At 43.9% G+C, this 144,179-nt stretch overlaps 1 protein-coding gene and 1 long non-coding RNA gene across 5 annotated transcripts; one reads left to right on the plus strand and one right to left on the minus strand.

The window, feature by feature from the left end:
• The first annotated feature begins 2,512 nt into the window (after nucleotides 1-2,512).
• LOC142761406 (uncharacterized) lies at nucleotides 2,513-35,834 on the plus strand. Of its 3 annotated transcripts, XR_012883637.1 has the most exons (8): nucleotides 2,513-2,692; nucleotides 10,080-10,153; nucleotides 23,077-23,148; nucleotides 27,342-27,460; nucleotides 27,941-28,027; nucleotides 28,143-28,207; nucleotides 31,385-31,564; nucleotides 34,692-35,834. It is a non-coding gene; the product is annotated as an uncharacterized LOC142761406 (long non-coding RNA). The 3 variants fall into 3 exon arrangements; XR_012883633.1 differs by having other exon boundaries at nucleotides 27,342-28,027; XR_012883638.1 differs by lacking the exon at nucleotides 27,342-27,460.
• LOC142761393 (protein mono-ADP-ribosyltransferase PARP14-like) lies at nucleotides 12,296-103,801 on the minus strand. Of its 2 annotated transcripts, XM_075864582.1 has the most exons (15): nucleotides 103,559-103,801; nucleotides 91,052-91,146; nucleotides 83,781-83,808; nucleotides 77,012-78,198; nucleotides 68,686-68,940; nucleotides 54,908-55,132; nucleotides 53,476-53,542; nucleotides 38,670-38,813; nucleotides 38,053-38,112; nucleotides 30,241-30,420; nucleotides 29,089-29,283; nucleotides 26,798-27,442; nucleotides 21,506-21,639; nucleotides 17,373-17,550; nucleotides 12,296-14,327 (listed from the first exon to the last, which is right to left on the minus strand). In XM_075864582.1, exons 1-15 carry the CDS (start codon nucleotides 103,728-103,730, stop codon nucleotides 14,038-14,040), a joined length of 3,855 nt encoding a protein of 1,284 aa, XP_075720697.1. In that variant the 5' UTR covers nucleotides 103,731-103,801; the 3' UTR covers nucleotides 12,296-14,037. The 2 variants fall into 2 exon arrangements, with proteins under 2 accessions (XP_075720697.1, XP_075720703.1); XM_075864588.1 differs by lacking the exon at nucleotides 26,798-27,442.
• Between the last annotated feature and the right edge of the window lie 40,378 nt (nucleotides 103,802-144,179).

Raw genomic sequence — 144,179 nt, forward strand, 5'->3', positions numbered from 1 at the left:
GTGTGTTGCAATGACCTGGGCTGGAGTGACTGTTTCTGGTGCAATACAGGAAGTGTGTCAGGAAAGATGCTCTGTACCCGGAAGTGACAGAAAAAATGCCACACTCGCAGAGCAGTGCTGATCACCAGGAGAGAGCAGCGCTTCATTATGCTGAACACCAGGAGAAAGAGCAGTGCTGCATTATGTGCTTGTCAATTGTTCAACAGCGACAAACACAATGAAGCACTGCCCTCTCTTCTGGTGAATAGTGCCGCCAAAATGACACCAGGAGAGGGAAGTGTGCCAGCAAACCATGGCCAACGTGTCAACTGGTCTAGACGCAAACAAGTTTTCTCTATTTACAAAAATATTTGGTCCCTAATTCGCAAACAATAGAAAAAAGCAGACGATAAGATATTTATTCCAAGAGCAGTAAAAAGAAAATACCCATGTGATGAGGTTTTTGAGAGATCCAATGGGCAATAAAACTAACAGCTTCCTCAGAAAAACCTGGTAACTCCTAACAGCTTCCTCAGAAAAACCTGGTAACCTTCTGCAGCAGCTTTTAAACTAAATATAGCCTAAATTTAGATAGCCAAATCATTACTTATTCGGCTTAACTAACTAAAGACTTACGCCTCATGCACATGACCGTAAAATCGCCCCTAATTACGGACCGTAATTACGGGCCCATTCATTTCTATGGCCGACAGACACCTTCCCGTATGTCTACGGGAGGGTGTCCGTGCCGTAGAAACCTGCTTCATTTTACGGACCATGCTCCTACACTTTATAATGGGAGCACGGCTCGTAAAAACGGTCAGCTGTCCGCGGCCGGCCGTTCTGGTATTTACGGGTCATAATTACGGGCACGGTCATATGCATGAAGCCTTACATACAAAACAAAGCCCCAAGAAAAAATCTGCTAGCCTCCTTTCTAACAATAAAAATGGCAATAGGTTTCATGGCAGATGCTTATGCAGACCCTCTTAGGGCATGTTCACACGTAGTGGAATTGCTGTGGAATTCCGCTGCGGACAGTCCGCAGTGGAATTCTCCAGCGGCCGTGTTTTACATTTGTTTCAATAAATTTTTAGGAAAGTTAGTTCAGACATTGTGGAAAACTCCGCTGCGGACCATAGGCTGCGGTGCGGAATTTTCAGTCCGCAGTATGCACTGTCTGTTGCGGAGAAGAAGCGGAATTTCACTGCGGATTTCTACCTTTGCAATGCAAAAACTGAAATCTGTGGCAAGTCCGCTGTCTTTTCTGCAACGTCTGAATTACCTGTCAAATATGCAAATGTTGGTGCAGATTCGTTGCGTAATTGCCCCAAATCTGCACCAACATTTGCAGCGGAAAAACTCTGCCACGTGTAAACATTCGCTATACTATCTCCTGCCCTATCCAATGCAACCAGGCGAGCATTATAGCTTAAAAATTGGTTGTGGAATGCAGGATCTAAAAACCGGTTATGTGCCATCGAATTTGAAATACATTTTTTGTGTGGCTGAGTTCTATATGACCTCCTTGACAAGGCAGGAGACAATAAAAAAAGTTTCTTTCCACAAACTATAACCCCCAAAAAAAAGTAAAAGCAGAAAGTAAACAGCATAAAGGGACAGAACACGGTAGAGATTTAGGCTGAGTTCACACGTTGCGGATTTGACGCAGATTTTCAGCGCAGATTTTACACTTTGCAATGCAAAAGGGTGAGATCTGCGTCAAAACCGCAACAAAATCTGCGACAAATTTGCAACGTGTGCGAGCCTTAAGGATCCCTGTTTAACCGGCCCTTAGAACCCTCTCGTAATTTAGGGCCACAATGACACCAGGCAGCGAGTGGTAGGCAGACTTTCTCTATTTCTCCCAGCTTGGGAAAGCATCACCAGAAGTTGCTATATTCTTAATATAAGTCAGGCAACAAAACAGGTAAGGTCCTGTTCACATCTGCCTTCAGCATTTTGTTGTTACGCTCTCTGATTGATAATGGTGGTAATATAAACAAAAGTTAATGTTACTCCTCCCTAAGGCCGTCTGAAGTCACACAGGGACAGGAGAAGGATCACAGATGTTCTTTCTCTCCCTGCACGCTCCCAGCACATCTCCCGCTCCCCCTCATGATATTCACACATGTTACAGTGAAGGCTGCATGTATAGTATATGCAACTCCCACTTCAAGCTGTTCTAGCTCAGACTAGAGCTGCGTTCCTGGTCCTGTTTTAAAGCCAACATTCTTCACTTTATAAAAGAAGACAAAAATTGTGGCCCTAGCCCCGTTCTATCTGCAGCTAGAGCCTTTCGAGAATCAGCTCCCTCTGCACTCACACTGCCCAAGCTGTGCTTGGGCTAAACTGTAAGGACCATTCCCTGCAGCCCGAGCGCAGCTCTTGATAATTTGTTAAATAGTTAAACAACACTAGTATACAAGAACTTGGATCAATGGTCCCAACGTATGTGTTGTATTGTAAGCAGACCTCCCAACCGTCCCGAATCCGGCGGGACAGTCCCGGTTTTTGACTGCTGTCCCGCCGTCCCGGCAGTCTGAGCAACGTCCCGCCCTGCCCCTGACTCTCCCTGTTGCCAGTCACGCCCCCCTGCAACGACGCTGCCTGCACAGCCAGTCTGCTTGGAGCAAGGGAGCAGAGTGCAGCAGACACACTGAAGCGGAACGCTGGAGAGGAGAAGAACGAAGCCACAGGACAGGGGTGACTGGTGAGTACACAGTTTAAACTATTTAGTGCTTGGGAACACTAGGATTTATAAAATCATAACATAAATTACATTATTTTATGGTTTTAGAAAATCTTGTGTCTCCAGGCACATTCTTTTTCAAGCTCCCCCCCCCCCCGTGCCCCTCCCCCCTCTCTGGACTGCTGTAACTTCTGGCAGGAGAGGGAGAATAGTGGTAATAAAAAATACCCACACTTCTCCATTAAACATCTATCTAATCTATATGTCTGTCTGCAGGGGCGTAGCTAAAGGCTCATGGGCCCCGATGAAAAAATTCTTACTGGGCCCCCCCCCGCAAACTTCTCATAGCCGACGGTTCGCAGCTTTCAGCTGCATCGCTGGGTCTCCTAAGTGACCCAACAATGCAGCACCAGCAGCCGGGGCGTCACTAAGGCTGTTTTCACACACCCTATTTACGGACGTAATTCGGGCGTTTTAGCATTGAATTACGTCCGAAAATGCGTCTCAAAAGCGTTGGCAAACATCTGCCCATTCATTTGTTCATTTGAATGGGTCTTACGATGTTCTGTGCCGACGGACATTTTTTTTTACGTGACGCTGTCAAAAGGCGGCGCGTAAAATAGACGCCCGCGTCAAAGAAGTGCCTGTCACTTCTTCAGACGTAAATGGAGCCGTTTTCCATGGACTCCATAGAAAAACCGCTCCAATTACGTCCGTAATGGACGCAGCGAAAGACGCCTGCACATGCCATTACGGCTGAAATTACGGTGCTGTTTTCTCCTGAAAACAGCACCGTAATTTCAGCCGTAACGGACGCTGCCGTGTGAACATACCCTCAGGGCTTAAAATGTCGGGGAAATAGCCCCAATACATATGTGTCCGCCCAAAAAAAAATGTGTGTATAGGAGACAGCATAGCATATCTATAGCACTACGACCCTATAAACTATGGATAGGATTAGATACAGTGGCTCAGCAGACAGTATCACACATGATAGGATTAGATACAGTGGCTCAGAAGGCAGTATCACACATGATAGGATTAGATACAGTGGCCCAGCAGACAGTATCACACATGATAGGATTAGATACAGTGGCTCAGCAGACAGTACCACACATGATAGGATTAGATACAGTGGCTCAGCAGACAGTACCACACATGATAGGATTAGATACAGTGGCTCAGAAGGCAGTATCACACATGATAGGATTAGATACAGTGGCTCAGCAGACAGTACCACACATGATAGGATTAGATACAGTGGCTCGGAAGGCAGTATCACACATGATCGGATTAGATATAGGGCCCAGCAGACAGTATCACACAAGATACGATTAGATACAGGGCCCAGCAGACAGTATCACACATGATTGGATTAGATACACAGCTCAGCAGACAGTATCACACATGATTGGATTAGATACAGGGCCCAGCTCGCTGACATTGCAGCTCCCCCATTATTACCCCGGTACCCACCGCCACCAGGAGTACTGGGAAGAGCCGGGTACGAACCAGTACCCGACCATCTGTAGTGACGGGCAGGCACCGGGGTGGCCGCAGGCTGGTAGTATTAGGCTGGGGAAGGCCAAAACAGTGGCCCTTCCCACCCTTGTAATGCTGCCTGCTGCTGCTGTGTTGTATCTGGCTGGTTATGAAAATTGGGGGGACCCCACATCGTTCTTTCCAATTATTTTTTATTTCATTTTTTTTTAAATGACGTGGGGTCCCCCCAATTTTTCATAACCAGCCAGATACAATAAAGCAGCAGCAGCCTAGCATCACCAGGGTAGGAAGGGCCACTGTTTTTGGCCTTTCCCCTCCTGATAATACCAGCCTGCGGCCACCCCAGTGGCCGACCATCACTACAGATGGTCAGGTACTGGATGGTACCCGGCTCTTCCCAGCACCCCTGGTGGTGGTGGGTACCGGGGTAATAAAGGGGGTTAGTGTTAGCCTCTGCACCGGCTAACACTAAGCCCCGCCTTAGCAATGGATGCTGTCAATCAGCCGGCGGCCATTACTAAGGCGGTAGTAATATAGTTTAAAAAAAAACACAAAGACATAGAAAAAATATTTTATTGAAATAAAAAAAAAACCCACACAGCCCTCATTAACCATTTTATTGCTAATAAAAAAAAAGCTGGCATCGAAGTAGTCCTGGAATCCGACGTAGTCCAACGACCAAACCTGTAAGAAAACACACAAAAAATGATTAGGAACACGTGTGTTAGGCTTAGATACAGGGCCCATGTGTGATACTGTCTGTGGGACCCTGTATCTAAGCCTACCACAACGTAGGCTTAGATACAGGGTCCAGCAGACAGTAATTTTATACAGTATAAGATTACTGTGTGCTGGGGCCCTGTATCTAAACCTACCATGTGATTGGCTTATATACAGGGCCCATCAGACAGGATCACACATGGGCCATGTATCTAAGCCTACCATGTGATTGGCTTAGATACAGGGCCCAGCAGACAGGATCACGCATGGGCCATGTATCTAAGCCTACCATGTGATTGGCTTAGATACAGGGCCCAGCAGACAGGATCACGCATGGGCCATGTATCTAAGCCTACCATGTGATTGGCTTAGATACAGGGCCCAGCAGACAGGATCACACAATCTGTGATCCTGTCTCATGGGCCCCCTAAGCCTGCTACATCGTAGGCTTAGGGGTTGTACGGTCCCTAAACATTGATGGCCTATCCTCAGGATAGGCCATCAATAGCTGATGTGTCTCTCGGGACCCGCAAATCAGCTGTTTTGAAGGGGCCGCAGCACTCGTATGAGAGCTGCTTCCCCTTCATTTCACTACTCGCTCACACTGTGAATCGCCGACACCGATTCACAGTGTGACCGGAATGAAGTGACAGGAATGAAGGGGAGCAGCTCTCGTACGAGTGCTGCGGCCCCTTCAAAACAGCTGATTGGCGGGTCCCGGGAGTCGGACCCCGCCAGTCAGGGCTAACCTTACCTTCTTATTCGGCCGCGGCGGGAGTTCTGTCGTCTCGATGCTGTGCGCTGTCAGGACCTCCGCTGCGATCCGGAACCAGGAAGGTAAGTAAAGTATGTTACTATAGTAACAGGGGCCCACGGGCCGAGTTACTATAGTAACTTTATATTGATGTGGTGCGGGGGGGCCGTGGGCCCCCCTGGCTTCGGGGCCCGGTCGCAATTGCGACAGCTGTGACCCCTATAGCTACGCCAGTGTCTGTCTGTCTGTCTATCTATCTATCTATCTATCTATCACATCTATCTATCTATCTCTCTCTCTCATATCTATCTATCTATCTATCTATCTATCTATCTATCTATCTATCTCTCTCATATCTATCTATCTATCTCTCTCATATCTATCTATCTATCTATCTATCTATCTATCTATCTATCTATCTCTCTCATATTTATCTATCTATCTCTCTCATATCTATCTATCTATCTATCTATCTATCTATCTATCTATCTATCTATCTATCTATCTATCTATCTATCTATCTATCTATCTATCTATCACATCTATCTATCTATCTATCTATCTATCTATCTATCTATCTATCTATCTATCTATCTCTCTCACATCTATCTATCTATCTATCTATCTATCTATCTCTCTCATATCTATCTATCTATCTCTCTCATATCTATCTATCTATCTCTCTCATATCTATCTATCTATCTATCTATCTATCTCTCTCATATTTATCTATCTATCTCTCTCATATCTATCTATCTATCTATCTATCTATCTATCTATCTATCTATCTATCTATCTATCTATCTATCTATCTCTCTCATATTTATCTATCTATCTCTCTCATATCTATCTATCTATCTATCTATCTATCTATCTATCTATCTATCTATCTATCTATCATCTATCTCATATCTATCTATCTCATATCTATCTATCTATCTCATATCTATCTATCTCATATCTATCTATCTATCTATCTATCTATCTATCTATCTATCTATCTATCTATCTATCATCTATCTATCTATCTATCTATCTATCTATCTCTCATATCTATCTATCTATCTATCTATCTATCTATCTATCTCTCTCATATCTATCTATCTATCTAATATCTATATATATATCTATCTATCTATCTATCTATCTATCTATCTCATATCTATCTATCTATCTATCTATCTATCTATCTATCTATCTATCTATCTATCTATCTATCTATCTATCTATCTATCTATCTATCTATCTATCTATCTATCAAAATAGAATCCTGCAGCACAGGCTTAAATGAAAGGGGGTGCAAGCCTTAGGGAACTGATCACTGTCCCTATAGACAAAAAGCAGTAAATAGGCAGTAAATAGAACAGAAACGGAGCAGCTGAGTGCTCACACGAGCGCTTCAGCGTCTTCATTTTAGCGATTGGTGGGGGTCTCAGTGTTCGGACCCCCACCAATGCAAACTTCTGACATGTCACTATGACACGTCAGAAGTTTGTTAAACGTTTACCAAACACTTTAAGTATAAAAATGCCTAAATGGATGCTCCATATGGAGTTAAAAGGGTTATCCAGTCCCTAAAAATTCATGACCTATCCTCAGGATAGGCCATCAAAAGATGATGGGTCGGGGTCCGACTTCCGGGACCCCCTGCCGATCAGCATTTTTAAAGGGGGTGCAGCGCTCGTACGAGCGCTGCTTCCCCTTCGTTTTTTCTTGTTCACTGTGACTCTTCGACACAGATGTAGTTGCGATTCACAGTATTGCAGCCTTCTAACATTGAAGTGAATTGGGAGAACAGGCTCAAATACCTGTGAATCGCCGCTGCATCTGTGTCAAGGATTCACAGTGAGCAAGAAAAAACTAAGGGGAAGCAGTGCTCGTACAAGCGCTGCACCCCCTTCAAAACAGCTGATCGCAGGAGTCGGACACCGAGCCATTAGCTATTGATGGCCTATCCTGTGAATAGGCCATCAATTTTTAGGGATTGTAAAACCCCTTTAAAGGGGGTTTTCCAACAACCACATGTATCCCCTATCCACAGAATAGGGGATACATGAGTGTTCGCTGAGGGTCTGACCACTGGGACTCCCAGCGATGAGATCAGGGGACTGAAATTCCCCCGAAGTGCTCCTTGAGAATGGAGCACTAGTGCACTTGCTCGACCATTGCTTTATTAATTTCTATGGAGCTGCCGGAGATAGTGGCCCCCTAAGTCCCTAGAAATGAATGGACCTCCGGCCACTTCGGGGGACTTTCAGTCCCCAGTTCTCATCTCTGGGGGCCCCAGTGGTCGGACCCCCAGCGATCACACATGTATCCCCTATCCTGTGGATAGGGGATACATGTGTTTGTGGGGAAAACCCTTTTAATTTGTAATATATGACATTTCAGAAGTTCATTGATGTCTAGTTTCTATTGCATCGCAGGGAAGAAGATAGAAGACTGCTGGAGGTGAGTATAATATTTTTTATTTTTCAAATTACTAAATTTATTTTTATTTTTTTTGTTTTGCAGGTTCCGCTGGACCGTTTTAACTAGGTCGTAGATTCGTTGTACTACTTCAATGATCTACGTATTTTTTTTATGTGAGGAAGTTCTTATTTCAATAAAAAAATATTTTCTTATGTGTCTGTGTTTTCTTTAATACTTTAATAGCGCCTTAGTAATGGCAGTTGTCTGATTCACAACGTCCATTACTAAGGTGGGGCTTAATGTTTGCTAGTAAAATGGCTGCAACTAACCCCCCATTATTACCCCTGTACCCACCGCCACCAGGGGTGCTGGGAAGAGCCGGGTGCGATCCAGTACCAGACCAACTGTAGTGATGGTCAGGCACTGGGCAGCAGCAGGCTGGTATTATGAGGCTGGAAAGGGCCAAAAACCTTGGCTTTTTTCACCCTTGTAATGCTAGGCTGCTGCTGTGTTGTATCTGGCTGGTTATGGAAAATGGGGGGGGACCCCACGTCCATTTAAAAAAACAAAAAAACGACATTGCTTTCCCCCCATTTTCCTAACCAGCCAGATTCAACAAAGCAGCAGCAGGCTAGCATTACCAGGGTGGGAAGGGCCACAGTTTCTGGCCTTTCCCAGCCTAATAATATCAGCCTGCGGCCACCCCAGTGTCCGGCCATCACTACAGATGATTAGGTACTGGATCGTACCCGGTTCTTCCCGACACCCCAGGTGGTGGTGGGCACCAGGGTAACTATGGGGGGTTAGTTGCAGCCTTTTTACTGGCTCACACCAAGCCCCACCTTAGTAATGGACGCAGTCAATCAGACAACTGCTATTACCAAGGCGCTAATAAAGGATTAAAAAAAACACAGACACATAAGAAAATATTTTTTTATTGAAATAAGAACTCCCCCACACAACCCTCTTTGACCATTTTATTTTTAAAAAAAACTTAGATCATCGCAGTAGTCCAACGAATCTACGAGGTAGTCCAAACGGTCCAGCGGAACCTGCAAAACAAAATAATATGGTTCGTAATATGAAGAATAAAAATACTTCTCCTCATCTCTAGCGACTTCTGTCTTCTTCCCTTCGCTGCGATATATACTAGACGTCAATGAAAAATAATTCCCCTTCATGTAACTCTGCTACCTGTCAGCTGAAAAGTCATCCACCACAGGGAAAAATGTTTCTCCATCATCTCTGATTCCCAGGTGTTTCTTTGTGGTACTCCACCATGGGCAAACATTTTTCCCTCTGGCAGATGATTTTTCCATTGACAGGTAGCAGAGTTATACTACAGGAAAAATAATTTCCCATCATGTAACTCTGCTACCTGTCAACTGAAAAGTCATCCACCACAGGGTCTCCCTCTTGACTTTCATTGTTCTCAGCCTTTTGGTTTGTCCTGCAGCTGCTGCTGCCGTGATGAGCAAATGTTATACCCAAGATATGAAAAGTAACACAAAGACGACCTAACCGGACCCATAATATCTGTGATATCCAGACAGACTAGAGATCCGCAGTGAGAATGTGCGCGCGTTATTTGCAGAAGGATCTGGCCACGATTTGATGTGTTGATGCCGGATATTGGGCGTGGTTAGGGGGCGTGGCTTAAAATGTCCCTCTTTTCCGAATTCAAATGTTGGGAGGTATGTTGTAAGAGTTCCATCAGAAAAAACACTATTTACACTGCTTCCTACATACTTCTCTGAAGAAGGCCTTTGGCATCAGAGTTCATTCAAAGCATATAAATGGTATGTTCATTTTATTTCTGTCACATACTGCAGCCAATCCCAAAATCTATTCAGTTTTAGTTAGCAGGTATTCCTTAGAGAAGTAACCATTTCGACTGTAGCCAATCCCTACTTATTTGAGTTATAAACTGTACTAGTTGAACAGTTTTGTTCATGTGAAATGATTATGAATAATAACACATCCCTTTGAGAATATTTAATCCCTTGATCTCATCCACAGGGACGGTATGTGCAGAAAATTTCCAAATGAAAACATGCTTCAGGGCACAAATTCAGAAATTAATTCAATTTCCAGTAAGAATGTCAAGATAAGTTCATTTTTTATGTACTGCAATTAAAATAAATGGCACAGAATTTAGTGCAAAATACATTTGTAGAATTCACTTCACCAAACTTGTACGGATTTACAAATGATGGTTTACAATATTTTTTTGATTTGCTATTAAACTGACCAGATGACCAAAGTTTTCTGATTTGAGCACAATATGAACATGATTCAAAAAAACATGTATACTGTTGTTATTCTTGAATTGTTGCCCTGGCAGGGACGTAGCTTTAGGAGTCGCAGAGGTAGCAGTTGCAGCCAGGCCCTGGTGCCAAGGGGGCCCAAAGCCACCTCCATCACATAAGAAAACAACTGTATTATAAATGTCACAGGTAGCATTGGGACCCAGGAGTTTCGAGTTATGGCTCTAGGCCAAATATGGTCCAGGCATACAATATATCTCTATTGTAGACCAGTGAAAACTCATATGAGTTTATGTTTGAGTAAAAACAGGGCAAATAAGTGAAGAGGCTTTATATTAGGTATGCTTCTTCTATGGGATTAACTGAATGTAGAAACTGGAACTTTCATAATGCTGACCAGAGATTAACGATGAGGAACAGAGATTAATTCAGGTGCCACATGGCGTGATGAAATATTCTCTCTCATCATTATTTAGGCCACAGACAAGGATAAGAAATATTTTTTATGAAAATATAGAACAGGAATACCTCAATGTGGATCAAACATTTAAATCAAAGACCTGCAAATGCTATTAGGCCAGGAGTACACGTTGAGGTTTTTTTTTTGTGTTTATTCATTGTGTTTTTTGTGCAGAAAAACACAGTAGAAAGACTTTACATACAAATGGTTAGAATTTTTTAAGTATACAGAATGATTATTAAAACCTTGCAATACTTAGGACCTCTTCACATCATGGTTTGGCCATCACAGTATTTACAGTGACGTCAGGACCTTCTCCAGGGCCAGTGTCCCTGGGCAGAGGAAGCATCAGGAATTGCTCTGCCCGGAGACTACGGCCTGGGGAAGCTCCTGACGTCACTATTCATATATAGACAGTAAAATCAGGAACTTCCCAGGGCTGGTGTTCCCAGCAGAGAAAGCACCAGGAATCTCTCTGCCCGGAGTAACTCCTGACATCATTGTCCTACGCTGTTCCATCCTTATAGCGACGTATACCAACCCGACGGAGGCCAAATGGAAACTCTTTTGGCCTTCGTCGGCTAATAGTGCTGTTGGTGCCTAATGGACGTGTTTATCGATTTCCTAACATACACGATAAATGAAGGGCACAAATGCGATGTGAACAGGGCCATAGTTTGCTGCTATTTCCTTCTTTCCAACCTCTTTTTATTTTAGGATTGTATATATATTTTTATGTTCAATTTTCTGTACATAAATATGTGGGCAGCCATCTTGCTTGAGATTCTGCTATCAGCTGTGAACAGCAGTATCAAAGATTTGCTGTATAGCAGCCACATGGTCATAAGTCAGAAAACGACTCATTGACTTCTATGGGAGACTGTTGTAGGCATGTTCTGCGACATGGTCATTATTTTCGGAGCAGGCAGGGGAAGGAGGTGAGATATCCCCATCATTTATTGTCAATGGTGTTACCTGCCTCCAGCTTTATAATAGTAATGTTACCTTTCATTGTAATGCTGCCATGAGATGACTGCTGAAAAGTTATATTTCTAGAAAAAAGGAAGGTTGAGGGTATGTTCACACGGCCTATTTACGGACGTAATTCGGGCGTTTTTGCCCCGAATTACATCCGAAAATAGCGCCTCAATAGCGCTGACAAACATCTGCCCATTGAAAGCAATGGGCAGACGTTTGTCTGTTCACACGAGGCGTAATTTACGCGCCGCTGTCAAAAGACGGCGCGTAAATAGACGCCCGCGTCAAAGAAGTGACCTGTCACTTCTTTGGCCGTAATTGGAGCCGTTATTCATTGACTCCAATGAATAGCAGCGCCAATTACGCCCGTAATTGACGTGGCGTTCAAGCGCCTGCACATGCCGTTACGGCTGATATTACGGGGATGTTTTCAGGCTGAAACATCCCCGTAATTTCAGCCGTAACGGACGCCCTCGTGTGAACATACCCTTAGGTCTATTATAAGTGTAAACGGTCAGAGTAAAAACTGCAAGATTTCAAGATTTATTTATTTTTTCAAAGATACAGTTACACGGAAAATATATACAGTGAAGGAAATAAGTATTTGATCCCTTGCTGATTTTGTAAGTTTGCCCACTGTCAAAGACATGAACAGTCTAGAATTTTTAGGCTAGGTTAATTTTACCAGTGAGAGATAGATTATATAAAAAAAACAAAACAGAAAATCACATAGTCAAAATTATATATATTTATTTGCATGGCTGTATGAGGACTTGTTTTTTTGCGGGATGAGTTGTATTTTTCAATGGCACCGTTTTGGGGTATGTAGAATTTTTTTCTTAACTTTTATAAACTTTTTTGGGGGGATATAAAAAAAACAGCAATTTAGCCATTGTTCTATGCATTTAACATTTACACCATTTACTTTGCGGCATAAATAACATGCTACCTTTATTCTATGGGTCGGTACGATTACGACGATATGGATAATAGTTTTTTTTATGTTTTACTACTTTTGCAGAATAAAAACACTTTTGAACTAAAATAATTTTATTTTGCATCGCTGCTTTCTAAGAGCCATAACTTTTTTATTTTTCTGTCAATATCGCCATATGAGGGCTTGTTTTTTGCGGGACTTCAATGCTACCATTTTGGGATACATGGGACTTATTGATTAATCTTTTATTATTATTATTTTGGGGGAAAATGGGAAAAAAATAGCAATTTTGCTGTTGTTTTTTTTGCGTTTATTTTTTTCGGGGTTCACCTTGCGGTTTAAATAATATGAGTCATTACGATTATTACTTAAAGAGAGTCATTACGATTGTGGGGATACCATATATGTGTAGTTTTTATTTTATTTTTACACTTTTACTAAATAAAACCATTTTTTTATGGCAAAAAAATTGTTTTATTTTTTTTAATGTGCACCTTATTAATTTTTATTTCACATTAATTATTTTTTCAGTCTCACTAGGAGACTTCACTATGCGATCTTCAGATCGCTGCTATAATGCTTTTGGTATACTTAGTATACCAGAGCATTATTGCCTCTTAGTAAAGAATGAACAGGCATCTATTAGGACATGCCTCTGGCACGTCCTAATAGGCATATAGCCAGGGCAGGCCTGGGGGCCTTTGCTAGGCCCCTGGCTGCCATAGCACCCCATCGGATGCCCGCAATTGCATTTGCGGGCCGCCGATGAGTGACAGAAGGAGCTCACTCCCTCTGTAAACAACTCAAATGCAGTGGTCGCTAATGACTGTAAACTTCGATTCCTAACGTTGGAGCAGGAGCCCGGCTGACATCAGACAGTCGAGCCCCGGCTCCAGCCTGCACGGCAGACCCGTGCAGGACGTTGATTAGGCCGCCGTGAAAAGGCGGCGGCGTAGAATAAAGTCCATTAATGACCGCCGTGAAAAGGCATATCGGCGGTCATTAAGGGGTTAAGGAGCCCAGACTGCAAATGCGGCTCGTAAAATGACTTGCCTTATTTTTTTGTTGTCCGAGCTCCCGGACAATGCACGGACTGTGGAAACCACAATCGTGTGCATTGGCCCATAGGATAGAATGTGTCCTATACTATCCACAATTGCAGCTCCGCAATTGCGGATAGTATGCGGCCGCAAAACTACGGTCGTGTGCATGAGGCCTACATGCTTTGCAAGATAATAATTTGCTATGGTTATAAGTGTGATTACAAATCTTAGAAGTAATATATTCAGATTGGGCAGTAGTCTAACTGCTGAGTTGTATAAAAGAACGTAGGCATTATGTGAATGTAATGAGGTACTCCGGGTACGCTTGGTCATCGTGAAACACAACACACATGTTGGGATTGGATTTTGTATCCGTTAAACTATCATAGTAGTCAAAGGGGTCGTTTTCTGTTCTGCAAGGTGGGCATCTCATGTTATGCTGTCCCTTGGTATGACGACCAACTAGCACCTTCACTTGGTAGATGAACCTCTCACCAGTGTTTGGGTCCGGAGGAGAATAGGTCTGATTAGCTGAGTAGCTGGCATTCTTAGCAAAATATACACCATTACCATATGAAGCCGCTGTAAAGAATAAAAACATTATTATTATCATAATAAAATACTTCAAGCTTAGCAGTGAAATAAAATAGCTGCGCCATTCAAGCATAGCCTTTATATGTCAGAGATTTAGACTTTATACCCGGAAGAGTCCTCAATGAAATATTGTTATTTCATTTTAAGATTTTTTGACGGTGTGATAAAAATATTATGATGATTCTAAAGTTCACATCTGATTTTCTTATGCCATCTAGTGTCTGAAACAAGACTTATTTTCATAACTTAAATTTTGGAATGTAATTCATGATTTCTTGTTATAAACTTATTACCATGTACAGGGTAAATACGGATGTAGCCATCTCTATCTTGACTCTGATAATTTGCTGCAGCCTTGATATCACACAACAAAAGTTATTGAAAAAGTCAAGATAAAGGATCATGCCACTGTGTATGTAATGCATTAAAAGTCAAGATAAAGACGTCTACATCTGTATGATATAATGTGTCATGGAAAATTAAGGTGCTATATTACATAAATAATCATAATAATGCTTTCTTTTAAAAACTGGCTTTTAGACTGGAATTGTAAAACTAAACACAAATGTTGTTGCTTTTTTTCCTAACATATATCAAAAACCTACATTAAAGGGTAACTAAACAATGTAACAGCGTACAAGCTCAATAGAAAGTCTATGAGCCTGTACTCCGATACATCGGTTTTCCGGAAAAAGCCAAACAGAAACGAAGCGGCTGAGCGCTCACACAAACACTTCTGTCGCTTCGTTTTAGCGATTAGTGGGGGTCTCAGTACTCGGACCCCCACCAATCAAAACTTCTGACATGTCACTATGACATGTCAGAAGTTTGTTGAATGTTTGTTGTACGCCTCAGCAGCTTCGTGTCTGTTCGGCTTCTTCCGGAAAGCCGATGTATCGGAGTACGGGCTCATAAACTTTCTATTGAGTCCGTACACTGATACATTTATTTCCGGAAAAAGCCGAACAGACACGAAACGGCTGAGCGCTCACACGAGCGCTTCAGCTGCTTCGTTTTAGCGATTGGTGGGGGTCTCAGTGCTCGGACCCCCACCAATACAAACTTCTGACATGTCACTACGACATGTCAGAAGTTTGTCAAACGTTTAGCTACACTTTAAGGTGACAAATCTGCAGCTCTATAAGGAACCCACCACTAGCTGAGGTGTAAATAATTCAATTATATAATATAAAAATGAACCTTTATTCAGCTCTTTTAAAAGGTATATATTTATTTATGTCAACTTATTATAGGGTAATGTGCTTGTATCAATTTTTACTATCTACCAAAAAATCTGCAGTGAAAACATTCATAAATTGATCTGTGGTGCGGAATTTAAATCCGCAGCATGTCAATTTATGCTGCGTATTTGTTGCTTTTCTGTTGCGGGTTTTCCCCATTAAATTCAATGGGGATGTAAAACCCACAACAAATGGCAAAAGTGTTGCGACTTTTATGGCGAAAACGCTGCAATTCCACTGAAGAGAATCGTAAATGAGGAAAAAAAACTAACTTATTAAATATTAAATTAATAAAAAAGCTTATACTTACCCCCGCCTGTTGTCATAGTAATTAATGTCTTGCACTGTACTGAGTGCAGCCCATCCACCTGGGATGATGTTTCAGCACATGGGACTTCTGCCGCCAATCACAGACTGCAGTGGTCACATGGGCTGCAGCGTCATCCCAGGAGGGGGCCCAACTTGAGGGCATCAGATATTATTACTCCATATACACCATAATACTTAAAATGTTTTCTCGGAAGGGTTGCATTAAAGTAACACAAACCTAGAAGAGAATGATATAAGTATATAGAAGAAAAACTTGCCCACACTGTTTGTCAGTCTGCAGGCTTTTCCTACGTGATCCTGAGAAAAAGTATTATAGAAATCTTATAGAAAACACAAGTTTAATTTTCTCCTGATCGCTTCTATTTTCGGCTTTCAGTCAGTTGTGGAGGGGCGCTACATCCCTGTTCTCCTACTGCAGACAGAGCAGTGGTTAAAGGCTCGTTCTGCAGCCAGTTGTCTTACAGCCAGATACAGGATAGTGAGGAGGAGGAACAGGAGGAGGAGGAGAAAATAAGTTATCTACTGGGACAATGGAGAAGAATGCTTTATGTGTTTCAGTTTGTTTCTGGAACATGCAGAAGATCCTGCAGACTGACAAACATTAAGTTGTTCTTCTATTTAGTTTTACTGTTAAAGGAACACTCCGGACAAAAATGAAAAATCAGCCAGCACATGGTTTTTAAATGTGTTCCTTAATTTTACATTGTATAGTAATTGTGCTTCCTGTTATTTGCGCTTACGCCCTATTTTCTACATTGCAGCATCAAGTGGCTGCAATCTCCATGACTACATGACAATTGAGTCAACTGTATGTTAATATCTTTTTCTTACATAGATATCAGTGGGCAGTTGCACACAACTAAGCCTCTCCGAAACGGTCATGGAGCCTGACTGACGGAAAAACATGAGGGATTTATACATGTTACCATTATCCAAGCCCCACCATCACTAGTTTTCTACTAGTATCCTGCAAGAGGGATAGTCATCATTGCAAAATTATGTGATTCTGTTTGAGTATATTTCCTATACTGACTCCGAAGCGGCTCAGGACAGCACTACTCTCTTGTTATAGATAGCACAGGCTACAGCTGCGGCCCAGTAGGGAATCTCTTAAGCCACACCATTCAGGTACATTAAGCTTCGGAGGCTTGTAGAGCTTCATGAATCTGACCAAAATCTGAATTTTTAGATTTTATCTGGAGTGACCCTTTAATTTCTTACTTAGCAGTTTATTCCTTACGTAGCAAATCTTTCTTGCATTCCACCTTATTCATCCTGTTGGTCCAAATAAACATAGTGTTCATCTGTTTTATATAAACCAACCCATTCACTGTCTAAATCAACAATCTGCACTAGATGGGTGATAGTGATAGAAGCAAAATGAATAATCTCCAAACTGAACAAGTGCTACACATTAAATATGAATTACATGTAGGTTATGTGACTGATAAAAATGTCTTACCATTTTGTCCAACAAAGCTTCTATTAAATCCACTGTAGTTTATGGAATAACAGTTTTGAGGTGCTGTGCCATGGAAAAGATTTTGCTCATTGACATGGCTGGGACCATTTTTCTCGGTAATGTATCGCTTCCTCAACATGTATGCTATGTGTTGATACCTGTTCTGGATTCTTTCAATCTGCCAACAAATAAATAGGTGTGTAATAAAGAAAATGTTATGAAACAAAAATAAAATAGAGATGTTAACCAAAAAAGTGCACCCAGTCTTAAAGAGGCTCTGTCACCAGATTTTGCAACCCCTATCTGCTATTGCAGCAGATCGGCGCTGCAATGGAGATAAGAGTAACGTTTGTTTTTTTTTTTTAAAACGAGCATTTTTGGCCAAGTTATGACCATTTTTATATTAATGTAAATGAGGCTTTATTAAGTACAACTGGGCGTGTTTAAAGTAAAAGTACAACTGGGCGTGTATTATGTGCGTACAACTGGGCGTGTATTGTGTTCGTTACATCTGGGCGTGTTTACTTCTTTTACTAGCTGGGCGTTGTGTATAGAAGTATCAGCCACTTCTCTTCACAACGCCCAGCTTCTGGCAGTGCAAAGACACAGCGTGTTCTCGAGAGATCACGCTGTGACGTCACTCACTTCCTGCCCCAGGTCCTGCATCGTGTCGGACGAGCGAGGACACATCGGCATCAGAGGCTACAGTTGATTCTGCAGCAGCATCAGCGTTTGCAGGTAAGTAGCTACATCGACTTACCTGCAAACGCCGATGCTGCTGCAGAATCAAATGTAGCCTCTGGTGCCGATGTGTCCGACACGATGCAGGACCTGGGGCAGGAAGTGAGTGACGTCACAGCGTGATCTCTCGAGAACACGCTGTGTGTCTGCACTGCCAGAAGCTGGGCGTTCTGAAGAGAAGTGGATGATACTTCTATACACAACGCCCAGCTAGTAAAAGAAGTAAAAACGCCCAGATGTAACGAACACAATACACGCCCAGTTGTACTTTTACTTTAAACATGCCCAGTTGTACTTTAGAAAGCCTCATTTACATAAATATAAAAATGGTCATAACTTGGCCAAAAATGCTCGTTTTAAAAAAACAAAAAACGTTACTCTTATCTCCATTGCAGCGCCGATCTGCTGCAATAGGAGATAGGGGTTGCAAAATCTGGTGACAGAGCCTCTTTAAAAAATATTAATAATCTTTATTTATATAGCGCCAACCTATTCTGCAGGGCTTTATGATTGAGGAAGTAGCAAACAAATAAAAATGACAAAAAAATCTAAACAAATGAACAAACTTTGAGACAAAAGGAGAGACGTCGCTATCCATAAGAGCTTACAATCTAAATAGAATGGGAGGAGTGACACAATAGGCACAAGGTACTAATTTTGTCCAGGGGACCAACCCCTCGTGTTGGCAAGGGAAATATGAATAATGCTGCATGAACCAGTCATCCAGGCAGTATTTGAGCCAACACGGATATAAACTGCAGAGCAATGCGACAGGGTAGCTAGATGAGGACAAAGTGGAATGGGGATATTTGTGACAAGGTCGGGTGGTGTTAAGGCCATGAACTATAGTCACATGGCATAAGTCTCTTTGAAGAAATTCGTTTTCAAGGCATGTTTAAAACTGTAAGTTCACTCGTTGCGTAAATACTGCAGATTTTCCGCAACGCATCTGGTTGTGAAAAATCCGGAGCACATACAGTAGCAGCAAAGTGGATGAGATTTGAACAAATCTCATCCACAAGCTGCGTAAATGATGAGCAGAAAAAACTCTCAGATAATGACCTGCAGTGCGTTTTTTTAGTCCGCGTCATGTCAATTGTAGTTGCTGAAACGCTACTTATTTGTTGCTGGTTTTCCACATTGAATTCAATGGGAGGTAAAATCTGCAACATATAGCAAGTGTTGTGTTTTTCGCAGCAGAGAGCAGCGATTCCACTGAAAATAAACATTTATTTTCATTGCTGGCCTGCAATTGCGGGGTGTGTTTGTTTAATCAGCTTTATGCCGAGGCTACAGTTCCAAAAAAGCCTTGCACACTGTATAGTAAGCTCCTCTTTGTTTCCTGGCCAGCTCTCCGTTCCCGCTCATCACAGTACAAGAGCCTGCAAGCGTTCCCCCGCAGCAAAACTCGCACCCCTGAAACGTCACTAGTGACGTCCAGTGTATTGGGCTAGGACTTTCAGTGTCTAGCCCATGTGGCAATACTTGACGCACGGCCGGATTGCAGAACGGAGGCACTTTTGAAAATGTAACTCTATTAGAAAGTAAATGTTTTCTAAGGCTGGATTCACACGAGCGTGTGCGTTTTGCGCGCACAAAATTTACTTAACAGCTCCGTGTGTCAGGCCCGTATGATGCGCGGCTGCGTGATTTTCGCGCAGCCCACCATCATTATTTCACTCCGTTTGGATGTTTGTAAACAGAAAAGCACATGGTGCTTTTCTGTTTACATTCATAGTTTTAGAGCTGTTGCGCGAATCACGCGCGTCCCACGGAAGTGCTTCCGTGTGGTGCGCGTGATTTTCATGCACCCATTGACTTCAATGGGTGCGTGATGTGCGAACTACGCACAAAGAACGGACATGACGTGAGTTTTATGCAGCGAACGCACCACGTGCTTTTCTGTTTACAAACATCCAAACGGAGTGTCATAATGATGGCAGCTGCGCGAAAATCACGCAGCCGCGCATCATACGGGCCTGACACACGGAGCTGTTAATACCTTTTGCGCGCGCAAAACGCACACGCTCGTGTGAATCCGGCCTTAGAGTTATGATAAGTGAGAGCAAAAAAAGTTTACTCGAAATGCCTTTAATTTTGGAGTTTGAGGTCTAAATCATTTAGGGGGACTGAATTAATATAAGGGGTCTGGTCTAAAGTCTGAATGCTGCAGGGCACTATTTATGGCACAACTTTGTATGGGGCACGATGTATATGGTACAATTGTATATGATGCACTATCTTTACAATAGTACTATTTACTATGGGGCACTATCTGTATGGTGCTATTTACTGAAGGGCGCTTTAAAGGGGTCACAATGTGTATGGCGCTTTCAATTATGGAGCACTATCGGTATGGTGCTATTTACTGTGGGGCACTACGTGTATGGCATAGTATTTCCAGATTGAAGGACTGTAAAGGAGTATTGAATGATCTATCATGTCAAATGGGACAGATAGCTCTAGTAGGATTAAAAGGGATTTGACTGATAAGAGATCATTTGGATAGCCTTGGTTAATGCAGTTTCAGTAGAATGTAATGCACCAAAGCCAGATTGTGAGTCTTGAGGGCCCTTTTACACCGTCCAATTATTAGACAAACGAGCGTTCACAGAACGCTTGTTCCTGATCATTGCCCTGTTTAAACAGGGCAACGATCAGCTGATGAATGTGCAAACACTCGTTCATTGGCTGATTATATCGTTTATGCAGCCGAAGACGTTATCGTTGTCGGCAGAACATCTCCATGTGTAAACAGGGAGACGTGCTGCTGACATGATAGAAATGTATGGGACAAGCGATCATAGTAATAAGCACTCGTCCCCATATATAGCTCTTTGTGAAAAGAGCAAACGAGAGCAGATCAACGTACTGTCTCATTGATCGGCGCCCGTTTACACGTCCCATGTCAGGCCGTGTAATAGGACCTTTACAGACCCCTTCTCGTCCTGTACCATAATTGCACAGCGCTGGCACGTACCGTTCAGCAACGTACTTTTCTGACGCTATGTATTATTAATAAATAAAAACCTCTGTAGATAAAAAAAAATAACTTTTTCTTTCCTTTTAATTCTGGCTTTGGCTTAAAGTTGATCTGTGATTATGTTATGGTGCCCTATTGAGGACTGCTTTGAATCTGCATGTATACACGGCAGCTGTCAGTCACTGTTCAGAAGGACAGGGTAGTGCTCTGCTAATGAATACAGTGGGCTCATAGCTATGAGTCCGCTGTATTCTGTTTTGTGCCGTTTCGGCAAATTGTGCGGCAGACCCGTCCCCATACCATGCTGCGCTTAAACTGGGCTGCAGTTCTACAAGATAGAGTGGCTTACAAATAACATTTAATTTCACTATTAGTATCCTTTACTAGATTCCAAAATTTAGCATTTTACCTTCTTAATAAGATTGTTGACAGTTTTATTAAAATTTACTTTAACTGTTTTATATTCCTCAGAGTTAGGATCCAGTTCTACAAGCATTAACAGGAGTGCATTCATATTGTCCCAGTGAAGAGGACATTGATTTTCTGGAAAATAAAAATACATAATTTATATATACCGTACATTTGTTAGATATGCTTAGCAACTAAAGATACAATATGCTGACATTGACAGTTAAGCAAAACATATATCAGCTATATGGGTACCTGAAAGATGCATGAGTAATGACATTTATAAGGGTATGTTCACACGCTTAGCAAAACACATCTGAAAATTCGGAGCTGTTTTCAAGGGAAAACAGCTCCTGATTTTCAGCCGTATTTTTAGCAACACGCATTTTTCGCTGCGTTTTTTACGGCTGTTTTTGGAGCTGTTTGTCTATAAGGTGTAAAAAATGCCCCATCGGAACAGAACGCCGTTTTTCCCATTGAAATCAATGGGCAGATGTTTGTAGGCATTCTGCTTCCGATTTTTCAGCCGTTTTTCGGGACGTTTACGGCCCGAAAAACGGCTGAAAATAGCCCGTTTGAACTGTGATGGATGGTCAAATTGCTTATGTTCTCTGTATTAAATTACACTATGAATTATCAAGCAGGATGCCGGATTATGAAGATATGTATTCTCCATTTTGTAATGACCTCTTTCTGGTTCTGCTTAAATCACAAGGGAATAAGTTATTACTTTGTGTTCTTTTTCGTGGCCTTCAATACTGGTAGATAGGAGTCTGGCAGAACGCCTAGACCTGAAATAATCATCATATTTGTAATTAATTCTCTTCATCTCAGTATTTCACACACATATATGAAATCATCACATAGCCTTATGAAAACCTCCTACATTTCTATTGTTTGTAGGCCAGGATTTGCAGGTGTTAGAAAGATCACGTGACCTCAGTGGGAAGGTACCCTATGACGTATTTTCAGTCTACGTGTAAAATGTTATGATTGGTTGTTCCATGAGAGGTAACACCCTGATTAGAGGGTACGCCCTGAGGGTATATTAACCTATGTATCTTGATAATAAATGAGAATATTGATTGAGACAACAGATTGCTATTGTCTTTATTGATCTCCCGGTGCACTGCTGATACTTCAATTACCATATTTGAATACCACCTGACAAAGCAGAGGGAGCCCATTAGAGCACCCATCCCAAAAGGTGCTACCTGGAAGGGGTTTCTTCGACAGAACATACCCTTAGTCTTCCAAATATAGAAACAAAAGTCACCTAAATGTTAACATATATCTATTTTTTGGGGTATTTATGACAACCAGAGATAGACATGTTGGTGGGTCACCCAGGGAGACACCCAAGGCATACACTGATGCAAAGGTGGGATACAATCAGGTCCAAGAAAGATGGAGATGAGAAATTTCTTATGCAATGACTATGTGTGATGATATATTTTTCCTGTATATGCAAACTATTCTATATTTTCCTATGTATCTCTTTATGTATGTATTTCTTAACATATATTTACTACAATATTACTGCATTTAAATAAACTAACATTTTTTTTGTAGAAAGTTTTGTATTCCTCCTATTATTTACTGATCAAGAATATTGAAGCAACCACAATCAATATTAATTATTTGGTGAGTCAGTAATATCGATATTTAATAACATTTAATAGATAACAAATGTCATGTAATGCTAATAAAACGTTACAAATATGAAACTGTTTAATTACACCTGGCACCGTAGTAACAAATTGGCCCACAACCTCACATTAAATTCTGAAATTATAGGTATCTAAAATTCAAGACTCCCTGATCTTAAAAAGGTTGGAAACCACTGATATAGACGGAAATATTTGTCATGTAATGTAGCATTTCTGAGCAAATTAGAACAATTTAGCTGCTTCTTCTAACTAGTCATGTGGGATCCCACCAGCTGGAAACCTATGAAAAGGAGAGGGGTTTAAAAGGAAGGTGTCATGATTTTTTATTTATTTTTATCATATTGCTTTTAATGTAATATTTTCAAAAGTTTTATTAAATTGTGTTCTCATGTTTTACGTTTTTATGTTTTCTGACTTTTACTTCTCTATGGGGGCTGCCATTCTTTTTTTCATCTCTGTACAGTGAAGGAAATAAGTATTTGATCCCTTGCTGATTTTGTAAGTTTGACCACTGTCAAAGACATGAACAGTCTAGAATTTTTAGGCTAGGTTAATTTTACCAGTGAGAGATAGATTATATTAAAAAAAATCAGACAATCACATTGTCAAAATTATATATATTTATTTGCATTGTGCACAGAGAAATAAGTATTTGATCCCCTACCAACCATTAAGAGTTCAGCCTCATCCAGACCAGTTACACGCTCCAAATCAACTAGGTGCCTGCATTAAAGACAGCTGTCTTAAATGGTCATCTGTATAAAAGACTCCTGTCCACAGACTCAATTAATCAGTCTGACTCTAAACTCTGAAACATGGGCAAGACCAAAGAGCTTTCTAAGGATGTCAGGGACAAGATTATAGACCTGCACAAGGCTGGAATGGGCTACAAAACTATAAGTAAGACGCTGGGTGAGAAGGAGACAACTGTTGGTGCAATAGTAAGAAAATGGAAGTCATACAAAATGACTGTCAATCGACATCGATCTGGGGCTCCATGCAAAATCTCACCTCGTGGGGTATCCTTGATCCTGAGGAAGGTGAGAGCTCAGCCGAAAACTACACGGGGGGAACTTGTTAATGATCTCAAGGCAGCTGGGACCACAGTCACCAAGAAAACCATTGGTAACACATTACGCCGTAATGGATTAAAATCCTGCAGTGCCCGCAAGGTCCCCCTGCTCAAGAAGGCACATGTACAGGCCCGTCTGAAGTTTGCAAATGAACATCTGGATGATTCTGAGAGTGATTGGGAGAAGGTGGTGTGGTCAGATGAGACTAAAATTGAGCTCTTTGGCATTAACTCAACTCGCCGTGTTTGGAGGAAGAGAAATGCTGCCTATGACCCAAAGAACACCGTCCCCACTGTCAAGCATGGAGGTGGAAACATTATGTTTTGGGGGTGTTTCTTTGCTAAGGGCACAGGACTACTTCACCGCATCAATGGGAGAATGGATGGAGCCATGTACCGTCAAATCCTGAGTGACCACCTCCTTCCCTCCACCAGGACATTAAAAATGGCTCGTGGCTGGGTCTTCCAGCACGACAATGACCCGAAACATACAGCCAAGGCAACAAAGGAGTGGCTCAAAAAGAAACACATTAAGGTCATGGAGTGACCTAGCCAGTCTCCAGACCTTAATCCCATCGAAAACTTATGGAGGGAGCTGAAGATCCGAGTTGCCAAGCGACTGCCTCGAAATCTTAATGATTTACAGATGATCTGCAAAGAGGAGTGGGCCAAAATTCCATCTAACATGTGTGCAAACCTCATCATCAACTACAAAAAATGTCTGACTGCTGTGCTTGCCAACAAGGGTTTTGCCACCAAGTATTAAGTCTTGTTTGCCAAAGGGATCAATTACTTATTTCTCTGTGCACAATGCAAATAAATATATATAATTTTGACAATGTGATTTTCTGTTTTTTTTTTTTATATAATCTATCTCTCACTGGTAAAATTAACCTAGCCTAAAAATTCTAGACTGTTCACGTCTTTGACAGTGGGCAAACTTACAAAATCAGCAAGGGATCAAATACTTATTTCCTTCACTGTATGTGTCGATTAACGACACATACAGAGATGGAATACGGCACATACAAACCCATAGAGAATGCGAACGGGAGCCATTCCATTCGCAGTTGCGTGCGCCGTCTGTGTGGGAACGGCGCATGCGCCGCTCCCACATAGACCAAAACGAAGCTCGTTCGTAGAGCGAAATCCGGTGCCATTTTGATGTGGACCGGAAACCTCTGCCGGACAGTAAGATGACGGTAAGCCGGCCGCGGCTTCCAGCCATATGTTCAACGAAGCGAAGGCGCAAGGAAGAGCATAGACGAGCGGAGGCGGCGGCAGGAGCAGATAATTTATGTCCGTGTATGTTCGTGTGTATTGTGTTCGTGTGTATTATGTTCGTGTATTACTGTCTGCTGAGCCCTGTATCTAATCCTCCTACACTGTGCAGTCGCTCAGAAAATGGCGGCACACAGTGTAGGAGGTTTGAAGATTCAAACCCTTCCTTCTCCTGGCACTAGCCAGAAGAAGGGAGGGGGATTGTGTGAGGACACTAGAGAGAGTGTGTCCACCCCAAATTTGCAGCATACATCAATGAGGTTGCTTTACCACAGTGACCATGCTGCAATTTTGGGAACTGCTCCCTCTAGTGGCCAGCACATGGAAATGTTATAAATTATAATCTAATTTATAATATATAATATATAAAAAATTAAAACAATGTTCAATCACTTAAATACTAATTGTTTAACTGAAAAAAAAAAATTCTAGCGCCACATTCCCTTTAAGCTTCAAGTTTTACTGACATAAAACTGGCCAACTCCTTTAATTGCCAGCATTTACAGTCTAAACGTTTGGCTAAATAAGTGTAAACTGAGTTTATCCATATCACCTGTTGCAGTAAGATAGGGAATAAGGAAGGTAGTAAGGGATAAGGAAAATGTAGCTGGTTAGTAAGTTAGGAAAGTTAACTAATACAACATAGGTATATGAAAAAGTAGAAAAATTTGGAATACTGCCCCAGCCCTGTATCTTTTTTAGCCGATCTCCTCATTAGGCAAAAAAACATAGCATCACAGTTGTATGTTTTTTAGCCTGATTAAGAGATCGGTCCGAGCTCGTAATGCGTAGCTTACTCTTAGTATAGCACACATATAGCACTTTACCTCCTGTCTCCCATGGACTGACTGTGCATATTCCTTCAACATTTACCTTTTTTGCAAAGAGACAGCGCTGGGGAAGTATTCCAAGTTTTTCTACTACTTCCTTTTCCTATCACAACACGGTGCCCGAGTGGCTCCCGGATGGAATCCTAGCTGGAGTCTCCTACCCTGACAAGCGCAAGAGGGTGTTGTGCCCCCAGCACAATGCCTTTTGGTAAGCACACCACTTACCCCCAAGCCCATATTGCCTTACTTCTGTGATGATGCACTATGTGCGCCAGGAGTTCTCTCTCTTTTTTCGTTCCCTTTTGTTCTAGGAACTAATTCAACATCACACTCATTAATAGTTCCAGATCTTCAGATTATAATGTGACTTCAGAAAGCATAATTTACAAAGCTATATATTCAGAAATTAAAAAAGTAGTATAGCATACATACAATCATACCTGTTTTTAAGTCCCGTCTTACAACATTCACCTCCTCTGTAGTTGCTTTAAGCACTGCTTTCATTGTACCCAGGTTAACAACAGCTTCCGTTCTATTTTCAAGTTTGACATTTACAACATCTCTTTTCCCGGCAAGGTAGTTGTCCTCAAGTAACTGGCTGGCCTCCACTGTAAATGGCTTGGAATCTCTACCATCAGAATACCCCCACTGGACCAAGAGCCCTGCTCTCTCTTTTGTTACCATCTGAAGTCTTTCCGTTATGACAGCAGTGAGATTGGCATGGACTTTCATTGTTATTAGAACAACATCCTTTTCACAGCCTTTAATAATGATGCAGTTATTCAACCGATCCAGCGTCATTCCAACTTCAGTTTGGTCATTCAGTGCAGAAAAAACCCTCTCAATTTCCAAAAAGGAAAATGTTTTCAGTAGTGCTTGCTCTATTTTCTCCTCTCTGTATGTTACTGCATTTTCAAAACCCTTCTTAAGAGAAAGCTTGATTTCATTCACTTTGTCCTTTTTGTCTGTAACAATGACCAACAGGGTTGTTGGAGGTGGCAGAAGTGGATGCTCAATAACGGTAAAGTCTTTAATTGCATCATTTTCTGGAAGCCATTGATATTTTAATCGTGAACTGAGCAATTCTACAATTAAAAAAACAAGTAAGTAAAGAGCAAATGGGCACATGAGCGTTACGGTGGATCAATGATCAGAACTGATGCCATAATGGACAGTAACCATACTTTTGGCCTTTGCTGCTTGTCATTCTGTCTATTTGGAATGTCGGTACTTTTTTACAATTCCTCAAGCAACTTTCTATAAAGAAGTTGAGATACAACCGCCTGAAGGCACTGTAAACATTTTACAGAATTGTCCTCATCCTAGTTAGGATATGGAGTCTACGTGTGTTTAGTCACATTTGAAGATTAGATGGTGTTTTGAGGAATAACTCCACTTACACCCTTAAATAATCAGGGGGGACTGCACTTAAGCGCAATATTTCCCTCTGCTCCATTCCATACTATGGGGAGTTTTTGTCAAGGGCCTCCCCCTGGTGAGGTGATGATAACTGGTGAATATTCTATGACAAAAAATAGCAGTTCCCTTTGGTCAAAAGAAAAACAAAGTTTTTTTTTTCACAGATGCACTATTTTGTTAAATAAAATCAACAGTGACCACCAACTCTGCAATGTAGGACCCTGAAACTTCTACATATCACCTGAAACCCTGTGAGTTTGAATTCTAAAGTTGGGATACTGGGCTTAATCCCAAAGCCAGGAGTAAGATCTTAAAGCTCTGTTCACAAGATCCACCGTCTGTCTCCCTCTTTATGTTGCCCTATAGCAGTGCTTGGAGAAGGCCTCAGTGGCGGATGTCATGTAACTGGGCCTGTGTAAGATGACATGCCGGTAAGTTTGTAAATAGAACATTTTAATAAATATGTATAAATGAAAGTGTACCTAGCATTTTATTGTTTTAGCAAGGTCAGTGAGAAAGGCAGCAGAAAAGCTGTAGAATTTAGCTATTTTTGACCCAGGTATTGCTGATATGTACCTGACATCCGGCAGGACAAGATGTTAAGTGGCGAGAAGAAAGAAAAATGCTGCACATGGGCGCCTCCTCACTTTGACTATGGACTAGGTTATCCTCAGCCATAAGTTGATTCAGCTAGATCATTCGGGTGATTCAGACAATGATTGAGACTTGAGAGTAACAATTTATCCAGTTTATAGTCCATGTGAGATTGTGCCAATGAGCCCCATTTTCTCTCTCTTCTTCTCTCTATGTATGAGGAATCTGAATACCTGAAGGGAAATCAGTTAGGTCCCCCGATAAGATGACAAGGCATATGCACACCTTTACTGCACCATAATTATAATTCATTATCTCTTCTGGTACCTACTACATTTTAAAGTGCCGCTGTTGGGCAGCACCTCCTCTGTAACCCATTTCCTCCAGTGCAGGTGACTTAGCCACCCAACCGCACCAAAAAAGCTTACATATAAGGATAAAGTTGTTGTAGTCCACACCGCCTACTCAGCTATAGTGAACTGACCACTACCAACAGTAGAATGTTTAAATAGTTAAATATTTCCATAAAGTGTAAATATTTCTGCTCAGCAACCACAAGCAGTTGATCTTGGATTACCCTCATTAATGACGGCAGCTATTTAAATAGCAAATACAAATTTATTTGCATATTTGTTGTTCTATAAAAAAAAAAAAAAAGAAACCCTTGAAATTACTGTAAAGCCTAAATCAATAATAAAATGAATAATGATCAACTCACCCAATGAATTCCAGGATGATTCCTGAACAGGTCTGGACAACTTTTTTAGTTCCGCACAAAAAATGTAGTAGATATAGGGGTGAAATGTAACCAGACGAACGGCGGTCAAAAAAGTCAGATTTCTAGTTTTGGTAAGTGTTGATATCGCATCCACCATAAGATGGGCCACAATCTCTGCATCTAACTTACATTCACCTGAGTAGAAAGGCAAAAGAGATCTCAGTTTTACCTAAATGGAGTGGTATGGTGCATCAGCCTTATTCAAAATAGTGAAGCAGTCAGGTCCGTGGGACTGACGGATTCAGTGAATAGCGCTAGATACAGCTGCTCTGTATAGAGAATACAGAGCAGCTGTATCTTAAAATGTAAAAATCATTTTTAAGAAAATGTATTGACAAAGTTTATTAACACACACTAATACACAATTTTATTTAATACATTTATTTTTTTTAAAAACACTTTCAAACATTTACATAGCCATTAAGCCGTAGTCACAGAGCACAGCTCTGCCATGATGGAGCTGAGCAAAAAACAAAAGGCAAAGCTGCATGTTCTAAGGAAAATAAATAACAGGTTAGGATCCCCTTTAGGTATAACTTGCATATAATTTTTTTATGTTAAAACTGTAAATCCACAGTATGGTTTTCTCATTATATTTCCCAATTTCTTGGCTTTCTGTTACTATGCATCATATATTCGCATTAAGGCCCCATGCACACGAACGTGCCTTTATGGCCGCAATTCCCCCGAAAATCCACGGGAGAATTGTTCCTATGGGACCATGCACAGGGCCGTGGTTTCCACGGTCCGTGCATGGCCCAGGAGCCTGGACCGCAAAAAGAACGGGCAAGTTTTATTACGGCCGTGTTCTGCGGTCAAGGCTCATAGGAAATAATGGACGTGGCCATGTGCATGGCCTGCGATTTGCAGGCGGCTCGCGGGTGTCAATCCGCGACCAGCCGACCCGAAAATCACAGCACATGTCTACGGTCGTGTGCATGAGGCCTTACTGTGAATATTGTTTTATTGGTGGTAAAGAAGTAATTGCTACTGTATATAAATAAACAGATTTTTATACAGTAGCAACACATTTTTAAACGGTTTATTCTTTATCAGAGAATCAAATGCCTATGCAGCCATACACAAGCTTACCTGTGCCAATGGCCGGAATTGCCACAGAATTTAGACCCACATTATCACACTTCATTAGAATTTCCTTCACAAGAACAGGAATCTTGTCCACATCTTGCTGAATATTACAGTGCATAATATATTTACATTTTAGATTCCTAGATCCTGCTTCTGTCATAACCACTTTATCTTTAGAAGCACCTAAGAAGAAAGGAAAAAATCTAAATAAGCCATGGGCTGTATATCTCTGACAGTGGAGGAACAGTCCTCTTTTGGCCTCATGCATGGCTACGTTTTTTTGGAAGATTTACATGGATATCTACGTGTTTGCTGTCAAATACAAAAAGCCTTGTCTGTGCATCTAGTAACACCTATAATGGGACGATGGCCGTCGTCCCTCTCCTCATCTCACCATTGTGGATGCTCAGCCTATGGCCTAACTGGGTTTCCTTGCATAAAGTCCATACCCAGTTTTTAGGTGGAAATTAAAAAATCCAGTAGATTCCAACCTCTGGTTTAGGCTAGCCAATTCTACTTGTGACACAGTGGGTCTACGCTTCTGTCTAGGGGCCTAACGTGACAACATTGCTCAAATGCCCTCATGGTGGCATGAAGGTAATGTTATTGAGATGTTTCTCACGAGTTGAAACATGTAAAAGTAGAGGGAAAACATCAGAAAAAAATTACAATGAACACAAAACAAATATGAACAATACAGTAATTTACACATAAAATACTGTCCTGGAATACTGTAGCATAGCCCTGAATACAATTGAAAATCTGTAGAATGTATTGAAAATGTTCACCGATGGTACCCATTAAAGCTGATGTTACCTGGTTATAGTAAATAAGAGTGTGTCATGTCCGTGGCTGCGGTCCGTCAGGTTCACTCTGCTCCTGACGGCCGCAGCCATGGGTCGGCGAGCGCTGGCCCCAGTCTCCTCCTCAGGAGATTCCAGCTCTCACTTCCACTCACCTCGGATGGGTCCCGTAGGGTGTGCACACATGCGCTCTTAAAGGGGCAGTGCGCGCACTGGACTTTAATGTTTTAATCAGCCCATGAGTGCCTGGACTATATGAGGGGCCCAGCCCCTTGCTTTGATGCCTGAGCGTTGTTTGTCATATCCTAGTTTGTCTAAGCAAATGGTCTCCTAATGTTTTCCAGTTCCAGTGTTCCCTGTTCCTGTATCCCGTATCCTGTATCCCGTGCTATCCTGTTCTAGTGCCGTGCAGTGCTGTAATCGTGCTGTGGTGTATCTACGCCTGTCCTGCTGCTCCACGCCTGACGTCTACCCGCTGCCTAGTCCCAGCCGAGCCTGCCTTACTACTGTCCGAGCTGCCACAGGTACCTTATACGAACTGTGGACTGTGACATGCACCCTGTTGGCCAGCTGCCATACTGCCAAGGCAGTACGGCCCAGTGGGTCCACGAACCCAACGTCAGCCCTTTAAACTCCTCCTAAACATTAAATGTATAAGTAAAAGATCATTTTCACCCCTACTATTATAAGTGAATATTTCAGTATATTTATTTAAAGGTAATGTCTCATGTATTTAATTTTCATTTAATTAAGTAGATGTAAGACTGTAGAAGAGAAATAACCATTTAACTTACACAACATGCCTACCACTTTGAAGGGGGCAAAATATTTTATACTGTGACACAAACTAAAATAAACACAAAAAACATAGAACTTGGTTACCTACTCGAGAGCAGACTTTACATGAGCTCTGTGTTTTGTACTCTGATAAGTCAGCCAATGATATCCTCTACCCCAAGTTCAGTGAATAGTCAGTCAGGAGCTGCTGCTTCTCCCAACAGACCCTCTGCCGAGGTAAGCGTCTCCACCTCACTGCCTCCCACCTCAGCTATGGCCATCTTCTCTACACAGATAACAGAACCCTGCTCTCTCACTCTGGAGAGAAGTCTCTGATCCCAAGGATCACACCAGTCTCACAAAAACTCCAGCCGCTGACAGAGCCAAAACCTGCTTTAAACCACAGGCTTTTTGTTGATATGAGATCTCCCTTTCCGGAGACTGGGGCATGGATTCCCCGGTTCATTCTCCCTCCATACCCTCCCAGGCATGCTCCATTGCTCCACCTTAAAGACGATCTGTCACTAGTTTATTAATTGCCTATCTATTTATGAGTTCTCCCTTTCCGGAGACTGGGGCATGGACTCTCCGGTTCATTCCCCCTCCATACCCTGCCAGGCTTGCTCCATTGCCCCACCTTAAAGAGGATCTGTCACTAGTTTATTAATTCCCTATCTCCTAACTCAGGAGTCTCAAACACGTGGCCCGCTGCCATCTGCAGCGGAGAGAAAAGGCTGAAGGAGGAGTGCTCCGTCGAATGACGAAGCCCCCGACGTCCACTGTCCATATATGGACAGTGATGCCAAGGGCTTCCCCAACTGGAGTCCCAGAGCTTATAATAGTGCTCTGCTCCGGGACTCCTGCTCTGAGAAAGCCCCTGACATCACTGTCCATATATGGACAGTGATGTCAGGAGCAGAGCTGGAGTCCCAGTTAGAGCGCTAGAAGCGGCACTGCCTTGGGACTCCGGCTGGGGAAGCCCCTGACATCAGTGTCCATATATGGACAGTATTGTCAGGAGCAGAGCTGGAGTCCCAGTTAGAGCGCTAGAAGCAGCCCTGCCTTGGGACTCCGGCTGGGGGAGCCCCTGACATCACTGTCCATATATGGACAGTAATGTCCGGAGCAGAGAGTGAGTCCCAGCCTGAGCGCTAGTAGCGCTCTGCCTGGGACTCCGGCTCTGGGGTTGCCCATGACATCACTGTCCATATATGGACAATGATGTCAGGAGCAGAGCTGGCGTCCCGGGCAGAGCACTAGTAGTGCTCTGCTCCGGGACTCCGGGTGGGGAAGCCCCCGACATCACTGTCCATATATGGACAGTGATGTCGGGGGCTTCCCCAAATTTCCGGAGCAAAGCCTATACTAGTGCTCTGCTCTGGGACTCTGGCTCTGGGTTTGCCCCTGACATCACATTCCGGTCAAGGAGGATCCCCTGACATCACTGTGTATGGACAGTGACATCAGGGGCTCCTCCAGTAGAGGAATCCCTGGCCTAAGCGTCGGCAAACGCTCTGGCTGGGGATTCCACTCCTAGAGGTAGCCCCAATGGAGCTATCTACAGGTGTGTGTGTGTGTGTGTGTGTGTGTGTGTGTGTGTGTGTGTGTGTGTGTGTCACTATCTATAGGGTGTGTGTGTGTGTATGTGTGTGTGTGTGTGTGTTTGTGTGTCACTATCTACAGAGGGTACTGTGGCATTATGTACAGAGGGCACTGTGGCATAATCTACACAGGGCACTGTGGCATAATCTACAGAGGGCACTGTGGCATTATCTACAGAGCTCACGGTGGCATTATCTACAGAGGGCACTGTGGCATTATCTACAGAGGGCCCTGTGGCATTATCTAGGGGTGTGTGGAATTATCTACAGAGGGCACTGTGGCATTATCTACGGGTCAGTGTGTGTGTTAGTATCTATAGAGGGCACTGTGGCATTATGTAAAGAGGGCACTGTGGCATTATCTACAGAGGGCGCTGTGGCATTTTCCACATTATCAGTGTGTCAGTGTTACAGCGCCTATTAGATTAGCTAGGAGATAGGGCATTAAGTCTTTAAATCAATACAGTAGGGGGGGCAGATTTGTCAGGCAGATTATCTACCCGTCTCATCATGAATTGGCACTGCACTCTGAACTCAGAGATATTGAAAATAGACCTTAACACAGACCTTAACTTTACAATTGAACGTGTGGATAGGTTAGAGGAATCTCATGCCACTTTGCCATCCCCAATGATCTCCACTCAGGAACACATACATAGCAACCATCTCACTGGCTACCAGTTACGATGCCTGAGTATGTATTTTTGCATGACAATTTTTTCCTGACTGAAGGATTTGGATTAAAGCGTTGAGATGTGACTTCTATCCATAGTGAATGCATTGAAACTGCATTTCAAACACAAAGCAACATTTGTAATAAAGATGTATTTGAAAAAAAATGTCATGCAAAATACAAACATTAATGAGAGAAACAAATGAGAGGAAAGGTTTAGATACCCTTTAAGATCAAGGGCCTAGTGGATTCAGAACCACATAATGAACTGGTCCCAGTTTTATTTTCTATCTTCTCTGCGGTCCTGGGTCGTCATCAAGATCAACCTGTACCCTTAATATTGGCCCACTGTCTGAGGCAAAATAGGGCCCCACACCCAGCTACGCCACCAGATGTGATCTGCAAATTTTCCAAGATGGGATATCGATACACCCTACCTAGGCAGTTATGTACACAAGAACCTCTGGTATACCAGGTTCATAGATTTCCCCTGACCTATCAGGATGGTCTCTAGCAAAACGTGCGGCTCTTAGGTCTCTAACGGACAGAATCCACTCTTGCGTTATCGCATACAAATTGGAATTTTATTTTTCCCTTTAGGCTGTGAAGGATGGTCGGCTGGTCACCCTGCAGTCCCCATTGGACCTGCAAATGTTTCTCCACAACACTAGAGTGGGAGAGATCCTGCTTCCTGGATGAACTTTGCCGCCTGCGCTATCCCCGCCAACGGATCCAAAAAGTCCTGGATTACCACAGGGAGACCCCCTGCCACAGGCAGTCACCATTGAAAAGTCGTCCTCAGCTCTCTGAAGACATTCATTAAGTCTGAATATATTCGTCTCTTGTCCTTTCCAACACAAACCTTTAGGCCTCATGCACATGGCCGTGCCCATAATCACGGGCCTCGATTGCGGGCACGGCCAGCCGCCGACAACCGTCTGGAATTTTGGCCCGTGCTCCCATACAAAGTATGAGAGCACAGCCCGTAAAACGCAAAAGATAGGACATTTTCTGTCTTTTGCGGTACAGTTCTACGGCACGGACACCTATCCGTAGCGATACAGAAAGTTGTCTGCGGCCAATAGAACTGAATGGGTCCGTAATTGGCGGACCGTATTACGGTCCGCAATTACGGGGAATTTTTACGGTCGTGTGCATTGGGCCTTACTGTGTATTTATTTATTTTTTGTCGCTTTATGGTTACTGTGTCTATAGACATTTGTCTCCTATAGCTCCCTAGCCGCCCTCCACAAAATAACATGTCCCCCCACTCAGGGCCAGAGGTTTAATACCTCCTGATGCAACAAGGCTGCACATTAGTGCCTTTTCTTACAGAATATATTCTGTAAATCCGTAAAGTAGCTTTCCCCCTCTGCCTCATAGGGTACCACTGGATGACCCCTAGTCCTTATTTACCCTAGTCTTACTTTCCCATTTCCTTACTACTTCATGGGAGGCCTCTGTTTACCCTTGGGCCTTGATTGATTGATTGATTGATTGATTGATTGATTTATACTTATTTACATCAGTCTTTAACGCCATGGTGTAATCCCTCTCTAATGCACATAATTGTTTTATTCCATCTACTACAGGACTGTTAGGATTCCTACATATTGTTCCCTCCAGTATGCTTTTGTATAATGTACACCCCCAAAAGATTTAAAATTGTACCATTTGTATTTTTATTTGTACTTAAAGGGAAGGTGTCACGAAAAAAAATAAATTCATATGTTATTGCTTTTATTATGTCATTAAAATAAATTTTATTTATTTGTGTTTTTGTGTTGTACTTTTTTCTTTCTTTTACTTCTCTATGTGGGCTGCCATTTTTTTTTTCATCTCTGTATGTGTCGATTAATGACACATACAGAGATGGAATACGGCACATACATCCCCATAGAAAATGCGAACAGGAGCCGTTCCATTCACCATAGTGTACGCCGTCTGTGTGGGAACGGCGCATGCGCCGCTCCCACACAGTCCAAAAGGAAGGTCTTCGGCAGAGCGACATCCAGCGCCATTTTCATGTGGACCGGAAGCCGCGGCCGGACAGTAAGATGACTACTTCCGTTCGCGGCTTCTGTCCATATGTTCAGAAGCAAGGACGGGGAGCGGAGGCAGTGGCAGCGACAGCGGCGGCGGCAGGAGCAGGTAAGTTATGTTTGTGTATGTGATGTGTGTATGTTCGTGTTATACTGTGTGATTACCACTGTATCTAATCCTCCTACACTGTGCATTCGCTCAAAAAATGGCGGCACACATTGTAGGAGGTTTGAACATTCAATCCCCTCCTTTTTCCTGGCACTAGCCAGAATAAAGGAGGGGGGATTGTTTGAGCACACTAGAGCGAGTGTGTCTTCTCCAATTTTGCAGCATAAAGCAATGAGGTTGCTTTACCACATGCCAATGCTGCAATTTGGGGAATTGCTCCCTCTAGTGACCAGCACATGGAAATGTTATAAATTAGAATATAATTTATAATATTTCCTGACTTGTGAAAAAATTTAAAAAATTAGAACAATGTGTAATCATTGATATACTGTTTAACTAAAAAAAAAATTAAAAAAAATCTAGCGACACATTCCCTTTAAACAGAATTTATAAATAAAAAAAACACAGAACTTAATGTGCATCAGAACAGCAGTGTTAAAGGGGCATCAGGATGGCGGGGTTTAGGTTGATATAGAGGAATGGGATGGGCTGCAGAAGCAAGAGGCCAAAGTTATCTTGGCCGCAAACTCTGCAGTCATTGGAGAAGTTATCATGGAGGTCTGGACCGGATGGAGAAATAAAGGAAAGAAAACTACCGTACTCCATTTAGAGAAGATATTATTCCATTTAGAGAAGATATTAAGTGTGAATCACTGGATTTAACTGTTGTTTATTCTGCCGGTGACTATGTCTGGTCAATACTGTATTCTCCTCATCATCACTCTTCAGACCACCTGTATAGGCCTTGTATCTGACCGCTATATGGTAATTATATGGCAGTATAATTGATTATATTGGTGTTTATATGGTAGAAGCGTAAATTTGCCCCTGAATGTAAAAGCAAGCGTACGCCTGACTGTGTGATTAGGTGTTTCTGTGTTCCACTTTCGTTTTCCTTCTTGTGTTGATGGCGTGGCTTATATATTTAAGTGGCGAGTGGCATGGCCAAACAGAAAATGGACCAAATAATGAATAATATACAGGGTGGGCCATTTATATGGATACACCTAAATAAAATGGGAATGGTTGGTGATATTAACTTCCTGTTTGTGGCACATTAGTATATGGGTGGGGGGAAACTTTTCAAGCTGGGTGTTGACCATGGCGGACATTTTGAAGTTGGACATTTTGTATCCAACTTTAGTTTTTTCAATGGGAAGAGGGTCATGTGACACATCAAACTTATCGAGAATTTCACAAGAAAAACAATGGTGTGCTTGGTTTTAACGTTCTTTCATGAGTTATTTACAAGTTTCTGACCACTTATAAAATGTGTTCAAAGTGCTGCCCATTGTGTTGGATTGTCAATGCAACCCTCTTTTCCCACTCTTCACACACTGATAGTAACACCGCAGAAGAAATGCTAGCACAGGCTTCCAGTATCCGTAGTTTCAGTTGCTGCACATCTCGTATCTTCACAGCATAGACAATTGCCTTCAGATGACCCCAAAGATAAAAGCCTAAGGGGGTCAGATCGGGAGACCTAGGGGGCCATTCAACTGGCCCACGACGACCAATCCACTTTCCAGGAAACTGTTCATCTAGGAATGCTCGGACCTGACACCCATAATGTGGTGGTGCACCATCTTGCTGGAAAAACTCATGGAACGTGCCAGCTTCTGGAAAGTGGATTGGTCGTCGTGGGCCAGTTGAATGGCTGAAAATAAGACGTGTGAACATAACCTTACTGTGTCTTACATGTTTTATTTAGCCATGACTTGTTATTGATTGTACGCCTGTTTAGGCTTACCTTGTTGAGCTGCTCTTACTATATTTTGTCCGGCAACTGAAAAAATAGCGCGAGCCACAGCTGCAAAAGATTAAGAAACATTAATACTTTAATAATACTACAACATGACATAATTTCATCTAAGCTAATAAAATAGACTAAAGGGCACCAATGTGATGTGTGACAGTAACTAATTCAGACAATTACATTACAATCAATTGGCAAGGGGTATGCTTTTATGGAACCAAGCAGTAAAATCAATGACAAAAAATCTGCACCTTCCCCTGACGATAAAAGGTGTTAGTCATGGGTTTCAGCTGCTGGACCCCAGTTATTCTGGGTTCCCACATCGCGGTTTAAATGCATTTTCTGCTGACGATTTTACAAAAATTGCAGCTAAGTAGCACGGTTTTGCCGCAGTTTGCAGCAAAAAACGCATTTAAAACTGAGAGTTGAGAACCCAGCCTTAAAGAAGGGGTTGTCTATATGGGACAAAGCATTCAGCTTTACATATATATCTGGCATAAATACAGTGCTAGTAGAAAAAAAGATTTTTTAGAGTATAATCAGATTTATCAAAAACTTTATTCATTAAATTCTACCAATTGCTTTTGGTAAAGTGTATAACTGGCACTTACTATTTTCATTCCAATAACTAAAGTTGGTGGAGTTTACAATGACATCTGTTGATTCCTTTGTTATATCATTGTATGTCACAAACAGAGATAAATTTCCAATTTTCACTTCCGAGTGTTCACCAAAAGATATTTTTGGGAAAGCAACTGTGGAAAAAAGTTTTGATTTAATCCATTTCTATTATTATTATTATTATTATTATTATTATTATTATTATTATACTGTATGTTTTCATGAAATTATAAAGCTATATTCACATCCACAGTGCCAAAAGTGCGCTGTGAGCCACATCCTCAGACAGTGAATGTGCTTTCCTCTCTGAGAAGGACCAAGAGCTGCTGAGTAGTCAGCATAAGAAGGTTGAAGAGGCACATTTGTGACTCGTTGTGTGAAAGAAGCATTTCTCAAAAATCATCTGAAAATACAAAATGTTAACCAGGTACGTAACTAGCAAAGACTGGGCCCCATAACAAACTTTTGACTGGGTTCCCCCTCCCCCGCAACCAACAACCCCCCACACACAAAGATCTCCTGCCCTCCCGACAATGAACATTTATCAGTTTTGTGTGCAATGTAAAAATACAGCTAGGCCGCCAGTTTACTCTTATTAACCTTTAGTTACAGGCTTACGAAAATTGTAACAAACAACCACTAATATTTTGACATTTTGTATCACTTAATTATGTTATTTCATAATCTTGATAGTTATTAAAAAAAACTGACCCGAAACTTAAAGCACAGGGACACAGCCCCTAGAGATAGTGCCACATACCCCTCTTGCAGATAGTGCCACACAGCCCCCCTTGTAGATAGTGCCACACACAGCCCCCTTGTATATAGTGCCACACAGAATCCCCCTTGTACATAGTGACACATATCCCCCCTCATAGATAGTGCCGATAAGCCCCCTTGTAGATACTGCCACACACAATCCCTCTTTTAGATAGTGCCACATACCTCCCTTGTAGATAGTGCCACATGTCCCACCTTGTAGATCGTGCCACATAGCTCCACATTGTAGATAGTGCCACATAGTCCCTCATTGTAGATAGTGCCACATAGCCCCCTTGTATATGCTGCCACACACAACCCCTCTTGTATATAGTGCCATATAGTCCCCCTTGTAGATAGTGCCACATAGACCCGCATTGAAGATAGTGCAACCTAACCCAACTTAAATATAGTGCCGCATAGCCGTCCATTGTAGATAGTGCCACATAGCCATCCATTGTAGATGGTGCCACATAGCCCCCTTGTAGATAGTGCCACATAGCTCCCCTTGTGGATAGGGCCACAAAGACCCCCCTTATAGAGCATGCCCCATAGCCCCTATTGTAAAGCATACCACATAGCCCCCTTGTAGATAGTACCACATAGCCCCCCTTGTAGATAGTGCCACATAGCCCCCTTATAGATAGTGCCACATAGTCCCCCTTGTAGACAGTGCCACATAGCCCCCCTTGTAGATAGTGCCACATAGCCCACCTTGTAGATAGTGCCACAAACCCCCCCCCCCCTGATCACGTCATCACGCCGGCCTACGCAGGGATCGTGTCCCAGCGCCTTATAGGCTGCAGGCCCAACATGGCCTGTAGCCTACTAAACGGCAGAGCAGGGAGCTAGCTCTCTGCTCTGCAATATATACAATTAAACGTGGCAGTCGTCAAGGGCCCTGGATGCCCGTTGTAAGCGACGCCACCAGGAATGAGGTGGCCAGTGATGCCCAGCACATAATGTTATGTATTGGGCCGGGTGGCACGGGCCCCCTCATGCCGTGGGTCCCGTAGTAGCCGCTATGGCTGCTACAGCGTAGTTACGCCACTGCTGTTAACATCCAAATTGCGCCAGATCATGAAATAATATACAGGGTGTTGTCTTATATGAAGTTAGTAACTATACAGATGCTTTTTAGAACAATATAGTAAACTTATTAACCCTTTAGGGCGCAGCAATTTTTCTTCCCGCCGATGTTTTTTCAGAGAGCTTCAACTGTTTACATTTTTACGTCTATGTAGGCATTTTGTTTGTTTTTTCAGATGAGTTGCATTTTTTAATGGCACCATTTTGGAGAACATTTAAGCACTAAAAAATTTTTACTATTTGTTGGGAGGGGGAATTAGAAAAAAAACAGCCATTCCACCATTATTTTTTTGTTATTGTTTTTACACCATTCACTGTGAATCATAAAATAACATTAAATGTTAAATTTATTATGCAGGTTGTTACGATTACAGCAATACCAAAATAATTTTTTTATGTTTTACTGCATTTGCACAATTAAAACACTTGACAAAATACCTAGCTTTTGTGTTGTTGCATTCCAAGAGGCATAACATTTTTATTATTCCATCAATGTAGGTTTATGAGGGCCTGTTTTTTTTGCGGGGCAAGTTGTAGTCACTATTTTGGGGGACATGAATAGCAACATAGTATGTGAAGCTAACAAAAAAGACATAAGTCCATCCAGTACAGCCTATTATCCTTCACTGTTGATCTAGAGGAAGACAGAAACCCGTATGAGGAAAAAAAACAATTGTCCTCACCATAGGAAAAAATTACTTCCCAACTCTAAATATGGCAATCTGAATCAATGACTCATCTGCATTAATCTAGTGACCATAACTTGTAATATTATTACACTCAATAAAGGCATCCAGGCCCCATTTTCAGTGAATTTACTATGACAACTTTATAGTCTCACTGCTTTTACAGCAAAGAATCCCCTTCTATGTTTGTGTAGAAACCTTCTTTCCTCCAGAAAGTAGAAAATGTCCCCTTATTATAGTACAACTTTTTAATACATTTTTTACAAATGAACAGAAAACTGCAATTTTGGCACTGTTTATTATTTTCTTTCTTTACATTTTTATTTTACACCATTCACCTTGGACAAATAATGTGTTCATTTTCTAGTGTGGGTCTTTACGGTTGTGCCAATACAAATTATGTAGTTTTTTAAAAAAAACAAAAACAATTTCTATATTAAAAAAATAAATAAATTTTACAAAGAAAACAGAGTTTTGTCACTTAGAATTATTTTTTTGAAAGTTTCTTTATTTTCTATTTTTTACTGCGATCCTATAATCACTTTTATAATACGCTGCAAACAGGCTTAAGTAGATGGAAAACATGTTAGGCCCCAGCCTGCCATGGCAACCCATTGGACGATTGCTTACAGAGAAAACCCCCTTTCTCTGTAAAGCCACTTACGTCCCGCAGTCTGTATTGACAGCTGCATCTACGAGGTTAAAGAGGTTATCCGAGGTCCCAAAAAAGAACAAAAATACCCACAAATATGTGTAATCAGCATTGCTAAATTCACTCTGCCTGCCGAAAATCATATTTTTTCATATCTCACCTCACTTCGGTCCAACGGTGATGCTGCTCTGAAACTTCAGTGTTTTGGGCAGGACTTTCTGTTTTTCTTCTGCTCCTGAAGGCAAGCCCATATGCCGCTCTGTGCATGTCCACTTCTACATCTGTCATTGTTCCTGGCGCTGTGTGAAGAATGCGTATACGCAGGCAAACTAGACAGAACTGTGGGAGAAGGAGGCTGGCTAACTTCAACTTTATCTCAACATCATCGCAGTGCCAGCCCCTTTGTGGTCGCATGCTTTGATGATGCCCCGACAAAGGGGAGGAGAGTGCTCTCTCAATTACGTAGGTCTATGTTGGCGCATTATCAAAACGGAAAGAAGTACTGAACTACTGGGACCAAGTGACTATATTTTCATATTTACAACAATGGGGGGCTGGATAGCATGCATGGGAAGGAGACAGAATGCAGTTCCGGAGGAAATAAGTAATAGCTACTCTGCCTGTTAGTGATTGTAACGTCCATGGCCAAGGACCATTGGGATTACTCACCCCTCGACGGCCGCAGACATAGTCTGGTGAGCCAGCACTCACTTCCGCTCCACTCTGCTGTGACACATAGGGTGCGCGCACACGCTCGCGCCCAGCCCTAAAGGGCCAGTGTGAGCACATGTAAAACATAATTAATTAGCCCATGATCACCCTGGACTATAAGACGGGCCCTGCCCCTTTGCTGTTTGCCTGAGCGTTGTTTGTATTACTCTGTTAGTCTTGCAAATGGTCCCTTAGTCGTATCCTGTTCCCAGTGTTCCCGTGCCCTGCTACCTGTATCCGGTGCCCGTGCTGTATTTGTTCCTGTGCCCTTTAAAGTGTTGGAGTCATGTTGTGCAGTCTACCACGTCTGCTGTGTTACGCCACGTCTGGTGTCATCTTCCACGCTTATCTGCCGTCAAGATCCCATCTGTGCCTAAGCCGCTGCCACTGTCTGGACTATTACAGGTACCCTTGTGCTGGACTTTGTATATACTTGGCACACTGTTGTTTGGCCAGCTGCTATCCCGCTACAGCGGTGCGGCTCAGTGGGTCCACATACCCACAGATCGTGGCAGTACGCTCAGGCCATGGACCCCGCTGGTCAACCCAAGACCGTGACCTTGTCACAAGCCATGCTGATGGAGATGCTTGACCTTCGGTCACAACAGAACCAACTCCTCCAGGCGGTAAACATTATTGCGCATCGGATGGATACGCAAGCTGCAACCTTCCCAGCACCTGCTCCTATTGCTCCTGCTGCTCCTCCTACTACACCTCCTGGCAGTACAGATTCGCTATTCTCTCCGCCATTGCCTCCCTGTTATGACAGAGACGCGAGGACCTGCAGGGGATTACTGAATCAGTGTCAGATTAACTTCACTCTACATGCCAGTGCATTTCCTTCTGATGGCGCAAGGGTCGCATTTATAGTTTCTCTCCTTACAGACAAGGCCCTGGCATGGGCAAACCCCATCTGGCAATGACAGGGACTGGAAACCCGTAACCTTAGGTGTTTCCTACAGACTTTCCACACTGTATTTGAGGAACCTGGGAGAGTCTCTTCAGCGGCTGCATCCTTCCTGACTCTTCGCCAAAGAGACACCTCCGTGGGCGAGTACGCCATTCAGTTCCGTACCCTGGCAGCAGAGCTGATCTGGAAAAACGAAGCCTTAGTGGCTACATTCTGGAAAGGTCTGTCCTCCGAGATCTACACTCTACCCTAGATGACCTCATCCTCCTAGCCACCCGGATTGACATGAGGATCCAGGAACGGTCTCAAGAGATTCACCGGGTCAGGAGATTGCCCAGGCAGGCTCCTACATTCCAGCAAACCCTGCTTCCCTCATCAGCTATTCAATCAGAGGAGCCTACACAAATAGACCATCTCAAGTTGTCTATGCAGGAGAAACAGCGCAGACGCACTTCGGGACTCTGTCTGTATTGCGGCCCTGGAGGCCATTTTGTGCGTCTGTGTCCACAAAAGCCTAAAAAAACCCAGGGCCTAGCATTGGTTGAGAGGCAACCCTAGAAGGAAAAGGACTAAATAATAAAATCTCTCCAAAATTTTCCAGTCCCGTGACCATACTGCCTGGTGAGAAAACACACTGGGTCTCTGCCTACCTGGACTCCGGGCCAGCGCCAAACTTCCTCCTACAGGACTTAGTGGAGGAAGAAGTTTATAGCCCCAATAGGTAACCATAGATGTGGCAATTGTTCATTTTGCGGACAGATGAACATAGGCAAAACGGTCCGAATGGGTGCAATTAAACAGCAATCTTATTATGTGCAAATCCAATTATCTGGTCTATGCCATATTTTGTCCTTGTCAATTCTTTTATATAGGAAAGACATTACGACCATTATTTAAACGTGTTCGAGAACACATTTATTCTATTGGTACAGGAAAGGGATCCCCAAAAATGATAACCCATGTACGTGAAGTACGCGGGGGGAATCCCAAGTGCTTGTCTTTTTCGGTCATACAGAGTGTTTTCACCCCACAGGATGGCGGTGATCGACATGTAAAATTACTATGGTGTGAAGCCAATTGGATAATAAAAACGGAGGCTTTAGGAATGATAGGAACGATCTGTCTGCTTTTTTAAAATAAAACCTCTAAATAGGTATGTTTTTGTCCTTTATACTCAATATATAAACCTGCTGTTCATAATATGCATGATTTTTTTATAAATATTTGTATCTTGATACATTGCCGTGAGAAGCGGAAGTGGTTGATGAGGCAAGGTGTGGGTATTTAAGTGTGTGTGCACTGAAGCCCAGTATGCCTTGATAAAGCATCTGAGGACGTGAAATGGTCGTAGGCTCTATTGTCTTCAAATCCCGTGTTATGCCTGCCTCATTATAGAATAAGTGGTGAGTGTCGTGCTGTCTATACTTCTACATGTTGATATTTCATACGAAAATCCTCCTCTCCGACCAGTGCCGGGTTCTTCTTTGTAAAGAAAAAAACAGATCTCTTCGAAAAAAAAAACAACAAACTCTGTTGCCGCTGATCTCTGAGTTATTTGATTGCATACAAGGAGCCAAGACCTTCTCAAAACTAGACTTGCGTGGGGCCTACAACCTAATCCGAATCCGTCAAGGTGACGAGTGGAAGACGGCATTTAAGACTCGAGACGGGCACTATGAATACCTGGTGATGCCCTTCGGCCTGTTTAACGCTCCCCTGGTCTTCCAAGAATTTGTCAATGATATCTTCCGAGACCTTCTCTATGTCTGCGTTGCAGTTTATCTTGATGACATTTTGATTTTCTCCCCAGATCCGACGACACATCAGAGACATGTCCGTCAAGTCCTTCTGGGATTAAGGGAAAATCGCCTATATGCTAAGTTGGAGAAGTGTACTTTTGAAAAAACCTCTTTGCCCTTCCTGGGCTATATCATCTCGGATTAGAGTCTCCAGTTGGATCCTGAGATAGTAAAGTCTGTCCTGGAGTGGCCACGTCCTCGTTGCCTGCGGGCCATACAGCTTTTTCTGGGATTCGCTAACTTCTACCGGCAATTTATCCCAAACTTCTCTTCTCTGACGGCTGGACTCCAGAGGCAGAATCTGCATTCAATAGCCTCAAGAATGCCTTAACTTCAGCCTCGAACCTTAATCACCCTGACGTGTCTCGGCAGTTCTCATTGGAGGTGGACGCTTCTTCTGTTGGTGCACTTCTGTTCCCGAGGAGTTCCAAAGGAAAGGCGGTAGTGTGTGGCTATTACTCGAGACTTTTTTCCCCTGCAGAGCGCAACTACTCTATTGGGGATCGGGAGCTACTGGCCATCAAATCGGCTCTGGAGGAGTGGAGATATCTGCTTTGAGGGCGCAGCCCACCCCATCCTGATATACACCGACAACAAGAACCTCACCTATCTCCAGTCGACTCAATGGCTAAACCCCGTCAAGCCAGGTTTTCGCTGTTCTTCATCCGTTTCCAATTTTTGCTCCACTACCGTCCCGCTGACAAAAATGTGAGGGCCGATGCCCTGTCCAGGTAGTTTAAAACGGAGGACATGATGGAGTCCCATCAAAGTATTATAGACCCATCCTGCATTGTCACTGCCAATCCTTTGTAGGTTAGAGACATCCCTCCAGGGAGGACTTTTGTTCTGGTGGCAGACAGGACAAGAATTCCCCGCTAGGGACACAGCTCCAAGCTGGCTGGGCACGCTGGTGTTTGAAAGACTCGAGACCTGATAACTCGTCATTTCTGGTGGCCCACGCTGCCCAAAGATATTCTGGACTTTGTCACTTCTTGTACTGTGTGTGCTTCCAACAAGGTTGCTCACTCCAAACCTGCCAGTCTGCTCTAACCTCTGCCTGTACCCAATGCCCCTTGGCAGCACATTGCGATGGACTTTGTCACAGACCTCTCCCCTCAGCAGGATGCAATACTGTCTGGGTGGTGGTGGACCGGTTTTCGAAGATGGCACATTTTATCCCTCTAACCGGTCTACCTTCAGCTCCTCGACTGAGAGACCTCTTTATTAAGCACATCTTCCACTTGCATGGCTTGCCCCTTCACATCGTGTCCTATCGGGGGGTTCAATTCACCTCAAAATTCTGGAGAGCCCTCTGTAAACTTCTGGAGGTGAGATTGGACTTGTCCTCAGCCTATTACCCCCAGTCCGATGGTCAAGTCGAGAGGATTAACCAGATCATGGAGAATTATCTCCGCCACTTCATCTCTATGCAGTATTATGACTGGGTACAGCTTCTTCCACGGGCTGAATTCTCGTACAAGAACCACACAAGTGAGTCCACCACTTCCACACCATTCTACAATGTGTACGGTCAACATCCTAGAATCCCTCTGCCTGTGTCGGATACATCTCAGGTACCCGCAGCTGACTCTGTATTTGGGGACTTTCTGCAAATCTGGCAACAGACCTGTTCCTCTATTCTGCTGGCAGTCGATCACAAAAAGCGAAAGGCGTATACAAGGAGAAGAGAGCCGCCTCAGTATCTACCGGGTACCAAAGTCTGGCTGTCCTCAAGGAATATCTGTCTGAAGGTGTCTTCATACAAATTTGCTCCCATGTTCTTCGGACCTTTTGAGATCCTGCATCAAATTAACTCTCCTATAAGCTTCGGCTTCCTCCTACCCTCAAAATCCCCAACTCCTTTCATGTGTCCCTCCTGAAGCCTGTGGACCTGAACCGCTACACTAAATCTCCTAGTCCTGCAGTTGCTCATAGCGGTACTTCCGATGTGATCGTGGTAAAGGAGATCCTGGACTTCAAGAGAGTAGGAGGAAGGACTTTTTATTTGGTGGATTGGAAGGGATTTGGTCCAGAGGAGAGGTCCTGGGAGCCAGAAGAGAACGTCAATGCTCCTACCCTCATTAAGAAATTCCTCTCTTGCTCTGGTCCAAAGAAGAGGGGGTGTAACATAGGGGATCACGGAAATTACGGATCCGTAATTGCGGATCAAAATTACGGTCGCGTGCATGGAGCCAGCCTTATACTTCACTTTTCTAGTTTTAAAGGAAACTTCTTGGGTGCCAAGTGCCCTTTCCCTAATAAGTGACAAGTAAAGGCTGTCAAATTTGCATGGGCTGACACTAGAGACATTGAAGAAGACAGAGAAGAAAGGAAAACAACTAGTGAAGGGATACATCAGTTAAGAGAGATGCAAATGCAGGTTGCCATTTATGATAATGCTCCAGCAACCCTTCACTGCAAGCATGATATCCAGACTTTTTAAAATTGCACCACAACATTTGAAAGTTACACTACTATCTATGTAAGGAGAGGGCATTAGGGAGTATAGTGTGGGATATGCCTGTATTGCTAGGAAAGCTGAAGAACAGACAGAAACCCAATTAGACATTCAAAGGAACTACTCCTTTTAAGAAAACATTCAGACAACTTGGTCTGTTATGCTGAATGAGCTTAGGTCGGTCAAGTGCTTCTTTTATATAGAATATTCTTAAAATATTCTTGAGCTATATAGGGATATTGTACAATGTGCTTGGCCAAAATATATATAGCCATACACATTTATTCTTTACTTTTAGTAGGAATACAAAGAATACATAAATTAGGCTTGGGCATGTGTAATATTATTGTTTTGAAGGGGCCGCTCCCCCCCTTCCTTATCTCCTCGTACTGTGAATCGCCGACACACTTGTAGCGGCGGTTCACAGTATTACTGCCTTCTCACATTCAAGTGAATGGGAGAAGGCTGTAATACTCTGAAACGCTGTTACAAGTGTGTTGGCAATTCACAGTACAAGCACTGACAATAATGTAGGTGAGGCAGCACTCGTAAGAGCGCCGCGGCCCCTTGAAAACAGCTGATCGGAGGGGGTGCCGGTAGTCGGACCGCAACCAATCAGATATTGATGGCCTATCCTAAGGATAGGTCATAAATTTCTTATGACTGGACAACCCCTTTAACCACTTCCCTCCTTTAGCCATTTTTCGGATTTTCACTTTTGTTTTTTCCTCCCCACATTCCAAAAGCTATAATTTTTTTATTTTTCTGTCTATATAGCCATATGAGGGTTTGTTTTTGCAGTGCAAGTTGTAGTTTTTCGTGGCAGCATTTATTGTACCGCATAATGTACTGGGAAGCTGAAAAAAAAAATATTTGTGGGGTGAAATGGGCAAAAATCAGCGATTACGTAATTTTTTGTGGGGTTTGTTTTTCCGGCATCTATCACCTTATTCTACAGGTTCATACTATTACAGTGATACCAAATTTATATGTTTTGTTTTATGTTTTACCATTTAAAAAAAAAACTAACTATTTGCTAAATTAAAAAATCTTTTGTGTCGCCATGTTCTGAGAGCCATAACTTTTTCATTTTTCCATCCAAGGGGTTAAACATTCGATTGACGGATCGCTCATGCAATACTTATGTATTGCAGTGTATTGCCTTTATCTGTGCTCTAGGCAAGGCTTAATAATAGATTACAAAAGGGAGATCTGGAGGCCTCCAACAGCCCTCCGGCTGCTATGACAATCGATCCTGAGATTTTGTCACAGGGGAGGGGACGATCATGGGACAGAGCTATTGACCGCTACAGCTGAGCCGTGTATGGTACAGGCTCAGCTCTTCAGGCGGCACCATGTTGTGATGGCATAAATCTGATGTAGTAGAATGTCAGTTATCACCAAGGGGTTAAAGGATATACAGAAAATTAGGTAGTGAATGGCAGATGGCCATATAATTCTGTTATATTCTGAATAAGCAAAGTAAGGGCCTGTTCATATCTGCGTTTGGTGTTTCCATTTGTCACGGTCTGTAGGTATGTGGACCCACTAGGTTGCACCGCCGTAGCGGGGAGGCAGCTGGCCAAACCACAGAGCACCCCAGCAATACAAAGTCCCGCACTAGGCTACCTGAATAGTCCAGACAGTGGGCGAGGCTTTGGCACGGATGGAGGTGGGTGCAGCAGGTTATGCCAGATGCGGCAAATCACACTGGAAGATGACACTGGACGTGGCAGATGACAGTAGGTGCAGCACGTTGCGCCAGACGTCGCGGATCACACTGAACGTGGAAGATGGCACTGGAGGTGGCAGATGACACAGGATGTGGCTGATGACACAGGACGTGGCAGATTATACAGAATGTGGCAAACGACAGCAGGTGCAGTAGATACGACTCCAACACTAATAGGCACAGGAACAAGAAAACAGCACGGGATACAGGAACATGTAACAGGGCACGGGTAACAACTGGAACGGGAAAACACTAAGGGACCATTTGCAAGACAGACATGGGATACACTAACAATGCTCAGGCAAGGATCAGAAGGGCAGAGCCCTTCTTATAGTCCAGGAAATCATTGCAGTTGATTACGATGATTGTCAACATGTGCACGCGCTGGCCCTTTAAGACCTGGCACCCTACGGGACACAGCGGACCGGAGCGGAAGTGAGCGCTGGCGTCTCCTAGGAAGAAGATGCGAGCCAGCGCTCAGTGATCAATGGCTGCGAGCGTCAGAAGGTGAGTAAACCCGACGGCCCGCGGCCATGGACGCTACACGATTGCTCCGTCAGAGGAGCAGAACAACGAAAATATAGTTGGTGGACAACATCAGCGCCCGAAGGAGCCCATTGACTATAATGGGTTCCGCGGAGTTTCCATCATGTTGTCCGTCGTTTTACCGGGAAGAATAGCACAGAATACTGTGCTCTTGTTTTTGGTATTTTGGGCCGGATCTGAGTCAGAGGCCACTAACTGAGCCTCCAAAGCACATGTGAACAGGATTAAAGAGGACCCGTCACCTCTCCTGACCTGTCAGTTGTATTAAATAATTGTATTACTAATGGAATAACAATTCTGGAGAATCTTTTATTAGAACTCTACGTTGTGCCCTTCCTCTGTTATTTCTTCTAAAAATGAGGGGTGCATCCAAACTGTGTGTAGCCTAACAGAAAGACTGGTCTTGTTGCCTGTGGCAATCAATCATAACTCAGTGTTCATTTTTTAAACAACTCAGGAAAAATTATAGTTGCACTGTAATTCGTTGCTATGAGCAATACGGCCAGTTTATCTGTTGAAATTTTTTTAAATTAAGCCAATAGTGTTTGTTCTTTGCTGAAGGAACATAAAAGACAATGCAGAAAAATATTGCAAAAAGTGCAAAATTTGGTGTAAAGTACTCAAGCCTTGATCAACATAAGAAAAAGTGTCAATATATCTAGCGAGTTGCGCTAAATCAAATCAATTATCATATTCTGTGCACCATTTTGAATTTGGTGCAAATGGCATAACTTTTTCTGTCTTTTAAAATGATGCATCTTACCGTAATATTGATAAATATTACCCATCGTGCTTAGTTTTCACCATGTGCACATCAGTATGCAAAAGAAAATCACAAATATTACTCAAATGTGTCTTATAATATTTTCCCTATTTAGGTTGGTTCAAACTGCCTATACAGCCACATACTCTCCAAAATTGATCTTGGCCCTATCTTTGTGTCACTAAAGAATTCAAGTACAAAAACTAAATGGGACATTTTTAAAAGCCTCTATGTCCTGTGAAAAATATATATCTCATGGGAAGAGTGTTTGCCCTCTCAGAAATAATCTCGGTATAATGGTGGAGGAGGATGAGGAAAAGTCCAATTTACAAAACGCCTTTTTTACTACTGTATTTACACATGAAAATCGAATGTGAATATCGAACCATGAGCCTTGATGGCCAATTTCCCCCTTTCCATTTAATTTCACTCATGGTGCTATTTAAATGATACAAATAGTTTCTCTTGGTCATAGCCCTAGGATATGTATTGTATGTTTTACTTGGTAACCAAGTGCCTGACCACACGTATTTATTTGAACCCTATACTTAGATACAAAACCTGAGTCCCTGGGCATGCGCCATACACTCAGCTATACACTCAGCAGTATCCTAGAAATTCCACAAATAGACGCTGGGTACCTTTTTTACTCAGTCATGACATCTACACTTTGCTTTGTATACATTTCCATCTCAGGGACTAAGTCCCAGCGCATGCACAACATCTTGAGCTTTAAAAATGTCAAAGTACTTTTGCGTCTCTATACTTAGACGCTCGTTCGTTTTTTCCTCAATTGCGGGCATGCACCATTTCAAACAGAGTATTGGCTAGCTGGTATGACCTCTGATAGGTCAATTTACATGTCCATCACGCTAGTGAGTGGCTTGAACACCGTTAACAATTACAATTGGCTAACCAGAGGGACACATCCAGGTGTACTACCCTCCACGTTTAAAAAATAAGGAGATGTTTGCAGCGCGCCATTATTAGCCCCGGAAAACCCTGAAGACACTATATATGTAGCGAAACATGTCGGAGAGCTAACTATTTTAATACAGCGCCCAGCCGCAAGATACAATTGCCTCTATTAGATAGTGGAGATTTAGCGTTCTGCAGCCGTAGACTCCAATTGCAATATTTGGATAAGATAGAATTGTGCTAGTGATAGCTATCTCACAGGCATTGCGCCCAGGAATTCACCTTCTAGCAGCTGACATTGATAATTTTAATAATTGTGGGTTGTTTAATTGCTTACAATAGTATTAATAAAGTTTTTTCTTATTTTATTTATTATTGTTCATAAGTAGTTGGCAAGATAGGGCTCCTTTTGCCTTCGGGCATTTAGTTAATATGAATTTTTGTATGGGGCACTGTGTGGTGCTTCATTTCTCAGTCTGTTACACAATTGTATTCAGGGGCGCAGTGTGTGGCAGTGTTTTTAGGTGCACAGTGTATGGTGCAATTATATTCAGGGACACAGTTTGTGGCACCATGAGGATTTTGTTCTCGATTATAGGTGCAGATGTGTAGGAGCCGTAGACATAAATTCTGCAGAAACAGGTCATGACCAGAAGTAATCATGGAGGTCTGGACCGGACGGAGTAGAAAGGAGAATAAAAATGGCAAGAATCTAAGGAGACGTCACCTGTAAGTCACTGAATGTAAATGTTTATTCTTCCTGTGGCTGATCAGTACTGTATTAACTGTATGATCTGCAGCAAGATGGGTGGTATCATTCTTTTTTATGCAAATCTCAGCATATTTTTACCATTGTTCAGGTCATACTGGGAGTTTCTAGTTTTACATCGTACAAACTTATATGGTAGGGGTTAAACTGAATTTGCAAATAATCTCGGTACTATGCTGGTGCTGTACTGTATATATTTCCAGAGCTCAGTTTTAATGCTGTATTTATGTACTAAGCTTGGTTCTGTATTTGTACCTATGTACCGAGCTTTGTTCTGGTGCCGTATTTATGTACTGAGCTTGATTCTGGCACCGTATTTATGAATTTAGCTTGAATCTGATACTGTATTTGTACACTAAACTTTTGTATTTGGGGGTTGTGCCAAATAGCTGGGAGATCTGCCGTGGCGTGCTGCACACGCCGCACTGATCTTCACCCTTCTCACACTGCGAAGTCTAACTAAAAGAGCTGAGCACGCTTAGGGTACTGAATGTGCACATATAGGTCTATATGTAATGGGTGAGTTTAATATAACAAGTGTGGGTGGGTAGGTATGTATGTATGCTTTTGTAATTATATACTTAGTGTGGCAATATACAGTAGTTAAACATTCTGGACAGGGAGCCACACAAGTTTGGAAAGTTTCTAGAATATTACTGATACATACAAAAATATTTGTTTAGACTCCACATTAATATATAGTGTATATAAAATATTGTAATTGTTTTATTTGATTACTATAGTTGTAATAATTTTACCTCGCACGACACACCGCAACACTCCCCCTTCCCTAGCCACTTATAATTTGGCGGAAAATTAGAGAGCCTGTTAAAAAATGAAATCACACCCCTGCTGTGCAGTCACACGACTGCCCCGAGCTGTGCACAATCTAAATAGCATTGTCCTTTTCCTGTTTCCTTAACAAGCAAAGCTCGGGATAATCAGTAGGGGGATAAATTTAGTCATTGTAATCATAAGCTTTAATAAATTAAATAAACTTTTACCCCCGTCTTCATTGCACAATTGAATTCGGTCATCTAAATTCATTTCCAACAGTTTTTCGCTACAAACCTAATAGAATAGAGAAATATTATAACATTAATAGAAATTAACATTCATAACAATTTACTGCAATTATTCCTAAAGAAATTGCAATTCTCTCCAGGATGTCACTTTGTTGTTTGAATGTCCCTCTGAACAGGGACGCAGCTAAAGGCTCATGGGCACTGGTGCAAAAGTCCTTCATGGGCCCTACCCCCAACTTGTTCTCATAGCCGACGGTCCGCAGCTTTCAGCTGCATCGCTGGGTATCCTAAGTGACCGAACGATGCAGCACTAGCAGCCAGGAGCGTCACTAAGGTGTCAAAACACCAGGGGAGCAATAGCCCCAATATATATGTAAAAAAAACCTGTATGTGTGTGCGTGTATATATATATATATATATATATATATATATATCTCAAAAAAAGAGAACGTGAAGCAGCACTCAAATAAAGTGAATTTATTCATCCAACATGGAACCACAATGTTTCACCTCCTCTGTGAAGGCATTTTCAATAAAATGCCTTCATAGAGGAGGTGAAACGTTGTGGTTCCATGTTGGATGAATAAATTCACTTTATTTGAGTGCTGCTTCACGTTCTCTTTTTTGGATATCTAACACTTAAGGAGAGGTCACTACTTTATTTTTGAAGCTTTGCACCAGCCCAGGCATTTGTTCACAGTGCTGCTCCAATCGTCTGCTTTTTTATATATATATATATATATATCATGGTTTTGGCTTACAAATACTGAAGCAAAATACTGACCAAATACTGCCTTTTAAAAGCGGCTTTTGTTAGGGTATGTACACACGGAGTGTTTTCAGACGTTTTTCGGGCAGTAAACGTCCCGAAGAACAGCTGAAAAATCGGAAGCAGAACGCCTCTAAACATCTGACCATTGATTTCAATGGGAAAACGGTGTTCTGTTCCGATAGGGCGTTTTTTACGCGCCCGTTTTTCAAAACGGCCACGTAAAAAAACAGCCGTGAAAAAGAAGTGCATGTCACTTCTTCAGCCGTTTTTGGAGCCGTTTTTCATAGACTCTTTTTCATAGGCCGTAAAAAATGCAGCGAAAAACGCCACTTTGAATAAAAAACAGCTGAAAATCAGGAGCTGTTTTCCCTTGAAAACAGCTCCGTATTTTCCCTTGAAAACAGCTCCGTATTTTCCCTTGAAAACAGCTCCTTATTTTCAGACGTTTTTTGTTTTGTGTGTGCACATACCCTAAGAGGGAGCCTAAAGGGTTGTTTTTAATAAATTTCCAGCACAATTCTAATAAACTTTACATCGGCATCATCTCCTTGCTTTAGTTTTGACATACTCACTTACACTATACCATGTAATGGGGAAATAAAAACAAACAATAAATATTACATTACAGCCATAACTTACATAGAAAAGACTTTTATTACTTGCGGGAATCACAAGCTCAATTTTCTTCACACTTGTGTTTGGTTCTCTTTCCACAAAGGATGTCACTTCTTCTCCAATTATACTTGCTGCTGCCTCAGGGGGGAAACTAAGTTTTATTCCAGGACCTATAATTGACATAGCCACAGAATGCAACTTCTTAGCTTGACAATAGTTAAGAGTTTTGGAAAGTCCTGATTTCAGAGCCTGCAAAAGATAATGCTTTGTGATTAATCTTTAGAATTCAATCCATAGTCAGCCTATAAGTACTACGTTATCCAGTAGGATGGCCACAATTACACAGCAGAAGTTCGAGGTGCTGAATTCTTCGACCCTAACCTGGTCTTTCGGACCCCACCTTCTGTTTTTGCACAAAAACAATCATTGTGCTCTACACGCTCTTCACGGTAACCGTTATCCTTAAAGTCCCTCATGAGTGTTAAAGCCCTGTTATTTAAGCTTCTGGAGCTTTATGAATTGTTACTGCTTTTTAGTGACTTCCTAAATCAATACCATATGCCACGGGTCCCATGTTTTTTTGAATATTTATACTCTGGCTTTTTCAGGCATATGGAGAGAACATAAAAGCTATGTGTGTCAGGGTACATTGATGTACTGTATATAGGTTGAAATGTACTACAAATCTTTTTTTACATGTCTATATTTTTCTGTTTGCTGTGCCTTTAATTATCCTGTGTTGCCACCTAGAGGTTAATTGTTATATTAGACAGAGATTAGCCCATTTGATTTTCTTTTCTATTTTTTATTTGTTTCTGTACATTGTACTCCACAATTTTGTTTAAAAATCCATATAAAGGAAATAAATAATGTCTAGGATTAGCATAGGTGTGGTACAAAGACATGGAGTTTGCATTGGATTATTAAAACCTAATATATTACAATTCATTTGTTCTCTTTTTCTAGTCCTTTGGCCTTTCATTGATGTGATTGAATGTACTTCACCTAAATAACATGTACGAACAATTGCAAAAATATTCGATTCCTGTAAAAATTGCCAGATTTGTCTGGATTACAGATTACATTTAGGCCAGCTTCACACAAGTTTAATAGCGGCACATTTCTGCGCCCGTATTACGGACAAAATCGTGCCCCGATTGCGGGTCTGATGACCCAAACTAACAGCGTCATATGGATCTATGAGGCTGCTAGTTCTGGTCATCATACCCGCAGTCGGGCCAGGATTTGTGGCCATAATACACTTGCGTATTATGCTCGTGTGAAACTGGCCTTAAAAGTGGTTGTTACAGCCAGTCAGTGGCATACAGTGGCGTAGCGATAGGGGTCGCAGTGGTCGTATTGCGACCGGGCCCCGAAGCCAGGGGGCCCGTGGCCCCCAGCACCACATCAATAAAAAGTTACTATAGTAACTCGGGTCGCGGGCCCCTGTTACTATAGTAACTGACAGTACTTACCTTCATGGTTCAGGAGCGCAGCGGAAGTCCTGACGTCACAGCGCTGTGCACTGCGCACAACATTGTGATCCTGGATAGAGTCAGGACAGAACTTCCGCCGCGGCTGAAGAGGAGGGTAAGATTAATATCCCTGTCTGCTGAAGCTGATTGGCGGGGTCCGACACCCGGGAGCCAGCCAATCAGCTGTTTTTAAGGGGCCGCAGCGCTCGTACAACAGCTGCTTCCCCTTCATTCCGGTTACTTGCACACACTGTGAATCCGTGTCGGAGATTCACAGTGTGAGCGAGTAAGGGAAATAAAGGGGAAGCAGCTCTCGTACGAGTGTTGCGGCCCCTTCAAAACAGCTGATTGGCGGGTCCCGGGAGACGGACCCCGACACATCAGCTATTGATGGCCTATCCTGAGGATACGCCGTCAATGTTTAGGGACTGGACAACCCCTTTAAGCCTACGATGTAGCAGGCTTAGAGGGCCCATGAGACAGGGTCACAGATTGTATGATGCTGTCTGCTGGGCCCTGTATCTAAGCCAATCACATGGTAGGCTTAGATACATGGCCCATGTGTGATCCTGTCTGATGGGCCCTGTATTTAAGCCTACCACACGGTAGGTTTAGATACAGGGCCCCAGCACACAGTAATCTTATACTGTATAAGAATACTGTCTGCTGGACCCTGTATCTAAGCCTACTTTGTGGTAGGCTTAGATACAGGGTCCCACAGATAGTATCACACTTGGGCCCTGTATCTAAGCCTAACACATGTGTTACTAATCGTTTTTTGTGTGTTTTCTTACAGGTTCGGTTGTTGGACTACGTCGGATTCCAGGACTACTTCGATAATGGCTTTTATTATTATCAATAAAATGGTTAATGAGGGTGTAATGACAGGGATAGGGAAACAGACAAGTGAGCCCTAATCTACCCGCCACTCAGTCCCTGCCTACTTGCAACGACCCACCCTAGGCGACGGGGTACAACTGGGCGACAGTCCCTACACTCAGTAAGTGCACGACAGACAACCAGACAAGGAAACACAGAACAAAGGGAAACGGGGCAGTTGCCCACGGCAACACCGTGAGCAACAAGAGTGGTGAACGAGCCGAGTCAAACCAAGAGTGTACGAGGTACCAAACGCAGAGCAGGAGCGTAGTCAGTAAAGCCAGCGTCAAACCAGGAGTGTACGAGGTACCAAACGCAGAGCAGAAGAGTAGTCAGTAAGCCAGGGTCATATGAAGCAGGGTCAAATAGTACAGAAGCTGCAGCAGGGCCAGGAAACCAGCAGAGAAGAGTCACAAGCAAAGGAGGAACAGGAAAGGCAGGTATAAATAGACAGAGGGCGGGAGCTAGCTCCGTCTGGCCAGGCTGCGATAGGTTCTCCCACTCCTAAGCCTGCCACCCTGAGTGGTGGAAGATGGAGTCAATCTCACAGACATAGAGGCAGGTGCAGACTGATTATCTATGGGCGTTAACCCCGAAGCTGTGCCTGTCAGATCCTTTACAGAGGGTTGTGTGGGTTTTTTGTATTTCAATAAAATATTTTTTCTATGTCTTTGAGGTTTTTTTTAAACTATATTACTACCGCCTTAGTAATGGCCGCCGACTGATTGACCGCGTCCATTGCTAAGGCGGGGCTTAGTGTTAGCCGGTGCAGAAGCTAACACTATCCCCCATTATTGCTCTGGTACCCACCGCCACCAGGGGTGCTGGAAAGAGCCGGGTACGATCGAGTACTTGACCATCTGTAGTGATTGCCGGGCAATGGGGCGGCCGCAGGCTGGTATTACCAGGCTGGGAAAGGCCAGTAACAGTGGCCCTTCCCATCCTGGTAATGCTGCCTGCTGCTGCTTTATTGTATCTGGCTGGTTATGAAAAATGGGGGGGACCCCACGTCATTTAAAAAAAATAAAATAAAAAATAATTGGAAAGAACGATGTGGGGTCCCCCCCCCAATTTTCATAACCAGCCAGATACAACACAGCAGCAGCAGGCAGCATTACCAGGGTGGGAAGGGCCACTGTTTTTGGCCTTCCCCAGCCTAATGATACCAGCCTGCGGCCGCCCCGGTGCCCGGCCATCACTACAGATGGTCGAGTACTGGTTTGTACCCGGCTCTTCCCAGTACCCCTGGTGGCGGTGGGTACCGGGGTAATAATGGGGGTTAGTGTTAGCCTCAGCACCTGCTAACATTAAGCCCGCCTTAGTAATGGACGTCGTCAATCAGCCAGCAGCTATTACTAAGGCGGTAATAATAAAGTTTAAAAAAAATACAAGCACATAGAAAAAATATTTTATTGAAATAAAAAAACACAACCCCCATTAACCATTTTATTGAGAATAAAAAAACGCTGTCATTGAAGTAGTCCTCGAATCCGAAGTAGTCCAACAAAGGAACTTGTAAAAAAACACAAACACACAATAATAATTAGTATCACATAAAAAAGCAAAACAATTATTATTCGTAACTTTCCTGGGTACAGCGCTGGAGCTGCAATGTCAGCGAGCTGGGCCCTATATCTAATCCAATCATGTGTGATACTGTCTGCTGAGCCACTGTATCTAATCCTATCATGTGTGATACTGTCTGCTGAGCTACTGTATCTAATCCAATCATGTGTGATACTGTCTGCTGGGCCCTATATCTAATCCTATCATGTGTGATACTGTTTGCTGAGCTAGTGTATCTAATCCCATCATGTGTGATACTGTCTGCTGGGCCCTATATATAATCCTATCATGCACTTTTTCGCGGTCGTTTTTTAATGCGCCCGTTTTTCAAAACGGCCTTGTAAAAAATCGCCCCGTCGGAACAGAACGCTGTTTTTTCCATTGAAATCAATAGGCAGATGTTTGGAGGCGTTCTGCTTAAGATTTTTTGGCCATTTTTGGACTGAAAAACTGCCGAAAATAAGCCGTGTGCATACCCTAACTGTGTCAGTCATATGTCAGTTACCTCTCCCTACATAGATGTCAGTGTGCAGGTGCACGGAACGAAGCCACTCAAAGGTTGGGAGAATGTAAAACTGCCAGTTAAAACGATGCCTCCAGTAGCCTGACTAAAACAGGGAGGAATCTTAGGGAATCCCCTGGCGTCGCATAGCAATGCTTCCGCAATTATGGATGGCTACGGATCCACCTCCATTGTGGAACCTCCCATAGACTTCTGCAATTTTGGACAAAAAATAGGGAATGTTCTATATTTTGTGGATAATTTCTACGGCATGGACACACATCCGTAAATATACTGAAAGGTGTCCGTGATCAATAGAAATAAATGGATCCACAATTTGATTCGTGATTACAGATGAAAACTACGGTCATGTACATGGGGCCTAATAGAAAAATTTGGGATTTAAACCTCATATAAACAGTATACAGATGTGTACTTACTTACCTTTACCGATCAAAACCTCTGACATGTCACTATGACATTTCAAAAGTTTTATGAAACGACAGTTACTATTTAAAGGACTATATACTGGAGGATGTGACAGAAAATAGTATTACAAGTGATAACCAGCACAGATTTACTAAGGACAGAAGTTGGCAAACTGACCTGATTTGTTTTTATGAAGAGGTGAGCAGAAGTCTAGACAGAGGGGCCGCTGTGGCTATAGTGTTTTTGGACTTTGCAAAGGCATTTGACACTGTCCCTCATAGACGCCTAATGGGTAAATTAAGAACTACAGGTTTAGAACGTATAGTTTGTAATAGAATCGTATCCAGAAATTTGTGGTCAATGATTCCTACTTTGAATAGTCACCGGTTATAAGTGGTGTACCCTAGGGTTCGGACCTGGATGTATTTGTAGCTCATAGACTAAATAACAGCATGCAATGTCAATCAGCTGCTTCTAAGGCCAGCAAGATATTGTCATGTATTAAAAGAGGCATGGACTCTCGGGACAGGGATGTAATATTACCACTTTACAAAGCATAAGTGAGGCCTCATCTAGAATATGCAGTTCAGTTCTGGGCTCCAGTTCATAGAAAGGATGCCCTGGAGTTGGAAAAAATACAAAGAAGAGCAACTAATGTCATAAGGGGCATGGAGAAATGTAGTTTTCAGACAAGATAATTTTTTTTTTAATTGATTCCGTCTTGAAAGAGACGACTAAGGGAGACGGATTAACTTGTAAAAGTATATAAATGGCCCATACAAGAAATATAGTGAAAACCAATTCTATGTAAAATCTCCTAAAAAAAAAAACGGGGGCACTCTGCAGAGGTGACTAGCCGTCTTTACTGTGAAAACTGTGAATATGTGGAATAGCCTACCGCAGGAACTGGTCACAGCAGGGACAGTAGATCGCTGTAAAAAAAAGCTTAGATAATTTCCTACAACAAAAAATATCAGCTCCTATGTCAATGTGGAGAATTCGTGTTTGAATATTGATCCCGTCTGATCGCTACTTGGGATCAAGAGGGAAATTGTGAAGGATTTGCTTGACACAGTTTCTGTGTCGACGCCCGTGGTTAATCAGCCTGCATCTGTTCCTAGGTCTGCTAGAGTGACTCGATCTGCTACCACTCAGGCTGGTAGGCTGAGGAGTGGGAGAGCCTGTTGCAGCCTGGCCAGACGGTTCTATCTCCCGCCCTTGGTCCACTTATACCTTCAATTGCTGCTTGTCCTTTGCCTGTGATTCTTCCGTTTTCTGGCTCTGCTGTTCCTGCTGTTACTTTTGTCTTCTGCTTCATATTGACCCTGGCTTGACTGACTATTCTCCTGCTCTGCATTTGTTACCACGTACACTCCTGGTTTAACTCGGCTCGTCCACTGCTCTGTTGCTCACGGTGTTGCCGTGTGCAACAGCCCCACATTCCTTTGCTTTTGTGTTCCCTTGTCTTGTTTGTCTGTCGTGCACAGACTTATTCGCAAAGGTGGCGATCTCCTCCACTGGCCTCCGGAGGTGGTCCAGGCTTTTGAGGTCCTTAAGAGGTGCTTTATCTCTGTCCCAGTGCTGATTCAGCCTAACCAGATGGAGCTATTCATCGTGGAGGTTGACGCCTCCGAGGTGGGAATGGGTGCTGTCTTGTCCCAGGGTACTAGGTCTCTCACCCATCTCCGTCCCTGTGCCTACTTCTCCAGGAAGTTCACCCCCACTGAGAGTAACTACGACGTTGGCAACCGCAATCTCTTAGCCATTAAATGGGCATTTGAAGAGTGGCGCCACTTCCTGGAGGGGGCTAGGCACCAGCTAACGGTCCTTACCGACCACAAGAATCTGTTTTTTCTAGAATCTGCCCGGAGGTTAAAGCCGAGACAAGCTCGATGGGCGTTGTTTTTTTACTAGATTCAACTTTGTTGTCACCTATAGGATCCTGCTTGTGTTTTGCCCCCAGGTATAATAATATCCTCTATTGATTCCGAATTAGTCTCCGAAATTGCGGCTGATCAAGGTTCAGCTCCCGAGAACCTTCCTGAGAAAAAGCTGTTTGTTCCCCTGCAATTCCGGCTAAGGGTACTCAGGGAGAATCATGACTCTGCACTATCTGGCCATCCAGGCATCCTGGGTACCAAGCACCTAATTTCTAGAACCTATTGGTGGCCTGGGTTGCTTAAAGACGTTAGGGCCTACGTCACCGCTTGTGAAATTTGTGCTAGGTCCAAGACTCCCAGGTCCCGACCAGCGGGCTTACTATGTTCTTTGCCCATTCCCCAGAGACCCTGGACCCATATCACCATGGATTTTATCACCGATCTGCCTCCATCCCAAGGCAAGACGGTGGTGTGAGTTGTTGTAGACCGCTTCAGTAAGATGTGCCACTTTGTGCCCCTCAAGAAACTACCCAATTCCAAGACGTTAGCTACCTTGTTTGTCAAACACATCCTGCGTCTCCATGGGGTTCCTGTCAATATTGTTTCTGACAGAGAGGTACAGTTTGTTTCATTGTTTTGGAGGGCTTTCTGTAAGAAATTGGAGATTGTTCTGTCCTTCTCCTCGGCCTTCCATCCTGAAACTAATGGCCAAACCGAGAGGACTAATCAGTCTCTAGAACAATATTTAAGGTGTTTTATCTCTGACTGCCAAGATGATTGGATCTCCTTCATTCCCCTCGCCGAATTTTCCCTCAATAACCGGGTCAGAAACTTGTCAGGGGTCTCCCCCATTTCTCTGTAATTTTGGATTTAATCCACGGTTCTCCTCCGTTTCACCTGGTGGTTCCAACAATCCCAAGGTAGATGTCGTTCATCGGGAACTGCGCACAGTCTGGGCCCAGGTTCAGAAGAACCTTGAGGCGTGCCAGAGCATACAAAAGACTCAGGCAGATAAAAGACGTTCTGCTAACCCCTTGTTTGTGGTTGGGGATCGGGTGTGGCTGTCTCCAAAAAATTTGCTCCCCGGTATATAGGGCCGTACAAGGTCATTGAGGTCATTAACCCTGTCTCCTTCTGGCTGGAGTTACCCTCATCTTTTCAAATACACAACGTGTTCCATGCCTCCCTCCTGAAACGCTGCTCCCCATCCTTGGAGACCTAGAGGAAACCTCCGGTCCCTGTTCTTACCCCTGAAGGGGTAGAATTCGAGGTGGCCAAGATTGTGGACAGCAGGATGGTCCAAGGCTCCCTCCAGTACCTGGTCCATTGGAGAGGATATGGGCCTGAGGAGAGGACTTGGGTACCCGCCCGGGATGTTCACGCCGGGTTATTGCTCAGGAAGTTCCATCTTCGGTTCCCCAACAAGCCAGGTCCACCTAGGAAGGATCCAGTGGCCCCTCATAAAAAGGGGGGTACTGTGAAGGATTTGCCTTACACTGCTTCTGTGTCGATGCCCGTGGTTAATCAGCCTGCATCTGTACCTAGGTCTGCTAGAGTGACTCGATCTGCTACCACTCAGGCTGGTAGGCTGAGGAGTGGGAAAGCCAATCGCAGCCTGGCCAGACGGTTCTAGTTCCCGCCTTTGGTCCACTTATACCTTCATTTGTTGCTTGTCCTTTGCCTGTGATTCTTCCGTTTCCTGGCTCTGCTATTCCTGCTGTTACTTTTGACCTCTGCTTCATATTGACCCTGGCTTGACTGACTATTCTCCTGCTCTGCATTTGTTACCACGTACACTCCTGGTTTGACTCGGCTCGTCCACTACTCTGTTGCGCACGGTGTTGCCGTGGGCAACTGCCCCACATTCCTTTGCTTTTGTGTTCCCTTGTCTTGTCTGTCGTGCACATATTGAGCATAGGGACCGTCGCCCAGTTGTACGCCGTCGCCTAGGACGGGCTGTGCAAGTAGGCAGGGACTGAGTGGCGGGTAGTTTAGGGCTCACCTGTCTGTCTCCCTATCCTGACATTACAGAAATTTTTGCTTTTCAGGACAGATTGGTCCATGCATTATGGGTATATATTTATTTTTTTACTTGCCTCTGTATCAATCGGGGGAAAAAAAAGTTCTATAAGTTTACCCGTATCTCTTCCCTTAATCCCATCCCTTGGTTAAACTTGAAGGACGTATAACTTTTTTCAACCATGTACACTATGTAACTATGTAACCTTATCCAAGCTCCATCATCACTGATGTCCTACTAGTGTCTGGCAGGGGGGTTGTCATCATTGCAACATTATCTGTTCTTGTTGGTATATACATTCAATACTGACTGCTAAATGGCTCATTATAGCACTACTTTGTTGTTATGGCAGCTCAGGCATCAGCTGTGAAGCCTAGCAGGGGACAGCAGAGTGTTTCTATAATGCATCCTTTAGGTAAATTAAACTTTTGGGGCTTGAAGGACTTCAAGACTGTAGCTGTAAGCTGAATTTTTTTCAGTTTTAGCTCGGAGTGACACTGGTTTAAATTAAAATGTTGGCTGGAACTATCCATGTAAGGCTGGAAGCACACATGCAGTTTTCTATGCAGTTTTTGTAACTGTTTTGTAACTGTTTTGTTTAGTCAAACACTGGAGTGAATACAAAAGAGAGGAGACATATTAGTCTTTCCTTCATAGATTTCCTTCCATTTGGTTCCTCTTCTGGCTTTAGATGGAAAAAAAATGTTTAAAGATTGCACCAAAAACGTATGCCTTATTCAGACGAGTGTGTCCGCAAAAGATGGACCAAACTTCATGCATTTCAGTTCCGTGTGGCATCAGTGTGGTTTCCGTGTTACGTCAGCTTGCTTCCGCGCGGCATCAGGTTTTCACGTCCGTGTTTCTCCTCTGCAAGCACTTCCTGTTTGTTTTTTTTTTGTCATAATTTCTTAAAGAGGCTCTGTCACCAGATTATAAATGCCCTATCTCCCACCTAATCTGATAGGCTCTGTAATGTAGATAACAACAGTGTTTTTTATTTAGAAAAATTATAATTTTTGAGCAAGTTATGAACAATTTTAGATTTATGCTAATTTGTTCTTAATGACCAACTGGGCATTTTTTTACTTTTTACCAAGTGGGCGTTGTAAAGAAAAGTGTATGACGCTGACCAATCAGCGTCAAACACTTCTCTTCATTCCATCCCAGCTTGTTTCACTGCACAGCGTGATCTCGCGAGATCACGCTGTGATGGGACTTCCTCCAACAGGTCCTTCACCGGAGCGATACAAGAGTCAACAGACATCACCTCCAGCCGTGCCAGTACGTTTATCTGAATCTGCAGTGGATGGAGGCGATGTCTGTTCAGTCTTCCATGGCTACCGTAAAGGACCTGCGGGAGGAAGTCCCGTTACAGCGTGATCTCTCGAGATCACACTGTGCAGTGAAACAAGCTGGGCATGAATGAAGAGAAGTGTTTGACGCTGATTGGTAAGCGTCATACACTTCTCTTTACAACGCCCACTTGGTAAAAAGTAAAAAAACGCCCAGTTGGTCATTAAGAAACTAATTAGCATTAATCTAAAATTTTTCATAACTTGCTCAAAAATTATTGTTTTTCAAAATAAAAAACACTGTTTCTACATTACAGCGCCGATCAGATTATGTAGGAGATAGTGCACTTATAAACTGGTGACAGAGCCTCTTTAAGCAACTGATGTGTGAAACACGGACAGCACATGGATGTCGTCCATGTGCTGTCCATCTTTTCCACGCACACATAGACTTCAATGGGCGATGCGGTCCGCAAACACTGACCAAAATGTATGAACAGCCCCATTGATTTTCATGGTCAGTTATTTTAACGGACAGGACACGGACGTAAAATAAGGCCTAAGGGTATGTGCACACACAAAATCAAAAACATCTGAAAATACGGAGCTGTTTTCAAGGGAAAATAGCTCCTGATTTTCAGCCATTTTTTTAGCCACTCGCGTTTTTCACTGCCGTTTTTGGAGCTGTTTTTCTATAGAGTCAATGACAAACGGCTCCAAAAACAGCTCAAGAATTGACATGCACTTCTTTTTCCCGGGCGTTTTTTTAGGCGGCCGTGTTTCAAAACGGCTGCGGAAAAAAGGGCTGTCGGAACAGAACGCAGTTTTTCCCATTGAAATCAGTGAGCAGATGTTTGGAGGCGTTCTGCTTTTGATTTTTTCGGCTGTTTTTCGGCCGTTTACAGCCCGAAAAATGGCCGAAAATAAGCTGTGTGAACATACCCTTACATACCCTGTAATCCAAACAAATCTGTTGCCCTTTTAGACCAGGTCCAGATGCAGTGGCGGATCCTCATATGGGCGTTTCGGGCGGCCGCCCCGGGCCCAAGGCTGCACGGGGGCCCATAGCTGCCCAAACCGCACACAAGTGAAAAAAAACTCTCCAGGGCTGCTGCCGGCCGCATTCTAGTGGTCATCGGTCCCACATGCTGCTGCTGATGAAGAGGAGGGGGGGGGATGTGCAGGGGGAGTCATTTGCGGCCAGGGAACAGGGGCACAGCACATCAGCTGTAGAGAGCAGACTGTCAGAGATTGTGATTGGCAGGTGCTGGAGTCTCCCTGACAGTCTGCTCCTCTGTGCTGCTGTGCACTGTCCCTCCTGTTTAAATCTCCAGCAGCTGCCTGAACTGAAACTAGAGGGTGAAGGACCTGTGGTGACGTCACAGTCACATGATTAAGGTCCTGGAGGCTGCCAGAGACAAGCACCGCAGAGGAAGAGACTGTGGTAAGTGTGTGTGTGTGTGTGTGTGTGTGTGTGTGTGTGTGTGTGTTTATGTGTGTTTATGTGTGTGTGTGTCATAATGTAAGTCTAATAGTGTGTGCTGTGTATATAGTGTGTGCTGTGTATATAGTGTGCTGTGTATATAGTCTATATAGTGTGTGCTGTGTATATAGTGTGTGCTGTGTATATAGTGTGTGCTGTGTATATAGTGTGTGCTGTGTATATAGTCTATATAGTGTGTGCTGTGTATATAGTGTGTGCTGTGTTTATAGTGTCTATAATGTAAGTCTATATAGTGTGTGCGTGTAGTTTGAATATATAGTGTGTGGTGTTAGTGTGAATTGTATATAGGGTGTTTAATCTCACATTTTTTTGTGTGTGAAATAATTTCCCACCCATAGAGCCCTCTGCAGTAAGTCAGATGCTCAGAACCCCCCAAACAGTATAATCTCCCCCATAGAGCCCTCAGTAGTTATTATACTGCAGGGGGGGGGGTCAGAGCGTTTGATTGACTGTTGAGGGTTCTATATGGGAATAACTCCTTCCCCCCCAGAGCCATAAGGGCGGATTTACACGAACATGTAATACGTCCGTGCAACGTGCGTGCTTTTTACGCGTGTCGTACGGACCTATGTAAGTCTATGGGGCAGTGCAGACCGTCAGTGATTTTTGCGCAGCGTGTGTCCTCTGCGTAAAACTCACGACATGTCCTATATTTCTGCGTTTTTTGTGCATCACGCACCCATTGAAGTCAATGGGTGCGTGAAAATCACGCATGCCACACGGAGGCACCTCCGTGGGACGTGCGTGATTTGCTCAACAGCAGTAAAACTATGATTGCAAACAGAAAAGCACCACGTGCTACAAACATACAGAGTGTCATAATGATGGCGCGAAAGGCACGCAGCCGCACATCATATGGTGATGACAAACGAAGCTGTTAAGTGTCTTTTGCACGCGCAAAACGCCGCATTTTTTGCGTGCGCAAAATGCTCGTGTAAATCCGCCCTAAGTGTCAGACGCTTAGACCCTCCCATAGGGCACTCAGCAGTCAGTCAGATGCACTGGGGAGGGGTGTCTGACTGCTTAAAGGGTAACTAACGAAACTTTTTTTTTAAATTACATGTCATAGTGACATGTCAAATGTTCTAATCGGTGGGGGTCCAGGCACTGAGACCCCACCAATCGCTGAAACAAAGTGGCAGAAGCGATCAGGTGAGTGAGGAGCCACTTGGTTTCTGATCGTCTTTCCTCTGATAGCCGAGCATGCGGTCTATGGGCACAACAGAAAGTCTATGAGTCCGTACACCGCGACGAGGAAAGACAATCAGAAATGAAGTGGAACAATGCTGGGACCCCCATCGATCAAAATTTCTGACATATCACTCTCACTATGACACGCCAAATGTTTTTTAAAAGTTTAGTTACCTCTTGGGGACTGAATTTATTGGTTTGAGTTAATGTATGGGCCTGGGTCTTAATTTGCTTAGGGGTCTGGGGTATAAGACAATTTATGGTGTTTATGTCTGAATTTTTATGTTGCTATAGATGCTGAAAATGGCTACAGAATCAAGGGGAAAAGATTTCTCATCAGGAAACTCTGCAGTCATCAGGAGAAGTCGCCATAGCGGTCTGTGTCAGATGGAGAAGAAAAGAGAACGACCCATCAGTGAAGACATCTCCTGTGAGTCATTGCATTTATCTGTCACTTCTCCTGACATGTCAGTTATCGGAAATCCTTGTATTCCACATAAAGTCTTTGTGTACCCAGGACTAATAGACAAATGCGTGTTACCATTCCCCTTGTCAGGAGCATGTGTCCCTACACAGTGTGATACTGTCAGCGATGGTTGGAGACTGTCAATATGTAGGGACACAGCCCTTTGACATGGGGAATCGTAGCACTCATTTATCAATGCTCACACAGAAAGGTGGTGTTTAATATAGACATGACGTGGCAGGGCGGTGGTGGACAAGGGGGCCCAAGCTTGAGGAACAGCCCAGGGCCCATGGTTTACTTAATCCGCCACTGTCCAGATGCTGTGAATAATTTCTGCTTGAATTAAATCTGCATATGTTTCTGCAACAGAGTGCGCATGCTGGGGATTTCCCTGGGGAATATTCCCAGTACATGTGATGGGATTTATAAAACTCCATCCACTTGCATTATACTATAAATAGCTGTAGATTTGCAGTGTGGAATTCACCTATACCCAGCCTTAGGGTTTGAATACTTTTGTGGGGCACTGTATGTGTTTATACCTAGAAGTCTGATAAAAAAAGAGAAAGCGGTTTAGTTGAATTGTTGCAGAACTTACCATGACTGATGAGCCATTAGGTCCATCCCATCGTTGGCATGCAATAAAAATGACATAGTCACTGTTTAGTGGGTAGCTCTCCCCAGTAACTGCCATTGGGAAGTATTGTCCACTTTCCAAACTGCGATGGCAACCAAAAACGGCTTTGAAAAGGTTTGAGAATGTATCTCCTCCTTTTGTCTTTAATCCCTTTGTTACAGTCATAGCTTCAAGAACTGGATTGGTAGAAAGTAGAGGAACTACAAGTGCCTTTGCCTGTAGATTAAAAAAACAAAGAAAATAATAATAACATATACATACATTATATATTTTGAAGAAACTCCCACAGCACTGATAAAGGTCCTATAGCAGGACAGAAATGTTGCAGCTTGTGCTGGCTTAATAAACCACCATTTTTTTCACTAACACGGAGTGCTGTTGGATTTTCTTCAATATTGATCTATATCCCCTGGATCGGGATTACCTGCTTGCACCTGAGACCATCTTGGAATTGCATTGTGAGTGCTGCTGCTTTTCCATTGTACATTATATATATACATAATACATTTTTATATACATTTGTCGTACGTATACGTCATTGAAAGCTAGTGCTTCCCGCAAAGCGTTGAATATTTGCGACAAATAGATGGCACGGGCTCAGAACAAGGATTGTTAATGTGTGAATTTTTATATAAGGGAATATGGGAAAAGTAGGGAAATAAAATACATATTTGCTTCTTTTTTTCGTTTGTTATTTAAAGAGTAACAACGTTTAACAAACTACTGACATGTCATAGTTGTAACGTCCGCGGTCGCTGACTACGAACTCTTCTCATCTTGCCAACGCCCTTCTCTCCAGGCCATCTGAGCGTTGTTTGTACCTACCCGTGTCAGTCTATGCAAATGGGTCCCTTGAGTGTGCTCCAGTTCCCAGTGTTCCCGTTCCTGCTACCTGTATCCCCTGCTTCCATGTTCCTGTGCTGTACAGAGTTGGAGTTGTGTTGTGTCGCCTGCTACACCCGCTGTGTTTCACCACACCTGTTGTCTGACTGCTGCCAGAGTTCCATCCAAGCCTAAACCATCGCTACTGTCTGTATTGCCACAGGTACCTTTATCCGAACTATAGACATTGACTTTGTACCCTGTTTGGCCAGCTGCTATACCACTATGGCGGTACGGCCCAGTGGGTCCACAAACCCACAGATCGTGATAGTACGCTCAGGCCATAAACCTCGCTGATCAATCCAAGACCATGACAATGTCACTAGTGATGCGGGCGGATATGCTAGACCTCCGGTCTCGACAGGACCAACTCATCCAGGCATTGAACATTATTTCACATCGGCTGGATATGCAAGCTGCCGTTTCTCCTACTACACCTCCTGGCAGTACGGATCCTCCGACTACACCTCCTAGCAGTGCTGATCCCCGATTTTCTCTGCCACTACCTTATTGCTATGATGGAGACGCGAAGACCTGCAGGGGATTTTTGAACCAGTGCCAGATCCACTTCAGTCTGTAAGCAAGAGCATTTTCCACTGACGGCGCAAGGGTCGCTTTCATCATCTCTATCCTCACTGGCAGGGCCCTCTCATGGGCGAACCCCATCTGGAAACGACAAGGACCAGAGACCCGTGATTTCCAGGGATTCCTGCGGACATTTTGCATGGTATTTGAGGAACCTGGACGAGTCTCATTGGCAGCCGTCTCCTTGCTGAACTTTCGCCAGGGAGACACTTCCATGGGCAAGTACGCCATTCACATCCGCACCCTAGCTGGAGAGTTGTTATGGAACAACGAGGCCTTGGTGGCAACATTTTGGCAGGGACTGTCCCCCAAGATTAAGAACGAGCTTGCGGCCCGAGATCTGCCATCTACCCTGGACGATCTCATTCTTCTGGCCGCCCAGATTGACATAAGGATCCGAGAACTGTTCCATGAGGCTTCTTGGGCGGGAGGACTCCACTTTTCAGCAACCCCTGCTGTCATCAGCTGTTCCACCTAAGGAGTCTTTGAATGTGGACCATCTCAAGCTCTCTACCCAGGAGAGACTACACAGATGCACTTCAGGACTCTGTCTGTATTGTGGCCTCGGAGGCTTGTGCGTCTGTGCCCCAAAAAAAAAACAGAACCTAGGATTGGTTGGAGAGAGAACCCTGGGTGAGGAGGCACTTTCTTCCAAATTGTCCACCCCCCGCACCGTGTCTCTGCCTATCTGGACTCTGGATCCACAGCTAACTTCATTCAGAGAGACCTGGTGGATCTTCTCCAGTTGCCCACAACCCCCCTGGAGAGGCCTTTGATCGTTGCCTCGGTGAATGGACTGCCTCTGCCTGACTGTATTGTAGCTGTGACCAAACCACTGAAGCTACAAGTGGGAGCCCTTCATTCTGAGCTCATCTGGTTTTTTGTCCTGTCCAAGCAAGTCAACCCTGTGCTGCTGGGCCTGCCCTGGCTCCGACTACATGCCCCAGTTCTGGACTGGAATTCTGGAGAGGTTCTCCAGTAGGGTTCTGAGTGCCTCAACCGCTGCCTGATCCATCCGGCCCAGTCTCCTCAGTCTCAGTCATTGGCAGGATTGCCTTCTCACTACTCACAGTTTGCGGATGTCTTTAGCAAGAGGGAAGCTGAGACGCTGCCTCCACACTGGGCATATGACTGACCTACTGATCTGGTTCCTGACACATCCCTTCCCTGTGGAAGGGTATACCCTCTCTCCTTGCCAGAGACTCAGTCTATGTCCGCCTATATTAAGGAGAATTTGGAGAGGGGTTTCATACGGAAATCCTCCTTTCCGGCCGGGGCCGGGTTCGTCTTCGTCAAAAAGGGGAACGGATCTCTTCGACCCTGCATCGACTACCGGAGTCTCAACCAGATCATGGTAAAAAATAGATATCCGTTGTCACTGATTTCAGAATGGTTTGATCGCATACGAGAAGCAAAAATTTTTTCTAAGCTAGACCTGCTGTGGGCTTACAACAATGGAAGACGCCATTTAACACTCGAGACGGGCACTACGAATACCTGGTAATGCCCTTCGGTCTGTGTAACGCTCCCGCGGTCTTCTAAGAATTCTTCAATGACATCTTTCTGAGATCTCCTCTATGTCTGTGTTGTGGTCTATCTCGATGACATTCTGTTTTTTTCCCCACATCCAGTTACTCATCAGAGACATGTCCGTCAAGTTTTGTTGCTATTAAGGGAGAATCGTCTGTATGCCAAGCTGGAGAAGTGCGTATTCGAGAGAAAGTCTCTACCCTTCCTGGGCTAAATTATCTCAGATCAAGGTCTCAAGATGGATCCTGAGAAGGTAAAGGCCATCCTGGTATGGCCACACCCTCAAGGTTTAAAGGAACAGTGTCATCAGAAATTATTTTTTTATATGTTAAAGATGTTAGTGCTTTATTAAAAACTTTTATATTTATTTGTGTGTTTGTGTTTTACTTTTTCTTATTTTTACACTTTTTCTTCCCTATGGGGGCTGCCATTTTTTGTTCCATTTCTGTGTGTGTCGATTAACGACACATACAGACATGGAATACGGCAGCCACAGTCCCATAGGGACTGCGAACGGCTCCCGTCCCATTGACTGCAGTGTACGGCGTCTGTGTGGGAACTGCGCATGCGCCGCTCCCACACAGTCCTATTCGAAATTGGCGCCGTCCGGCGCCATTTTCCTGTGGACCGGAAGTCGCGGCCGGACAGTAATATTACTACTTCCGGTCGCGGCTTCCGGATTTCTGCACTTGCACCAGCGGCAGCAAACGGAGCGGACGGGCCGGAGGGAGCCGCGGCGGCAGGAGCAGGTAAGAGATTTCAATGTATGTTCGTGTTTGTGTGTGTTTACTACTGTATGTAAACCTACTACACTGTGGGTTACCTTAAAAAATGGCAACACACAGTGTAGGAGGTTACACCGTTCAAGCCCCTCGTTTATCCCGGCACTAGCCAGGATAAAGGAGGGGGGGATGCTGAGAGCTCACTAGAGCGAGGGCTTTTAACCCAATGTTGCAATGCTGCAACATTGGGAACAGCTCCATCTAGTGACCAAAAATGGGTAGTATTATAAATTAGAAATAATTTATAATATTTCCTGGACTCGTGCAAAAAAAACTTCATCCCAAACTTCTCACTGACAGCTCCCATCTCCCCCCTCACCAAAAAAGGCATGAACGCCAAGGTGTGGACTCCAAAAGCGGAATCCGCATTTAATAGCTTGAAGAGTGCCTTCACGTCAGCCTCAACCCTCCATCATCATGATGTATCTCGACAGTTTTCATTGGAAGTGGACGCCTCCTCTGTTGGTGCTGGCGCATTTCTGCTCCAGAGAGGTCCCAAAGGCAAGACAGTGGTATGTGGCTATTACTCCGGTCAGGACTTTTGTGCGTCTGGCAGACAAAGAAGAATCCTCGGCTGGGGACACAGCTCTAAACTGGCAGGTCACGCGGGTGCCCGTAAGACCCGAGACCTGACTGCCCGTCAGTTCTGGTGGCCCACGCTGCCCAAAGACGTCATGGACTCCTCCTGCACGGTGTGCGCAGCAAACAAAGTTGCTCACTCCAAACCGACTGGCCTGCTCCAGCCGCTGCCTGTGCCCAATGCTCCCTGGCAGCATATTGCAATGGACTTCGTCACGGATCTGCCTCCCTCTGCTGGATGCAGTACGGTCTGGGTGGTGGACCGATTCTCAAAGATGGCTCATTTTGTTCTGCTGACCATCCTACCTTCTGCTTCTCAACTGGCCAACCTCTTCATCACACACATCTTCCACCTGCACGGCTCTCTGTAAACTCCTCTATATAAAGTTGGACTTTTCCTCAGCCTACCATCCCCAGTCCAATGACCAAGTTGAGAGGTTCAATCAGATCCTGGAGAACTACTTACGACACGTCATCTCCAGGCAGCATGATGACTGGGACCAGCTTCTTTCTTGGGCCGAGTTCTTCTATAACAACCACACAAGTGAGTCCACCGCCTCCACACCGTTCTTTATAGTCTACGGCCAACATGTCGGATGCCCGCTACCCTCCGGATCCCTAACTCCTTTCACGTGTCTGTTCTGAAGCCTGAGGTCCTGAACCGCTACTCTAAGACTATTAGCCCTGCAGTTACCCCCAGTGGTTCTGCTGAGATATTTGAGGTTAAGGAGATCCTGGACACCAAAAAAGTAAGAGGAAGAACCTTTTATTTAGTAGATTGGAGGGGGTTCAGTCCAGAGGAGAGGTCCTGGGAGCCAGAAGAGAATCTCAATCCTCCTATCCTCATTAAGAAGTTTCCCTCTCATTCTGGTCCCAAGAAGAGTGAGCGTCCTATCCCGCAGTGTCCACAGTGACCACTAGGGTGCGCGTGCGGGCTCATTCCAGCCTTAAAGAGCCAGAGCACACATATGTGTGAGATTGAGCTGATTGCTCCCAGATCACCCTGGACTATAAGAAGGGCCCTGCCCCTTCCTTCATTGCCTGAGCATTGTTTGTACATACCGGTGTCAGTCTCTGCAAATGGTCCCTTGAGTGTTCTCCAGTTCCCAGTGTTCCCGTTCCTGCTACCTGTATGCCATATCCCATGCTTCTGTGCTGTACAGAGTTGGAGTCATGTTGGGTCACCTGCTACACCTGCTGAGTATCACCGCACCTGTTGTCTGCCTGCTGCCAGAGTTCTATCCAAGTGTCAGTATTGCCACAGGTACCTTTATCCGAAGTTTAGACATTGGCTTTGTACCGTTTGGCCAGCTGCTATACCGCTACGGCGGTATGGCCCAGTGGGTCCACATACACACAGATCGTGACAATAGTGACATGTCATAAGTTTTGATTGGTGGGTGTTCGAGCACTGGGACCCCCACCGATCGCTAAAATGAAATGGCAGATATGCTCGTGTGAGCACTGAGCTGCTTAGTTTCTGTTCGGCATTTTCCGACAAGCCGATGTAACGGTGTACGGTGTACACTTTCTATTGAGCCCGTACACCGCTACATCGATTTCCAGAAAAAAAGCCGAACAGAAACAAAGCGGCTCAGCGCTTACACGAGCACTTCTGCCGATTCATTTTAGCGATTGTTGGAGGTCTCAGTGCTCTCACCCCCATCAATCAAAACTTCTGACATGTCACTATGACGTGTCAGAAGTTTGTTGAACGTTTAGTTACCCTTTAATGTTATTAGTCAATGTTATTAGACAAGTATATGCTACAAAATAATTCCTCTCTCCCATATATAACAATATCAAATATGTGTAATTTTCCCAAACTACATCATCGCTATAATGCCCAAGAACACAGGTCTCCATTTTTTTATTGCACCTCCTGCCTTCAGGTAATTTGTGGGATCTGTAAATGGGTGCAAACACACATGCTTTTTATAACACCTCTACTTGCTTGTTTTCTTCTGGACATACTGTACATTGTGGGGTGGACAACAGGTGGTTGAACCACCACAGAAGAATTACTTTGGGGGCACTGTCTTGTTCCAAATCGTGATAGTGTATAGTGCAATTGACCTTTCTATGCCTGGGAAGCGTTGTGGGGGATATAATACACTTTTCCCTATTAACAGAAGCTCACCCTACAACTACACGTGAGCGTGCCTCTGCTCACTCTTCCCATCCCTCCTTCCCCTCCCTATTCTTCTCTACCTATGATGCAGCGACACCATGCCGGTTTCCACTTTTTCCGGGAGCCTCAAGGACGTTTTAAGAGAGTTGGCAAGTATGTGTTTTTAGGACAAAGAATGTGTCCGAATTTTATCCGCAATTACGGATCCGTAATTGAGGATAAAAACTACGGCCATGTACATGGGGCCTTATAATTTGTTATTAATAGTTCACATGTCTGTAAAATCATTTTAATTCAGTCACAGCATCGATATTGGATTCTAGTCATGACTGACTAGGCCAATCCAAAACTTAAATTTTGGGTCTTTTCAGCCATTCAGCTATAGACAATGTTAGATTGTTGTTTCTGTATATCCCAAATATGTTTCAACCATTCGGGTCAGTTCACACGTTGCGTAAATACTGCAGATTTTCTGCAACGGAATTAGTTGCGGAAAATCTGCAGCAAATACAGTTGCAGCAAAGTAGTTGAGATAAAACACATCTCATCCACACACTGCGTACATTTTTTTTCCAATTGCATTCAATAGGGAGGTAAACCCCGCGACAAATAGTCATTTTTGGTGGCGGGAAAAAAGATATATTGTATAACTATATCTAGGATGCACTTATCACATGCAGAAAATACTTTAAGGGCATGCCCCCACGTGGCGGATTTCCTCCGCAACTGTCCGCATCAATGCCGCACCTAATCCGGGTTGCGGATTACGGCTGCGGATCTGCCCAAAATGTGCAGTAAATTGATGGGACTAGCTGCTGCGGACTGCGGAAAAAGTGCTTCCCTTCTCTCTATCAGTGCAGGATAGAGAGAAGGGACAGCACTTTCCCTAGTGAAAGTAAACGAATTTCATACTTACCGGCCGTTGTCTTGGTGACGCGTCCCTCTTTCGGCATCCAGCCCGACCTCCCTGGATGACGCGGCAGTCCATGTGACTGCTGCAGCCTGTGATTGGCTGCAGCCATCACTTAGACTGAAACGTCATCCTGGGAAGCAGAACTGGAGACAGAAGCAGGGAGTTCTCGGTAAGTATGAACTTCTATTTTTTTACAGGTTGCTGTATATTGGGATCGGTAGTCACTGTCCAGGGTGCAGAAACAGTTACTGCCGATCGCTTAACTCTTTCAGCACCCTGGACAGTGACTATTTACTGACGTCTCCTAGCAACGCTCCCGTAATTCCGGGAGCCCCATTGACTTCCTCAGTCTGGCTGTAGACCTAGAAATACATAGGTCCAGCCAGAATGAAGAAATGTCATGTTAAAAAAGCAAGACGCATCCGCAGCACACATAACATGTGCATGACAGCTGCGGACTTCATTGCGGAATTTAGAATCTCCATTGAAGTCAATGGAGAAATTCCGCCATGAGTCCGCAACCAGTCCGCCACTGCTCCGCAACAGACAGAGCATGCTGCGGACACCAAATTCCGCTCCGCAGCCTATGCTCCGCAGCGGAATTTTACTCAACGTCTAAACGAACACTTCTAAATTAAAGTGGAAGTCAATGGAGAAACGGCTGCGCTGCGGATTAACGCTGCGGAGTGTCCGCAGCGGTATTCAAGTGAAATTCCGCCACGTGTGAACCCAGCCTAAAAATCCATGTTGTGGGCATTTATATTGATTTAAGTAATCATCAAATATATAGATGTGATGTATCTATTTTGTACTGTGTAGCTAACATTAAAAATTTTTTATATCTACACATTATGCATAGCTTTAGATTATTAGAGAAAAATTTACCTTTTTATTTTCAAGGTTTCCAAAACTCAGAATAAGCTGAAGTATAGGTGCCGGCTTTTCCATTGAACTCTCTTTGTTCTGACTACCTTCACTAGCTCCATTTTTGTGAGCCCCTTTATCACCTGCAGCATGTCGTTTCACTTCTTTTATGTTGCTTCCAGATTCATCCTTAACTTTTTCTATACCTTCTGCCTTGTTCTTTTTGTTTTCCAAGTCACAAATGAAGATCCGACAGTTACATTTCTTTTCTATATCATCTATTAATGTTTTTCCTTGGTTAGCAAAAAAATTCACTGCCCCATGCTTAGTAATACAAAAATGATCAACATGATTCTCTATTAACTTTTGAAGGACATATTTCGATTTTTCCACCTCCTCACGTGGTCCTATCAAAGTCACAGTTTCACTTGAGGCCTTTGAAATCTCTACATCAGCTGTTAACTTGCCAATATTAAACCTTTGAAGCAAATCTTCTAGATTTTCTCTCAAAATAGGATGGTCCAAGTGAAATTCCTCTTTGATCGTTTTTTTGTTATGTGAGATATCTTCACATTCCTTCAAAGCTTTTTTCACTTCCTCAGTAAAACCCACAATAGACAAGATTAGATCGTCTGTGTTATCAATATATTGAAAATATATTTTGATATCAATGTTACTCATCAAATTATCCCATAGCTGTTTCCAAGGTTCTGATGATACAATGTCACCCGACTTCTGCATCGTAATACTACCATGCAGAAGATTTTTTTGCAAGGCAGCCTCAGCTTGGTCAAGAAGATCTATAGAAGGAGCATATAGACGAAATCCTCTGGGAATATCAAGCATCACCTTGCCTTCAGGTAAGTCAGCAAAGAACCTTTCAGAAATATCCTTACTTTCCCTGGAGGTAAGGAAACCTGCGTTTTCTTCTGAGACTTCAATTTTGCGTACTTCAATGGAATTTATTATATTCTTGATCTCATCACGTGCAGATCTCATCATGTGTGATATATCCACTGTACCAGACAGTATTAGTTCCCTGTTCTTACAACAAACTTTTAAAGATGAAAAAGACTGACATAACGCATCAATTTTATCTTTGACTACTTCATACTGAAAATCACTGTCTAAGGGGACAAAAGATGTGATCTCTTTCAGTCCTGTGTTCTCTGAAGGTCTAAATGATTCCATTAGACTATTAACATTACCTGATGAAAAAAAAAAAAATATTGCATATTTTAAAGAAGGTTGGCTAGTCCAGACAAGCAGTTGATAGATCTGTCTTAAAGGCTATGGCAGTAAATTAACTTAAACTTAGATCGATAACAGGTGGATCTTGCGTGTCAGAGACAGAAAGGACCCACTGTCATAGAAGCCGTCAGTCCTGCCGACCTGACGGATTCAGGTCTGAATGCAAGATACGGCTTCTATGTATCCAGGATACAGTACATAGATGCTGTATCTCAAAAAGCAAAAATTATTATTTTTTAATTAAAAAGTTGTTATAAATACCATGATACATCTCCATTCCTGGAAGATTGGGGGTTTGACACATATGATATCTCTTATGGAAAATAATCAATTGCTAAAATTTACCTACCTACATGATAGGTTCGGCATCTCAAACTCTGATTTCTACAAATTTCTTAGTATTAGGCACCTCTTGCAATCGGATTGTCCATTTACGGTTACAGCTAATGCTGATATATTCCAGCTATGGTCTCAACCTGTGACACATCTTAAAGGATCCAAGGCTAAATTTGAAAAGTCTTCCCCTTTCTTGGCTTGGGAGAAGGAGCTTGCACGAGTTTATCCCCCACCTGCATGGACATATGCTCTCACTTTTGTAGCAAAGCATCTGAAATGTACTTTACACTATGAGTCAGTGATGAAGACTATGCTCAGATGGTATTACACTCCTGATAGACTTCAACATATGTATCCTAATGCTTCTCATTATTGCTGGAGAAATTGTGGGGCTGAGGGTATGTTCATACGGCAGCGTCCATTACGGCTGAAATCACAGAGCTGTTTTCAGGAGAAAACAGCTCTTGAATTTCAGACGTAATGGCATGTTGCCAGCGTTTTTCGCTGCGTCCATTACGGACGTAATTGGAGCTGTTTTTCTATGGTGCCAATGCAAAACGGCTCCAATTACGTCCCAAGAAGTGACAGGCACTTTTTTGACGCGGGCGTCTTTTTTACGCGCCGTCTTTTGACAGCGGCGCGTAAAAAAAATGACCGTCAGCACAGAACATCATAAAGCCCATTCAAATGAATGGGCAGATATTTGCCGGCGCATTGGAGCCGTATTTTCGGACGTAATTCGAGGTTAAAACTCCCGAATTACGTCCGTAAATAGGGTGTGTGAACCCAGCCTAAAGGAACTCTTTCACATATTTTATGGACATGTCCATTGTTCTAAACTCTTTGGGATTCTTTGTTCCTTTTTTTGTCGGGATTTACAGGGATTCCAATTGCTCCTTCCCCATCGCTAGCACTGCTTTTTCTAAACATTAAAGATATACCGGCAGAATTCAGAGTTATCTCAGCACATGTATTCATTGCGACCAAACTAGTGATAACTCGATATTGGAAGAGCTCGACAATTCCTCCTCTACAAGAAATCATTGCACATGTTAACAGTACTTGTTCACATGAGAAAATGATGGCTTATAAAGACCACTAATTTCCTAAATATGAGAAATTGTGGGGCCCTTGGTTGCGCAGTGCTCATAATTGTGTTCCATAGGGGAGGGTTGCCTACTAGTCTTCCAGCATCAATATTTTTCAATATTTTTCATTTTAGTTGGTATCTAATTTGAGATCTTACAATATTTGTTTTGTATTGTGTGTTTTTGATTTGTTACTTTCTGTATTATTAATCCAGTTTATTCTAGATCTGGAAATGGCTCGCAGACAGGGTTTTCAAGCTCAACCTTTAATGGAACTCTTATAATGGACAAAGATATTTGACTTTTATTTTATGGTTAACTAATTTCAATGTGATCCCTGTGATTGCTGATTTGCCTTATCTTGCGACTATTTTGTTTTATCAAACTGTATTCATTGGACTGCAAAGTCTGTCTGTTGTTGTTCCTTTTGAAAAATGTCAATAAAAATTTATTGAGTTAAAAAAATATCATAATACGTTGTTTTATTTAAAAAAAAAAAAGTGTTCAAAGGTTTATATAGCAATTTACCTTTAGACTATTGGAGTTAATAAGTATCATATATAAAAATATGACATAGTGTAATAAATCTTTATTACTTATTTTGCATACTGGTGCACTAATGGATCCTGACTACTAACAGTCTCCTCTACAGTTACATAGTTACATAGTTACATAGTTTGTACGGTTCAAAAAAGACACATGTCCATCAAGTTCAACCAAGGGATGGGAAAGGGGAAGTAAAAAATTTCTACACATAGCAGTTAATATTTTTTTGTTCTAGGAAATTATCTAAGCCTTTTTTAAAGCCATCTACTGTCCCTGCTGCGACCAGCTCCTGCGGTAGGCTATTCCATAGATTCACAGTTCTCACAGTAAAGAAGGCTTGTCGCCTCTGCAGGTTGAACCTTTTTTTCTCCAGACGGAGGGAGTGCCCCCTTGTTTTTTGAGGGGGTTTTACATGGAACAGGATTTCACCATATTTTTTGTATGCGCCATTCATATATTTATATAAGTTAATCAAGTTGCAGTTAGGTTTAGTAGAAGTTACCCGTAGTGTCCCCAACATACAGCGATTGATCCTGCAGCTGCATCCTCTCTGAGATGTCCCACTGCAGGAAAGAAAGAAAGAAAGAAAGAAAGAAAGAAAGAAAGAAAGAAAGAAAGAAAGAAAGAAAGAAAGAAAGAAAGAAAGAAAGAAAGAAAGAAAGAAAGAAAGAAAGAAAGAAAGAAAGAAAGAAAGAAAGAAAGAAAGAAAGAAAGAAAGAAAGAAAGAAAGAAAGAAAGAAAGAAAGAAAGAAAGAAAGAAAGAAAGAAAGAAAGAAAGAAAGAAAGAAAGAACTGAGGAGACATTAAAGCCTAGAATGGTGAGGGGGTTTAGGAAGTAGTTGCTGCCTCAGTGTACGAGAGAATAATCTAACACAGCAGGGGTAGAAAGAGAGGACTGTGGAGATGTTACAGCCTAAAGTGGTGAGGGAGGGTAGGAAGAAGTGGGCTGCCTCAGCACAGTAGAGGGAGACGGAGAGTGTGTACTCTAGCACAGATGTGTCCTTCATGAACTTATCGTATATGTTTAACGTATATGTTTTATTGAATTGATATTATGACAAATTGTACTATATAACTAATCGCTTTTCAAGAAAAGTTAAGGATGGACACATCTGTATGGGCCACAATACAGTTTACTGTTATGAAACTGATCTTGTAGCAGGGGGATTGGGTGTTTGCGACACTTTTCAAGGGAACGTCTACTGGGTTCTAATTTAAAATTTTAAGCTAAAGCATAATTATCAACATAATGAAATGTGCTGCAGCTCTTAATATACTCTTTGTGCTTTAATTCCTCACTATTTTCAAGATTACTGTTTGAAGAGCAGTAAGGACCTACTAATGTTTAGACTGGGAAAATAATGTTATTATTCGCTCACAGTAAACAGAGTTAAAGGCTATGTAACCCTTTGAAATGCTTGATAAAGGTCCTATAGCAGGACGGAAACGTTGCAGCTTGTGCTGGCTTAATAAACCACCATTTTTTTCACTAACACGGAGTGCTGAGGGATTTTCTTCAATATTGATCTATATCCCATGGATCGGGATTACCTGCTTGCACCTGAGACCATCTTGGAATTGCATTATGAGTGCTGCTGCTTTTCCATTGTATATATATACATATATATATATATATATATATATATATATATATATATATATGTATATATATATACATATAAAGGTCAATCATCGTGGTTGGTGCAACCTTACAAATACAGCTCCTATGTGTTCCCTATACAGAGCAGCTGTATCAAACGCTATGACCTGAATCAGTCAGTGTCAGCGGGTCCTGCGTGTCTCTGATCCGTAGGATTCACCTGTAATCTATTATGAACTTAGATGTGTGTGAGATTACAGGTGGATCCTGCTTGTCAGGGACATGCAGGACCCGCTGTCACTGAACCCGTCAGTACCGCGGACCTGACGGAAACAGGATTTAGTGCACGATACAGCTGCTCTGTATACAGGATACAAAGAAGCTCTGTCTAAGAAAGTAAAAAGAATTTTGAATAAAAACTATTTATAAAGTTGCACCAATCACACTGACTGACCTTTTTATTAAAAGAAATACACATACATGTGTATATATGTGTATATATATATATATATGAATATATATATATATATATATGAATATATATATATATATATATATATATATGCCTTTCAAAGGTTTATATAGTCTTTAATGAATTTAAATACAACTGTCTTAAAGAGTTAGGGCAGGTTCACACCTGCATTGTTCTTTCTGTTGTTCCTGGAAGTGCCAGTGCTGTTATACGACAGATACCATCAACGGCCAGCGGAACCCATTGACTTTAATGGGCTCCGTCGGGTTTCCGACAGGGTGTCCATGGTTTTACCGGAAACAATAGTGCAGCATGCTGCACTATTGTTTCTAGTATTTTCGGCCAGATCTGTTGCCCTTACTCAACTTTTCACTACACAATTACTGCGCTGTAAAACAAAAAAAAAAGACTATTTAAAGAGGCTCTGTCACCAGATTTTGCAACCCCTATCTGCTATTGCAGCAGATCGGCGCTGCAATGTAGATTACAGTAACGTTTTTAATTTAAAAAAACAAGCATTTTTGGCCAAGTTATGGCCAATTTTGTATTTATGCAAATGAGGCTTACTAAAGTCCAATTGGGCGTATTTAAAGTAAAAGTCCAACTGGGCGTGTATTATGTGCGTACATCGGGGCGTTTTTACTTCTTTTACTAGCTGGGCGTTCTGACGAGAAGTATCATCCACTTCTCTTCAGAACGCCCAGCTTCTGGCAGTGCAGACACAGAGTGTTCTCGAGAGATCACGCTGTGACGTCACTCACTTCCTGCCCCAGGTCCTGCATCGTGTCGGACGAGCGAGGACACATCGGCACCAGAGGCTACAGTTGATTCTGCAGCAGCATCGGCGTTTGCAGGTAAGTCGATGTAGCTACTTACCTGCAAACGCTGATGCTGCTGCAGAATCAACTGTAGCCTCTGGTGCCGATGTGGCCGACACGATGCAGGACCTGGGGCAGGAAGTGAGTGACGTCACAGCGTGATCTCTCGAGAACACGCTGTGTGTCTGCACTGCCAGAAGCTGGGTGTTTACGAACAGAAGTGGATGATGCTGATTCGTCAGCATCATACTCTCCCATTCCTAACGCCCAGCTAGTAAAAGAAGTAAAAACGCCCCGATGTACACACATAATACACGCCCAGTTGTACTTTTACTGTAAACACGCCCAGTTGTATTTTTGCGAGCCTCATTTGCATAAATACAAAAATGGTCATAACTTGGCCAAAAATGCTTGTTTTTAAAAAATAAAAACGTTACTGTAATCTACATTGCAGCGCCTATCTGCTGCAATAGCAGATAGGGGTTGCAAAATCTGGTGACAGAGCCTCTTTAAGCGAGAAATTAATATTCTGAAACATAAAATCAAGTGCAGAGTCCAAAAAAAACATAATACATGTTATGTAACACCACATTTAATGATGTAAGTACTGCACTGTCTATATGTCACAAAATATTTGTAAACCAATTAATTAAACCTAAGACACTATCGTCTTACTTACCAGGCATTTCTAAGGATTGCATATATGTCTGTGAATGAAATAAAAGAAAGTATTCAGCATTCTTGATATTTAGGTACTTTTACTATTTGTCTATAAATAAATTGTCATGATATTTCCATTAACTTTTAGGGCACATTCAGACGTGGCGGAATTGCTGTTGAATTCCGCTGCGGACAGTCCAGTGGAATTCTGCAGCAGAAAATAACTGTGCGGAAATTAGGCTGCGGTGCGGAATTTTCCCTCCGCAGCATGCTCATTACATTGAGGAGAAGAAGCGGAATGTCACTGCGGATTTCAGCCTTTGCAATGCAAAAACTGAAATCTGTGGTAAGCCCACTGTGATATCTGCAACGTCTGAATTACCTGTCAACTATGCAAATGTTGGTGCAGATTCGTTGCGTAATTGCCCCGAATCTGCACCAACATTTGCAGCGGAAAAGCTCTGCCACGTCTGAACATGGCCTAAGGGTATATGCACACACAAAATAAAAAACGTCTGAAAATACGGAAAACAGCTCCTGATTTTCAGATGTTTTTTAAGCCACTCGCAATTCTCGCAGCGTTTTTTACGGCCGTTTTTGGAGCTGTTTTTCTATAGAGTCAATGAAAAACGGCTCCAAAAACATCCCAAGAAGTGACATGCACTTCTTTTTTGCGGGCATCTTTTTACGTGCCGTTTTTGGAAATGAGGCGTAAAAAAACGCCCTGAAATACGCCTGAAAACACTCCGTGTGAACATACCCTTAGGGTATGTTCACACTCTTACTAAAAAACGTCTGAAAATACGGAGCTGTTTTTTAATCAAACTCGCGATTTCACTGCATTTCTTACGGACGTTTTTGGAGCTGTTTTTCTATAGTCAATGAAAAACGGCTCCAAAAACGTATCAAGAAGTGACATGTACTTTTTTTTCGTGGGCGTTTTTCAAAACGGCCACGTAAAAAAACGGCCCGTCAGAATAGAACGCCGTATTTCCCATTGAAATCAATGGGCAGATGTTTGGAGGCGTTCTGCTTCTGAATTTTCGGCCGTTTACAGCCTGAAAAATGGCTGAAAACAAGCCGTGTGCACATACCCCTAGAGTGGTTTCACGAACAATGTTTGGGGGAAAACCTTGCATTTTTTTATTTATTATTTTTGCCAAAATCACTGTTGCCAGATGTTATCTGAAAGTCTAAAGTGAAATATAAAATGCACAAGAAACAATGTTTTTATAGTTTTTTTGACGTTTTTCTGGCCTTTTAGACCAGGTTCACACATGCAGTTTTATGCAGTTTTTGGATCAGTTTTTTTTTATAATAGTGAACACAAAAGAAATTAGTTGCATCAATTTTATCTATATACCTTTCCTTCTTTTTTGATCCACTTCTTAGGGCTCATTCAGACGAGCATAGCACTCGTCCGTGTGCTGTGCGTTGAAATAACTCACAGTACACGAACCCATTAATTTCAATGGGGCCATACAGACATGCGTGAGTATTTACACAGCAAGTGTCTGTTGCGTGAAACTCACTGCATATATTTGTGCGTTTTTGTGCACCTAGTCGCCCATTGAAGTCTATGGGTGCGTGAAAACCACGGACAGCACACGAACGACATCTGTGTGCTGTCCGTGTTTCACACATAAGTTACATTGAAAAGCAGACAAATAAATAAACATTTTTTAAAAAGTGCTTGCAAGGACGTGCATAACGCATGACACACGCAAGCACACTGATGCCAATCATGACGCACACGGTTATGAAATGTAGAAAAAAAAACTGCGTTTTTTACGTGTGCAAATCGGACACGCTCGTCTGAATGTAGCCTTACTTTGGCTCATAAAAAATGAAACAAAAAATGGCATTAAAAACTGCATCAAAACTGTGTTTGTGGTAGGGCTCCACACGTAGCAGAATTGCTGCGTATTTTTCATCCGGAATTATGGACGGAAAATACGCAGCAGACTACAGTACAAGCAAAGTGGGTGAGATTTAACAAATCTCATCCACATGCTGCGTAAAATTTCCAACCAGAAATTTCCCTTTATGGTCGGTGCATATTTTTCATACTGCAGCATGTCATTTCCGGCTGCGTAAAGTGGACTGAATTGTTACGTTTTTTTTCAGAGGAGATGTCATCATCTCCCAGCATCGAGAAAAACGCAGGAAAATCTGCACAAATTTCTGCAGTAAAAAAACGTATTGCAAATTCCCTCCCGGGCCACTTCTTGATTACATGTTTGGAAATTTCGAAAACAGGGTAGCTACGCTGATTCCGTAACTCCCATAGAAGTAAATAGCAGTTAAGTACGCAGCATAACACGCGAGCTTTGCTGTTTCCATGACTGCTAATCATTCCTATAGGAGTTACAAAAACAGCGTAGCTCAGTAAGCTACGCTGGTTTCATAATTTCCAACCATACCATGTAATCAGGAAGTGGCCCAGGAGGCAGCGGGGACAGAGAGAGGTAGAACAGGGTTTAGGGGACCCCGTTCTAGAGATGGGTGCAGGTCCCAGAGGTGGGACCCGCATCTATCTGACATTTATGCCATATCCTGTGGATATGTCATAAATGTCCCTGATGGGCAAACCCCTTCGAAATCAGTTCCATTCAGCTGAAAGGAACTTGCAGAAATTCATGTGCTTACAGTAAGGGTATGTGCACACACACTAAATACGTCCGTAATTGACGGACGTATTTCGGCCGCAAGTACCGGACCGAACACAGTGCAGGGAGCCGGGCTCCTAGCATCATACTTATGTACGATGCTAGGAGTCCCTGCCTCGCTGCAGGAAAACTGTCCCGTACTGAAAACATGATTACAGTACGGGACAGTAGTTCCACGGAGAGGCAGTGAGAGATAGATTATATATAAAAAAAAATAATAATAATCACATTGTCAAAATTATATATATTTATTTGCATTGTGCACAGAGAAATAAGTATTTGATCCCCTACCAACCATTAAGAGTTCAGCCTCCTCCAGACCAGTTACACGCTCCAAATCAACTTGGTGCCTGCATTAAAGACAGCTGTCTTACATGGTCACCTGTATAAAAGACTCCTGTCCACAGACTCAATTAATCAGTCTGACTCTAACCTCTACAACATGGGCAAGACCAAAGAGCTTTCTAAGGGTATGTGCACACACACTAATTACGTCCGTGACATCCTAAGGGTATGTGCACACACACTAATTACGTCCGTAATTGACGGACGTATTTCGGCCGCAAGTACCGGACCGAACACAGTGCAGGGAGCCGGGCTCCTAGCATCATACTTATGTACGATGCTAGGAGTCCCTGCCTCGCTGCAGGACAACTGTCCCGTACTGAAAACATGATTACAGTACGGGACAGTAGTTCCACGGAGAGGCAGTGAGAGATAGATTATATATAAAAAAAAATAATAATAATCACATTGTCAAAATTATATATATTTATTTGCATTGTGCACAGAGAAATAAGTATTTGATCCCCTACCAACCATTAAGAGTTCAGCCTCCTCCAGACCAGTTACACGCTCCAAATCAACTTGGTGCCTGCATTAAAGACAGCTGTCTTACATGGTCACCTGTATAAAAGACTCCTGTCCACAGACTCAATTAATCAGTCTGACTCTAACCTCTACAACATGGGCAAGACCAAAGAGCTTTCTAAGGGTATGTGCACACACACTAATTACGTCCGTGACATCCTAAGGGTATGTGCACACACACTAATTACGTCCGTAATTGACGGACGTATTTCGGCCGCAAGTACCGGACCGAACACAGTGCAGGGAGCCGGGCTCCTAGCATCATAGTTATGTACGACACTAGGAGTCCCTGCCTCTCCGTGGAACTACTGTCCCGTACTGAAAACATTATTACAGTACGGGACAGTTGTCCTGCAGAGAGGCAGGGACTCCTAGCATCGTACATAAGTATGATGCTAGGAGCCCGGCTCCCTGCACTGTGTTCGGTCCGGTACTTGCGGCCGAAATACGTCCGTCAATTACGGACGTAATTAGTGTGTGTGCACATACCCTTAGGATGTCCAGACCTTAATCCCATCGAAAACTTATGGAGGGAGCTGAAGATCCGCGCTGCCAAGCGACAGCCTCGAAATCTTAATGATTTACAGATGATCTGCAAAGAGGAGTGGGCCAAAATTCCATCTAACATGTGTGCAAACCTCATCATCAACTACAAAAAATATTTGACTGCTGTGCTTGCCAAGAAGGGTTTTGCCACCAAGTATTAAGTCTTGTTTGCCAAAGGGATCAAATACTTATTTCTCTGTGCACAATGCAAATAAATATATATAATTTTGACAATGTGATTTTCTTTTTTTTTTATATATATAATCTATCTCTCACTGGTAAAATTAACCTAGCCTAAAAATTCTAGACTGTTCATGTCTTTGACAGTCGGCAAACTTACAAAATCAGCAAGGGATCAAATACTTATTTCCTTCACTGTATTTCAGATGAATGGAACTGATTTTAAGGCCGCAATACGTCCGTGCAACGCGCGTGCTTTTCACGCGCGTCGCACGGACCTATGTTATTCTATGGGGCAGTGCAAACAGCCCGTGATTTTTGCGCAGCGTGAGTCCGCTGTGTAAAACTCACGACATGTCCTATCTTTGTGCGTTTTTCGCGCATCACGCACCCGTTGAAGTCAATGGGTGCGTGAAAATCACGCATACCACACATACCATTCCGTGTGACGCGCGTGATTCACGCAACAGCAGTAAAAAGAATGAATGAAACCACCACGTGCTTTTCTGTTTACAAACATACAAACAGAGTGTCATAATGATGGTGGCTGCGTGAAAATCACGCAGCCGCGCATCATATGGTGATGACACACGGAGCTGTTAAGTGCCTTTTGCGCACGCAAAACGCCGTGTTATTTGCGCGTGCAAAACGCACACGCTCGTGTAAATCCAGCCTCAGACTGAATTTCTGCAAAATCTGCCGCATGTGAATCCACCCTTAGGCCAGAATCGCACACACAGTTTTGATGTAGTTTTGTGGCAGTTTTTGGCTCCGTTTTTTGAGTCAAAGCCAGAAGTGGATCGAAACAGAAGGAAAGGTATAAAGAAAAGACTTAGGTCAAACGCACACAATGTATATTACGTGCGGATTTCCCGCAAGGATTTTCCTGCGGCAAATCTACAGCGTAATACAGTACCAGCAAAGTAATTGAGATTCCAAGTAATCTCATCTACACATTGCGGAATTCCCCACGTAAATTGACCTGCGGTGTGGATTTAAAAATCTGCAGCATTTTAATTTATCTTGCTTTTAAAAACGCACCAAAATCTGCAGCACAAAACCACACCTACTTTCTGCATCAAAATGTAAAAATTGCACCTAAAAACGAATCAAAATTTCCGCAACGTGTGCATGTAGCCTAAGGGCACGTTCAGACGTTGCAGAATTTTTCCGCTGCAAATGTTGGTGCAAATTTGGGCCAATTACGTAACGAATCTGCACCAACATTTGCATATTTGACAGGTAATTCAGACGTTGCAGAAAACACAGCGCACTTGCGACAGATTTCAGTTTTTGCATTGCAAAGGCTGAAATACGCAGTGAAATTCCGCTTCTTCTCTGCAACAGTCAGTGCAGGCTGCGAAGGGAAAATTCCACACCGCAGCCTATGGTCCGCAGCGGAGTTTTCTGCAACGTCTGAACTAACTTGCCTAAGGGCATGACCACACGTGGCGGATTTCCTCCGCAACTGTCCGCATCAATGCCGCACAGAATCTGCGTTGCAGATTCTGCTGCGGATCTGCACAAAATGTGCAGTAAATTGATGCGGACTAGCTGCTGCGGACTGCGGGAAAAGTGCTTCCCTTCTCCCTATCAGTGCAGGATAGAGAGAAGGGACAGCACTTTCCCTAGTGAAAGTAAACGAATTTCATACTTACCGGCCGTTGTCTTGGTGACGCGTCCCTCTTTCGGCATCCAGCCCGACCTCCCTGGATGACGCGGCAGTCCATGTGACCGCTGCAGCCTGTTATTGGCCTGTGATTGGCTGCAGCCGTCACTTAGACTGAAACGTCATCCTGGGAAGCCGGACTGGAGACAGAAGCAGGGAGTTCTCGGTAAGTATGAACTTCTATTTTTTTTACAGGTTGCTGTATATTGGGATCGGTAGTCACTGTCCCGGGTGCAGAAACAGTTACTGCCGATCGCTTAACTCTTTCAGCACCCTGGACAGTGACTATTTACAGACGTCTCCTAGCAACGCTCCCGTCATTACGGGAGCCCCATTGACTTCCTCAGTCTGGCTGTAGACCTAGAAATACATAGGTCCAGCCAGAATGAAGAAATGTCATGGTAAAAAAGCAAGACGCATCCGCAGCACACATAACATGTGCATGACAGCTGCGGACTTCATTGCGGAACTTAGAATCTCCATTGAAGTCAATGGAGAAATTCCGCCATGAGTCCGCCACTGCTCCGCAACAGACAGAGCATGCTGCGGACACCAAATTCCGCTCCGCAGCCTATGCTCCGCAGCGGAATGTTACGCATCGTCTAAACGAACACTTCTAAATAGAAGTGGAAGTCAATGCAGAAACGGCTCCGCTGCGGATTAACGCTGCGGAGTGTCCGCAGCGGAATTTAAGTGAAATTCCGCCACGTGTGAACCCAGCCTAAAAATGTATTGAAACAAATGTAAAAAACGGCCGCTGGAGAATTCCACTGCGGACTGTCCGCAGCGGAATTCCACAGCAATTCCGCCACGTCTGAACGTGCCCTTATGCATCTATTTTCTTTTGTACCGACTTTTGGGTTTGGCTAAAAAAACTGCAACAAAAACAGCATCAAAACTGTGCGTGTGTGATCCTGGCCTTAGGGTACGTCCGCACATAGCGTAAAATTCGACAGCATTTTTGCAAGAGAAATTGACATGCTGCCGATTAAGAATCAGTACCACAGGTCAATTTCCAAACTTTGAGGGGATCCTAATCTAAAATGACTGTTGACTAGAGATGAGCAAATCGATTCTACACTTATCAAATTCGATCCGAATTCCCCAAAATTTGGGATAAGGCGGATTCTGAAACTTTTGTGGTTTAGCGTTGGCCTCCATTTTACAAATTAGAAAAAGAATCACATGACCTTAGGCGGGTTTTCCCTATAATGCATTGCAGGTAATGTTCCCAAAATGCACTAATTTATTCGGACCAAATCGAATTGGAAGAAAGATTCGTATACAAAAAGAATTTCAGGATGTTTGCTCATTTCTACTGTTGACTTACAAACACATGCGGTTGATCCACCTTACCTGGTCATTCGCTTCCTCTTCCTGAAGGGTAAAATGTATTAGTTCTCCCTGTGACTCCATGTTGTGATCTCCCTGATTTAGCACTCTCTCCTTCACTATTAATCAAAACAAAATATGTTGTATTATAATACTGAAAAAAAGTAGAAAAAAACAGATTTTATCTGAAATAAATAAGGGTTGATAAAGTTATTGTACAAGAATTTTAGCAAAACATATTTAGGATCTTTCACTAGTCCACTCGATGTTGGGTATTGCGCATTTTGATGTCAGTCTTGTGTGGAAACAGTTAGGCGGGGTAACATGGGGAATTTTAACGCACGCATTTTAAATGCAATAAAAACGTACCATATGATCCCAGCCTTAGGGTATGTTCACACGGCCTATATACGGACGTAAATCGGGCGTTTTTGCCCCGAATTACGCCCGAAAATAGCGCCTCAATAGCGCTGACAAACATCTGCCCATTGAAAGCAATGGGCAGACGTTTGTCTGTTCACACGAGGCGTATATTTACGCGCCGCTGTCAAATTACGGCGCGTAAATAGACGCCCGCGTCAAAGAAGTGACCTGTCACTTCTTTGGCCGTAATTAGAGCCGTTATTCATTGACTCCAATGAATAGCAGCGCTAATTACGCCCGTAATTGACGCGGCGTACAAGCGCCTGCACATGCCGGTACGGCTGAAATTACGGGGATGTTTTCAGGCTGAAACATCCCCGTAATTTCAGCCGTTATGGACCCCCGCCGTGTGAACATACCCTTAAACTGATACTGCTTTGCTAGCCACTTTGCTAGAGGGTGTTTGCACTATGTGATTTGTGTTCTATGAGAATGGCTTGTGTGGTTTACTGCTTTGAAGCTTGGTGCATGGTTAACCCTTTAATGTCCATGCCTGAAAGGGCCTTAAAGAGGCTCTGTCACCACATTATAAGTGGCCTATATTGTACACGATGTGATCGGCGCTGTAATGTAGATTACAGCAGTGTTTTTTATTTAGAAAAACGATCATTTTTGACAGATTTATGACCTATATTAGCTTTATGCTAATGAGTTTCTCAATGGACAACTGGGCGTATTTTACTTTTTGGCCAAGTGGGCGTTGAACAGAGGAGAGTGTATGAAGCTGACCAATCAGTGACCAATCAGCGTCATACACTTTTCTCCATTCATTTACACAGCACATAGCGATATAGCTATATCGCTATCTGCAGCCTCATACACACACTATAACGCTACTGCAGTGTCCTGATAATGAATATATACTACCTCCAGCCAGGACGTGATGTTTATTCAGAATTCTGACACTTCTGTAGCGTCTCTGTGATATTTACAGCAAGGGAATCGTAATCTTGTTTGAAATGACAGGTTACATTGTAATCTCGCGAGATTACGCTTGCCTTGCCGTAAATATCACAGAGATACTACAGAAGTGACAGGATTCTGAATGCACATCACGCCCTGGCTGGAGGTAATGTCTATTCATTGTCAGGACACTGCAGTAATGTTATAGTATGTTTATGTGGCTGCACATAGCGATATAGCTATGTCGCTAGTGCAGTGTAAATGAATGGAGAGAAGTGTATGATGCTGATTGGTCACTGATTGGTCAGCGTCATACACTCCTCTGTACAACGCCCACTTGGCCAAAAAGTAAAACACGCCCAGTTGTCCTTTGAGAAACTCATTATCACAAAGCCAATATAGGTCATAACTCCGTCAAAAATGATAGTTTTTCTAAATAAAAAACACTGCTGTAATCTACATTACAGCGCCGATCACATCATGTACAATATAGGCCACTTATAATGTGGTGACAGAGCCTCTTTAACTGGTTGCAGATGCAGGATGAGAATGCTCGTCCTGAGTGGCGAGTTGTTGCCGCATTAGGATGAGCATTCTCGTACTGCAGTTAAACTGTCACCGCTTGTAAACAAACGGTGACAGGACAGTGACTTTAGCTGTCACAGACAGCTGAGCGTCACAGCTATCGGCGGCGGGACCAATCGTGGCCCCCCCCCCGGCGGATCGCTGTGATTGGTCAGTCACTCCAGACTGACCAATCACAGCAGAAAAGTGAATTGCCGCCCTTCCTCTGTGACGGATCTCCTCAGTTCTGTCACAGTTGTGACAGTTCTGAGATCAGACCAGAGAAAATTTAGTGCGTCCCCTCACAAGTGAAATACACTACACAATCCCGTTTTTTAACACCATAAAGCTCCCTGATCGACCTCCCCTCCCGTCTTCTTTTCGGGACCTGTCAAAAGTTATTTAGTTTGTAAAAGAAATAAAAAATAAAAATATCTAAAAAAATTATATGTAGTAGTGTAGGATATATATAGGTGTTTATTATAAATATAAATATATATATATATATATATATATACACATGTGTATATTATATACATATATAAATTATATAGTGTATATATATATTATAAACATACGCTATATATATCGCACGCAGAAGTCCGAAAAGTAGTGTTAACCCCTCCTGCTCTGACGTTTTAGGTGCGGTTTTCTGTTTTAGCATAAAATAAAAAGTTAGCCCTGATTTACACGAGCGTGTGCGTTTTGCGCACGCAAAAAACGCGGCGTTTTGCGTGCGCAAAAGGCACTTAACAGCTGCGTGTGTCATCAGTGTATGATGCGCGGCTGCGTGATTTTCGCGCAGCCGCCATCATTATGACACTCCGTTTGGATGTTTGTAAACAGAAAAGCACGCGGTGCTTTTCTGTTTACATTCAGTGTTTGACAGCTGTTGCGCGAATCACGCAGTTCGCACGGAAGTGCTTCCGTGCGGCCTGCGTGGTTTTCACGCACACATTGACTTCAATGGGTGCGTGATGCGCAAAAAACGCAGAGATATAGAACATGTCGTGAGTTTTACGCAGCGGACTCACGCTGCGCAAAACTCACGGACTGTCTGCATGCCCCCATAGACTAATATAGGCTCGTGTAAATCAGGCCTTAAAATTTAAATAATCTAAAAATTATTAGTAGTAGTTTAGGTAGGTTACATATTATACTTATATACACACGCATACACCAGGTTTCTGATGACATTTCAGACACAGTTTTTTTATTTGTCATAAAATTTTTAAAAAAGTTTAAAAAAATTAATAAAAAATTGTTAAAAAGTATAAAGAATATAAGTAGTATTATTATAAGCTATATACTGTACATTTAGTATAGTTGAACTAGTTGTTTTTTGCAGTCATGAAAATAAAAAATTATGGCTAAACAGAAGTACACTGTGGAGGAGTCTGTGTTCACATGCTGTGTTCAGACAGAAACCGCCAGTGAAGATGAGGAACACTTCCTTATTATTTCATCCTCTAGCGATAGTGAGGAACCCCCACAAAGGTGGAGTAGGCAAAGTGACAGTCCGTCAAGTGACTTCAATTGGGTGCCCCCAAATATTTTTTCACCCCAAATTCCTGAATTCACTTCTGCCCCAGGAATAAAAATGTATACAACTGGGTACACAGAATTAAAAAAAATTTGACAGGTTCACCAACTCCTCTGTAAAGAAAATAAGGGTCACCCAAACAAATCTTTATGCCGAACAGTATCTGGCCAGTCACCCCGCGTCATATTACGCTAGAGGCCAGATGTGGCATCCAACATGTGCTGCAGAAATTAAAAAGTTCTGGGGGCTCCTTCTTAATATGGGGCTTATTAAGAAACCCAACATACGGTCCTACTGGTCGACCGACGTTTTGTATGCTACCCCAATGTACAGGGCTGTACGTCACTCGTTGTCCAGACTTTATGCTCTCCTGATCTCTCCATCCTATCTTTCCACACCTTCCTACTTGCTTAGCTGGGAGAGGGACTTGGGTCTAACATTTACTGCGGAACATAAGGATCGCTTGTTCACTATGACAAATAAATCCTCCATGGCTAGCAGATTTCAGGAGGCGGGATTTAAGATCTTGTCGCGATGGTATAGAGTGCCTTCCAGATTACATGCGATGATACCTGCGGTCTCACCGTTGTGTTGGAGATGTGGAGACCATGTGGGTACAATTTTACACATCTTTTGGGATTTCCCGCAGTTGACAGATTTCTGGTCTGAGGTGTGGCGCATCTCCTCCAAATTTATGGATTTCCCCCTTCCGCGCTCTCAGGGCCTTTTCCTGCTCCATCTGTGTGATGTTCCATTATCTACGTACCGACGCTCAGTGGTTCGCCATCTGGTGAATGCAGCTAGAGCGTGAGTCCCTGCGCTGTGGAGACAATCTTGCATGGTTGGCATGTGGTTCGGCAAGATCCAGGAGATTATGAGAATGGAGGACCTTACGGCATCGATGAGAGGGTCCCACGCTAAATTCCTCAAAACATGGCATGATTGGATTAGATTTCAATTGTCTGTGGAGTATAGGACCATCATGGCCTCCTGATCATAATCCCTAGGCCCAATGTGTAAGGTCAGTTCTCTCTCCTTCCTTTTTCCCTGCTGTCCCTTCTTCTCTTTCGCTTCTCTCTATCTCTATCCTGTTCTCATACGGGTCATTATGCATGGCTGCTGGTTCAGGATGCATACAAGATCTTCTTCATCAATATCGATTTCAGCTGTACGTTGTTGTTTTTTTTTGTTTGTTTCTTTGCACTCATTGTAACTACATATACTGGCCTGTGGGCCGATGTCAGTGCTGCATATTTCTGCACCATTATATTTGTGTTTTGGAAAACGGAAAAATAAAAGAATTTGAAAAAAAAGATTCCTCCATTACACTGACAACAGCCAGTGCCCTCCACCTGGTGACCTTAACCAGGACAGGTTATTTAACCCCTTAATGACCGCCGATTAGCCTTTTCACAGAGGTCATTAATGGGCTTTATTCCACGGCGCTGCATTAGAATAAAGTAAACAGAGCAGGGAGCCATGAAATCTCCCTGCTCTCAGCTGCTAGAGGCAGCTGAGGGCTGGGGGCGTCCCTGCTCTGCCCTGTGAGATCGATATTTGTATCAATCTCACCCGTTTAACCCCTCAGATGCGGTGCACAATAGCGTGCACCGCATCTGAGTGGTTTTGGAGAGAGGGAGGGAGCTCCCTCTCTCTCCCACCGACACCCGGCGATAAGATCGCCGAGTGTCTGTGTCTGCGATGGCAGCCGGGGGCCTAATAAGGGCCCCCAGGTCTGCCTGCAGTGTATGCCTGCTAGGTCATGCCGGAGGCATGACCTAGCAGATGCCTGTCCGTTTTAAAAGGACAGGCAGTAATTTCTGTCAGGGGTGTAGTTTCCAAAATGGTGTAACTTTTTTGGGAGTTTCCACTGTACTGGCATCTCAGAGGCTCTGTAAATGTGACATGACACCCGAAACCCATTCCAGCAAAATTTGTTCTCAAAAAGCCAAATGGCACTACTTCCCTTCTGAGCCACGCTGTGTGCCCACACAGCAGTTTGAAAGTTTTCAAAGTGTATTTCTGTGTTCAGGAGAAATTGCTTAACAAATTTTGCAGTGCTTTTTCTCCTATTACCCCTTGTGAAAATGAAAAATTTGGTGTAAATGCTGCATTAAAGATAAAATTTTTAATTTTCATGGCCCAGTGTTAATCATTTGTACGTAACACCTGTAGGGTCAAAACGATCACTATACCCTTCAATAAATTGCTTGAGGGGTATAGTTTCCAAAATGGAGTACATTTTTTTGGGTTTTCCGTTGTACTTGTACTTTAGGGGCTCAACGAATGGACATAGCACCTGAAAACTATTCCAGCAAAATCCGTGCTCCAAAATCCAAATGGTGCTCCTTCCCTCCTGAGCCCTGCCGTGGGTCCAAACAGCAGTTTATTACCACATATGGAGTATTGCCCTAATTGTGAGAAATTGGTTTACAAACGTTGGGGTTCTTTTTCTCCTTTATTCCTTGTAAAAATTAAAAATGTTACATTTTTTCAGAAAAAAAGTAGATTTTCATATTCGCGCCCTAATTCCACTAAATTCTGCAAAAAACATGTGGGGTCATAATGCCAATTATACCCCTAGGAAAACTCCTTGAGGGGTGTAGTTTCCAAAAAGGCGGTCACTTTTGGGGGGTTTCCACTGTTCTGGTACCTCCAGGACGTTGCAAACGCAACATGGCACCGAAAATCATTCCAGCAAAATCTGTGCTCCAAAATCCAAATGTCGCTGTTTCCCTTCTGATCGCTGCCGTGGGTCCAAACAGCAGTTTATTACCACATATGAGGTATTCCCGTAATTGGGAGAAGTTGCTTTACAAATTTTGGGGTTCTTTTTCTCCTTTATTCCTAGTAAAAATAACAAATTTCGAAGTTTTTTCAGAAAAAAAGTAGATTTTCATATTCATGGCCGAATTCATCTAAATTCTGCAAAAAACCTGTGGGGTCAAAATGCTAACTATACCTCTAGGAAAATTCCTTGAGGGGTGTAGTTTCCAAAATGGGGTCACTTTTGGGGGGTTTTCAGTGTTTTAGTCCCTTCGGGATGTTGCAAACACGACATGGCACCGAAAATCATTCCAGCAAAATCTGGAGTATTGCCGCAATCGGGAGAAATTTCTTTACAAACATTGGGTTCTTTTTCTCCTTAATTTTTTCTGAAAAAAGGTGGATTTTCAATTTTACAGACTATTTCCAATAAATTTAGCAAAAAACCTGTGGGGTTAAGATGCTAACTATACACCTCAATAAATTCCCTGAGGGGTCTAATTTCCAAAATGGGGTCACTTTTGGGGATCTCCACTGGTTTGGCACCACAAGACCTCTTCAAACCTGACAGGGTGCCTAAAATATAATCTAAAAAATGGAGGCCCCAAAATCCTCTAGGTGCTCCTTTGCTTCTGAGGTCCGTGTTTCAGTCCAAAAGGACACTAGGTCCACATGTTAGATATTTCTAAAAGCTGTAGAATCAGGGTAATAAATATTGAGTAGCAATTCTTGGCTAAAACCTTCTGTGGTACAAATAAAATGTATTACAAATGAATTTTGGCAACAAAAAATGAAATTAGTAAATTTCACATCTATTTTGCTTTAATTCCTGTGAAACACCTAAAGGGTTCAGAAACTTTTTGAATGCTGTTTTGAATACTTAGAGGGGTGCATTTTTTAAAATGGGGTGATTTATGGCGGGTTTCTAATATATAAGGCCTTCAAAGCCACTTCAGAACGGAACTGGTCCCTGTAAAAATAGCCTTTTGAAAATGTGAGAAATTGCTGCTAAAGTTCTAAGCCTTGTAACGTCCTAGAAAAACAAAAGTACATTCAAAAAATGATGCAAACATAAAGTATACATATGGGGGATGTTAACTAGTATCTATTTTGTGTGGTATTACTATCTGTCTTACAAGCATATACATTCAAATTAAGAAAAATGCTAATTTTGAAACATTTTCACAAAATTTTGCTGTTTTTCACAAATAAATACTGAATTTATTAACCAAATTTTTTCACTAACATGAAGTACAATATGTCACGAGAACACAATCTCAGGATCGCTTGGCTAGGTGAAATCATTCCCAAGTTATTACCACATAAAGTAACACATGTCAGATTTGAAAAAATCGGCTGTGTCCTGAAGGCCAAAACAGGCTGTGTCCTTAAGGGGTTAAAATGGTTTTCCAGCTTCTGACAACTGATGATGTATCCACCAGATAGGTCATCAGTACATGATCTGTGGGGGTCCGACACCCGGGCCTGCCCGATCAGCTGATCCGGTGCCTCCGTGCACCGGACGTACAATGCCGGAAGCAGTCAGCACCGGCCACATAACAGCGGAGGAGCTGCAGTACTGCAGCTCTGCTCCTATTCAAGTGAATAGGAGCAGACCTGCAGTTCTGCAGCACGGCCACTATGCAATGTACGGAGCCAACTGCTTCCGGGCTCCGTACATAGCATTATGTGCTACAACATCCGGTGCCCGCAGGCCACCGGAGCATCTGATCTGTACGGGGCCCGGGTGTCGAACCCACACCGAAGACATATTGATGACCTATCCGGTGGATAGAGACGTTAGGCCCCAGTTTGTGCCCCCATAAAGAAGTTAGGCCCTGTTTATGCCCACATATATAAGTTGTGCCCCCATATAAATGTTAGGCCCCTTTATGTCCCCATATAGAAGTTAGGCCCCCAGTTTATGCCCCCATATATACAGTGCCCTCTGTAGATAATGCCACAGTGCCCTCTGTAAATAGTGCCACACACCCCCTGTAGATAGTGCCACACACAGCCCCTTGTAGACATTGCCACACACCACCTTGTAGATAGTGCCACACACACCCCCTCATAGATAGTGCCACACACACACACCCCCTTATAGATAGTGCCACACACACACCCTTGTAGATAGTGCCACGCACACCACATTGAAAATAGTGCCACACACACCCCCTTGTAGATAGCGTCTCACACACACACACACCCCTTGTAGATATCGCCATTGGGGCTCCCTCTAGGAGTGGAATCCCCAGCCAGAGCGTTGCCGACGCACTGGACAGGGATTCCTCTCCTGGAAGGGACCCTGACGTCACTGTCCATTTATGGGAACAAGAGAGAGAGGCAGCACTCCAAAATAAATAAAAAAAATCTGGTTTATTCTACCATAAGTGCAGAAAAATGCAACGTTTCAGCTGCTCAATGCAGCCTTTGTCACTGCTTGAATGACTTGCCCTGCCACTCAGCGCCTTTTAACGACGCCTTTTAATGACCTCATCGCGCCCCTTACGTCGTTAACAGGGGCTGATTGGCAGGGCAGAATGAATTGCCTTTTAATGACGCAAGCGGCACGATTACATCATTGCACCGCTAGCGTCGTTCAGCCCCAGCAGACCTGCTCAGAAGAGAGCAGGCCTGCATTCCAAGAGGACGGCGTGGGAACGGAGTATGTTTTTTTTTCTGTTAAAAAGACAGAGGGGCTATATGTAGAGCACTATAGGGGGCTATATGTGGGGGCTATATGTGGAGCACTATCTGCAGGGGGGCTATATGTGGGGCACTATCAACAGGGGGGCTATATGTGGGGGATCCTATCTATAGGGGGATCTATGTAGGTCACTATCTATGGGGGCAGTATGTACATGGGCTCTATGGAGGGCAGTATCTACAAGAGGCTCTATAGGGGCCACTATGTATGTGGGGCACTGTTTACAGGGGGCTCTGATTGTAATCTACATTACAGCGCCGATCACATTATGTACAAGATAGGCCACTTATAATGTGGTGACAGAGCCTCTTTAACCCCTTAACGACCGGCGTATAGTGTTTTTATGTCGGCCGTTAAGGGTAGTTCTTCTGAAGTGTCGACTTTTAACGTCGACACTTCAGAAGAACTTTTCTGTCATCGTGCGGGGTTCTCCTGAAGACCGGGCTGTTAGTAACAGCCTCGGGCTTCAGGGCAACGATCAGAGACCACTAGCAGTGGTCTCCGATCATATTTAACCCCTCAGATGCGGTGCTAAATAGCAAGTGCCGGATCTGAGTGGTTTGGGAGGGAAGTGGCCGCATCGGAGCGGTTTTTGCGGGGATCTCCTGAAGTCCGGGCTGCTGGTAACAGCCTCGGGCTTCAGGGCAACGATCGGAGACCACTAACAGTGGTCTCCGATCATATTTAACCCCTCAGATGCGGCGCTCAATTTCAAGCGCCACATCTGAGTGGTTTGGGTGGGAGGGGGCCGCATCGGAGCGGTTTTCCCGGTCATCGGGTAATCTGCTTCTGAAGCCAAGGCTGTTAGCAACAGCCTTGGCTTCAGAGTGATGATCGGAGACCAATAACAGTGGTCTCCGCTCATGTGATCACTGTGAGAACCATTCACAGTGATCACAAAATGCAAAACGAAGTGTTTCTCCTACCTGCCTCTCTGTCTCTCCTCACACTTGTTACTTTGTATGAGAAGAGACAGAGAGAGAATTTTACTGTGACACCAAAGACACTAAATTACAAAAAATCTAATATATAAACTTTATATAAACTTCAATTGTATACCTAGGCCTAGGCTAGGGTCATCCTTAGGGCACGTTCACACGTGGCAGAGTTTTTCCGCTGCAAATGTTGATGCAGATTTGGGGCAGAAGAACTATTGGAGCTGGTTGTTAACCAAACCAATCTGTATGCTCGCTAATTCTTTGCTGAAAAGCCAACGTCCTCCTATGCAAAGCAGTGGCAGCCAAAAAATACTGGTGAACTTAAAAAAAATTTGGGGCTCATCCTCAAAATGGGGTTAGTGAAAAAGCCCTCAATCCAGTCATATTGGGCAACAAGCAATACACATGCCACACCTGTTTTTCCAGCCGTTATGACCATAATGCGCTTCCATCATTTTATCGACAATCACGAAGCCCCCCTCCCCGTAGTGATCCAGGCCGTGACCGCCTGTATAAAATAAGGCCCCTGATAAAAGCTTTGGAGGAGTCATTTATGCCTGTGAACAACCCCGAAAAAAAACCTAGCAGTGGATGAATCGCTGATGGGTTACAAAGGCGGGCTCTCATTCCACCAGTACACCTCCTCAAAGAGAGCAAAATATGGGGTTAAACTCTACAAGCTCTGTGAGAGCGGTACAGGCTACACATCTGCCTTTAGAATTTATGAAGGCAAAGACCGTGATATTACCCACATTAACAACTCATTTACTTTCACATTGTTTTTGTAGGGAGAACCAAAAGGGAGGGTTGCTTATTGGAGAATGTTTCACTGTAAAAATGCAGCAATACAGTATTTTCTGGAAAACCCTATTTTTTATTTCTTTCCACCTATTAAAAATACTCACTATACCCCTAGATGAATATTAGCAGGACATTTATACTTGTCAAAATGACCTGCAGTACCACGGCAAATATAGTGTGGTTCCCTAAAATCAGCTCAGGCGCAAAAAGGCCTCCAAAAGCCAAAATGGACTCCTTCTATGATATGCCCTATCAACGGGTCCATATAATAGATTATACACACATATTTGGTATCACCGTACACGGGAGAAATAGCAGAATGTGGAAAGGTGTCACTTTTACCAGTATGTCATATGGTGTTTCGAAATGGCTTAAGAAAAGTGCCACTTTTGTAAAAAAAAAAAATGCAATTTACATTTTTTTGGCCCAAGTTTGGACAAATTCTGTAAAAAGTGTGAAGGGTTAAAACGGAAATTGAACCGCTACAAATAGACTTTAGAGTGTCTAGTTTGTAGAACACAATGTTTTTTTTACCATTATTTATTGGACTTCAAGTCCATTACCCATACATTAATACCATGGTGTAAAAAAACAAATTAAGACATTTTAGTGCGCAATTGAAAAAAAGGGCACTTGTGTTTTATACTATATTTCTGGTAAAAAAAAAATAAACTACACCTCCAAGTCAGGTGTCCTTATGATCAGGATAAATGAAAAAATATATTTCAATACATTTGTATGATACAATTACTTTTATTTTCAAACTGTTACATTTTAAATGATGAAAAATCGAAATTTTTCTTTTTTTTTCTGTCTTTCCACGGTTATAAAAAAAAGTAACAAAAATTTTACCTATACATATATACCACAAAAAGGAAGCACTACATGTCCCAAGAAAACAGTGCAAAATTCACATCGATACATAAAACACATACAGAGTTAGGGCTCATTTACACGAGCGTGTGCATTTTGCGCACGCAAAAAACGTGGCGTTTTGCGTGCGCAAAAGGCACTTATCAGCTCCGTGTGCCATCAGGGTATGATGTGCGGCTGCGAGATTTTCGCGCAGCCGCCATCATTATGACACTCCGTTTGGATGTTTGTAAACAGAAAAGCGCGTGGTGCTTTTCTGTTTACATTCAGAGTTTGACAGCTGTTGCGTGAATCACGCTTGTCCCACGGAAGTGCTTCCGTGTGTTGCGAGTGATTTTAACGCACCCATTGACTTCAATGGGTGCGTGATGCGCGAACAGCGCACAAAGATAGGACATGTCGTGAGTTATTTTCAGCGGACTCACGCTGAGCAAAACTCACGGACTGTCTGCACGGCCCCATAGACTAATATAGGTGCGTACGACACGCGTGAAAAGCACACGCGTCGCACGCACGTCGCACGCACGTATATCACGCTCGTGTAAACGAGCCCTTATACTGCGTTACATCTGTGAATAGCAAAACTGCTAAAATTGCTCTGGTCACTAGGTTTAAAACACCTTCGGTTAAAGCTCTGTTGTACGACTGTTTGCTGCTTTGTCTATGTTAAAACAATTGGAAGGGCCTAGCCCTAACTACCTGACACCTACTAAAGGGCTCTAATGCAACAAGGAAATAGAACACTGAATAACGAATACGGAAAATAATTTCGCTTTACAAAATCAAAATATCACATGACTTTCTGCAATTAGTACTAATCAATATCATGTATTAAAACATAAAAGTAATACTGCTCCTTTACACATTTTTTTTTAATGTCAGAAATGGAATAAAGCAAAGATTCATAATTTCCAAATTACATTTATTTTTTTTATTTTTTTGCTAACTATAAGATTTCTAATCGAGACCAAGTATTTTTGATAACTGCAAGCACTAAATAAATGTCTCACCTTCCTTCTTCTGGAAGCTCACTCTGTACAAGGAGGGGCCCAGCTTGTTGACAATGCATTCTCCTCCATTAGATCTTCTTCTCAGAGAAAAATATTGTTTTTGCTCTTTTTCTTGCTTATCACTGAGTTCCTTGCTGCACTTAACAGTTATGGAATAAGAAAATGTATCCATGTTATTCAGATTCTTTTTACAGAAGACATAAAAACACAATCATGTCGGAGAGAGTGAAAATGAAAGTAGTTTAGGAATTTATCACCAGGAAGAAAGTATTATATGAAAGCTATGTGCTGCTACCTCATCGTAACCCCTTAATGACCAGCTTTTAGTTTTTGCTTCTCTGCCTTTCAGCAGCCATAACTTTTTTATTTTTTTATTGACATTACTGTATATGTCTGATATGTGATTAGTTATCCCTAGATTCTGGAAATCTGAATGTTCTCCATGCACCAATTGGGCACAGGAACTTCACAATATCATGAAGATAGAAGATATAACTAACTCTGAAACAATTACATTTTCAGAATTCTGTTCTCTTTGTTTCCCATGAACTAGCTTTCGGGCTTTCTGGCAATATCAGTTATGGGTGGAAGAGGGATATCTAGGAGGAGTATTTCCCAACAGTAGCATTTACCCCCACGCAATAGAATATGTCAGACATACTGCTTGCCATAATAAGACACCACTTTTTCTCTCGTGTTGTCAATACTATAGCTGGAATGATTTTTCCTGCTTTCTTGAGGTATCATTATACTGAGCGCTGTTATATGTTTTTTTATGTATAAGTAATTTAATAAAAGTCTGATTTAACATAAAATATGTTCACGTCAGTCGACTGCGCTATTGATTCCGGCGAAAATATGGAAACCGGCCGGAACGGTGACAAACGGAAACCATTAGCAATGTTTCCGTCACCATTAACATCAATGGTGATGCAAACGGAAGCTAAGGTTTACGTTTGATTTTCCGTTGAGGGGTTCACCGACGTAAACCTTCGACGGAACCCCTCAACGGAAAGCCAACGCTGATGTGAACAGGCCCTTACTCCTGTATGCTAATATATTGGTCCCTCAAGTTACAGTGGATTCAGGTTACAATATTTTCAACATGTTAACCAATGGTATTTCCTGGGCCATAGTAACTTAAAACCACATTCAACATACAATGCCACAAAATGTCTGGATCTCGCGCTCGTGTGTTTGGCTGGAAGATCCAGCCTATTATCATGCACATTTTACTGGTTAAACACCTGCTGTAATCCAGTGCATGCCGTGATTGGCTGTCTAGTAGCGCCTCTCTACAGTACAGTGCTGCGTGTCCTGTACTGCGCTTTACCTGCGCCAGGATGAGTTGTTCCTTTGGACACCAGGTGTGAACGGCTCCATGTTATATTTCTGGTACACTGTGTACTGTACACACTCCTGAAGAAGCTCCTGTAGTCATTGTAGAAAGTGATTTACAGCCTCCAGCAGCTACAGTATATCTTATTTTTATTTGTGAGAACTTGCTTTATCTGTATTACGGTGTCACGGTGTGGACCCACTGGGCTGTACCGCGTAGCGGGGGGTAGCAGCTGGCCAACAAGGTACAAAACAATGTCTATAGTTCAGAACGGGTACCTGAGGCAATGTAGACAGTAGCGGGAGCATGACTTGACTTTCACAGAAAGTGGCACCGTGGATGCAGCGGAAGACACGATTTGACTTTCACAGCAGGTGGCACCATGGATGCAGCGGAAGACACGACTTGACTTTCACAGCAGGTGGCACGGTAGATGCAGCGGAAGACACGACTTGACTTTCTCAGCAGATACGATAGCACGGGCTACAAGGTACAGGCAGCAGGAACGGGTAAAACTGGGAACTAGGTAACACTGAGAGACCATTTGCAAGACAAACTTAGGTATACAACAACGTTCAGGCGAGGAACAAGCGGGCAGAGCCCCTTTTTATATTCCAGCAGCCATTTGGCCTAATTATTGGTTGGTGACAGCTGGACGTGTACTGGCCCTTTAAGGCCGTGAACGTGCGGGTGCGCGAGCCCTGCGGGAAACAGTCCGAGGACCCGGAAGTGAGTGCCGGCTTCTCCCTGGAGGGAGCTGACGCCGAGAAGACAGATGTCCATGGCCGGGGCCGTCAGAGGGTAAGTCTGAACGACGGTACCCGGCCATAGACGTTATATACGGTAGTTATCTGCTAATCATAATTTTTTCTTATCTGTGGTTAACATTTTGGAACCAATTCCTAGTTTACCATAGAGTTATGCTCTAAGGTTACAATATTTTCAACTTACAATCGTCGTCCAGAAACAAATAAATATTGTAACCTGAGGGACCACTGTACAGTACATTATAACTATAAGATAAAGTTATCTCTGCATGGGATAAAACAATGTAATAAAAAATAATAATAAAGAGATGTGCACAGAAAAAAGTCACTATTTAGCATAAAATATATTTTATTACCCATACATTACAGAAAAATAAAAAACCTACACACATTACCGATCAGGGTATCCAATTCACGTAAATACGTGAACTTAGGATCACCCAGTAGAACAGCATAGACTTCAGTATCATTCAGTTGTCTTGTCATTTCTTCCAGATAAAGGGAGGTGTCCATAACAACTATGGCATTCACATTTTTCTCTCTCGCATGTTTTAGATACACAACTGCATGTCAAGCAATTTTTGTAGATATTGGAAAGCGGCAGAAGTCTTCTTGTTTCAAAAACGTTAACGTCACGTTTGGAATATATATCTATTGAGCCTATATGAGATAGCTTATTGAAAAAATAGCATTGGTCCAAAAGAATTGCATATTTGGACTATGTAGTTCTTATGCTGTGGATGTTTGCATTTCCTTTTTGGTATTTTTATCTGTGTCCATTATTGTCTCTCTCTAAGTGTGGGCTTAGCATAGATATTTAACGCATGCTGCCCTATCTTGACAGATGCGTTTTTCTTTGCAATGACATTTATTGGGAATATTTGATATCCTTGTTGGAATGCTAATGTTCCCTTTAGTATAATATTTCTATTTTGCCCCATTGGTGACTACAGTCAAATTACATTGAGCTATCATGACATATATATTTATATTCCTACCACTAGGGGGTGTCAAACTACACTGACAGCAGTGCTTTTATAATTTCATTGATTCAATCTCCAGATTCGTGGAAAGTATGGTCCAAAACCCATGTAATTTTCTGGGGGATGGACCATTTGATCCATTGTATCATGTGGACTATGCCTAATTATAGATTTGATGCTATTATTAGGAATCTCTGCTCTCTCTATATATTCAAATCCCGGCTGGCGCGTGCGCAGCAGGGGTGGAACGCAAGTTCCGTCGTGGCGCATGTGCGGTGGTGATTTGTTGCCTGATGCGTTCCACCGGACTTAATATCCGGTGTGGGCGCCATCTTGGGACATGCGCAGTAGACACACACGAGTGTGTTGGGCGCATTTTTCTATCTTCTGAAAGACTGAACGTTTTACAGTAAGTACATTGCTGCTTAATTATAATCAGCTTCTGCCTGCTTCCAGTCATCTTAAATTGCCCCTACTGACAGTGTTTCTCACGATTATCACTACACTTTTTTATGCATATTGTACTGCCCTTATATGCTTTACAGTGGAAGAACTATGTGCACTCTATGAATGTCTTTTTATAATATTGTATACACTTTTTTATATGTTTTGATGGAATTATGCATTTAATTGTTTTATTGTCGATTTATGTATACTCCTCCTATAAATACTTGACACTTTGTTCAGTTTACTATGGCTTGAGAAAGGTTCCTGTTGAACCGAAACGTTGCTTTACTGAGGTGAATAAATCCACTTTTGCTTTCATCTACTCTGAAGTCCTGGTGCCGTTGCTGTGTTCTATGCTTCTTTCTATTTGATGTTGGGGAATTGATTCACCCCCAGGTAACGAGCACATGGCCTGATTTTCTGGAAACCATTGGAGTGCTGTGTTCATCTACCATTGGACTGTATATATATATATATATATATATATATATGTGTGTGTGTGTGTGTGTGTGTATATGTATATATCTATATATATATATATATGTGTGTGTGTGTGTGTGGATATATGTGTGTGTGTGTGTGTATATGTATATATATATATATCGTTCTCATATCTTGCTAAATAACCTGTTATTTTAGTTTGTCAGCTTATTACCATCGTGTAGATACCTAATGTGTGTAGGTTTTTTGTTTTTCTGTAATGTATGGGTAATAAAATATATTTTATGCTAAATAGTGACTTTTTTCTGTGCATATCTCTTTATTATTATTTTTTATTACATTGTTTTATCCCATGCAGAGATAACTTTATCTTATAGTTATAATGTACTGTACAGTGGTCCCTCAGGTTACAATATTTATTGGTTTCTGGACGACGATTGTAAGTTGAAAATATTGTAACCTTAGAGCATAACTCTATGGTAAACTAGGAATTGGTTCCAAAATGTTAACCACAGATAAGAAAAAATTATGATTAGCAGATAACTACCGTATATAACGTCTATGGCCAGGTACCGTCGTTCAGACTTACCCTCTGACGGCCCCGGCCATGGACATCTGTCTTCTCGGCGTCAGCTTGTAAGGGGGTGATACTGCCCTTCTAAAGTGAACTGTCTTCCCTGTGCATCTTTCATGTTAGGGGTACTTTTATTCTGTGTTATCTGTACCTACTATGTGTTATCCTGTGTATGCCTGTCATATTATTAGCAGCCACAAGGTGTCACTGCAGGACGAGTGACTAAGGAGACAGAGCTGTGTGACAGGAAGTGGAAGTCAGTGGGAGCCATGTGACTCGGTGGAGAGAGAGACAGACAGAGAGAGAGGCTGCAGCCTGTGAGGAATAGTTGGGGTTTTCCTCAGTCTGAAGCAGTGAATGGAGGCTGAATTGCATCCTTATTATCCAAGAACAGCAGAAGAGTCCATTGTATGACTGATTCTCTGAATGGAGCAGCTCTGATATGATGAAGAAGTCTGCTGAAAGCTACAGGACCCTCAGACTCTCCTATTGGCACCCAGCAGACCCTGCAAGACAAGTTAAGTGTTACATTGTAGAGTTCTGGTGAAGCAGAGTGTGTTGTTATCTGCAAAGCTGCTGTTTAATGGCAAGTTGGTCTTAAAGGGACGGTAGCCTGCAAATTGAATTGTGGACTATGAACTAATGCTTTGGCACCATTTCCCTGTCGGCAGAGTAAATTGGGTTGCTTGTGAGTTTGCAAGCAACCGCTCGAGTGTGTTACCGGTGATACTGTGAAAGGTAGTGGTTAACCGCCACTAGGACCCGCAGTGGCGTAGCAGCGACGTTCTCTAATTTCGTGGCGCAACCAAGAGCAGAGGGCTCCTCCCTTACTCTTGGAGTAGGCCGTGAGGTAGTGGGGTGGTTCCCGCAGTGACCTACGGAGGCGCAGTAGGAACAACGACCGACCGGTCGGACACGAATATTAGACGCAACCGGTACAGGGTGGGACTCATGCATTCAGTCGAGGTCCCCGGCCTCGAGTTGACCACTCAGCGTATTACTACTCTAATTCCCATTAATAAAATACGAAAGAAACCAATTGTCTCCTTATTGCCGCTCTACACAATTGGCGTAGTCGGCAGGATCCAGAACCATGTGGCAGAGCAATGGAGACGCTCCAAGCAGCAGTGCCAGAACAGTAGGAGGGACCACCATGCCTGTTATTATCCCAGTCGGAGCCGCAATGGCCTGTGTGCCAACATTTGATAGCAAGAATTTGACGCTGTCTGATTGGAAGGAGAGGGTCCAGACCGCGGCACGGTTGTATCAAGTACCAGTAGCTCATCAGGCAGACTTAGCTCTAAATGCACTAGAAGGAGATGCCCGTGAAGCAGTAGTAGTTCTGCCCACTGAACTACGTCTGAGTGCGGACGATATATTCCAAAGGTTAGAAACCTTGTATGGGGACGTCACACCAGCCACAGAACTCCGTAAGAGATTCTATACACGGAGTCAGCGTGAAACAGAGACTTTGCAACAGTTCTCAGTAGGTCTGGAGAGCCTGTGGAAGAGACTGATACACAAAGACCCAGATGGTTGTGCTACAATCGCAGACCATGATCGTGTGATTAGGGAACAGTTTGTGGCCGGACTAAAGAGTCGTTCCCTCCGGCAAGCGCTGAGAAATTACATCCGGGCGGATGCAACTATGACTCTTGCAGAGACAATTAAAGAGGCCATTGTCAGCCAGCGGGAGGATGAGGAGCACACTACTATGGCAACTACGGGAGCCCAGCTGCTACCTTCTAAACCCATTGATGAGATTGAAAGTGGGTTAAAGGGATTTGTGAAGGAAATGAGAGATGCTCTACAGCAGTTGAAGGATGAACTGGCTCAGATTCGGGCCACCCAGTCTACAGATAAATTCGGCGACTGGTCAAGAAGGAATGCTGTTGTCTCCAATAACAGGCGGTGCTGGCGCTGTGACCAGATGGGACATTTGGCGCAGGATTGCGCGGTCACCCAGCTGCATTTAAACTAGAAGGACCCGCTGCTGAGGGCCGAGTGGCGGAAGTTCGTTGTAGAGGTCCTCTATCATCCACACAGAGAGCTATTGGGTACTGCACAAGAATACCAGCAGTACAGCACAAGGCGTGGAATCTTAGCCAAGTGGAAGAAACGTTTATTGCTAGTCAAGTAAAAGGGACGGTGAAGTGGTTTCACGTCCGAAAGGGCTACGGTTTTATTCGCCGAAGTGACCATAAAGGCGATGTGTTTGTCCACTGGTCTGCTATAAAGAGGCGCAACCCCCGGAAGTCTCTGCGCAGCGTTGGAGAAGGAGAGATGGTAGAATTTGATGTAGTGAGAGGAAGAAAGGGCACCGAAGCTGCCAATGTCACAGGCCCCGGTGGTGTTCCAGTTAAGGGAAGCAGATTTGCCCCTGACAGGCGGCAACCCCGTCGGCCCTTTCACCAGCTCAGGTCAGAGAGTTTAGAAGAATCGAGAGACCCGGCCATAGGTCAAGTGTCAAGCCAAAGTTCTCGTGACCAGCCATCCCTCCTTTCCCCTGCAGGGGCGGAATTCACACCAGCAGTCTTGCAACGTCCTAAGTTGGTAGCAGCCAACAAGTCAAGACCAGGATTGATTACTAAAGAACCACCGTTTCAACAGCATTTCGTCTGTTCAACTGACCAGCCTAAAGATCAGCGGGACCTGTCGACAGTAACAGAACCGGATGCAGTGGGATTCCAAGAGGTCGACAAAACGGAAAACACAGCTCTACAAGGATGGGGAACTGTAACCGCTACAGAAATGAATGCCTGGCTCGCCTCTGTGAGTGCAAGGGACTGCACTCGAAAAAGCCGGGGGAAGTGTAAGGGGGTGATACTGCCCTTCTAAAGTGAACTGTCTTCCCTGTGCATCTTTCATGTTAGGGGTACTTTTATTCTGTGTTATCTGTACCTACTATGTGTTATCCTGTGTATGCCTGTCATATTATTAGCAGCCACAAGGTGTCACTGCAGGACGAGTGACTAAGGAGACAGAGCTGTGTGACAGGAAGTGGAAGTCAGTGGGAGCCATGTGACTCGGTGGAGAGAGAGACAGACAGAGAGAGAGGCTGCAGCCTGTGAGGAATAGTTGGGGTTTTCCTCAGTCTGAAGCAGTGAATGGAGGCTGAATTGCATCCTTATTATCCAAGAACAGCAGAAGAGTCCATTGTATGACTGATTCTCTGAATGGAGCAGCTCTGATATGATGAAGAAGTCTGCTGAAAGCTACAGGACCCTCAGACTCTCCTATTGGCACCCAGCAGACCCTGCAAGACAAGTTAAGTGTTACATTGTAGAGTTCTGGTGAAGCAGAGTGTGTTGTTATCTGCAAAGCTGCTGTTTAATGGCAAGTTGGTCTTAAAGGGACGGTAGCCTGCAAATTGAATTGTGGACTATGAACTAATGCTGTGGCACCATTTCCCTGTCGGCAGAGTAAATTGGGTTGCTTGTGAGTTTGCAAGCAACCGCTCGAGTGTGTTACCGGTGATACTGTGAAAGGTAGTGGTTAACCGCCACTAGGACCCGCAGTGGCGTAGCAGCGACGTTCTCTAATTTCGTGGCGCAACCAAGAGCAGAGGGCTCCTCCCTTACTCTTGGAGTAGGCCGTGAGGTAGTGGGGTGGTTCCCGCAGTGACCTACGGAGGCGCAGTAGGAACAACGACCGACCGGTCGGACACGAATATTAGACGCAACCGGTACAGGGTGGGACTCCTGCATTCAGTCGAGGTCCCCGGCCTCGAGTTGACCACTCAGCGTATTACTACTCTAATTCCCATTAATAAAATACGAAAGAAACCAATTGTCTCCTTATTGCCGCTCTACACAATTGGCGTAGTCGGCAGGATCCAGAACCATGTGGCAGAGCAATGGAGACGCTCCAAGCAGCAGTGCCAGAACAGTAGGAGGGACCACCATGCCTGTTATTATCCCAGTCGGAGCCGCAATGGCCTGTGTGCCAACATTTGATAGCAAGAATTTGACGCTGTCTGATTGGAAGGAGAGGGTCCAGACCGCGGCACGGTTGTATCAAGTACCAGTAGCTCACCAGGCAGACTTAGCTCTAAATGCACTAGAAGGAGATGCCCGTGAAGCAGTAGTAGTTCTGCCCACTGAACTACGTCTGAGTGCGGACGATATATTCCAAAGGTTAGAAACCTTGTATGGGGACGTCACACCAGCCACAGAACTCCGTAAGAGATTCTATACACGGAGTCAGCGTGAAACAGAGACTTTGCAACAGTTCTCAGTAGGTCTGGAGAGCCTGTGGAAGAGACTGATACACAAAGACCCAGATGGTTGTGCTACAATCGCAGACCATGATCGTGTGATTAGGGAACAGTTTGTGGCCGGACTAAAGAGTCGTTCCCTCCGGCAAGCGCTGAGAAATTACATCCGGGCGGATGCAACTATGACTCTTGCAGAGACAATTAAAGAGGCCATTGTCAGCCAGCGGGAGGATGAGGAGCACACTACTATGGCAACTACGGGAGCCCAGCTGCTACCTTCTAAACCCATTGATGAGATTGAAAGTGGGTTAAAGGGATTTGTGAAGGAAATGAGAGATGCTCTACAGCAGTTGAAGGATGAACTGGCTCAGATTCGGGCCACCCAGTCTACAGATAAATTCGGCGACTGGTCAAGAAGGAATGCTGTTGTCTCCAATAACAGGCGGTGCTGGCGCTGTGACCAGATGGGACATTTGGCGCAGGATTGCGCGGTCACCCAGCTGCATTTAAACTAGAAGGACCCGCTGCTGAGGGCCGAGTGGCGGAAGTTCGTTGTAGAGGTCCTCTATCATCCACACAGAGAGCTATTGGGTACTGCACAAGAATACCAGCAGTACAGCACAAGGCGTGGAATCTTAGCCAAGTGGAAGAAACGTTTATTGCTAGTCAAGTAAAAGGGACGGTGAAGTGGTTTCACGTCCGAAAGGGCTACGGTTTTATTCGCCGAAGTGACCATAAAGGCGATGTGTTTGTCCACTGGTCTGCTATAAAGAGGCGCAACCCCCGGAAGTCTCTGCGCAGCGTTGGAGGAGAGATGGTAGAATTTGATGTAGTGAGAGGAAGAAAGGGCACCGAAGCTGCCAATGTCACAGGCCCCGGTGGTGTTCCAGTTAAGGGAAGCAGATTTGCCCCTGACAGGCGGCAACCCCGTCGGCCCTTTCACCAGCTCAGGTCAGAGAGTTTAGAAGAATCGAGAGACCCGGCCATAGGTCAAGTGTCAAGCCAAAGTTCTCGTGACCAGCCATCCCTCCTTTCCCCTGCAGGGGCGGAATTCACACCAGCAGTCTTGTAACGTCCTAAGTTGGTAGCAGCCAACAAGTCAAGACCAGGATTGATTACTAAAGAACCACCGTTTCAACAGCATTTCGTCTGTTCAACTGACCAGCCTAAAGATCAGCGGGACCTGTCGACAGTAACAGAACCGGATGCAGTGGGATTCCAAGAGGTCGACAAAACGGAAAACACAGCTCTACAAGGATGGGGAACTGTAACCGCTACAGAAATGAATGCCTGGCTCGCCTCTGTGAGTGCAAGGGACTGCACTCGAAAAAGCCGGGGGAAGTGTAAGGGGGTGATACTGCCCTTCTAAAGTGAACTGTCTTCCCTGTGCATCTTTCATGTTAGGGGTACTTTTATTCTGTGTTATCTGTACCTACTATGTGTTATCCTGTGTATGCCTGTCATATTATTAGCAGCCACAAGGTGTCACTGCGGGACGAGTGACTAAGGAGACAGAGCTGTGTGACAGGAAGTGGAAGTCAGTGGGAGCCATGTGACTCGGTGGAGAGAGAGACAGACAGAGAGAGAGGCTGCAGCCTGTGAGGAATAGTTGGGGTTTTCCTCAGTCTGAAGCAGTGAATGGAGGCTGAATTGCATCCTTATTATCCAAGAACAGCAGAAGAGTCCATTGTATGACTGATTCTCTGAATGGAGCAGCTCTGATATGATGAAGAAGTCTGCTGAAAGCTACAGGACCCTCAGACTCTCCTATTGGCACCCAGCAGACCCTGCAAGACAAGTTAAGTGTTACATTGTAGAGTTCTGGTGAAGCAGAGTGTGTTGTTATCTGCAAAGCTGCTGTTTAATGGCAAGTTGGTCTTAAAGGGACGGTAGCCTGCAAATTGAATTGTGGACTATGAACTTATGCTGTGGCACCATTTCCCTGTCGGCAGAGTAAATTGGGTTGCTTGTGAGTTTGCAAGCAACCGCTCGAGTGTGTTACCGGTGATACTGTGAAAGGTAGTGGTTAACCGCCACTAGGACCCGCAGTGGCGTAGCAGCGATGTTCTCTAATTTCGTGGCGCAACCAAGAGCAGAGGGCTCCTCCCTTACTCTTGGAGTAGGCCGTGAGGTAGTGGGGTGGTTCCCGCAGTGACCTACGGAGGCGCAGTAGGAACAACGACCGACCGGTCGGACACGAATATTAGACGCAACCGGTACAGGGTGGGACTCCTGCATTCAGTCGAGGTCCCCGGCCTCGAGTTGACCACTCAGCGTATTACTACTCTAATTCCCATTAATAAAATACGAAAGAAACCAATTGTCTCCTTATTGCCGCTCTACACAATTGGCGTAGTCGGCAGGATCCAGAACCATGTGGCAGAGCAATGGAGACGCTCCAAGCAGCAGTGCCAGAACAGTAGGAGGGACCACCATGCCTGTTATTATCCCAGTCGGAGCCGCAATGGCCTGTGTGCCAACATTTGATAGCAAGAATTTGACGCTGTCTGATTGGAAGGAGAGGGTCCAGACCACGGCACGGTTGTATCAAGTACCAGTAGCTCATCAGGCAGACTTAGCTCTAAATGCACTAGAAGGAGATGCCCGTGAAGCAGTAGTAGTTCTGCCCACTGAACTACGTCTGAGTGCGGACGATATATTCCAAAGGTTAGAAACCTTGTATGGGGACGTCACACCAGCCACAGAACTCCGTAAGAGATTCTATACACGGAGTCAGCGTGAAACAGAGACTTTGCAACAGTTCTCAGTAGGTCTGCAGAGCCTGTGGAAGAGACTGATACACAAAGACCCAGATGGTTGTGCTACAATCCCAGACCATGATCGTGTGATTAGGGAACAGTTTGTGGCCGGACTAAAGAGTCGTTCCCTCCGGCAAGCGCTGAGAAATTACATCCGGGCGGATGCAACTATGACTCTTGCAGAGACAATTAAAGAGGCCATTGTCAGCCAGCGGGAGGATGAGGAGCACACTACTATGGCAACTATGGGAGCCCAGCTGCTACCTTCTAAACCCATTGATGAGATTGAAACTGGGTTAAAGGGATTTGTGAAGGAAATGAGAGATGCTCTACAGCAGTTGAAGGATGAACTGGCTCAGATTCGGGCCACCCAGTCTACAGATAAATTCGGCGACCGGTCAAGAAGGAATGCTGTTGTCTCCAATAACAGGCGGTGCTGGCGCTGTGACCAGCTGGGACATTTGGCGCAGGATTGCGCGATCACCCAGCTGCATTTAAACTAGAAGGACCCGCTGCTGAGGGCCGAGTGGCGGAAGTTCGTTGTAGAGGTCCTCTATGATCCACACAGAGAGCTATTGGGTACTGCACAAGAATACCAGCAGTACAGCACAAGGCGTGGAATCTTAGCCAAGTGGAAGAAACGTTTATTGCTAGTCAAGTAAAAGGGACGGTGAAGTGGTTTCACGTCCGAAAGGGCTACGGTTTTATTCGCCGAAGTGACCATAAAGGCGATGTGTTTGTCCACTGGTCTGCTATAAAGAGGCGCAATCCCCGGAAGTCTCTGCGCAGCGTTGGAGAAGGAGAGATGGTAGAATTTGATGTAGTGAGAGGAAGAAAGGGCACCGAAGCTGCCAATGTCACAGGCCCCGGTGGTGTTCCAGTTAAGGGAAGCAGATTTGCCCCTGACAGGCGGCAACCCCGTCGGCCCTTTCACCAGCTCAGGTCAGAGAGTTTAGAAGAATCGAGAGACCCGGCCATAGGTCAAGTGTCAAGCCAAAGTTCTCGTGACCAGCCATCCCTCCTTTCCCCTGCAGCGGCGGAGTTCACACCAGCAGTCTTGCAACGTCCTAAGTTGGTAGCAGCCAACAAGTCAAGACCAGGATTGATTACTAAAGAACCACCGTTTCAACAGCATTTCGTCTGTTCAACTGACCAGCCTAAAGATCAGCGGGACCTGTCGACAGTAACAGAACCGGATGCAGTGGGATTCCAAGAGGTCGACAAAACGGAAAACACAGCTCTACAAGGATGGGGAACTGTAACCGCTACAGAAATGAATGCCTGGCTCGCCTCTGTGAGTGCAAGGGACTGCACTCGAAAAAGCCGGGGGAAGTGTAAGGGGGTGATACTGCCCTTCTAAAGTGAACTGTCTTCCCTGTGCATCTTTCATGTTAGGGGTACTTTTATTCTGTGTTATCTGTACCTACTATGTGTTATCCTGTGTATGCCTGTCATATTATTAGCAGCCACAAGGTGTCACTGCAGGACGAGTGACTAAGGAGATAGAGCTGTGTGACAGGAAGTGGAAGTCAGTGGGAGCCATGTGACTCGGTGGAGAGAGAGGCTGCAGCCTGTGAGGAATAGTTGGGGTTTTCCTCAGTCTGAAGCAGTGAATGGAGGCTGAATTGCATCCTTATTATCCAAGAACAGCAGAAGAGTCCATTGTATGACTGATTCTCTGAATGGAGCAGCTCTGATATGATGAAGAAGTCTGCTGAAAGCTACAGGACCCTCAGACTCTCCTATTGGCACCCAGCAGACCCTGCAAGCCAAGTTAAGTGTTACATTGTAGACTTCTGGTGAAGCAGAGTGTGTTGTTATCTGCAAAGCTGCTGTTTAATGGCAAGTTGGTCTTAAAGGGACGGTAGCCTGCAAATTGAATTGTGGACTATGAACTAATGCTGTGGCACCATTTCCCTGTCGGCAGAGTAAATTGGGTTGCTTGTGAGTTTGCAAGCAACCGCTCGAGTGTGTTACCGGTGATACTGTGAAAGGTAGTGGTTAACCGCCACTAGGACCCGCAGTGGCGTAGCAGCGACGTTCTCTAATTTCGTGGCGCAACCAAGAGCAGAGGGCTCCTCCCTTACTCTTGGAGTAGGCCGTGAGGTAGTGGGGTGGTTCCCGCAGTGACCTACGGAGGCGCAGTAGGAACAACGACCGACCGGTCGGACACGAATATTAGACGCAACCGGTACAGGGTGGGACTCCTGCATTCAGTCGAGGTCCCCGGCCTCGAGTTCACCACTCAGCGTATTACTACTCTAATTCCCATTAATAAAATACGAAAGAAACCAATTGTCTCCTTATTGCCGCTCTACAAGCTCCCTCCAGGGAGAAGCCGGCACTCACTTCCGGGTCCTCGGACTGTTTCCCGCAGGGCGCGCGCGCCCGCACGTTCACGGCCTTAAAGGGCCAGTACACGTCCAGCTGTCACCAACCAATAATTAGGCCAAATGGCTGCTGGAATATAAAAAGGGGCTCTGCCCGCTTGTTCCTCGCCTGAACGTTGTTGTATACCTAAGTTTGTCTTGCAAATGGTCTCTCAGTGTTACCTAGTTCCCAGTTTTACCCGTTCCTGCTGCCTGTACCTTGTAGCCTGTGCTATCATATCTGCTGAGAAAAGTCAAGTCGTGTCTTCCGCTGCATCCACCGTGCCACCTGCTGTGAAAGTCAAGTCGTGTCTTCCGCTGCATCCATGGTGCCACCTGCTGTGAAAGTCAAGTCGTGTCTTCCGCTGCATCCACTGTGCCACTTGCTGTGAAAGTCAAGTCATGCTCCCGCTACTGTCTACATTGCCTCAGGTACCCGTTCTGAACTATAGACATTGTTTTGTACCTTGTTGGCCAGCTGCTACCCCCCGCTACGCGGTACGGCCCAGTGGGTCCACACCGTGACACCGTAATACAGATAAAGCAAGTTCTCACAAATAAAAATAAGATATACTGTAGCTGCTGGAGGCTGTAAATCACTTTCTACAATGAGGACAGGAGCTTCTTCAGGAGTGTGTACAGTACACAGTGTACCAGAAATATAACATGGAGCCGTTCTCACCTGGTGTCCAAAGGAACAACTCATCCTGGCGCAGGTAAAGCGCAGTACAGGACACCCAGCACTGTACTGTAGAGAGGCGCTACTAGACAGCCAATCACGGCATGCACTGGATTACAGCAGGTGTTTAACCAGTAAAATGTGCATGATAATAGGCTGGATCTTCCAGCCAATCACACGAGCGCGAGATCCAGACATTTTGTGGCATTGTATGTTGAATGTGGTTTTAAGTTACTATAGCCCAGGAAATACCATTGGTTAACATGTTGAAAATATTGTAACCTGAATCCTCTGTAACTTGAGGGACCAATGTATTAGCATACAGGAGTAAGTGCCTGTTCACATCAGCGTTGGCTTTCCGTTGAGGGGTTTACGTCGGTGAACCCCTCAACGGAAAATCAAACGTAAACCTTAGCTTCCGTTTGCATCACCATTGATGTTAATGGTGACGGAAACATTGCTAATGGTTTCCGTTTGTCACCGTTCCGGCCGGTTTCCGTATTTTCGCCGATAATCAATAGCGCAGTCGACTGACGTGAACATATTTTATGTTAAATCAGACTTTTATTAAATTACTTATACATAAAAAAACATATAACAGCGCTCAGTATAATGATACCTCAAGAAAGCAGGAAAAATCATTCCAGCTATAGTATTGACAACACGAGAGAAAAAGTGGTGTCTTATTATGGCAAGCAGTATGTCTGACATATTCTATTGCGTGGGGGTAAATGCTACTGTTGGGAAATACTCCTCCTAGATATCCCTCTCCCACCCATAACTGATATTGCCAGAAAGCCCGAAAGCTAGTTCATGGGAAACAAAGAGAACAGAATTCTGAAAATGTAATTGTTTCAGAGTTAGTTATATCTTCTATCTTCATGATATTGTGAAGTTCCTGTGCCCAATTGGTGCATGGAGAACATTCAGATTTCCAGAATCTAGGGATAACTAATCACATATAAGACACGAAATGCCTAAAATATTATTATTTTTTAATATATGCCCCAGGATCATGGAGAGGAGGGCGATCTCTCTAGTCATTCAAGCCTCCCTGCTGTATAAAGCATTGAACAGATCATTTACATCTTACCATAGGGATTTAATTGTGACACAACTGCACCATATGTGTTCCATCATGTCCCTGTCCACCTTACATCTTCAGAAAGAGTCTGAGTCAAAAGTGAACATACTACTGAGACTCACTGGTGCCCTGTACCATCTGGAGAAAATTTTAAAAATGTTCTTTTGTCTCTTACTAGACACGGAAAGCTTATACGTAAGGTGAAAGGCCTTATCCCACTCAGCAATAGGGTATGTAGTGCCCAACTCTTTTTCCCAAGCTGGCGTAAATGAGGGGGTGGAACGGTCATCAACCCCTCCAGTAGCAACCTGTAAAACACAGAGACTTCAAGCTCATAAACCTTCAAAAGGAATTAGTGTTCATGTCAGGGCACGTCAAACAGGCAGAAACCGAACCAAACTTTGCAACTGACCATTAACATACCATGCACCCTGAGGAGGAAGACGTACCCACAAAGATCTATCAGTGATTTAAGAAAACCTGCAATAAACATCTGCAATAACACTGCAAGATCCTTTCTGGGGAACCCTAGGATCTCAAGTGTGTACAAGCCTGGGGAAAACAAGGATTGCCATAGATGCGTGTGAGGAAACCTGGATTACAAACTGGTTTTAGAGAAACACGTAGCACTTAGGTCTCGTTTTGAAAAGAACCACCTGTTGATGTAGCTCGGGACACTTTCAGTAAGAAGGGGCCTAATTGTTCCCCAAAGACTTTATAAGATTTCGTTGTAAACCCATCTGACTGTTACGTCTATGGCCGCGGCCCGTCGTTCTGACTTACCCTCCGACGGCCGCGGCCATGGACACGTGAGTTCTCTGCGGCGTCTCCCTCCTGTGAGATGGCGGCACTCACTTCCTGGATCTGAGACTGTCTCCCGCAGGGCGCGCGCGCCCGCGCGTGCACAGCCTTAAAGGTCTAGTGCGCGCACAATTTCAGGAAGTCTGCAATCAGTCCAGAATGCTGCTGGACTATAAAAATGGCTCTGCCTCTTGATCATTGCCTGAGCTTTGTTGTGTACCTAAAGTTTGTCTTGCAAATGGTCTCCTAGTGTTTTCCAGTTCCCAGTGTTACCCGTTCCTGCTGCCTGTACCCTGTATCATGTGCTACCGTGGCTCTGTGCCGTCTACAGTTGAAGTTAGCTATTCTCTTTCCTGGATCTAAGCAACAATAACTGTTCTGCATAGAGGGATTCATAATATTGTTGGAATTCCCCATAATATCATCTGTAGTATGCACAGCTCCCTTTGTTGAGGAGTTCAAGGATAGAATACGAGATTGTAGGAGTTTACGGTGTAACGCCTTGGCTAATCACTTCTCATATTTATCCCCATATTAAAAGTAAAAAAAAAACCTTCTTAAAACGATCCTTAGCCCCTAAAGACCTTTTATCTAGAATGTGTAGGATCTTTTGCCTAACAGGGAAGAGGTTACCAGTTATTAGTGCAGACGGGAATCTTTATTTTGAGACTCAAGAAGGACCAAATCTTGTAAAAGTGATTTAAGCTTGTAAAAGTTTTCCTTTTTAAAATGAGAGTCATGAGAGATAAAGATCCCCGCAAAACACATTTAACCAACTCCCATCGGATTAAAAGTGGTATTCTCCCTATGGGTCATTTTCGAAGTTGGACAAAGCGGGACTACACAATGTCAGCAGTTGTCAACATATGTCTCATGGGACTATAAAGTATATGGGCTGAGTCACCAGCGAGTGTGGGTTATTATGCTCCCCAGTAAAAATGGAAACTCCAATTTATATTGAATAAAACACAAGAGAAAAAGGAGTCAAATACTATTGAAATATGAATTGCCAAAGGCATAGAAAAATACAAATTTTATTGGACAATACAAAGTACATGGTTAAAACAGACTACAAATCGAAAAAAACTGTATATCTCCAAATGTATAGGAGGAGAAATAGGATCACAATGGTTATGAGTAAATGCACAGGAAAGAGAAAGTTTCTCTAAAGGAAAGTATGTCAGTCACTCTAAGATAGTTTACATATAGATGTATGGCAAGAGCCAGAATATACATATATTCATGTCCAATACTCTATCATGTCACCAAAACGGTGAGTTTTATAACATATAGTGCAGGATAGCAACAGTAGTAAGTAAAGATAGTCTATATTCACCCACACTAGTTATATTTAAAGGACATTGAATATTCAGCTCAGCCTATCCGAATCTCAAATGAGAGTAAACAAGTTTACAGAGTGTAGATGGCATAACAAGTAGTTAGATTGAAGTAAAACCTGCATATCTACTAACCCATGTGACTCCTCAGCTGTAGTAACTCCCAGGTATGTCAGACAATGTCAGCAGTTACATTTAACACTTGAGGACTAGGCCAATGTTGGACTTGAGGACCTAATATATATAGTTGTTTTTTTTTCTATAAATTACGTCAGTCATAACTTTTTTATTTTAAGGTCAACCTACTGTAGCTCTCCGAGGCCTTGGAATTATTTTTGCAGGGCAAGTTGTAATTTTTTAGGTGCCATTTGTTGTTACATATTCACTAGTGTTTAATTGTCTTAGAACTGCGAGCCTATCCATAGTGGCTGTAATGTCCGTGGTCGCAGACCGCAGACTCCGATCATCCTGCAGAAGTCTTCCTCCCAGAGATGCCAGCACATGTGGCCGTCGTGTCCTGCAGTGACCACAAGGGTGCTCGCTCGAGCTCATTCCCGGCCTTAATGAGCCAGAGCACACACATGTTTTAGATTGACTGTTTGCTCCCATGATTCCCTGGACTATCCTTGCCTGAGCGTTGTTAGTTTATCCCATGTCAGTCTTGCAAATGGTCCCTTAGTGTTGTCCCGTTCCTGTTGTTACCCGTGCCCTGTTTCCTGTATCTTGTATCCCGTGCTGTGTTCTTGTTCCTGAGCCTGTAGTGTTGGAGTCGTGTTTTCACTGCATCTGCTGTTGTCTGCCACGTCCTGTGTCATCTGCCACGTCCAGTGTCATCTTCCACGTCCAGTGTGATCCGCCACGTCTGGCACACCCTGCGGCACATGCTGTCATCCGCCACATCTGGTGTAACCTGCTGCACCCACCTCCATCCATGCCAAAGCCTCGGCTACTGTCTGGACTATTCAGGTACACTAGTGCAGGACTTTGTATTGCTGGGGTCCTCTGTTGTTTGGCTAGCTGCCTCCCTGCTACGGCGGTGTGGCCTAGTGGGTCCACATACCTACAGACCGTGACAGTGGCGTGCATGAACTCTGCTACAACTTTAAAGGACTGGTAGCTGGTCAGTGTTCAGCCAGCGGCTGATGACCTCCGATTATATAAATATGCCACACCTTGCCTGAGCAACAAGGTTCCTTGGTTCCTGTACATTTGAGAACGTGTTTGTTTGCTTGCTATTTTGAATTTGATCTGAACTGTTTCCTGACTGCCTTGGAATCGCTGCCTGCCCTAAACTTAATCTGTCTTATCATGTTGCATGAACTCTGCCAGCTCTGACCTCTGCTTTGTATGACCACGTTTCTTCCTATTGATTTTTGTACCTTTGGAAACTATTGGAGACTACTCTGAGGAAGCAACCAGGCGGTTCCCTGCCCAAAGTCTATAGGTAAAGATTTCAAAATCCCTTAGATTCCGCCTCCCAGTTTAGGCCAGCCAAATACAATAGTAACATAGTGGTTTCACGCTCCTGTAACAATGGCCTAACCATGACAACAATAATACACAGGCAGTTATTAGCCCCTTCAGGACTGAGCCTGTTTTGGCCTTCAGGATGAAGCCGATTTTTCAAATCTGACATGTGTCACTTTATGTGGTAATAACTCCGGAATGCTTTTACCTAGCCAAGCGATTCTGAGATTGTTTTCTCGTGACATATTGTACTTTATGTTAGTGAAAAAATTTGGTTGATAAATTCAATATTTATTTGTAAAAAACACCAAGATTTGGAGAAAATTTGCAAAAATTAGCATTTTTCTCAATTTAAATGTATCTGCTTGTGAAACAGATAGTAATACCACACAAAATAGTCACTAGTTAACATCACCCATATGTCTACTTTATGTTTGCATCGTTTTTTGAACATTGTTTTATTTTTCTAGGACGTTACAAGACTTAGAACTTTAGCAGCAATTTCTCATATTTTCAAGAAAATTTCAAAAGGTGATTTTTACAAGGACCAGTTCAGTTCTGAAGTGGCTTTGAGGACCTTATATATTAGAAAGTCCCCATAAATCACCCCATTTTGAAAACTGGACCCCTCAAAGTATTCAAAACAGCATTCAGAAAGTGTATTAACCCTTTAGGCGTTTCACAGGAATTAAAGCAAAGTAGAGGTGAAAGTTACAAATTTCATTTTTTTTTTACAAAATTCATTTGTAATAAATTTTTTTCTATACCACAGGAGGTTTTACCCGAGAAATTTAACTTATTATTTATTGCCCAGATTCTGCAGTTTTTAGAAATACCCCACATGTGGCCCTAGTGCGGTCATGGACTGAAACACCGGCCTCAGAAGCAAAGGAGCACCTAGTGGATTTTGGGGCCTTCTTTTTTTAGCATATATTTTAGGTACCATGTCAGGTTTGAAGAGGTCTTGTGGGGCCAAAACAATAAAGACCCCCAAAAGTGACCTCATTTTGGAAACTACACCCCTCAGGGAATTTATCTAGGGGTATAATTAGCATTTTGAACCCACAGTTTTTTTTGCTAAATTTATTTGAATTAGTTTGTGAAGGTGAAAATCAACTTTTTTTCTGAAAAAACGTAGAAATTTGTAATTTTTTCAAGGAATAAAAGAGAAAAAACACCCCAACATATGTAAAGCAATTTCTCCTGATTATAGCAATACCCCATATGTGGTAATAAACTGCTGTTTGGACCCACAGCAGGACTCAGAAGGGAAGGAGCACCATTTGGATTTTGAAATTCTGATTTTGCTGGTATAGTTTTCAGTGCCATGTCGGGTTTGAATTGCACTGGAGGGAACAAAATAGTGGAAACCCCCGGAAAGTGACCCCATTTTGGAAACTACACTCATCAAGGAATTTTTCTAGGGGTAAAGTTAGCATTTTGACCACACGGTTGTTTTGCTGAATTCATTGGAATTATTCTGTAAAGGTAAAAATCGACTTTTTTTCTGAAAAAAGGTAGCCATTTTTAATTTTTACAAGGAATAAAGGCGAAAAAGCACCCAAACATTTCTAAAACCATTTCTCCCGATTACGTAAATACGCCATATGTGGTAATAAAGTGCTGTTTGGACCCACAGCGGGGCTTAGAAGGCAAGGAGCGCTATTTGGCTTTGGGAGCTCAAATTTAGCTGAAATGGTTTTTGGGTGCCATGTCGCATTTGCAAAGCCCCTGAGAGGCCAAAACAGGGGAAACCCACCAAAAGTGAAAATTACACCACTTAAAGAATCTATCTAGGGGTATAGTGGGCATTTAGACCCCACAAGTCTTTTGCAGGATTTATTAGAATTGGGCCATGAAAATGAATATCAACATTTCTTCCACTAAAATGTTGCATTTTTTTCAATTTTACAAAGGATAAAGGGAGTAAAAGCTGCCCAACATTTGTAAAGCAATTTCTCCCGAGTACGGCAATACCCCACGTGTGGTCATAAATGGTTTTTCATTAGAAAGTAATTAACCCTTTCTGGACTGATCCATTTTTTTCTTTTCCTTTTTAGTTTTTTCCTCCCCGCGTTCGAAGAGCCACAACTTTTTTATTTTTCAGTCAATAGAGCGGTATGAGGGCTTATTTATTGAGGGACGAGCGGTTGTTTTTATTGGTACCATTTTTTGGTACATACAACTGTTTGAGCACTTTTTATTACATTTTTAGCTAGAGCGAAGGTGACCAAAAAAACCTATTTTGCCGTTTTAAATTCTTTATTTTTCACGTGAGACGCTCCATACATCACCCCCCACACTAAGACATGCTATGTCGTGGTGCGCGAAGGGGTTAATACGCAGCGCATGGTGCGGAGTGAAAATTACAATTTTCCACTCATATGCCACTTTAGTGCACTATATGTTATGCCCAGTTTGTGCCACTGAAGACAAATACCTCATAAAATATTAACCGGGTTCTCCCGGGTATGGCGATGCCATATCTGTGGACGTAAACTGGTGTTTGGGCACGCTGCAGGGCTCAGAAGGGAGGGAGCGTCATTTGGCTTTTGGGGCGCAGATGTAGCTTGGTAGTTCTGTTTGGGGTTTTACTGGTGTTTCAGTTTGTAATGTGGGGGCGTATGTAATCTGTGCGGGGTACATCAGGGTACATGTTATCTGTGCGGGGTACATCAGGGTACATGTTATCTGTGCGGGGTACATCAGGGTACATGTTATCTGTGCGGAGTACATCAGGGTATATGTTATCTGTGCGGGGTACATCAGGGTATAATAAGAGGGTATAATAATGCAGTAAATAAATAATAATCCGCAGATATGTGACCGGTGTCGCACTGGTAAATGGCGCCCAATCTTATCTGCTTTTGGAACACTCCGCACATTTTGCATCGCCATATTCTGAGAGCCAGAACGGTTTTATTTTTTCTCCACCGGAGCTGTGTGAGGGTTTATTCTTTGCGGGACAATCTGTAGTTTTCATTGGTACCATTTTGGGGTACCAGAAATTTTTTTGATCACGTTTTATTCCATTTTTTGGCAAGCAAGGTGACCAAAAACCATCAATTCTGACAATGTTTTTTATTCGTTTTTTTATGGCCTTCACCCTGGGCTATAAATGACCATTATACTTTATTCTGCGGGTCGATACGATTACAGCGATACCAGATGTATATAATTTTGTTATGTTTTGCAGCGTTTGTGCAATAAAATCACTTATTTATAAAATAAATAAATTTTTGTGTCACCCTATTCTGAGAGCCATAACGTTTTTATTTTTCAGTCAAAAAAGCGATGTAAGGGCTTGTTTTTTGCGGGACGGGATGTAGTTTGTATCGGTACCATTTTGGCGTACGTGCGACTTTTTGATCACTTTTTATTGTATATTTTGGGAGGGTTGGTAACCAAAAAATTGTGATTCGGGCACTGTTTTTTGTTTATTTTTTTTGCGGTGTTCACCGTGCGGGAAAAATAATATTACAGTTTTATAGTTGGGGTCGTTTCGAACGCGGCGATACCAAATATGTGTACTTTTTTTAACGTGTTAATTTTTTTCCTATAATAAAAGACTTATTATAGGAAAAAAAGCATTCTTTGTTTATGTCACGTATAACTTTTATTTTTACACTTTTTAAAAACATTTTTATTATCTTTTTTTTACTTGTCCCACTAGGGGACACTTAGACTGGCAGCTTTGATCGCTGCTAGAGTACATTACACTACACACGTAGTGTAATGTGTTCTAACTGTCATTGTGACGTGACAGTCACACTGACAGGAAGCATCGGAGGACCGGCCGGGGGCTGATCCTCCGAGGCTTCCGTACATGGCAACCCGGAGGTCATTGTCTGGCCTCTGGTTGCCATGATAAGGATCGCCAGCCCCCGCAAATACATGTGGGGGGCTGCCGATCCGCTGTAAACCTCTTCGATGTGGTGATCGCAATCGACCACCGCATCGAAGGGGTTAATTGCCGATTTCAGCGGCGACAGGCCGCTGATCGGCAACGGGGAGAGCAGGGCTGACACCCTGCACAGTTAACCGCCGCTGCGGTGTAGCGCCGCGCGGCGGTTAACTGTTAAAGCGCGGACGTAACTGTACGCCAAGGTGCGCAAAGTTACTGCTCACCTGGACGTACAGTTACGTCCAGGTGCGGGAAGGGGTTAGGACCTACTAAGGTATGCCCTAACAACAGGGAATATGACCAGACAGCCCTGGGGCTTTTCAATGGACCCTGCGCTGTCTGCTCATACAAGGTATGTGCTCTGATCGTGTCATTTTGTGCGACTCAATCCATGCCTATAGATGTTGCCTCAGAGCGTCCGCTGCATGATTCATGAACCCAAGTAATATTTGGTCTATAATAAAAGAAATATTTTTCTCATTAAAAAATGTAGAACAAAACCTTCAACATACGATAAACTGACACAAAACATATTTTTAGCCGTTTGCATGGCTAGATAAATGATATCCTACGTATGATATTGCTGGTTTCGGAACACTTCCGTTGTTATTTATACAAAATATAACGGAATTGATATTCCATGCATTTAATCATAGTTAAAAAAGTTTGCAACACTGGTGAAAGACTGCTGTTTACAAATATCTGTAAAACATAATCTAGAATATATGTGCAAAACACATTATAGAGTAAACTGGAATTTGTGATAAAATAGGATTATAAAGGCATTGTTGTTCGTGCATTCCTTCAACTTTTTTACCAAGGAAGTGCTGGATACAATGCTTTATTTACCAGGCTGCGACCTATCCAGAAATATCAGATACTACTTGGTTATAACCCGTTAGTGACCGGCCCATCGTGTTTCTACGTCGGTCACTAACGGGCCTTATTCCGATGCCATAGACTTTTTACGTCGTGGCATCGGAATAAGTAAACAGCAGGGAGCTGTCAAATCTCCCTGCTCTCAGCTGCTAGAGGCAGCTGAGGGCTGGGAGCGTCCCTGCTCTGCCGGGTGAGATCGATATTAGTATCGATCTCACACGTTTAACCCCTCAGATGCGGTGCTCAATAGCGAGCACCACATCTGAGTGGTTTTGGAGAAAGGGAGGGAGCTCCCTCTCTCTCCCACCGACACCCGGCGATACGATCGCCGAGTGTCTGTGTCTCTAATGGCAGCCGGGGGTCTAATAAAGGCCCCCAGGTCTGCCTGGAGTGAATGCCTGCTAGATCATGCCGCAGGCATAGTGGATCGAGATAACTGTCTCCACTAAAATTATATAGCGGATTATATGATATGCTTGCCTGCATATAATATTAGACCCACAGGTGCATAGCCGCCGGGTCTTGGACTGTAGGGAACAAAATGGTTAACATTATCGGGTGTTAGCTATGGATTCAGGGTTGTTAGGGCAGCTTGTCATTGGTGGATACTAGGCCAGCGGTTATTGGCCAGAGCTTCCCCCTAAGGGAGGTTCAAATTACTCACCCCTCCTCTCTCCTGAGTCCGTAACCTCCCTCCCGCCCGCCCGATTTTACAGTGGTAGGTATTTTAGAAGTTGTAAAAAAAAAAAAAGAAAGAGAGAATAATATATGATGTAATGGGAGTTAATAAATGCCCTTATAAATTCCTCAAAGTTTATGAAAAAAAGGGGGGGGTTGGTAATGTATCATAGTGACTTGCAAAGGTTACGTTTCCGAGTGTTGAGCACTCGCAAGGGTTTCTTTTCAATACGGCAGGGTGTGTTATGCTGTGTAATGTCCGTGGCTGCGGGCTGTCAGCTCCGTTCCCCCCCTGACAGCCGCAGCCACGAGTCGGCAAGCGCTGGCCCCAGCCTCCTCCTTAGGAGACGCCAGCGCTCGTATCCACTCACCTCAGCCGGATCCCGTAGGGTGCGCGCGCACGCTCGTGCACGCTCTTAAAGGGGCAGCGTGCGGACCTGACTTTGTTGATGAACTTTGACCCGTGAGTACCCTGGACTATAAGAGGAGTCCAGCCCCCTATGTAAAGGATCTGCCAGGCACAACTTCTGTGTATACGCCCATAGGTAATCAGTCTGCACCTGAGTCTATGTCTCTGAGACTGACTCCATCTTCCACCACTCAGGATGGCAGGCTTAGGAGTGGGAGAGCCTATCGCAGCCTGGCCAGACTCAGCTAGCTCCCACCCTCTGTCTATTTATACCTGCCTTTCCTGTTCCTCCTTTGCTTGTGATTCTTCTCGTGTGGTTTCCTGGCCCAGCTACAGCTTCTACTATTTGATCCTGCTCCATACTGACCCTGGCTTACTGACTACTCTCCTGCTCTGCGTTTGGTACCTCGTGCTCTCCTGGTTTGACTTGGCTCGTTCACCACTCTGGTTGCTCACGGTGTTGCCGTGGGCAACTGCCCCTTTCCCTTTGCTTTGTATTCCCTTGTATGTTTGTCTCGTGCACTTACTGAGCGTAGGGACCGCCGCCCAGTTGTACCCCGTCGCCTAGGGCGGGTCGTTGCAAGTAGGCAGGGACAGAGTGGCGGGTAGATTAGGGCTCACTTGTTCGTTTCCCTACCCCCGTCGTTACATAATCACAAGCCCATACCTAGTCTACCCTGGTCCCTGACACTACTATGGACCCCCTTGAGACCCTGGCTCAGCAAATGCAGGGTCTCTCCCTACAGGTCCAGGCCCTGGCTCAGAGGGTCAACCAGCCTGATGCTACCATGGTAGTGCCCCTCACCTCACCTCTTGAACCCCACCTCAAGTTGCCTGACCGCTTCTCAGGGGACCGGAGGACTTTTCTCTCCTTTCGGGAGAGTTGTAGGCTCTACTTTCGCTTAAAGCCTCACTCCTCAGGTTCTGAGAGCCAGCGGGTGGGTATAATTATGTCCCGGCTCCAGGAAGGGCCCCAAGAGTGGGCCTTCTCCTTGGCTCCTGACGCCCCTGAACTTTCCTCCGTTTATCGTTTCTTTTCTGCTCTCTGACTCATTTATGACGAGACTGACAGGACTGCCTTTGCCGAGAGTCAGCTGGTGACCTTACGTCAGGGTAAGAGACCTGTTGAGGAGTATTGTTCTGACTTTAGGAAGTGGTGCGTAGCTTCTCGGTGGAATGACCCTGCCTTAAGGTGCCAGTTTAGGTTGGGTCTGTCGAATGCCCTGAAAGACCTGCTAGTTAGCTATCCCTCTTCTGACTCCCTAGACCAGGTTATGGCTTTAGCGGTACGACTTGACCGACGTCTCAGGGAACGACAACGTGAACGTTTATGTGTTTTCTCCGACTCCCCCATGATGTCTTCCGAGGTTCCGTTGCTTCGTTCCTCCCCGGAAGACTCAGAGGTACCTATGCAACTCGGGGCCTCAGTGTCCCCCCCAACAACGTAGAGATTTCCGCAGGAAGAATGGTCTCTGCTTCTACTGTGGGGATGACAAGCATCAAGTGAACAACTGTCCTAAGCGTAAGAATGCAGCCGGAGAACTTCCGCGCCTAAGTGATCATCGGGGAGGTCACTTGGGCGCACAGGTATTTCCCGTAAATATGAAACGTAATAAGATCTTGCTTCCGTTTCAGGTCTCTTTTGGTGGTAGGTCTGCTACCGGCAGTGCCTTCGTGGATTCAGGGTCCTCTGCTAATATCATGTCTGTGGAATTTGCTATGTCTCTTGCTATGCCTTTGATTGATTTGCTTAAACCTGTCCCGGTAGTGGGTATCGACTCCACTCCTCTTGCTAATGGTTATTTTACACAGCATACCCCTGTTTTTGAACTCCTTGTTGGCTCCATGCATTTGGAGCAGTGCTCTGTACTGGTGATGCAGGGATTATCGTCCGATTTGGTTTTAGGCCTTCCCTGGTTGCAGTTGCATAATCCCACGTTTGACTGGAATACTGGGGAGCTTACCAAATGGGGTAATGAATGTTTGACGTCATGTTTTTCTGTTAATTCTATTTCTCCCCCTGAGTAGGCGAACATGCTACCTGAGTTTGTTCAGGACTTCGCTGATGTTTTCTCTAAGGAGGTCTCCGAAGTGTTACCTCCTCATAGAGAATACGATTGCGCTATCGAATTGGTACCAGGAGCTAAGCTTCCTAAGGGTAGGATATTTCATCTTTCTTGTCCCGAACGTGAAGCCATGAGAGAGTATATCCAGGAATGCCTGGCCAAGGGTTACATTGGCCCCTCTACTTCTCCGGTTGGTGCTTCGTAGGGAAGAAGGATGGTGGTCTTAGGCCATGCATTGACTACCGTAACCTGAATAAGGTCACTGTAAGGAACCAGTATCCCCTTCCTTTGATTCCTGATCTCTTTAATCAGGTTCAGGGGGCCCAATGGTTCTCTAAGTTTGATCTACGGGGGGCGTATAACCTTATCCGCATCAAAGAGGGGGATGAGTGGAAGACTGCGTTTAACACGCCCGAAGGTCATTTCGAATACCTCGTCATGCCCTTTGGGTTGTGTAATGCTCCGGCGGTCTTCCAAAATTTCATAAATGAGATTTTGAGAGATTACCTGGGGATATTTCTTGTAGTGTACCTTGATGACATACTGGTGTTTTCCATGGACTGGTCCTCCCACTTTGAGCATGTCAGGAAGGTGCTCCAGGTCCTTCGGGAAAACAAACTGTTTGCAAAAACCGAAAAATGTGTGTTTGGGGTACAGGAGATACCATTTTTGGGTCAAATCCTCACTCCTCATGAATTCCGCATGGACCCCGCCAAGGTTCAGGCTGTGGCGGAATGGGTCCAACCTGCCTCCCTGAAGGCGTTACAGTGTTTTTTGGGGTTCGCTAATTATTACAGGAGATTTATTGCTAACTTCTCGGTCATCGCTAAGCCTCTTACGGACCTCACTCGCAAAGGTGCTGATCTCCTCCACTGGCCTCCTGAGGCTGTCCAGGCTTTTGAGGTCCTTAAGAAGTGCTTTATCTCGGCCCCGGTGCTGGTTCAGCCCAACCAAATGGAGCCATTTATCGTGGAAGTTGACGCATCCGAGGTGGGAGTGGGGGCTGTCTTGTCCCAGGGTACCAGGTCCCTCACCCATCTCCGCCCCTGTGCCTACTTCTCCAGGAAGTTTTCGCCCACTGAGAGTAACTATGATATTGGCAACCGCGAACTCTTAGCCATTAAATGGGCATTTGAAGAGTGGCGCCACTTCCTGGAGGGGTCTAGGCACCAGGTAACGGTCCTTACCGACCACAAGAATCTGGTTTTCCTAGAATCTGCCCGGAGGCTAAACCCGAGACAAGCTCGATGGGCGCTATTTTTTACCAGATTCAACTTTTTGGTTACCTATAGGGCTGGGTCTAAAAATATTAAGGCCGATGCACTGTCGCGTAGCTTCATGGCCAGCCCTCCTTCGGAGGAAGATCCTGCTTGTATTTTGCCTCCCGGTATAATCATTTCTTCTATTGATTCTGATTTAGTCTCTGAAATTGCGGCTGATCAAGGTTCAGCTCCCGGGAACCTTCCTGAGGACAAGCTGTTTGTTCCCCTGCAATACCGGCTAAGGGTACTTAGGGAAAATCATGACTCCGCACTATCTGGTCATCCAGGCATCCTGGGTACCAAACACCTCATTGCCAGAAACTATTGGTGGCCTGGCTTGCCTAAAGACGTTAAGGCCTACGTCGCCGCTTGTGAGGTTTGTGCTAGGTCCAAGACTCCCAGGTCCCGACCAGCGGGCTTACTACGTTCGTTGCCCATTCCCCAGAGACCTTGGACACATATCTCCATGGATTTTATCACCGATTTGCCTCCATCCCAAGGCAAGTCGGTGGTGTGGGTGGTAGTAGACCGCTTCAGTAAGATGTGCCACTTTGTGCCCCTCAAGAAACTACCCAACGCCAAGACGTTAGCTACCTTGTTTGTCAAACACATCCTGCGTCTCCATGGGGTCCCTGTCAATATTGTTTCGGACAGAGGGGTACAATTTGTTTCTTTGTTTTGGAGAGCCTTCTGTAAAAAGTTGGAGATTGATCTGTCCTTCTCCTCTGCCTTCCATCCTGAAACCAATGGCCAAACGGAGAGGACTAATCAATCTCTAGAACAATATTTAAGGTGTTTTATCTCTGACTGTCAATATGATTGGGTCTCATTTATTCCCCTAGCTGAATTTTCCCTTAATAACCGGGTCAGTAACGCGTCAGGGGTCTCCCCCTTTTTCTGTAATTTTGGGTTTAATCCACGGTTCTCCTCCGTTTCACCTGGTAGTTCCAACAATCCCGAGGTAGAGGTCGTTCATTGGGAACTGTGCACAGTCTGGGCCCAGGTTCAGAAGAACCTAGAGCCGTCCCAGAGCGTACAAAAAACTCAGGCTGATAGAAAACGTTCTGCTAACCCCTTGTTTATGGTTGGGGATCTGGTGTGGTTATCGTCTAGGAACTTGCGTCTTAAGGTCCCGTCCAAGAAGTTTGCTCCCCGGTTTATTGGGCCGTATAAGGTCATTGAAGTCCTCAATCCTGTCTCCTTCTGGCTGGAGTTACCCCCATCTTTTCGTATACACGACGTGTTTCATGCCTCCCTCCTTAAACGCTGCTCCCCGTCCTTGGCTCCCTCGAGGAAACCTCCTGTTCCTGTTCTTACCCCTGAGGGGGTGGAATTCGAGGTGGCCAAGATTGTGGACAGCAAGATGGTCCAAGGCTCCCTCCAGTACCTGGTTCATTGGAGAGGATACGGGCCTGAGGAGAGGACTTGGGTACCGGCCCGGGATGTTCACGCTGGGGTATTGGTCAGGAAGTTCCACCTTCGTTTCCCCAATAAACCAGGTCCACTTAGAAAGGGTCCGGTGGCCCCTCATAAAAGGGGGGGTACTGTAAAGGATCTGCCAGGCACAGCTTCGGGGTTAACGCCCATAGGTAATCAGTCTTCACCTGAGTCTATGTCTCTGAGACTGACTCCAGCTTCCACCACTCAGGCTGGCAGGCTTAGGAGTGGGAGAGCCTATCGCAGCCTGGCTAGACTCAGCTAGCTCCCGCCCTCTGTCTATTTATACCTGCCTTTCCTGTTCCTCCTTGCTTGTGATTCTTTCCGTGTGGTTTCCTGGCCCAACTACAGCTCCTACTATTTGATCCTGCTCCATACTGACCCTGGCTTACTGACTACTCTCCTGCTCTGCGTTTGGTACCTCATGCTCTCCTGGTTTGACTTGGCTCGTTCACCACTCTGGTTGCTCACGGTGTTGCTGTGGGCAACTGCCCCTTTCCCTTTGCTTTGTATTCCCTTGTATGTTTGTCTCGTGCACTTACTGAGCGTAGGGACCGCCGCCCAGTTGTACCCCGTCGCCTAGGGCGGGTCGTTGCAAGTAGGCAGGGACAGAGTGGCGGGTAGATTAGGGCTCACTTGTTCGTTTCTCTACCCCCGTCGTTACACCTGCTCTGCGTTTGGTACCTCGTGCACTCCTGATTTGACTCGGCTCGTTCACCACTCTTGTAGCTCACGGTGTTGCCGTGGGCAACTGCCCCATTTCCCTTAGCTTTGTGTACCCTTGTCTGTTTGTTTCGTGCACTTACTGAGCGTAGGGACCGCCGCCCAGTTGTACCCCGTCGCCTAGGGCGGGTCGTTGCAAGTAGGCAGGGACAGAGTAGCGGGTAGATTAGGGCTCACTTGTCCGTTTCCCTACCCCCATCATTACACCCTAGTTCTATGCCTGAGCGTTGTTGTGTTCCCTAGTTTGTCTATGTAATGGCCTCCTAGTGTGTACCTGTCCCTGTTCCAGTTCCTGTTTCCTGTTCCTGTACCTGTTCCAGTTCCTGTTCCTTGCATTTCCATACCATCCTGGTCGAGCACTTTGCTGTGCCAAAGTTGTGTCGTGCTGTATCCACGTTTGACCTGATTCACCTCGCCTGACGTCTACCTGCTGCCTAGTCCAAGCCGAGCCTGCCCTGCTGCTGTCTGAGCTGTCACAGGTACCTATGCGAACTATAGACTTTCACCTGCTCCCTGTTGGCCAGCTGCCTTACCGAGAAGGCGGTACGGCCCAGTGGGTCCACAGACATGCTGTCTTATGTCTTTGTATCTTGCATTGTACTGCAAGTGTTTTGATTTGTTTGATTACATGTACAGGTGTGATTTGTTTCTTGTCACAGATGTCGGTTTTGTAAGGTAGATTACCTACATGCCCACTTATGTTTGGTGGCCGGCATTCAGATGTTTACCGAAAAGTTAATATGTATATGTTCAATATTTGAATTAATAATAAAAGCTGTGGCCTGACACCGAGTCAACCCACGTTTATAAGTAACAATGGTGTCAGTGTCAAAAGTTATTTTAGCTCGGCATCACTAGCTAGTGTTAAAGGTTTTCAGTGGTCATGCATACAGTCAATGTGTCTTGAGGAGTAATCTTGGGGTCATTTGTGCTTAAAAGGATTATCTGTATCACATTATGCGGCACAATCCGTGGTAACAATGGAGGCGCAAATTACACCTAAATGCATTCTATGGAATAAACTGACACATCATTTGAGTCTAATGTATCCTGCAGTATTATCTGAGTAGCGCAACCTGTGGATGAGTAATGATACTGGTGGAGCTTAACTGCAAAGAGAACTGCTCGGGTGAGATAATTTCTTTATTACTTACAATATACACTTAGGCCTCATTCACACGGCAGGGTTTCCCGGCCGGGTGCCGGCCGTTCATAAATCGGCCGGCACCCGGCTGCATTAGGAATGATAGACCCCTAATGGGGCTATTCACACAACCGATTTTTTGACGGCCGGGAAATCCGGCCGTCAAAAAATAGGACATGCTCTATCTTTGCCCGGGCACCCGGCCGCCCGGCTCCCATAGAAGTCTACGGGGCCGGGTATTACACGGCCATCACCGGAATGTGTTCCGAGTGATGGCCGGGTTTCCCGGCGCTTGCGCTCTATCTCCTCCTCCTCACAGCGCAGAGTGAATGTGAGGAGGAGGAGTTGATGCCATTCTGACGAATGGCATCGCTGTACACTGTGTTGCAGGGCCGGGGTGTACAGCAGGTGGAGGGAGCGCTGCGCTGGCTCCCTTCCCCTGCTTGTTAAAAGCACCCTGGCTCGGCGACACCTTCGATAGCGCCGCTAGTAGCAGCAGCTGCTGCTGCTGCGGCTGCTACTACTGCAGCGACGCCACTATAGCAGAGCAGGGAGGTATCTCCCCGCTCTGCTATGTGCTAGCCGCACTTTAGCTCCTTAAAGGAGCGGAATCCCCGTGTTTTCGGGGATTCCGCTCCTGGACAGAGCGCTTGATGTCTCTGTCCATATCTGGGCAGTGACATCAGGGGAAACTCCTGAAGCGGAATCCCCGAACACATGGGGATTCCCCTTCAGGAGCTGCCGCTGATGTCACTGTCCGGATCTGCCCGGCCCGGCACGGATGCATAACTTTATGCAAACCGGCCGGCCAAAATGGCCGATTTTAGCGGCCGACATTCGGGCTCGGGAACGACCCGGTTGTGTGAATCCCGCCTTAAGTGGAGGAACTTTTTGATGTGCTCTATAATCGTTTATAATATACAGTAGTGTTCAAAAAAATAGCAGTGAGTTTAAAAAGGCAAATAAAGTGCAAAATCATTATAATAACTTTTATTTGCATGAATGCAAATGCACTGGAAAAACTACACATTCAATTCCAAATCAAAACAATAGGAACATTTATCCAGTTTATGTTAATCCTTTACAGAAAGTAAAGAAAAAGGAATATTAGGCTGTTCAATAAAATAGCAGTGCCAGCATTTTTCTTTAAAGTGTAACTAAACCTTCAACAAACTTCTGACATGTCATAGTGACGTCAGAAGATTTGATTGGTGGGGGTCTGAGCACTGAGACCCCCACCAATCGCTAATATGAAGCGGCAGAAGTGCTCGTGTGAGAGCTGAGCCGCTTCCCTTCTGTTCAGCTTTTTCCGGAAATCAATGTATCGGAGTACAAGCTCAATAGAAAATATATGGGCCCGTAAACCGGAAAAAGACGAAAGAAGCGGCTCAGCGCTCACACGAGAACTTCGCTTCGTTTTAGCGATTGGTGGGGGTCTCAGTGCTTAGTAGTTAAACTGCTTCCATAACTGCCATTCACCACTATGGAAGTTATGGAAACAGTGTAGCTCAGTGAGTTATGCTGTTTCATTAACTTGACCTGTAACCAAGTGGCCCTAGGGGAGCTAATAAAATGCATAAAAAAAAACAAGTTAGATAGATTTTTAGGAGTATAAAAAAATTATAAAAAATTGGTATCGCTGCATCCGTAAAAGTCTGATCTATTACAATATACCATTATTCAACTCGCCCAGTGAACGGCGTAAAAAAAAAATATTTAAAACATCAGAATCGTTTTTTGGTTTTTAGGTCAAAAATATAAAAAAGTTATGGCTCTCAGAATGTGGTGAAACAAAACAAATTATTTTTTAACAAATAGTTTTTTTCTTTGTAAAAGTACTAAAATATGAAATTATTTTTTCCTATTTTCTGTTGTCTAAAACCTGGGTGCGTCTTATGGTCAGGTACATCTTATAGTCCGGAAAATATGGTATTTTGATATATTCAAACTGATCCATGATCCCTTGTATGCGATAAATAGGCCCAACACCATGTTATGAGAAATCCCCATATAATGATTTTTCAGCACCATGCTTTACTGTCTTCACAATGTACTGTGGCTTGAATTCAGTGTTCGGGGGTCATCTGACATACTGTCTGCGGCAACTAGATCCAAAAAGAACAATTTTGCTTTCATCAGTCCACAAAATGTTGCGCCATTTCTCTTCGGGCCAGTCAATGTCAGACATATCTTTTTTTTTTCAACAACGGGACTTGGGAGTGCTTGCTTGGCTTCACTTAATCGTCTTCTGATTGTAGCAGTACTCACGGGTAACTTCAGATCTTCTTTGATCTTTCTGGAGGTGATCATTGGCTGAGCCTTTGCCATTTTGGCTACTCTTCGATCCATTCGAACAGTAGTTCCCCACTTCCTGCTGTGTCTTTCAGGCTTTGGTTGCCACTTCAAGGCATTTGAGATAATTTTAGCTGAGCGGCCTATAATTTGCTGCACTTCTCTATGTTTTCTTTCAACTTTTAATCAAAGTAAGTTTTTCATCAGCACAATGTCTGGAACGACCCATTTTCCAACGTATTTCAGAAGGAAATGCACTATAACCAACATGTGCAACATTTGCCACCCTCCTACCTTAATCCCTTAGGTACACGGCCAATTTCCGTATTTTTTTTTTCATTTTCGTTTTTTTTCATCGGCATATCCATATGTGGACTTGTATTTTGCGTGACAAGTTGTAGTTTTTCATGGCACCACTTAATGTATCATAAAATGTACTGGGAAAGCGATTGCGCCATCTTTTGGTGTATTTCGTTTTTACAGCGTTCATTGTGTAGTAAAAACGACATGTTTACTTTATTCTATTAGTTGATACGATTACGGTGATACCAAATTTATATGTTTTTTTTTATATGTTTTTTGTCTTTTATATATATAAAAAAAAAAAATAATAATAGTTTTCTGTCGCCATATTCTGAGAGCCATCACTTTTTAATTTTTCCATCGCTGAGTAATGTGAGGGCTGATTTTTTGCAGAGCGAGCTGTAGTTTTTATTGGTACCATTTTGTGGTACATGCGACTTTTTGATCACTTTTATTCTATTTTTCTTTAGGGAGTTAAGGTGACCAAATAACAGCAATTTGGGCGTTTTTTTGTTGTATTTTTGTTGTATTTTTTACAGCGCTCACCAACAAGGTTAAATAACGCTATATTGTAATAGTTTGCACATTTTATCAGTACCCCTAGGGGACTTGAACCAGCGATCGTCAGATTGCTGGTACAATTCACTTCTAATGTATTATTACTAATGTATTGCAGTATATAAACATTTTTACAGGCTTCTGTCAAGCCCTGCCACAGGCACGGGCAGGGCTTAACTGAGGCAGAGTGAAGGCATACCTGGGGCCTTCCTTAGGCCCCTGGGCTGCCATGACAACCATTGGCACCCCGTGATTTTGTCACTGGGGGGGGGGCGATGGTTAAATTGCCAGGAACAGAGCGATTGCTGTTCCTGGCCGTTAGTCTCGGGTGTAAGCTGTAGTACACAGCTGACACCTGCAGCTCATGAAGCAGGCTCCATACTTCTCTCCCTGCACCAGGACATACCGACACGTCCTGGTATGTGAAGGGGTTAAATAAGGGCCAAAATTGACACCTGTTATTAGACAGAATGTATGACTTCACCAATTTAACTCCTCGCTGCTATTATTTTGAACAAGCCCCTTTCAATTAATGATTCGATTACTCAGAATGAGCGGCATGCATGTCCTATTTGTCGGCTCTGTTTTTTTTCCACTACTTTACTACACTTAGGCCTTATTCACACGAACGTGTGTGTTTTGCGTGCGCAAAAAATGCATCGTTTTGCGCGCGTTGCAGTTCTGTGTGACATCCGTGTATGGTGCGCATCTGCGTGATATTCGCGCATATGGCATCGTTAAGACACTCTGTTTTTATGTTTAAAATCAGAAATGAAGGAGGTGCTTTTATTTTTGCCTTCATTTCTTAAACAACAGTTGCGCGAAGCACGAAGTGCGTCCGTGTGCCGCGCGTGATTTTCACGCACCCATTGACTTCAATGGGTGCGTGATGCGCGAAAACCGCTCAAGTGTAGGACATATCGTGAGTTTTACGCAGTGGACACATGCTGCGTGAAAATCATGGAATGTCTGAACAGCCCCATTGAGTTACATAGGTTCGTGCGTGAACTACGCTCGTGTGAATAATGCCTTACAAGTAAATTATTTGCTACATAGAAATATCACTTCTACCAAAAAGCATTGATTTATCAGCTTAAGGGCTTATTCCCACGAACGTGATATACATCCATGCTACGTACGTGATTTTCACGCGCGTCGCACTGACCTATGTTAATGAATGGGGCCGTTCAGACTGTCAGTGAATTTCACGCAGCGTATGTGTGCTGCGTAAAACTCACGACATGTCCTATATTTGCCCATGTTTCGCGCAGCACGCACCTATTGGAGTCAATGGGTGCGTGCATATCGTGCTCGGCACACGGAAGCACTTCCGCGTGGCGCGCGAGATGCGAGCTACAGTACTAAAAACTATGAATGAAAATAGAAAAGCACCACGTGCTTTTCTGTTTGTAAACATAAAAACAGAGTGTCATCATGATGCCGGTTGGGCGAAAATCACGCAGCCGCGCACCATATGCTGATGCCACACGGACCTTTTGCGCGCGCAAAACGCACACGCTCGTGTGCATACGGCCTAATGATGTTGGACTGATATTTTTTTGAACACTGCTGTATTGGGGGGTAAAAGATCCTAAAACTACTTCCAAATATACGATGAACTGCCCTCAAAAAAGGGTTAAAGCCCCAGTGTTATATATAAAGCAAAATAAATTCCAGTATACTTTGCTTTGTATGGTATACACGCTCTATGTACATTTAAAAACTGATAAAAATGTCACCTGAGGCCTCATGCACACGAACTTATTTTTTTCCCCCGTAAATACTGGCGTAAATACGGGTCCTTGGTCACAAGTATTCGACCCGTATTCCACCAGTATTTACGGACCCGTGCCCGTAAATACGGGTCCGGTGTCACCAGCATTTCACCAGTATTTACGGACCCATTTTCTCTGCACTAATCGGCAGCCCCTTCTCTCTATCAGTTCTGAATAGAGAAAAGGGGCAGCCCTTTCAGGCAGAGTTTCCGCAGTGATTGAAAGTAAAAGAAGTAAAGTAAAAATAAGTTCATACGTAGCCGGGCCGTTGTCTTGGTGACGCGTCCCTCTTTTGACATCCAGTCCGACCTCCCTGGATGACGCGGCAGTCCATGTGATTGACCTGTGATTGGCTGCAGCGGTCACATGGGATGAAACAAGAGATTGGAGTAAGAAGCAGGTAAGTTAACTTTTAATACTAAGGCTATGTTCACACGGGGTATTTTGCCGAGTTTTTTGACGCGGAAACCGCGTCGCAAAACTCGGCAGAAACGGCCCGAGAACGCCTCCCATTGATTTCAATGGGAGGCGTCGGCGTCTTTTTCCCGCGAGCAGTAAAACTGCCTCGCGGGAAAAAGAAGCGACATGCCCTATCTTCGGGCGCTTCCGCCTCCGACCTCCCATTGACTTCAATGGGAGGCAGGAGAAAGCGTATATCTCGCTGTTTTATGCCCGCGGCGTTCAATGGCCGCGGGCGAAAAACGGCGCGATAATTGCCGCGAAAATCGGCGTGCAGGGAGAGGAATATCTGCCTCAAAGTTCCAAACGGAATTTTGAGGCAGATATTCCTCCCCCAAAATACTCTGTGTGAACATAGCCTTAAACTCCAGCGGTAGTCACTGTCCCGGGTGCTGAAAGAGTAACTGCCGATCAATTAACTCTTTCAGCACCCTGGACAGTGACTATCCCCTGACATCGCCTAGCAACGCTCCCGTAATTACGGGTACACACACGTAGCCACCCGTAATTACGGGAGCCCCATAGATTTCTATGGGTCTGCCTGTGCCATAATTACGGCCTGAAATAGGACATGTTCCATAGTTTTCAACGGCACGGGCACCTTCCCGTAAGCAAACGGGAAGGTACCCGTGGCCAATAGAAGTCTATGGGCCCGTAATTACGGCCCGTAATTACGGCCCGTGATTATGGGCGTTTTTACGTTCATGTGCATGAGGCCTAAAGGAAAGAAGTCTTTCCCCGAAAGGGTGGATTAAAAAACTGAGCTAAGTGGAAGAACAGACGAATTCCAGTAAATCAAACTGGTCAGACCAGACAAGCAGTTTTGAAGCAATAGATGAATAGATGAATCTGGCTTCCAGGATAAAATGAGGGGAAAATCCCCTTCTTGTACAGAGAACAGTAATGCTCTCAGGTCCCTTACCGGAAGAAATTTTAGCTGCCATATAATTATTAATGTAATAATCCAGTCTCTGAGGAGGCTCTACATGTGAGTAGCATATGGAGCGATATTTCCCTAGTTAGGGAAGATCTCTAAAGAATTAGAGAAAGATGCAGTGAAGCGGAAAAGAACATCAATCACTTAGAGACAGGAATGGTGAACTTAAGTAAAGAGTTAAAGGCTGTGTACACCATTGAAACAGTTTTTTCTTATAAAAATGTATATCAGTGTGTTTGGTGCAACTTTTTAAATAATTTTTATTAAAAATAATTTTTACTTTTTGAGTTACAGCTGCTTTGTATCCTGTATACAGAGCAGCTGTATTTACCGCTGAGACCTGAATCCGTCAGGTCAGCGGCACTGATGTGTTCAGTGTCAGTGTGTCCTGCGTGTTTCTGACACACAGGATCAAGCTGTTATCCATCACATCTCAGTTCATAACTTAGATGTGATCGATAACAGGTGGATGCTGACCTGCTGTCACTGGCTATGTGGACAATATCCACTGCATGGTAGTACTATACCAAACATCAAGTATAAGATACATATGCAAAGTTGCCCAAACATAATGGTATACTTGCCAAATACATGCTCAATACACAAGCTCAATACATGAGTCAACCTCACCCACCATATGCCATAGTAACTGCCTTCATACTGTCCAGCACCCCAATGCAAGTTTTGCACATGGCTTCGTCAGGGGGTGCTGGATCAGTGTGCTGTATATTTATATAATCCTAATTAAGTGAGTTACCTCACTGTGTTCTCAACTATGGCGTATGCGAGAGGCCGGTCTGTACCCCAGCGACGACGCTCCCGAGTCCAGAACTTGGTAGAGCACAGAAGCACAGCACCAAGTCCCATAATACACTGGAGCAACGTCGCGGACGACCAACTGCTTCATGCATGCGCACAATGCCAGTGAAGCGGCCATGGCCATTTTGAGAATCGGTTGATACTCCACTATACTATATATGGCATGGTATACAAAAAATATATACAAGAAATAAGACACATAATCTCATATATAAAAATTATATGTTAATAGATTATCTACAGAACAGGATAATGAAAAAAGTTGTTACAGAAATGGGTCACCCTATAATAGCAATCCATTGTCAGTACATGCAGGACTTAAGGATATTTCCTAAATTAGCAGTTAGGTGGGAACCATAATATGTGGAGCCGATAGGGAAAATGCGATATCAAAAAATCAAACAATGAAACTACACCTGCCTGAGTCGCCTGGAGTAAGAGGATGTGGTCTAAGTAATGCACCACAGTTCTAAAACTTTTTTTTCTATGATGGCCCCCGGGCCAGCCTTCCTGACCAGCACCACCAGCCCTGTCAAAGGAGACATAGGACACTGAGAAGTCCTCTTCTGAGAGGCATTTACAGAGTCACCCATAGGTTGGGAAAGGTCATGGATCAGGTGAAATGTACCCATTACCTTTTTGGGAACTACCCCTAATTGCAACACCCTGAGATTAGGGGCCATCTAGACATCTCAGTGCAATCTCTCTAAGAATTATTTCCCTCAGGATTACCTTCAGGACCTCGGGATAATCCCTGGCTGATTTAAATTGTTAGCAAAGTAAGGTGACTGTAAAAGGGGCTGGTGTAATAGCGGGGTTCACTGGCTAGTGTCACCCACTATTACTACCTCCTTTATATTAGGGTCACTAGGGTTATGCCTAGCTTCCCTTACCTTTTCCTTGTATTAACGCTAATCTATTTTCTTTGCTACTAAGTAAGTGGATACGACTGTATAGTAGAAATAAAGGTAATATTTATTAATACACAGTAAATAATACTTAGATAAAATACACCAAACACAGTAAATGATCACAGTATAGTATCAGTGTATTCCAATACACATAACTTAATATGTATTGAATACTCTGTCACTACATGCGGCACAGTATTATAAACAAGGTATCACAATACTATTCTATACCACCACCCACTTATCTAAACATACATATAAGTTATGTTGCAATACATACACGCTCACTATTTCTGTCCCACTCCCTCCTAAATATAACTGTCCCTGTACACTAAGGGTTAACAAGGGATGTGGAAGATAAAGGGTTACTAGGGGATAGGCAAGTAAAGGGTTAAATATGGGAATAGGGGATATGCAGGTAACCAGGGGATGTGCAGGTAGGTAAAGGGTTAACCAGGGGCACCAGCTCGTTGTGTAGGGGAGAGAAGCAAGGGTTAAGTGTAGGGGGAGAGAGGTAGGCTCGTTGTATAGGGGGAGAGAGGTGAAGGGTTAAGCCAGGGAGAGGGGTAGTTGTTACTTAGAGGTCCGTTGGTGGAGTGGTGAGGGAGGCAGGGAGGACATCATTGGAGCGGTGAGAGGAGCGATGAGGAGCCAGGGAGCAGGAGAGGTCCATTGGTGGAGCGGTGAGCAGATGAATAGCTTGTCGGTGGAGTAGTAAGGGAGGCATGATCCACTACTGAGCATACCGACACAGGGCTATTTAAACCCTGCCAGTACGCTCATAACTGGGCGCTTGCCCCCG

This window comes from Rhinoderma darwinii, chromosome 1 (genome assembly GCF_050947455.1).
Source record: "Rhinoderma darwinii isolate aRhiDar2 chromosome 1, aRhiDar2.hap1, whole genome shotgun sequence".
In the NCBI taxonomy this organism is placed as follows: Eukaryota; Metazoa; Chordata; class Amphibia; order Anura; family Rhinodermatidae; genus Rhinoderma; species Rhinoderma darwinii.

Bases quoted from the DNA above. Each gene is read 5' to 3' on its own strand.
- LOC142761393 (XM_075864582.1), bottom strand. From the start codon at position 103,730: ATGGATACATTTTCTTATTCCATAACTGTTAAGTGCAGCAAGGAACTC. The intron at 17,551-21,505 runs GTAAAATGCTAA...ATTTGTTGGCAG, and splicing joins TCAACAATCTTATTAAGAAG to ATTGAAAGAATCCAGAACAG. The intron at 14,328-17,372 runs GTAAGACATTTT...TATTCTTTACAG, and splicing joins AAGCTTTGTTGGACAAAATG to CGGCTTCATATGGTAATGGT.